This window comes from Eupeodes corollae, chromosome 1 (assembly GCF_945859685.1).
Source record: "Eupeodes corollae chromosome 1, idEupCoro1.1, whole genome shotgun sequence".
Taxonomy (NCBI): domain Eukaryota; kingdom Metazoa; phylum Arthropoda; class Insecta; order Diptera; family Syrphidae; genus Eupeodes; species Eupeodes corollae.
The window spans coordinates 80,029,325-80,173,503 of record NC_079147.1 but is presented as its reverse complement, the minus strand read 5'-3'; positions in this window follow the sequence as shown (position 1 = coordinate 80,173,503).

The following is a 144,179-nucleotide window of genomic DNA, read 5'->3' as shown; positions in this document are numbered from 1 at the left end:
TCATCAAAGTACTATGCACCTAACTGTATTGAAAATCATCAATTTAACCTCTTTGTTATTGGCCCTGGATGTGATTTATCATCAACCTATCATTGTCAATCGCAGAATGAAAATGGGTTTGAAGTTGTGCACATACCTATTCGTGTCAAGCACGAGGTTGATTATATCGCAGCTAAGTTAAAACTACTTAAATATAAATTAATTTTACAATTTTGCATTATAATATAATTATATTATTGATTTAGTTCGCTCTTCCCAATTCCGAGCATTGTTAATAATAATAATAATAATGTCATTTGGTGAATATCAATTGATTGGATGCATGATGAGAGGTACTAAAGGTGTATCTAGGAGTGCAATAAATGTCTAAGCAATCTATGGAACCATAAATCATGATCAGAGAGGGCGATAGAGTACCTTTTTTTGGTTCGAAATGATAATGAAATATATTATAATGAAATTGATGGAAGTTTTATTATTATGGGTCATAATTTTTAATGGAAAATGTTATTTGAATATAAATTGCAAATTTCAATGAAATTCAATCAAATTGACATTAAGTGTCTTTTCAGGTATAAAATTTAAATATTTTACTATACATTTATAGAATTTATATTCTGTTTGTAATGTAACACGCATTACATCACCTAACAATAGACAGGTAATACATTTTGATTATTTTTTGAGAGTATATTCATATTAAATAGTTTGTTTTTTTTTTCTCTCGAAATGTATATTTTGTTTTTGCATTAAATTAGTTCGAAAAGTTTAATTAAATTTTTTGTGTGTATATATAAACATTGGGTTTTTCAAATACGAGCTTCACTATGCTTCCTTGATAGTGACGTTGAGACCAGTGCTTATATGATCACAAGATTGTTTGACTTTGGAATGAGAACTTTTATCCCGAATATGGTTAAGAGCATCAAACTTAAGGAAAACGCATGGTTCGACGCGAGCTGTGAAGAGGTTTTTAGAATCAAGAAGGTACGTTTACGTTGTTTTAAAGCCACCCAATCCAACTGTGGAAATTCGGAATAAGTTCAAGAAAGTCAGGAAGACCTGCAACTCCCATCATCGAAGGACCATATTTTTACACGACAAACATTAGGGCAAAAAATACTGCAATGTCCCAAAGGCAGTACAAATTTTTAGTCATTTGTAAAAAATATGAGGAATTCTTCTTTTTACTCAGTTCTTACGCTTGTTGGCAATGATATTTCATTTGTTAGCTCTTAAGAGAAAGCTAATCTCGCAGTTCGCCTCGAATTCAACGCTGCCAGTGAGTGTTATGACTCCGCCTGTCATCGAGCGCGTTAGTGATTATATGGAGCCAATCTTTTTTCACACTCGTACTGTGTCAAGAGTCCTAAAAGATCTTAACATAAAAAATCCGCTGGTCCGGATGGTATTCCCGCTATTGTTCTGAAGAGGTATTCTTCAACGCCTACTCTTCAGGTCTCGTTCCGAGCGGATGAAAACCACATTTGTCAGGCCTATTCCCAAAAAGGCGAATCTTCCTTCCCCTCTAATTACCGATCGATTGCACTTACGTCCCTTCTCTCCAAGGTTATGAAAACTCCGATTAATCATCAGCTTAATAAATATCTTGAGGAACAGAAGCTTTTAATGATCGGCAAAACGGCTTTCGTAGCAATAGGTCCACTGATGATATCGTAGTTTATCTCACCGTACATTGGAGCAAATCTTTGGAGAAAGTAAGATTATTGCACTTGATATTTGGCATCAGGCTCTCTTATCAAAAGTGCGTGTGTTGGATTTTCATGAACCCCTCCTTTATTGGATTAGTATTAACCTTTCGAATCGTTCAATACAAGTAGTATTCGATGGATTCAAGTCTGAAAACTATAAAATAAATGCTAGTGTGCCCCAGGGCTCTGTTCTATCTCCAACACTCTTTACTATTTTTATTAATGGTCACCTGTCTGCAACTTTTATTCCAATACATTTTTTCGTTGATGATAGTGCTCTTAGCTTTTCATATTCTTAGATTTAAATCCCTCTCCTTCGGATGTGGAACTGCAACGACAAAATGTGATAAGCACATTAAATTCCGACTTAAACAGCATTGTACAATGTGGAATAAAAACCGCGTGGAATTAAATGTTTCTAGAACCCAATGCTGTCTTGTATCGTTAAAGCGACATATACCCCCCTTTCCATTATCCATAGATGGTCCTTGCATTGAGGAGACTGAATTCTGATGAGACTGATATTCTTGGTATCACCAACCACCTTTTGTGGAACGATCAAGTACGCGATGTCGCCAAAAATGCCGCAAGTGTTTGGGTTTTCTAAGACAATGTAAAAAGTTGTTTTCCCATATAAAGCTCATGTCATACTTAAGTTACTAAAGTTTCGTTTCAGTAAATAACCCTTAGTGCAGTAAAATATGGAAAAATACTCCTAAAAATTGATCAAACTTATTTATAATTTCTTAATTGAGAATTTGTATTTAAAATTAACAACAAGTTATTTTTAAATGAAAGTCTACTCTGACTAAATTCAATTATATCGGAAACAGTCTTATCTGTGAAATAAAAAAATAATAAAGCAGTGAATTTCCAAGCATCCTCTCCACCGTTAAAGTAAATGAAAGCTTCTATTTACTTATAAGAGACAATATTTCAAATAATTTACGCGTTATACCATAGAAAGGCATATCAATGCCTCAGTGAAGACTTTTTACTAAAACTCTTGTATTTTCTCAATTCAATAAGACTGAACTTCATACACAGGGTTCAAATGGCGTTATAATAGTTTAAGGTTGTTCTAACAATCGCAAAGAACAGACTCAACTCCTGAACATGAAACTCAAAACCGAATTACCTTTCGCTAATTTAAAGCCTATAGTTTTTAAAAACGGTTTAGTTTTTGATCAAAAATCCCAACGATGTCTTTTTTAAAGGTTACTTTTAAAAAAAATTATCTGTTAATTTTATAGGCGAAATTAGTTGATGAATGAGTTCGACAAAACGTAATAAATGTTGACATTATTAAGTATTAAGGTGTAATGAAACATCAGTTTGATAACCGTACAAAATCTTTAAAAAACTCTTCTTTAATAAAATCCAATCATACTCAGTTTATATGCACCGAAAGTCGTTCAAATCATCCGCATATTTAAAGTAATTGGAACAAAAGTTGACCAAAATTACTGCCTTGAGGCACACCTACGGCAACATAGTTCAGTGCATATACAAACTAGTTTATATGAAAGTATTGATAACGATCCTTTAAATATGTGGAAATTAATTTATTAAGTTTCTTTTATTAGGTTATCATACACAACATCAAATTGAAATTTTTTTTCCAAATCATTTAAAATACATTGTTTTGTAAAACCATGATGATAAGGAGAAATAATTTTTTTTTTTAAATATGGTAAACATTCTGTAAGTAAATTTTTCACACCTTTTGAAATTATACCTGGGCGATAATTTGAATCATCGTGTTGCTAAATGATTTATACATTGGAGTAATAAATGAACACATCCATAATTTCAACGAAAAAATTTCGGATCATTAATAATTCAATAAAATAATTGCAGTTGGGTAAAGGATTCAAATAAAATAAAAAGTGGATGTTTTTTAACTTTACATTAGAATTTCATTTCACTTCTTAGTTATAAAATTTGAACGTTGGCATTATGTGTGAAACACTACATCATTTAAATGGCCAACAGGCGAATTGTTGGAAGCATCGATTCTTTTGAGGTAATTTTCAACCACTTTTTGACACGAATGTTGTTTTTTAAGTGCTCAAGAGGTGAATATTGAAATGAGTAAACACGGTCTAGCCAGCAGCGGTGTCAAATAGCATGATCTTGGTGGCCAGTTAATATTGCGAAGGAAAAAATTACGAGGCCAAGGAATGTCTCTTCCAATAAACCATATTCGCTCAAGTTGTGTGGCATGAGGGATTGTCGTGTTGAAACCATATATTCTCCAAGCCGTATTTTTCTATATCAGGCAAAAAATGTAATTTATCATATCACAATAACGCTCCAAACCGACGGTGACAGACGGTCCATCGTTGAAAAAAAATCCTCCAGACCAAAGAGCGTACCAAAAATTCTTTTTTTGTGGACGTAAAAATTCTTGCATAGTTTGACGATCATGTAAACCATAATCTCCTCTTTAAGTAAGATACGTGGCTGTGGCAGAATCACCATTTTTGTGTAGTAGGTTTTTACAATTGTATTGCTTCGCCAACCATAAACCACAAATAAACGGTCACTCTTTATGGAGGTATTGTTTTGTAAAAAAAATCACTCGTCAAAGTTCTTTTCTCCAAATGGACAATTTTTCTGGACAACAAATCCACTAAGTTGAAATTGACCAAGAAACTCAAAACGGGCACGAAATGTTTGATTTAAAAACCTATTTTTATAAGACGCTTCAACAATCCTAACGCTTTGCTTAATTTCGACCCTTTAGAGATTCCACGAACTTTGGCCAGTGAACAACCAGATTACCCAGAGTTGAACGTCCTTGGAAACAGATTCTCCTATGCCCCTTCGTTTTTTGCTACATTGTGGAGATTTGTCACTCTGTGATGCTCTTTTCAGCCCACTTCTGTCAACATGCAAATCCTTATGTGATAAAAGTCCCAGTTTAAGACATCTTTTATATTCCAGAAGAGGAACTTTTTCATTCATTTGGCAGTAAATGATAAATGAATTTACAAAATAACTTTCGAGCATTCCCAAAAAAAGACGATACCACCATTTCTTTGACCTTCATTCCAGCCCATAAGCGGCCCGAAGTTGATCAGCATGGTCCACTCCTCCCATGAATGTGTTGTAATTTTTCACGACTTTAGGGCAGTTGACTTCGTGTGGCACTCCCGATTTATCCCTTCTAGTAACAGTCGAAACATTGTTGACATGGTAGTTTGAAGCCAACAGTACCGTTCTGGTATCTTTCCATTTATAAATCTTTCCATTTATAAATCGTTCCATCATAATAATAAATATAAATATATATATTTATAATAATTCTCATATTTACTTTATAGCTGCTCGTCCTTTCCTTGGTAAATTGAAAATTTCTTAATGCAGCCATGTTAGTCAGCTAACCACCGTAATTTGTAACCTCTCTTTATTATGTTTATTAGATTGTACTGCTTCATTGAGTTCCTACCCTTGAAAAGAATCATCGACTTGTCAACAGAAAGCTGTCTTGTCCCATGGTAGGAAGTGCTGAATTTTTCATTCAACTAATCTATCTTTGGACGAAGCTTGAAAAGTCGATATTTGTTATTTCTTGGAATAAGGCTGTTGTCGTTTATTTGCATGCTACTCAGAATCGTATCGAATTTATTCCGACTCATCGTTTTACTCACTAAAGACACTCCCGTATCCTCACTTTCACCCCAAAAGTGCCTCCAGCTGGGTAGTTTATGATATCCCATAAGGAAGTGTATTCCCATAAAAGCTAGTAGTTTACCCTTCTTTAAATCTAACACCTTACTTTTCTGAACGGCGTAGAGATTAGATTGGTTCACAATATTTTCAAGCATACTTTTAAGGAGAGAGACGATAAAATCGGTTGGACTGACGCAGCTCTCAAAAAAACCTTTCACAGGACCTTCTTGCAATAAAAACTCGGGAATTTCTGTTACAAGAACTTAACCTTTCCATTGACGATTTGGTTCCTCTTCAGGTAATTTTTTCTTCGAAGTACTGCATCCCGGAAGATAATCCGAAATTTGCTCGCCACCAGCCAACAACTCATCAAGCTCTTCTTGAAGTACAGCTTCATCTGGTTCCTCATTCAATCGGGCAGCAGCCCTTATTCTAGAACGAAGTGTAAGTAGATCCCATTCATCTTCGGAATCTGGATCGGTATCTTCATTATTATCCAAAGCTAGTTCTTCAAGCATAGTCAAAATCTCACCATCCTTCAACAAAACATTTTGCACAGCCGACATAATGCATCAATGAAAATAATATGAAGAAGTAAAATCACTATTAGAACACAAATTAAAAAAAACTTACCAGTCTTACTTACTTACAATATGTATAGTGTTTTTCCGAAATATGCATATGGAAATCAGCTAAAAACTTTAAAAAATTGAGGTAACCACGCAAAGGGTAGTAAGATTTTATTTGAAGTAGAACATTCTGGTACTTACAGGTACCGTCGATCAACAAAGGATTTATTGGTTATCGATGTCACAAGACCTTTCATTTGTAGATAGACATTTAAAATATTTATAAAATTCTAAGACACCAAAAAGTGTTTCATAGTTCTGAAGATTTATAACTGAGTCAAAAATTCAATAATCATTCATATCACAATTTATGGAAAAAATGTGTTTCTGTTAAAATCATCATCATTCAAATACTAAACTTGCCTCTAAATTGAAATAACCGACTTATGCAATATATTTCTTATCAAAAAATAAATTCATCCTAAAAATACGGAATAACAATCTTCTCTCAGGAAAATAAAAACAAAACAATTTATCCGATTCAAATAAAAAGGAAAAGATACGAAGAAAAAGAAAGAAAAAAAAGAAGCACTCCCATATCAGTTGAGGAATGTAACAAAAATATTATTTTCATTCACAGGAAATTGAAGGAAAATGTATTTGGTATCATTTTGTTATGAAATAAAGATCAGAAAAATTGTACGTCTACTCGTCGTTTGTTCGTATTCTGAAATTCTTTCACACTTTTCCTATCTTTATTTCCTTATTTCATATACACGATACGTATATTTGATGTTATAAACGGAGGTGAGATATGAATAACAAAAATTATACGATGACGATACATATGAATACATAAACACACACACACACATTTATACGTTTAAGGACTCGGTATATGTAAATACTTTTATGTTTATGCTCGAAAATTATTTAAAGCTCAACATACGGAAATTGTTCCATTAAATTTCTTCTCTGTTTGTATTTTCCTCCAACTTCGGATGTTGTAACTTTATTTTTGTTCCTTCATAAATATTTAGTCGAATTGTGCTGCTTGATATCCTGAATACATTTAATGCTCACAGTTTCTTAAAATAAACATATTTTTAAATAAATATTTCTGACGACTGAAATTATAAGAAATCCTTGGCGTTATAAGCTTATAATTCATGCCAAGGATAATATTTTCGAAAACAATTCGTCGCGTATATTTCTGCACGCTTAACATTTTTCGTTTGTTTTAAGTTACAAAGCCATAGCAATTAAAACGAAAAAATATATTATTTCTTCAGAATTCATAAAACACAACACTACTTCCATGAAATTTGATCCTTGTGCATTGCTTGCTAAGATTTTAATTTATTTTTCTTCCAACAATCGATGAAGAAAAGAAAATACATACGAACACCATCCCCACCCCACCGAGTGAATTTATATAAAAGTTCTTCTCATCACTGAACCTGAACTAAATTTTTCATTTAACAACAATAAATGTATGTATGTAGATTTCTTACAATTGTACACGCCAACATCATCACGGCCGGCGGTGGCTCGGCGGGAGTACTCATTACTCAACCCATCCGCATCCTTATCCAACCGTTTATGACCTGACCTTTTGGAATAAATAACAAGAGCGTAAACTTCTAAATAGCATAATAGAAAATGCATGCATTTTTAATATTTTTCATTTTGGCAAATTCTCGTGAACAACAAAATAAGAAAACTTAAATTTAACTACAAAATTTCTTCGAGTAAACGAGTACAAGGTCTTGGGCTTAACTTTATAATCAGAATTTTTTTAATGTTAATTTTGTAAGAACTAGAAGAATTGTATCAATTAAAGTTCAATTGCTCCACCCCTCTTACTATTGACCAATTCAAATAATAATGGTAAAATGACAACTTACATAAAATATTTGGAAAAAAAAACAAGTTAATTTCAGAAACGTGTTTCTTTTAAAAACTTAAATTTAACCCAAAAGGACTTGATTTTTAAATCTTTGACAACAATAGTAAAATAAAGTTTGATTCTTTTATTTAAAAGTAACTAATACGTCTTCAATTATTTCAATTTGACCACATCTTTCTTCTGCGTTAACTGCAATAATAATTTCTTACTTAATTTGAGCTTTTTCAGAACAATGTTTAACTAACTTGATATAAAACTTGTCGAAAACGCATCTTCCCTCCAAAATTACATCCAGTTTATTCAGTAATTCATTGAATTGTAACAAAACATTTTTGAATTAAAAAACTTACGGTCAATTTCTTGACGAAGTTGTAATATAAAATAAAAACTTGATCTAGTTATTCAGTATTCATCTAAGGAACTAAATTTTAAAAATATTTATAACTCAAGCGTTTCTTCACATTTAATCAATTGGAATGTTTGAGTTCCATGAATTTCAGATATCGTTTGAATGGAACTGAGTTATAACGTGTATGTTGCAATATTTGTAGCACCCAGAGATAGTTCTGTCTTAAAATTCAAGTCTTTTATAATAAATGTACACATAATTACCTTTCAGATCGTTCATTACAAGATAAATGGTATCAAGTCTGTAAACCACAAAATAAATGCTGGTGTGCCCCAGGGCTCTGTTCTATCTCCAACACACTTTTTCTTTTATATTAATGATCTCCTGTCTGCAACTTATAATTCAATAAATTGTTTTGCTGACGATAGTACTTTTAGCTTTTCATATTCGTTTTGAGACTGAAATCGCTCTTCTTCGGATGTGGAATTGCAACGACAAAATATGATAAGTTCATTAAATTCCGACCTAAAAAGCATTGTACATTGGGGATAAAGAAACAGCGTGGGATTTAATGCTTCGAAAACCTAATACTGTCATGTATTGTTAAAGCGAGATATACCCTGTTTGCCACTATCCATGGGTTACACTTGCATCGAGGAGACTAAACATCTCGATATTCTCGGTATGTGTTTCACCAACCACCTTTTGTGGAAAGCGATGTCCCCAAAAATGCCGCGATGCAAGAAGTTATTCTCCCCCTCTAATCTTGCTGTTATCTATAAAACTTATATAAGCCCTAAACTTGATTATAACTGCCATATCTGGTTAGGTTCTCCTGCAACTTACTTAAGCTTCTTCAACAGCATTGAAAGTAGAGCATTTGAATTAATTGGTGATAACACCATCAAAGGACATTTACTTCCCTTGAAAATCGTAGTAAAGTTTCTTGTTTCACCCTTTTTTACCGTTATTTTGACGGTTATACTCAAGAGAATAAGCCAGCTGCATTCCTTCACTTTAACAGTACAACCATAATACTCACGCTTCTAGGAATTCTAAGCAGTTTACCCTTGAGCCCAACTTTGGTCGTACTGTGAAATACAGAGATTTGTTCTTAAGACGTACTACGCGAATATGGAATGCCTTACCACGCTCTTTATTTCATAGCCATTGCACCGATATCTCCTTTCAACTTCTCTCTTCTCTTCCTAATGCTCAAACGGTGTCTTTAAATAATAAGGGTAAAACCCTAAAAGATTATTCTCGAGTTGGTAAAACCAACAATATTGATAAAAAATTACTATTTTTAAATATTTTTTCAGAAAAGTTGAAAGTTTGTTTAATGGGTTTAAATGCTTATGTAAATTTTACACTTTATGAAACTGTCAGCGTCCAAAATAGTTCACAACTCCTATTTATTACTTTTTGGTGAACCGTCCATAATTAAGCCTTTAAAAGAGATTAAAACATTGCTTAACCGAGTTCTAGACTTCCAAATTAAAGAATCTAAGAAATGGAAGTTCTATTTCAAACTGAGATCTAAATCAGAGTTCTAGCACTTGAGATTTCGGTGAAGAAATGAGTTAGAACTCAATTGAGTTCTAATTTATCAAAAAACCGCGTTTAAGAGACTAGAACTTTGTCAAGAAAATGCCCGTAGACAGTTTAGTTTTATTTTTTTAATAAGTAAGTGAGCAAAACATGAAATTATATATTATAGTTGAGAATCTAATACGTTGAAAACGTCGCCTTCAGAGTTTGTATAATTTATATCTTGAAAGTAATAAGCTTTTACGTTCATTAGCTCAAAGTACTGATCATCTAAAGCACCATCATAAAAACCATTCGTAAGTAAGAAGCAACAACTAAATATAAAGAGCTGAATTTTTAAAAGGGTAGCTGTTGGAAAAATATTTACCTAACATTGTCGTTCTTAAAAAACTCCAATATTATAGATACCACTGGTTGACATGGTCTTATAACTGTCAATCAAATTCAATTTCATAAGGTTTTTGATGGCTTTAGTTCAAACCCGACCTGAAAATTTTCACAAAAAAAATCACTTTTGTAAGGCTTTTCTATCAAAATTCATGAAGTAGGTAATTCTGATTTTTAATCCATATTTATTATTTTCGGTATTTCATAAAATTCTCGAAAATTAAAAGTTTAAGTTAGTCTTAAGCTTCCTTTATAAACCTTCAATACATTATCTGTTAAAATAAGCCCGCAATTGATTCAAACTATATTTAAAAATATAAAACAATCTTGTAAAAAGGGTATTTTTTAAATCTCAGGAGTCAAAGTTTGCATTGAAAATCACATCCAAAAATTGTCTTTAAAATGTAATATAAACCATAAACTCACAAGATTCAATGTTTCTCAAAACTTTGTACAGAATGTAGTGAAGATTAAAAGTCATCTCATCAACAAATGAGCATTTTCTGAAACTTAATGATATACCAGGAAGATGTTTACTGTTTATAGAAGTTAAAGACTTTGCATTTTCAAATGCCATATTTCAAAAGCCCGATGTGATTAAAAATTAAAAAAAACCAATTTCAGAGGAGCTGAAGTTTGATTTAATGAGACGGACAAAAAACATAATTTCACCCAGTATACTTTTCGAAATATTAATATCTAAAGATGTGTCCACACTAAGGAAATACTCCATGAAATTTTGTTTAAAAAACGTTTCTAAAATATTTCCCATTCGTTTTATAACTAAATTTACGAAAATTTGCAGAAACATTTCGGTGGATATTTTTGGGTGGACGCTTTGAAAAACATTTCTGAAATCTTTCTTTGTTTTCCATTTTTGTTTCTGTTTTTATTTTTTTTAACCTCTATGTTTCGTGAGCGTCCAGACCAAAGAAACATTCCAAAACATTGAAATAACATTTCAAAATATTGTATCAGTTTCTGAAATATTTCTTTGGTACGAACGCAACTTAAAATTTTTTAAAAGAAAAACAATTTTGAATTCAACAATCTTTATCTTACTATTGGATTAGAGTCAAGAATTTTTGTGCAGAAAATTAACTTGAAACCTTCATTTAAGCTGTCGTTACAGAAAGATTGATTGATATTTTATAAGATTAAGTCGTTTCTTAGGGCAATATTATTATTATTATTTAATATAAGGATGAATACTTGTGCATTGTTTTTCAAATAAATGACTTTCTTTGTATAGCTTATTACAATTATATACATTTAGTGATTTATTTTTAAATAATACATAATTATGTTTTTTTTTTTACAGATCTTAAGCTGAAAACTTCTTTCAAGATAACTTACCAGAAATTGTAAGTACCTCCTTTTTTTTCTAAAATTTTAATTTAAGACAATTTTTATTGGAAATTGATTTATTGCAAAATAATTTTTATTTGAAAAAATTAAAATGTAAATAAATGTAAGTACAGTGAAAGCTCCCTAACTAGCACCTTTGGAGAGCTAACTTAGTTGCCCGTCCAAGTTAAAAATTGAATAAATTACTGACTGAATAGAGAAATTTTGTCTTTATTAACAAAATAAGTTATTTTAAATGTATTTCAGTATATAACAAAAATCAGTTAGCATTCTTTTGTTTTTGATTCATTAATTTGGCACTTACTTCCTTACTTAAGGTGGGGCTACAGTCCTGTGTGACCTAGGATCTCACCCAACAAACTTGTACATCTACCTTGGTCCCTAGCTAGATGTCACCAGTTTCGCACTAAAATTTGGTCGATGTCACTTTTGCGTGCCGCCTGATCCGTGGCCTTCCTCTAATGTGCTGTACTACGGGCATAGATTCGAAGACTTTTCGGGCCAGAGCATTGACTCCCATGCGTTCTAGGTGGCCCAGACATCCCAGTCATTGCAATTTTATCTTTTCAACTATGTTTACTTCGCTAAACAGAGCGTACAGCTCGTTGTTCCATCTACTCGTCGTCAATGCAAATGGACCGAAACAACCAGGGATGGACAGGGATGATAGGTATCTTATACAGCGACACTTTCGACTTTGATACTCATGTGCTTTTTATTACAAAGAATACTCACAAAAGCCCCAGTGACATCACAATTATACCGATTATTTCAATGTCATGCAAGTAATTGGACAGACTTTCGAAAGATAGTGCTTCTAGTGCTGATGTAGGAGCTCTGCACTATTCAGCGGAAAACCTTGTCTAAAGCATTTTTTAACATCGAATACTGTTTTTAACCTTAATTGAGCAACGCGAATTCTCCATTGGCATCCTGACATACTGACGAGTTTGGTAAAGATGGCTCTATACAGCTCGTCAATGTAGATGAGCGTCTTTGAAATCGAAGAAAAGATAGTGGATGTGGATTTGATGTTCTTGTTTTTTTTTTCCAGGAGCTACGTAATGTGAATATTTTATCTACTGTGGAATTTCCTGGTCTAAGACCAAACTGATAAGCACCTATCAGGTTTTTGACGATGGATTGAAAGCGTTCATATATTATGGAAGAGAAGATTTTGTAAGCGATGTAAAGTAGACTGGTTCCTCTATAGTTGGTGCTGTTTAAAGGGTCTTCTTTTCTTAGTATCGGGCAAACAATACTGAGGTTCTATTCATGGGCGCACTTTCGTCCGACTATACCTAACAGATAAGTTAATGCATCATATCTAAATTTTATCCAGCTACTTTGAAGAGTTCGGCATTAAAACTATCTGCTATAGCGGCTTTGTTAGACTTCAGCTTAGATATGGCAATATTCACTTCATCTAAGTCGGGAGGACTGGGTTGTTGGCTGGCCTGACAGCGGAATTCGCTTTGTCGTCGTCGTTATCAAGTCTTGAGAAGTGGTAATTCTATATCCTAAGCATTGACTGCGGTTCCAGGTTTATGGACTTGTAAATTTTGTTTCACCTGCTAATAAAACTTTCGAACTTTGTTTCTGTTTTTGAACTTCTAAAAAACTTTGACCGCAGGATTCTCATGCTCTCTCTTTTCCTTATGAGAAGTCGGTGTTCCTCTCGCATCTTAGAGCTCGTGCGCAACTCCAGTCGTTCTCCTTTCGTATATCCCTCAAAACTTTCCCTAGAATCTTCCTGTTTTGTGTTGGTTCTGAAAACCCGAAATGTTACCTTATCTAAAACTTGTTACTGGTCCGAGTCGATGTTAGCTCTTTGGAATGTTCGGACATCCAACATGAACCGTGTTTAGTGACGATCGCAATTTGGTCAATGTGGTTGACGGAAGATTGATCAGGAGAACTCCAAGTTCTTTTGCAGATGTTAAAACATGGAAACGCCTGCTGGCTACATTAACGTTTTTCCAGCAGAAACATCGAAGAGCCTGAATCCTTTATAGAAATCGTTTTCCGTTTTTCCCAACTATTCCTCCAAAGAAGTCCTCTCTTTTAAAAGCTTGACATTAAAACCGCCCATCAGGACAGTTGTCATATGCTTTGCCTGAGAGCTCAATACACATATCCTTGGTGTTGTCATTCTTTTGTTTGTGTGGGGCGTGCGCGCATATTAGGCTACTGTTGCCGAATTTAGCCTTGATACGGATGGTCATAAGGTGCTCGTTGATGCTCTAGATTTGTTGACTATCTCTGGCTCCAATTCCTAAGCCGCATTGACACTGACTTTACGTTTTCTTTGGTATTTTTCAGCTTAGACCAGGAAACCAGTCTTTCAAATTAGATAACTATTATTTTTAAGCCATATACTTCACAGTGGTCAATTTGTGCTTAAATGCTCTGCTCAGAATCAAAAAGGTCAAACACCTTTTGCAAGAAGTACGGCTTCAGAACTGCTGTCGATATAGACGATGTTTCAAACTTGTGCTTCTTGTCAATTTTGAAGTTTTTTTGGAATACCCTGCAAAAAATAAAAAATCTTGAAAAAATTTCCAATCCAAAGTATTCAATGCACATTAAATCAATTCAAATTTAGCTTGGATTTTTAAAATTAAGAAAAATGTTCTCAAGCCCTTTAATTGTGCATAGTTCTTAGATTATGTGATTAGATCTTATACTAAATTTTACTTTGTTTCCAAATATCTAATCTACAAGCTTACAGAATACCCTAAATTAACAATTTTTATATAAAATGTCTTATACTCCAAAAAGGGAAATATTATTTAATCTAAAAGCAAAGATTCAAAAAGCTATAGCCCTTATCTTCAGTTTTAAATGCTGTTTATAAAAATTACACACAACAAAAGGATATTTTAGAAAATAACAAATTTTATATTCCTTCAATATCGTTTACTTTAACAAATACATGAATGTATTACTATCCAGCATGAAATTTACCCCTCATCATTTAATTATTAAAAGTTAATATTAATTCGAAAATAAGCTAAACTTACTGTTGGAAATGTTAAAAAATTTAAACCCAAAGCAAATAATTAAATTACACACGCTTTCTAAAAACAATATTCTTTTTTTTTAATTTATAGAAATAAGTTCTAGGTACTACCCTTCTAAATTTATAAATAAATCATAAAATATAATTTTCAAGGATCTCCTAGGATGAGATTACATATGATGCTAAAATAATTGTTTACGCTCCGTTTTATCTGTTATACGCTCATTCGAGCAGAAAATTCAAAAAATAAAACATAATAGAAATAAATGTACATATAATATGTTAAAAGCTTTAGTAAATTCATATAGAATGTTCCTACTCATAAATTTTTCCTTGAGGTTTTTTTTGAATAAGTTTCAAAATCTAAGAAAAAAAATTAAAAGTTTGTAACATTTTTAATTAAAAGAAATTTAAAAGAAATAAATCGGATGATTTCAATTATTTTATAAACCAGAGATTTAGAAATAGAATTATGGATGCTTTAAAGTTGAATATAACTAATAAGGTTAAATAGTTTCAAAATATTAAATATAAAAATTATGTCCATGAAATGTAAATCTTAGGTGAAACGAACTATAAATTTAAATACAATTAGTAAATTTTTCTTTGATGGAATTCTGCTTCAAATAAAATAAAATAAATGATACCTATTTAAATGTCGAATGAATAAAACTCAACCATTTTTCCAGAAACGTATCCTATATCTTTTCATCCCTTAAAACTCTTATCACACTTCTTTCGCTTCAAATAAGAAAAAGTTTTAAAAAATACAGAACACACTTAAAGAACTTAATCACATGAACTTGTGTAGATTTATTTCTTTTACTTATTTTGTATTGTGACGATATTCAAAGTTCTGAGAATTCTTTCTCAAGTTGAAAAAGAACCAAAGATAAAGTTTTATTCAACTTTTCGCACCAAAACTTAATGATGCGCTGTTAGACAACTTAAAATTTAAATACTAAATCAAAATGAAATATATACAGTAGAGAAAAAGAAAAGACAGAAAAATTAAGAAAATCTCAGCGATGATGAAGACTCAGGGCGGAGCGCGACATCAAAATGGAAGGACATCACCATCACAATACAAATCACAGGAATACAATTAAAACTAAATAAACGAATATGGAACAACTCTACGTCGTCGTAGCGTCAAGGAGCAGTAAACTTGGTTGGTTGGAAGTTGGTTGGTTCTTGCTTTGCCTTTCTTGGCAGCGTTGACGTCAAAAAATGGCTTCATTTGTAGACTTCTGTTCCTGATGATGAAAAACTCTCTTCCCCTTTGCGACTTCGTCAGTCGTCTTAGTTTTCCATTTTCGTCGTCACTCCATTACCAAACTAACTGTATACATGCTGTAGAAATAAAGTATATGGTCCAAAGGAAGTTAGTGTTCGCGCACCGGAATAGAATTTCACTGCCTCATTTTCTCCTCTAATACACTTACCTACTATACCCACAAACTCCTGGAAGCCATTGTTTGCGTTGTTGCAAGAGGAGATTCATATTCACGTAGTATAAAACTGTATATTGCTTTTAACTATGTACATTGTACCTATAGAACATCCAGGACTAGGACTCACAAGGCTCTCTGAGAATATAAATGAAACAAAATAAAACTGTCACGTACACTCCCTAGGATGGATTCAAAGGCATAAACGTGTGTGTGTTTTGGAAGGAGGAGGGGATGTGCAAGGGGGCGGAAAATAAACTAATTGCTGCACATAAATTCGCAATCCAACGGAACAATAATAATTATTATTGTTCCTATCCGCGCTTCTTGCATTGTTCCTGCAATGACATTGTTTGCGGAAATATGGCGTAGTGAGTTTTAATTTTTATTTTTTGTGTTCAACTTTTAATTTTTAACTAGGTTTTTTTATCATGGAACATGTCCTTAATGCAACCGACCTTGAGATCTGGATCTAGTAAGTTATCATAAGCGAGATACCTTGGTACATAAAGCTTTCCTGAAAAAAAAACTTCTTTTAAACGAAAATAATTATGTCGGTTTGTTTAAGAAATGAAGTAAAAGTTCATGGACATTTTACTATTTTAACTTTGACGACTAAAGGAAGCTCTTATAAATGATAACATTTTTGAATATAACCATCAGGAGAATAGATGCAACATTTCGTTAGATATATACATCAGTTAGCAGTCTTTTTAACTTATCTTCATTGTGTTAGAAAAATGTTCTCTTTCAAGATCACTAGAATATCTAAATCCTTCAATCTCATGCGTTTTGTATGATTACTAAACTTTTAATGAGAACAATAAGAATTTTTGTTAATGTGAATAGATTTGTAACTCGAATAAAGCTGACAAATCAGTTGATTGTGAAAATTAAAAGGTACATTTTTGCTTGCTACAAACTGTTCTTTAAAAGACTTTTCGAGCCTTATTTGTTCATGATAACTGCTTATAGGTAGATTGTAAAAAGTTCGTGGTTGTTGCACTTCCGAAATCGTTTTATCCCACATACGGAGCCGACAATTGCTTGTAAGACTTTCCTCCCAATTGTGCTTAAGAAGTTAGAGTACGTGTTAATAGTAACCCAAATTTTGAATCCATATGTGAGTATTGGTAGAGTAATTGTCATCTACAGCAGCAGCTTAAAAGTAAGGAAAAAGATTTCTGATTTAGTAGGAGGAAATGTTGTTTTAATACAAAATTGTCAGTATCAAAGTAGAACTCGTTCTCCGATCATAGATACATATAATTCACACATATTGAAGAGTCCCCAAAACCGATCCAATTCCGGAATTATAGGAAAACAGATTGGCCAAAATATAGGGCGAATCCGAAAAATCTGATTAAACCAGAACTTTCTTATCCGCCCTTGCGCGCTCTTGACCTCGATCAAAAAGTCGATGAGCTTACAGCAGCCCTCAATCCAGCCATGTAAACTGCCTGCCCCCTCACTATAGTGCGGGAAAAGAAGAAACCATAATAGTGGGCTGCTGAACTAGAAATACTCAGGAAAGGTTGTAGAAGGCTTTTCAATCTAGCAAAAAAGACTAGACATCCCCAAGATTGGGACTTTATAAAGAATCCCTCAAAAAATATAAACTAGAATTGAGAATACCCAAAATATCCTCATGGAGATCCTTTTGTAACTCAATAAAAGAATCCTCGGAGGCATCAAGGATAAGGAAGATTCTCTCGAATACTCCAACCATGCCTTGTTGTCTTAAAAACTTATATGGTACATGGACTAACTCTTGCGAAGAAACGCTAAACCTGCTACTAGATACCCACTACACGGATAGTTCCCAATCCGGATATACAACGAACCGTCCTGGGTCGGGTACTAACTTAACTTCTACAACATACCATCGATATAACTTTGCCCATCATTGAGATGATCTTCAAAAGTTGTTTAGTCTGATCTTAATACCTCAGCAATAGAGAGAATTAAAGGTAGTTTTCATTCCCAAGTCGGGAAAATGCTCGCATGTTAACCCTAAAGAATTAAGACCTATTAGCCTATCATCATTCATTCTTAAAACTGTGGAACTATTGATTGATATCCATATACGTAATAGCATTGATAAGAGACTATCAATGTCTCATCATGCTTACTGCAAAGGCAAATCGGTAGAAACAGCCTTGCACACTCTGGTAAGAACTATCGAACATTGTGGCCTTCCTGGATATTGAGGCAACGTTGACACATCCGCGATCACTTCTGCTATGACGACCTTAAACGTCGAATACTCAATCTGTGAGTTGATTAATATAATGCTAAAAAGCAGGATCATCAACTCTTAGTTGGGGAATCTCGTCCTTTTCACACGGAAATACAAGACACCAGTAATTGTACCTTCTTCAATAAAAGGCGTAACACTAATTTTTACCAATTGAGCCAAATGTCTTAGTCTGATATTGGACAAAAAATTAAGTTAGAAATCTTATATACAGGAAAGAGTTAAAAAAGCTACAGCAGCTCTTTTCCTTTGCAAGAAAGCCATAAGAAGCAAATAGGGTTTTCAACCTCGCATAACCTATTGGCTTTTCACATCGGTCATTCGACCAATACTTAAGTACGGGGTTGCAGTATGGTGGACTGCACTGGAGAAAGTCACATACTACGAAAAACTTAGTAGAGTCCAACGCACATAAGCTGGGGATTGAGAACCACACCCTCAGCAGCGTTAGACACTCACATCTGACACCCCTCGACTTATTCAATAAACAAGTGACAGCTATAAGACTCAACGCCTCATCTAAATGGACCATCAACAATGTAGGGCACTCCATCATTTTGAACCTCTTTGGTTCTATAACAATTTACATAGACTACACTATTCCAAAACCCCAATTTGGAAAAAAATCCAGGTATCCATTCCATTCAGAGATGAATGGGAAGACAAAAAACTCCTGAATGACAAAAGCATCCATTTTTATACAGATGGATAAAAGACAAATGAGGGAGTTGGTAGTGATGGCACTTAGAAAAACTTAATCTAAGCATCTCTTTCCGCTCCGCTAATCATTGTAGCGTCTTCATAGCGGTAATTTTAGCGACCAAAGAGGTTCTCTCCTGGCTAAGAGAAAACGTGATATCAACTTCCGATATCCGCATCTTCTCTGACAGTCAGGCTGCTATTAAATCTCTTGACGGTGTCTCAACCAAATCTCAAACGGCCCTCGGTTGTCGATCGGGCCACAGAGACATCACGGGAAATTGTAGAGCCGGTGAACTCGCTTAACATGAAAGGGAGGAGATAGGTATACCGATAGCTGCATGTAAACTTCTGCTAAAAGAAACAGCTTTTGTGATAGCAAACTCTAGGTGGCCTTACAAGACACCTATTAGGAGCTTATACGACTTAGTTTAACCTCAAATGACTTCTGCAGGAGCTGTATGGACGAAGAAGAAGAGGAAACAATCTCTCACCTTCTCTGCACTTGCCCTGCTCTTTCACCAAGACGCAAACTTTATCTGGGGGACTACACTTTTGATAATCCCAGTGAACTAGCTAAAAAGGATATCAAATATCTCCTTCGCTTTATAAAAAGCTCAAAATGGTTTGACTAGTAAGAAGTAATTCACTAGATTCATGAGGTATCACAATTGGCCTTTTCTCTTGGCCTAAGTGTGTGGATTCTAAAGCCACAGCCATGTTAACCTAACCTAACCTAACGCCCGTCGTTTCTCTGATTTAGGCGAATAAATAAGGCTGTATTTGAATAATGGCAATTGTTATATTACTTTTGAGAGTTACTGAAGCATTAGTGATGAATACGAAAGTGTCCTTTATTGATGTTTTTTGATAAAAATAAGCCCATTCAGAATTCGCGAATTTGTGGTTTTTGTGACTTTGTTAAATGCAAATTATCGTGGACGCACTTTCTCGAAAATCTAAGTTTTCAATAGAGAGTGCTCCTGAAAGCCTTCTGCAACATCTTCAATGTTTCGTCTACCTAAATTGTGTCTCATATGGATATTAAATTGTTTTAGACATTAAAAGAATCAGAAAATTCAATAAAATGTTGGTGTAATTTTAAAGGATAGAATGCTATAAAAAACAACTTTCGTCTCTTTACCCTGAAATACTCAGCAATTGCGGTTTAGACTAAAGTTGGGCCCTGCTGTAAATAAGAATTTTAGCAACACTTTTTCTGGTCTAAAAAAATTTGGGTCGTGCAACAATCCGTTTGAGAACTACGGCCTTGTGACTGACAACTCTCAACCATTCCTGTGTGCGAGTACTTTTATCAGTATTGGAAGGGACCTACAACTTTAAGACGAATCCGAACTGCAAATTTGAGAAAGCACTTTTTCATGACAAGAATTACTCTTGGAGATTTTGTCAATTCCTCGCAAGAGTACCCGTGAAAAAAAAAATTTAAGTGGCATAGGCAGGGATCGAAACCAAGACCTCTCGCATGACAATCCTTCGCACTAACCATCATGCCACGGGTACTACCTTTTTCTGGTCTCTTAAGAATTTTTGAAGTAAACATTTTCATTTGTTTTTGTAGCTTAGGTAATACTTTGAAAAAAATTGATAAGTAATACGCTCAGCTTTTTCCAATGGACTTTGTATTTAAAGCACTTGAACTGCGCGGACGATGTTTGTTAATCCTCTCAAAGGATCATAGATCTTTTTCAAATGACAAGTGTGGAGAGAGAATCAAAATCGTGGGGCTAAAAATTAATTCCAACAAAACAAAAATGATCAACCTTGGAACCCTACCATCCTCTTTAATAAATATTTCTTCACAACCAGTGAAGAAAGTTGGGAGCTTTCAATGCTTTCAAAGTATCGTCTTCATCAAAGGATGTACGGCATCTGTTGCATCCACGAAGCAAAAGCGGAATTCGGTAGATTGTCGAAAATGTTGAGGAATAACTCTATCAGTTTAAGAACAAAGCTACGACTGTTTCTTAAAAATGTCGAGTCTGTACTTCTTTAAGGGTGCAGCACCTGAAATGTTTTTTTCAGCCAATCCAAAGATGCTGCAAACCTTCTTCAATTTTCTGGTCAAAACCGAATATCCAATGTGGTCCTTCATAGAAGTTCAGGAACCTAAAGACGTAAAGTAGATATTGATAAGACATACGCTTAGCAAAGTTAACAACTGCATTGCAGGCCAATCAATGGAGTGGAATCCGCTTGCACAAGAAGGAAGAAGAGCTGGACGATCGAGAAGAACATGGCGCAGGACAGTCGATGAAGGGAGCAGGAGCATATCTCCGAAAATTGCACTCGATGGCACGTAGGCGTAGTAGAGGCCCAATGCCACTTAAAGAGTCCCCAACGAACTTAACATGTCTGAGTACCTAAGGAAATAAGTAAAGAAAGAAATGTGAAATATTCTGCTGTCGCGACAAGTTCTACATTAGTAATCAATTTGATTCGAAATGCTTTTGATGTCATTTCTTAAATATTTGAACTTTAAGCACCTATAGGTATATTAAACATTTCTGATTTTTTATTAGAGTTGACTACGTTCTTTTCTGATAATCTTTGGGTTATTAACATGGTTGATCTCAATTCTTTGGTTACATTTTTTTAAAACAAGTATTACTTTTAAAAATAATATAACAATAGTTTATTGATGTCGTCTTTCTATTGAACACACAAAAATTGAATTAATTCTATTAAAAAACCCACGTCTCAGGAATTATGAAAAATTTTAATTATTTTTTATAAACAAGTAATTTTGGAGTAGGTGCGTCAACTATACAAAAGTATAGTAATTTCTAGACAAATTATTAGACAGTACAACTTGTTTAAAGTAACAAACTAAGCCTATTTTTGAATCAACTCTTTCCTTCAATCTAATAAGGTAAAAAAATGCATTAGAAATTTTTCCTGAGCTAATGCACGTTACAAAATTTGAAACTTATAGCCAAAGTGTCACACATAAGTCCCTGATCGCACTTCAAAAAATAGTAAAAACAATCAATGACTTAAGAAAAAGAGTTAAAGATAAAAAAGTAATTTATATTATAGGCTTGGTTTTTGCCAACATAAAACCACTTTTGAAATTAGTGTAAAAACACCTTTATTTGAATGCATACAAAAATGTTCAGTATTGAAAACTAAAAATAAACTTCATTCTTATCGAAACAACCCAAAAATATTTGGATAAATATGGCGTAGTTCCTTAAATAACAAACACTTTTAAATTGCTTTGCCTTAAATGTATAACTTTTATTTACAATAAACAGCGTTTTTAAAGACATTAGTCTTCTTCGTCGTAATAAATTGAATTATAATTACTCTTAATGCTTTTAATTTATAAACTAATTGATGTATACGATTTCCCTTAATATCTTCCAAAAATAAAAGAAAATACATCATTTAATAACAAGGAACTTACAAATTAATAATCAAATGTTATCATAAATAATTTGTCACATTGAGGAATGTCATTCATAAAAGAACCACCCCTTACCAAATGTCTAGCTGTGTATGAAACAGTAAAAAGAGGGAAGAATATTTTATCCATCCATAAAAAGTATGAGAATACGTTTTCAAATCCCCAATCAATATTTCAAAGTGCCTCATACAATCTTGGTTATGTTTACCTCCCTTTCCATTTTCAATTACAACCCACCGTTCGTACTGCAACTACCAACCCATCATCGATTACGTAAATTTCTCCAAAGAAAAGCCTCAACACTGACAGCTTTGTCCACTTCACTCCACTCCACTTCCCCCTCTGACTTGTCATCATCGTGATATTTAATTCATTTGTACGAAATGCTTCCATATATTCGAAGTTATATAGGTAGGTCCTTAATCACTCTGGAACATCACTCATTCATAATGAAGGATATAATAATATATAATGTAACAACCCCTCCACCACCGCCGCTTTTCACTTGTATAGAGATACCTAAGCATATACCTTCGTTAACGATGACAGCTCAAAACTGTCAAAAGTAATTAGGTTCAATTTTAAAAATAAACTCTTGAGTCTTGAGCCGTGCCTGTGATGTGCGACTGTTGTATAATATGTGAAACGTCAAAGTTTCAGTTGATGACAAGCAGACAGTGGGGCGGTAGTATGACATGTACCCACTTACCTTTATAGATTCTAGAAATGTTGTTCCTATAATTGAAAGCTTCAAGAAAAGAACATTTCTAACCCCCTTCCAATTCCAGGTATGCTCAAATAATAAAAATATAGGCCGACGACATTAGCAGACCTCAAAAATAGAGAGTGCCCCACAATATCTTCATTGAAGAGAAGACGGAGAAAAGCAGTGTTAAATGGGGCACCAGGTTCAAACTTGGTCTGATCCTTGCAAAGTAATGAATAAAATATTCCATCAAAAACAAAATACAGGCCACTGTGTAGAATCTAGATCCTCTTATAACGTCACATTTAAGTAAAGGTACATCCTACATATATTTTTATAAGCGAAACTTTTGTATATGCTTAATGTTCATGTTACTTGGGTACAAAAAAGGATGTGTGGCTTTTATTTTTCTTCATTTCCACATCTCATAAATATAAGAGCTGAATGGAAAAAGATGAGAATTACAACTTGAGAACTAGCACAATCCTTATAGACTGTATATGTGGTAGCGTATGTGTGTTAACTGTGTAGTGAGTATGTTGGTTATGTGCTGTGCACATCACTGAGTGTGATTCTTAAGGCTTTTCAAAATGATAAGGATATGCGGTGCTGTATAGCTGGTATGTGAGATACTGTAAGGATATTGTGCAGGCAGGAAAAGAAAAAGAATCAATAGAATCATATACAACTTTGACTGTACTTACTCTTATAAAGCCCACACAGAATCCTTGACCTTAAAAGGCACATCATCATCATGCATAATATTATATTCTTGGGAATTGTACTCGTGTGTACATATGTGATTTGAAGAGAACCACAAAACGGATCTGGTCTTAAATAAGGGCGTCATTTTTTTTACTTTTTACTGTTAAGGTACATATTTTATTTGTTTAATTCAACTTGAAAGATGTAAGGCCCGTATTCATGCAACGTCATTGAGTTTTGTATTTATGTTTAAGTCTTTTATGTAAACTGTGCTCCTTAAAGGAATGTTTGAGTTCACAAAGGTCGATTTACTTACTGAGGTTCTCAGACCTTTAAAGTCCGTGGATGTTCCTTAACGTGAAATTGCCCTCAAAATACAGTTTCTTGGAAATCCCTTAACAAGCTGCTTAGTATTTGAATGTTCTTCTCTGCATGCTTCTCGTTCAACCAGTTTTTCGTCTTGTTGAGTCCGAGTCTCCCTGGATATTTTTGAGGCATGTGTTCTATCTACTGCCTCTTGTATTATAGAGTAGCGGAAGTTCCCTGGTCTATTTTCCTGAACGGTTTATTCAAGATCTAAGGTTTTCAGCTTTTCTGGGTCCGTATTGGGTAGAATTTGCTGAAATTCACTTTATATAACTGTTGTTGCGACAATTGTTTTTAAGAATGTGACATTACGGATGATCTCTTCACTCGCCAATCTTGTTGCCATGTTGCCAGTTTGAAAGTTATCGAAGACCTTATAGAGAGCCAGCAGAGATCATTTGCAGAGCCTTGATGTTTAAAGCAAGTTATCAGATCAGATTAATCTTATTATTTGGTTTCCTGTCCAAAGCTGTTACATATAGCAGATAATTAATAAAAATCAATTTGGTGACACTACGCAATCCTATCTGGTTTCACTTTAATGGAGCTTAATCTCTTTGGAAAAAATACCTCCATTTAAGACGTGACATTATACTTACTCCCCAAAAAGTAAGACAGTTAAAGTTCGTATTAACGGTATCAAAGGGTATCTAGGAATCAATGAACAGAAAAAGGAGTGGTGATCGATTTCCTTATGGTTGGTGTGATAAATGTGTGCATAAATATTCATTGCGGAATAATGCAAGTTAATCGTCAAATGTTGCTTCCAGATTCAAGCTCTTTAAAAGAATCTTTATTAAAATTTTTTAATGAAAAATTCATTCAAAGACCCTTCAGCAATACATTATAAAAGGATTTTTCAATAAGAGCGCTACAAAAGTTTTTTTTTTTAAATAAAACAAAAACGGTTTTGATATCAATGAAATTCTTTATTACTGTGAAAGTAAGTTTAATCCCATTATGTATGAAACTTGATTTCTTTTGCATGGCCACCACGGGCACGCTTGCAGAAGTTCAGAAGCTGAACCCAATGTTCGACGGTTTTCAAGCATGAATCGGCCGAGACTGCTGTAGTTTAATTTCATGTATGATATTCGTACAAAGTTAATCAATCATCGCTGTCTTGCCGGCATAAACCATTAACTTGACGTATCCCTACTGGAAATAGTTTAACGGCGGGCGGCGTCAAAACGGAGATAACACGTTCTCAAAACTTGGTTTACAATAAATTGACTCTGACTTTCGCTGTGTGGCTAGTGGCGCCGTCCTGTTGGAACCACATGTCCTCCAAATTTATATCATCTAATTTGGGCCAAAAATATAAAATTATCATTGAACGGTAGCGAACCTTATTCAATAACGTGCCGGTCTCCATCATCAAAGAAAAAGTACGGACCAATGACGCCGGCGCCGGCCTATAAACCACACCAATGCAGAACTTATGTAGTATGTGTGGATTGCTGCCTGGCCAATACCGCAATTTTTTGTTTATTGACGGAGCCATTTAGCCAGGAATAAACCTCATCGCTGAAGATGATTCTTCGATGAAAATCCGAATCATTTTCAAGTTGTTGTTAGTCCAATTCACGAACAAAAGACGCTTCTGGTCTTCAAGCGGCTTCAATTCTTGCGTCACTTTAATCTTGCAAACATGTAGGCCAAGATCTTTTCGCGAAATTCGCCACAATGACGTCACAGAGATACCCAAAGCTTTACTACGAACGTCAGAGAGACACATTTGGGCTTTCTGTAACTAAAGCCTCAGCGGTAGCAATATTCTTGACACTACCGGCACTTCTTTGTCTCACTGGCACAGGAACATTTTATACTGTTCCTGTGGATTCAAATTTTTCAGCTAGATGCTCAATTGATGATCTGCTACGACGATTATGACGACCATAAATTGGACGTAGCGCTCGTACCGTTGTGACCACTGACTCCGAATTTCGGCAGTAAATTTTAATAATTTCACCTTTGTGTTGGCCTCGTATAACTTTCCATCATGAAATGGCAAACCTTATTGAAGAGAAATGTCAAAATGACAGCAAAAAATACGGCGTCGTTTGCTATGCCTGTCGCTCTACTTCTGTAGAGTCCCTGTTGAAAAACACTGTACAAAATCTTTCATTCAACAATAAGTGTGCAACATTTTGTATTCGTGTGTCTTTTTTCAACAAGCATTACCACAGTTAATTTTTTAGGTAGATTGCATTCAAAATGTCTAATTAGTCATAACTCTGATGCATAAATATGGATTGATGAGGTCGTATCCAGCCCAGACCAAGCAGTAGTTTATTCTGGCAAAGTTTTTAGTTAATAGTGCAAAAAATTTTGCACCATTTTAGAATTTCAGAATATCCAAAGTACAATGCAAAAATATTTCAGAAATGCTCCGTTTTGTCTCCGACCGTTTTAGGCATGTTTATAAATGGTCTCCTGTCTGCAACTTCTAATACAACTAAGTGTTTCGCTGACAATAGCACTATTAGCTTTCCATATTCGTTTTCAGACTCACATCTCTCCTTTTCGGATGTGGAACTGTAATGACAAATATGATAAGCTCATTAAATTCCGACCATAACGGCATTGTAAAATGAGAAACAAAATGCTGTCATGTATCATTGAAGCGAGATATACCCTCTTTGAAACTATCTATGAATGGCATTAGCGTCAACGACACTTAAAATAAAGTACTCTGAAGGTGCATCAGTAAGCATCTCTTGTTTAGCGATCACAAACGCAATGTCGTCAAAAAACCCGCAAGATGTTTATTTTTTTTTCAGACGATGCAAGAAAACTTATAAACTTCCAAAACTTTCCTATAACTCCCATCTCCGGCCTAATGCTCTAGTAACTTACTTATACCTTTCGGACAGTATTCATCTCTCCTACTTTACACGTCTCTTTCCGAGAGGATGGAAAATAGAATTTGTCCAGCCTGTCCCTTAAAAAGGCGAATCCTCCTACCTCTCTATGTATCGTCCAATAGCACTAAGGTCATTGAAACGCTGATTAATTATCAGCTCAAGAAATATCTTGAAGAACGTAAGCTTCTTAATGACCGACAGTATGGCTTTCGTAGTAAGAGGTCCAGATAGTTCACCAGGTCATGGTTTAAATCACCGAACAGTGGAACAAATCTTCTAAAAAGTTTTGGAGAAAGTATTATTATTGCATTTGATATTTCAAAAGCATTTAAAAGAGTTTGGCACCAAGCTCTATTATCAAAAATGCGTGCTTTTGGTAGTGATGAATCTTTTCTTCGTTGGATTAGAAATTACCTTTCGGACAATTCAAGTAGTATTGAACGGGATCAAATCTGATATTCACAAAATAATCGCTGGCGTGCCACAGGGCTCCATTTTGTCTACGACTCTCTTCCTTATATTCAGAAATGATCTTTTGTCTGCCACTTCTAATTAAACTGATTCGCTGACGACAGTAAACTCAGTTTTTCATATTCGTTTCTAGAGTCACATCCTTGTCCTTCGGATGTGGAACCTAAATGGCATCCTATAATAAGCTCCTTACATTCTGATCTTGACAGCATTGTAAGAACCGTGTAGAATTCAATTGTTCAAAAAGTCAATGCTGTCTTCTGTCGTGAAAGCGTCTATGAGTGGCACTTCCACCAGGAAACTATTGTACTGCCAGTACCCGGTATGTGTATCACAGATCACCCTTTTTTGGAATAATCAAATATTTGATACTGCCAAAAATGCTGCCAAGTGCTTACGATTTCTTCGACGGTGCAAGAAATTTGTTACCACTTCTGATCTGGCTGTAATTTACAAAGCCTTCATCTGTCCAAAGCTTGAATAGAATTTACATATCTTGGCAGGTGCCCCAAAAAAAAGTTTAAATCTCTTGGATAGATTTCAAAAAACGTCTTTAAAAATGATAGGCTATAGAACTATAATCAAAACATTAACATACCTAGAACACCACCGCAATCTCATGCTTTTCGTTGTTGTGTCGATATTTTTACAAAAAATATTTTGCAAATTAGCCAGTTGCATTCCACTCCTTATATGATTCAGTAGTAATACTCTCACTCCTAGGAATTTCCATCTGTTTACCCTTGAGCACAATTTCAGTCCTACTATAATAAAACAGATATTATTTTTTAGCCGTACTACTGGAATGTCGAATGATTTGCCACGCTCTATCTTTTCCTGTCATCAATGTTCAAAGATTCAAAATTATTGTACACCAACACCTTCTAGCCAACCCTTTCCCTCTGTTCCTAATGCTCAAAATGTGTCTTTAACATATTAAAGTTAAACAAAACCTTTTAAGAGTAAACACCTTAATTCTCCAAAATTTCAAAAAGAGCAGGTTTTTCGAACAGAATACAAAGAGCTTTGAAAATGTTTTGGGCCTCTTGTTTTATTAAAAATTATTTAATTAATAAAATTCTATTGAAATTTCTTATGTATGTACTTTTTGGCCGCACATCAAGAATGTGGAATCATTTACTTAAAACATTTTATCGCCCATTATGATTTTCAAAATTTCAAAACTAATGGCAGTGTGCACCGGGATTTCTCTTAAGCTATAAACATATTAAGAGCATAGCCATAACCCTTTTACAGGTTCCCAAAAACTTACAGAAAATACTTTAATGGAACATGAGGAAAAAGAAAATTTGTTAGAAAATTTAAATTTGTATAAATGTTTTATGTTTTGTACGAGTGTTTGATTTGAACAAATTAAACCATGTTTTGAATTTATAATAAAAATAAAGTAAGATAAAAACGCACGCATACGCCTTGTCGCTTTTGTAGAAAGAATAATTTATACTCTTCCATTCCTGCGTCAATTAATGTTACAAGTTGAAACTTATTTTTAGCAAAAGTTGAAAAGGCTTAAATTTATCAGTGGTACGTATAAATATAGGAATAGGCTCGAAACAAATAAAAAAAGCTTACCAACTCTTTGTATAGATTTAAGGCGATTAAAACTTATTGTAAACTTACTTTGCCAAATCATCTCTTACCCCCAATGAATGTCCTTGAAAGGAGACTATTGTTATTCGTTAAAACAAAGCATCAACATCCTAAGTTCTAGGCAACTTTTACACTACAATAAGTTTATAAATTAAATTTGATTTATTTTTGTTGATTTTATAATAACAAAAGTGAAATAATCCTTTTGTGAGCTTAAGACATTAAGGAAAAATTGGTTACGAGTCCCTATTAAACCCGAAGAAACTTTATTGAAATTTTCTTTAACCAATTCATATTTAATCATCAAACTTCCATCAGCAAAAAGTTTCAAAAAAATTAATGTGAATAAAAACAAATAATGTTTCAATTAGTTGTCATATCCCATGTCCAACCGCATGTGTACCGTTCTGATGCTGATGCTGATGCTGATGGCATCGTCATGAGTGTTACATAAACCCTCTATCAATTTCATCACAAAATAATTGTCTGTGTTCGAAATTGGAGTAAAATAACAATTACCTACTATCGGCTCACGTCCCACACTGGGGCAGAATGCCCTAATTTGTGGCATCAAATCAGTCGTTACAGCTAGGAACCTGAAATTTTGCACGATAGCTTGGGAGACCATTCATAAGATATTTTTAAACCCGACCACTCGACACGCCTACTAAAACGCCCACTTTTTTTGAAATTTCAAAATTTGAAAATTTCAAAATTTTGAAAATTCTGCACGGTTACTTAGAGCATGATAGTTTGCACATTTAAAAAAAATGAAGACATGCCCAATAAAAACTCCTTTTTTAATTTTTTTTTTTATTAAAACGTTACAATTTGGATCATATATATACATATTTTGTACTAATTAACATTTAAGATAAATAATAGAAATACAAATTTATTCTTCTTCGTCTTCATCACTCTCATTTGCCAGATCAATGCCACTTTGATTTGGTGTGTTTGGGGATTTTAGTAAGTTGATTGCTTCCTGGGGCAGATGTTGAAGTTTTTTTTTTGGAACTCTTTGCAGACTTGTTAAAACGGGGTCCGATGACAATAGGAACAAATTAAAAATGTCTGCATTTGTGTTTTCCGGCTATTTTTTCGGGAGTGATGTTCTCTATAATTTTTGAAGTCTTTATTGCGTGCTTCTTGAGCTTCTTCACTTAGCTGTCCTATAGGCAATAAAGCTTTTGAAATAATTTCATTTCCATGAATGAGATACTTGTGGACTGTAGGAGGCATATAGTACCAAGGATACTTAGCAACGTAATATTTCGCAGTTTCATGGGCAAATTCCCGAAATTTTTTGCAATCGACCTCATGACCACAAGCAACCACTGTCATGATAATATGCATTTTTTTTATCAAATCGACATCTAATTTTGTAATATCAGCTGAGATTTCGGCATTTTCGAAAAATCTCCTGGCGGTATTTCCGTCATTAGAATTTCCGAAACCCGGCTTTGGCTTGTCAACGATCAGACCCAAACGCTCCCGAAACTGCTTTTGTATTTCTTTTTTCGTTTCAGCAACGATTTTTTTATGCTCTTCTTGTCTAGCTTGCCATTGTTTTATTTTTAATTTGTATGAAAGGTGAAGTAGACATTCGAAAAAACGGATCCAGCCATGCAACACAGATAAACCAAATTGAAGATTATCAGTTTTTACTGGTCTATTTATCATTGCATCAATGGAATTAAAATCTTTTGATGTGGCATTGCAAATAAAACATTTCTGTGAAGAGGAATTTTCAGTGATGGCGTTACAGACCTTTCCATCTATCATTGTGAATAATAAATTGTGTTCAACGTTGAAAGTATTTTCACCAACTTTAACTTGACTAGGCTGGAGCTCTTTGATTTGACTATCCACTCTTCGTTTTTCTGCTACAGATACGGGAGCCGATTCCTTGAGAAACTCAATTTTAAGAGGCCTGCAATATCTAGTTGAACTCGGTCGAGGATTCTGCCAGATTATTTTTTCACCTGATATCAAACGAAGAGGAACAACACATGTAATGAAAACAGATGAGTCATCGGCGTCAAGTCCATGAAACGCTTGCTTATACGAACTGTGGCCTGAACTGCCATCAAAACCCCACTTGGAGTATAAGCTTATAGTTTTGAGTTCTTCATGCCTAAGAGTTTGGATTACATCTTTTTGAACAGTTACCAAACGAGAAACTGTAAGGTTTAGCAAGCTTTGTAAATTCGTATATACAGACATTTCTGATATGCTCATATTTTCAGGCTCCGGATAACAACTTTTTTTGCACTCTTGAACTACTTTGTACGAAGGAAATACTTTGGGGGCTTTAGATCGTATAATTTCGTATTGAAAGCGTGACAGATTTGCTTCAACAACCATTGCTAAGGCTTCTTCCCCAGTAATTGAAGTAGGTTCAATTGAGTCTCTCAAAGCTTTTCTGCATTTTTCAGCATGATTTGGGTTTATTGTCACGTCACGCATAAGCTTTGCAGCATCTATCTGCCCAGAAGCTCTCAAACCCATTTCAGCTGCGTAAGTCAACTGCGCGATAGACGTGGACTTTCTCAAAAGTTCCGTTTTCTGACGTTTTGATCTTTCTGATGATTCCTCAAACGCAACCTTTGGTCGACCACGCTTAGACTCAACAGAAAATTTAAAAAGCAAAGGTGTTTTCAGCCACGCAGTATTTGATTTCAAGAATGTTGCTTCCTTCCGATAAGCTTTTTCCCAGCGTGATTTAAATTTCGATTTGAACTCCGTCACTTTGTCATTAATATCCTTTTTGGAAGCATCGCTGCATCGGACCCGTTTTTGAATTTCTTCCCTTAAAAACTCAATCTGACTGTCTAATCCTTTCAAATTTGAACTTTTTATTATATTATACAGCTCTTCCCTTGTAATCGACAAAGTTTTGGAAGTTGTTCGGTCTAAGAAGTAATTAAAATGAAATAAATAAAAAAAATCGATATTTTTTTCGAGAGTGACGTCACCAACAAAAAAATCAACTGTACTTAAGACTGCAAATATCTGCAAAAAAACTTTACAGATTCTAAAACTAGACAAACCACTTGTCACAAATTGATACAACACTTAACGTCATGTGACGGCCAACACATCTAAAACGCTTAGATAATTAACTAAATACAAAAATTAACACAAACAATTTTTTTTTTTTTTTATTTAACCACATATTAAAAACACAAAAATAAAAAACTTCTTAAAAAAGTTTAAAAAAATCAACACACCTGAGCTTACTGATTCCATTGTATTTTTTTTTTTTTTATAAATTTTTTTTTGAAAATTGCACCCAATTTACTTTTGTCACTCAAAACAAAAAAAACACGTCTGGCTTCGATAAAAAAATTACCAAATGCTCCATTCTTGACGATTTGGCAAAGACCACGTGCTCCCAATTAACTGTCGCGTTCTAATTTTGTATTCTCTATCATATTTACAACGAAAATAAAACGGTAGTTTTAATCAAAGCTCAACTTTAAAATTGTATTAAATGCCAGCTTTAGTGGTGTTTTGCCCCAGTGTGGCGTCCGTGCCATAAATTGCCATAAGTGCTCCGTTCCACTTCGTCATCATGTGAAATTAATTTTCGTGGCAGCACCACCACCGCCTGCTCCGTTGAGTTGACTCCAATGTTATGCCATGCCATGACCCATTCCTTTTAGCAGTCATCCCCTTCTTGACGCCCGTAAACCTACTATTATTATATTTACTAAGTGGGCCAGCAGAATGCGTTGTTCGCTCCATTTGATAAGGACGATGATGCGAAGGGAGTTAAAGCTGCATACCCATGCAACGCACATCGCTGGATGGCAATATGTCAGTGCGGTAATGTGTCAGTGGCTTCCTAACCCAATTGCCATCAAGTGAAATAATTAAACATAAATTATTCCATTGGATCACTCTTGTGCTAAACTTGTGCAGCACAATGCCAGGCACACTTCAGTCGAGCTCGGAATTGAGTGACATTGATGCAACCGCTTTAAACTGCTATATGAGAATGGAATGTTCGCGAATTGCTATACTATCATCATCATCGTCATTTTCTGAGGCTCTTTCCTTCCTTCCTTCCTACCTTCCTCCAACGCTATCACTGCACTGGAAGACTCCTATTTCAATTCTCCTAACTCAATCAACGTGCTTATTCTACAAAAAAGGTTTCAATGGGCCAAAAAGTCATTGTTACACTTAACAAACGGTATACGGGTTCATTGTGTATGTCATAAGGGTGAAGGGTGTATATACGTAGAATGCATCAAATAGAACCAACCCAACCTTTTCATATGGAAAGAACGTATAGGAGGCCTTTGTAACGTCACAAATTAGCGCACTGAGTGCATCTGATATAACCAAACCATCTCCGCATACCCTCTAAGTAGATATTGTTAGAAACGCAACTTGGGACTATGTAAGGCCCATTCAAGTGCAACCTTACAAGTTCTTTAGAAGACTATTTCTCTGTAACGTGAACGTCTATAACTGTTACTATAGACTTTCATATGTGTATATGTTGGTAATTTGATGTGTATGTCGAGTGAAAAGAGATATGCTACATTCAGCACTTAAAGTCATTTCAAGATGGATGCACTGAGAGAGAAGGAATTCATAGCAGATACTCATACAAGCTGTAACACACACACCATATCAAAAGTTATTAGCAACTTGTTTAAGGCAGCAGGAGTGGCTCGAAAAAAAAAGATTCTAGCTGATTCTTTATATGTATAAGAGTATAACAATAGACGAACCAAAAAAGAAGGAAAAATAAAACAATAATAGCTAGAGACGGAGCAATTTGTCTACAAAATGTGGTTTAGATCATGTCATATATGTCAAGAGCGGGTTTTTAAATGTTAGTAGGTGAAGGACATTTTTACAGTTGAAAGAATACAAAAGCTTTTTCTTGGAATATGTAAGATTAATGATTGGGCAGTATAACATAAAAATGAAGAAATGTACATATGTATGTTTATTTGTTAAAAGGGTGTATGCGAATTTTAAAAGCATTGGAGAATAGTAAGAGTAAAAATAGAAATTTTCAAAATTCACATTACTTTTCATGCTTAAGCTGCAATATATCTCCTTCGTAAAAAAAAACAAAAAAACAAGGTGACATTTCTTGAATTTCAAGAACCCCTAAATCATAATCCGATATTCTTGAAGAGACGTTTATTTTTTTAACTACCTTCTTTTTATCCAGGATGTCTTAGAAACCATTATAGAGTCTTTAAATTCAGCAAATACATTTCATTCTATATGAAGATATGCCAGAAAAATGTTCAAAAACAACCAATGGGTTTTTTTATAATGTTAAAATAAAAACAAAATAGTAACGAATTCGTCTGGACTTAAATAAACTTAAAATGCTTTCGACTTAAATTAGATATAATAGCATCATACCAAATAAGTATGAACTTTGACAAAAATTTAGCAACAGTTTCTAATAAATTCAATAAATTGAAAACAATATTTGTAACCTTAAATATTTCACAAACAAAAGGTGAAAGTTTACAGTTTTGTTGAAAAGCTGAGGGTACTGCCGTCTGAAAAAAAAATTAAATGGATATAGGTGGCAGACAAGAGATTGTTCAAGAATGTAGTGAATAAAGTTGGAGACAAAACGGAGCCCTAGGGGACACCACCATTTATTTTATGAATTTCACACTTGGAGACATCCAATACAACTTGTAATGAACTTTAAGAAAAGTAGATTCAAGTCCCACGAATAACGCATTGAGCTTGGAGCTTTCTTCCTTTAAATCGATGTGAAGATTTGTTACACTGTACGGTAAGATATTTTTCTACAAAAGTCATACCGTCGGTATGAAGGCGTCTTTAACAACGTGAACACATCTGCAATCACATGTGCACTAACATCTCTAAATGTAGTGAGTTCGCTTAGGGAGTTAATTTATTTAATGCTGACTAGCAGAATCATTAACTCAAAACTGGGCAACTATTCTGGCTGACGATTCGTTAGCAGAGGGACACCGCAAGTTGGTGTTCTATCCCATCTCCTCTGGAACCTAGTGGTAAATAAAATTATATCTAGTCCATATGCGAAGGGTTTCTGAGTGATATCCTATACGGACGACGACTTTGCCATAGCAGTTTCAGGAAATCATTTTAACGCCTTAAAAGAACTCTAACAAAATGCCTCAGACAGACTAATGCTTTGGGCTGATCTGTGTGGACTGGGTGTTAACCCACACAAAACCGATTTAGTCTTATTTTCGAGGAGATACAAAATTCCATTTGTCAACCCTCCCTATATTAAAGGAATCCAATTAAAATTCTCAGATGAGGCTTAATACCTGGATCTTATTTTAGATAAAAAAAAAACTAAATTGGAAACGCAACGTACAGGAAAAAGTTAAAAAAGCTACTGTAGCTCTCTTTTCTTTCAAAAGGCTATTTGTAATAAATGAGTCTTACAACCCAGAGTTACGCATTGGATATACACATCGGTAATCAGACTGATTTTATTGTAGGGTGTGGCAGTATGGTGGACTCCTTTAGAGAAAGCTATAAACCGAGATATTTTAAATAAAGTCCAACATTCAGCTTGCGTATGTATAAGCGGTTCGCTTCACACGACGCCTTCTGGGGCTTTTGGCGATAAAAGAAGTCTTGTCTTTGCTTAAAGAAAACGTGATATAAACATCTGATATCCGTATTTTCTTAGATAGTAAGGCCGCTATCAAATCTCTAGACTCTTCCTCTAAAAACTCTATAACAGTCCATAACTGTCGATCAACACTAATGGAGATGGTACAACAGTTTAATATTAACCTTTGCTGCTGCCGGGCCATAGAGACATTCCAGGTAACTGTAAAGCAGAGGAACTGTAGACTACAGCCCCTCCTATCACGTTTGGCAAGTACTGGCATACCAATCGCTACTTGTAAACTGTTGCTAATGCAAGACGCAGGAGGGCAGGTCCCAAAACACATCTGACCAACACTAGATTTAAAACGTTCAAGGTTCTGTAAGCGGTTCGCATATAAGCTCGATAATAGGTGTCATAACCGGACACTGTCTGATAGGAAAGCACGCCATGAGACTAGGCTTATTCTCAAATGACTTTTGCAGAAGGTGTATGGACGAAGAAGAGGAGGAAAAAGTTCTTCACCTTCTCTGCACATTCCCTGCTTTGGCTCGAAAACGCAAGAATTACCTAGGAGAATTCTTCTTTAACGATCTAAACGATCTAAATGATATCAGTATAATCAGCCTCTCACGTTTCGTAAGGGACTAAAACTGGTTCCATTGAGCTTAGGAGGAAACCTCAAGATTCATGTGGTATCACAACGTTCCATTTAACTGGCCTAAGTGTGTCAGTTTCCATCTTGGACAGCCACTATAACCTAACCTAACCAAACAGCGCAAAATAAAAATCAGTTAAATGATACACGTAGTCTATGGAAACAATAGTGCCAACTGAAAGTTTTTAACCTTTAAAAACTCTAAACCACTTAGGCTTGAATTAAAAAAAAAAAAACAATACAGGGGACAGATTCATTAAAAAGAATAAGAAAAATTATCGTTCGTTTTTCGAAGACGAAGGAAGTTTTGCAATAATCATAAAGATTTTTTTCTTTTTTGAGTTACAGAATGTCATCCCCAGATTTCTTAATTTATTGCTAGACTATTTTGTAGGAACTTGCTCATGTATCCAAAAACTATGTTTAAAAATATTTCCTGTATTTTAAGATTTAAAAAAGTTTGTATTGAAATAATTAAAAGCCATTTAATTTCTCGAAAAAACCTTAATTTCTCGAAATTTTTATTTGTAATCGTTGCAGCGGTTTTTTTTTTTAAATTGAATTTGCATGCATTTGTAAATTGTTTCAATTTGAGTTAACAAATATTTAAGTATGCAGTTAATTAGAGCTTATTAAAATACTTTTTACATTTCAATTTCCGAAAAAAGTTCAAGATATCGAATTTGGAAAAAAAAAATATTAATACTTGTTTAAAAATCAAACTAAAAACAATGACATTTATGATCTTCAAATATTATTGAGATAGTATAAGAGCTTGTGAAGAAAAAAATTATTTAAATCGGTTGATTTGTTCCTAAGAATACTTAAAAACAAACTACGAGGGGAACCCGCCTAACACGAATCCGATTTAAACCTTAATTTCCAAATTTGAAATCAAGCTTGAAATCTTCCTGGGAGAAAGGGGCAGGACAGACAAACATCCAGGCGGACGAAATTGGGGACCCACTTTTTTCGACTTCTCTACGTTCGGTATGTCATGTTTGATTAAAATCTCTAGTTGGAAATATTTTTCTAATTCAAAACTTGCCATATAAACGGTGATTTTTTAAGAGCTTGAGAACTTTTTTAAAAAAAAAACGCATACAATTTGCAAAATCTCATCGATTCTTTATTTGAAACGTTAGATTGGTCCATGACATTTACTTTTTGAAGATAATTTCATTTAAATGTTGACCGCGGCTGCGTCTTAGGTGGTCCATTCGGAAAGTCCAATTTTGGGTAACTTTTTCGAGCATTTCGGCCGGAATAGCCCGAATTTCTTCGGAAATGTTGTCTTCCAAAGCTGGAATAGTTGCTGGCTTATTTGTGTAGACTTTAGATTTGACGTAGCCCCACAAAAAATAGTCTAAAAGCGTCAAATCGCATGATCTTGGTGGCCAACTTACCGGTCCATTCCTTGAGATGAATTGTTCTCCGAAGTTTTCCCTCAAAATGGCCATAGAATCGCGAGCTGTGCGGCATGTAGCGCCATCTTGTTGAAACCACATGTCAACCAAGTCCAGTTCTTCCATTTTTGGCAACAAAAAGTTTGTTAGCATTGAACGATAGCGATCGCCATTCACCGTAACGTTGCGTCCAACAGCAATCTTTGAAAAAACACGGTCCAATGATTCCACCACCGTACAAACCACACCAAACAGTGCATTTTTCGGGATGCATGGGCAGTTCTTGAACGGCTTCTGGTTGCTCTTCACTCCAAATGCGGCAATTTTGCTTATTTACGTAGCCATTCAACCAGAAATGAGCCTCATCGCTGAACAAAATTTGTCGATAAAAAAGCGGATTTTCTGCCAACTTTTCTAGAGCCCATTCACTTGATTTGCAAGCGTTGCTCGTTAGTAAGTCTATTCATGACGAAATGTCAAAGCATACTGAGCATCTTTCTCTTTGACACCATGTCTGAAATCCCGCGTGATCTGTCAAATACTAATGCATGAAAATCCTAACCTCAACAAAATCACCCTTTACATAGTTCCTATATGTCACAAGCAAAAAGGATTTGAAGCTGGATAATTGCACTAAGCTCGACATTTTCGATACGATGAATGAAACAAATATCGCATAAATTTTAGAGGGTTGAAGTAGTTGTTATTATTCAGTGTAATTTGTCTATCAAAACGTCCTTTTTACCACAACTTAGTGCTTTCCATAATATATACAAATTCACTCTTTGAATATATGAAGAAGTTTCTTTTTTAAATTGTTTATCTTACTGGAGTAGAAATTGATTATCCCAAAGTAAAATCCTCATGTTTTGAAGATGAAATTGCATTTCGAAGAACGAAAGCGAAATACCATCATATTCTTCAAATAAGAACCAATTTTATTTTTCAATCAAAGGATAATTTGCTATTTTATAGCATTATGAATTCACATATGAATGAATGAACTTCTTCAATAATTCAACTGTATTCAAACACAAACTCATGTCCTTGGGTATTTTATGTATTTCAACAACAACAACAACAACAAAACTTCTTATTAACTTATGTACTTGAAAGAAAAATAAAAAGTAAAAAAATATGAAAGAATACATTTCAAATGAATATCATCTAAATTCTTATTGAAAATTGATATTTTCTTTTTTGTTTGTTATTGAATAGGTTTGATATGTAAATTCAATTGAAAAACTCAAGTGTCTGTTTGACGTTATGTAGGTATGTAGGTATATAGTATTTTTTTATTTATTCAATTGAGCAGACAATCTATGGAATGTGAGCAATTATTATTATGAAATTCAATTGGAAAATAAATTATTGAAAAGCGAATTTGTGTAGGTAGGCACTTGTATCTGTACGTACATCAAATGAATTCTTTCATTCTTTTTTTTTTGTACTTTTAAATGTGTTTATATCAATATTCTTTTTGAATGATGATGATATCTCCATCCATGGGTAATTTTACTGGTTTCAGTTTGCAAAACGAAAAGGATGAGTTTTATTTCGAAGTTGTTTTTCTGATCATATCATCATCAGTAGAGAATATATTGGAATATGGTGTAAGGCTTCACGTTTGATATTGATATGTAAATTTCTCAAAGGTTTCGTTTGTTTCGGTTTTAATTGTATTTGAATTTAAAGCCATATTATATCCTATACATCTTTTGCATCGATTTCAACATTTAAATTTCAAAAACAAATGTTCACTTTGTTCTTTTAACATTCAATGCTTATCTAAAGTAAAATAAGTATCTTATGTTTTAAACACGGAAACTCTAACAAAAGGACGAAATCTGAAACAGTTATTTCTCACTTTCCCATAAATATTATCAAGAGCATTTTAATTCATCAAGGGTCCTGGAATTCCCATAAAAAGAAAGGCTAAATAATATTTTTTATTTAGAAGCTTCGATGTATTTGCTTACTTACTTACTCAAGGTGGCGCTACAGACCTGTGTGAACTAGGGCCTCACCCAACAAACTTCTCCATCTAGCCCGGTCTCTTACTAGATGTTTTCAGTTGAGCACTCCAATTTGGATGAGATCACTGATCAATGGTCTTCCTCTACGGTGTTGTCCTATGGGTGTGGATTCGAAGACTTTTTTGGGCGAAGCATTGGTTCCCATGCGGTCTACGTTACCCAGATAGTTCATACGTTGGGCTTTTATTCTTATGACTAAGTCTACGTCGCCATACAAGTTGTCTTTTCATGTTCTCTTTCACTCAATTTCTATGCATACGGGACCATAGATCACGCGAAGAACTTTTCTCTCGAAACGAACCAAAGTGCTTTTGTCATAGTCCATGCTTCTGCACCGTATGGCAGGACGGGGATGATAGGGGACTTATATAGGTACACTTTGGTCGCTCGAGAGAGGACTTTACTACTCAATTAATTTCTAAGCACAAAGAAACAGCGGTTAATAAGAGTTATTCTTTGTTTGATCTCAGCGCTGGTGTTCTTTCCTGCGTTCATAGCGTAGCCTAGGTAGACAAAGCCCTTACCTACCTCAAAGTTTCGTTGTTACGTTTGTCGATTGAACGAGACGTCGGTGATGTAAGTCTTTTCTTGATGACAGCAAGTACTTTGGTTTTTCCCTCATTAACAACTTAACCTATTTTTGCAGACTGCATTTCAATACTCACAAAAGACCCATTGACATTAAGCTGAACTCTTCCGATTTTGTTTTATCATCAGCATACATATATCGGGTTTATCATTAAGAGCGCTACAAACGTTTTTTTTTTTAATTAAAATAAAAACGGTTTTGGATATCAATGAAATTCTTTATTCCTGTGAAAGTAAGTTTGATGACTTTATGCATGGAACTCGATTTCTTTTGCATGGCCACCACGGGCACGCTTCAATAAGTCCAGACGCTGAACACAATTTTCGATATTCGTACAAAGTTCATCAATCGTTGCTTGCTTGTTGGAATAGGCCATAGACTTGAAGAAGCCTCAAAGGAAATAGTATAACGGTGTTGAATCGCACGACCAAGGCGGCCAAGCGACTAGATTATTTCGCGAGATAACACGTTCTCCAAACTTGGTTTAAAATAAATTGATTGTGAAATTCTCTGCATGGCTTGTGGTGCCACCGTCCTGTTGGAGCCACATGTCCTTCAAGTCCATACCATCCAATTGGGGTCTAAAATATTTCGTTATCATTGAACGGTAGCGATACCCATTCACAGTAACGTGCCGGTCTTGTTCATTAACCATAAGAAGTACGCCCTAATGACGCCGACCTCAAATAATCCACACCAAAAAGTATTTTTTTCGGGATGCAATGATGACTCATGGAGTACGTGTGGATTGCTGCCTGACCATTGCAGCATATTTTGTTTATTGAGGAACCCATTCAGCAAGAAATGAGCTTCACCAGTGAAGATGATTTTTTGATAAAAATTTGAGAAAGACGTGTAAGAGACACATTTGGGCTCTCTGCAACTCAAGCCTCAGCTGCAGCAATATTCTCGAAACTAAACGCATTTCTTTGTCTCACTGGCACTGGGACATTTTGTTCTGTGCCTGTGGATTCAAATGTTTCCACTAGACGCTCAATTTTTAATCTGCTAGGACAATTATGGCGACCATAAATTGGCTGTAGCGCTCTTAACGTTGAGGCTTCTGACTCCGCATTTAGCAAATTTAGCAAATTTTAATAATTTTGACTCGTTTTTGGCTTTCCATCATAAAATGCCAAACCTTACTGAAGAGAAATTTCAAATAAGCGGCAAGAAATATGGCGTCATTTGCTGTCCCTGTCGCTCTACTTTTATAGCGTCCCTGTTGAAAAATTCTGTACTAGTAATTTTACAGACTTTTTGAAGATAGTAAATATAGTTTTGCTGTCGGAACTCTGAGTTGTCTTTCCAAGGACGATTTTAAAGAATCCGCATGACAGGGCACCAACTTGTCTAAAGCCTTTTTTGACATCGAAAACTTCATTTATGTTTCTTCCAACATTTATGGGAGTGCGAACGTCCTTGAAATCGACCAAAAGGTTTCTTTTTTTCCAGAATCTTCATTAATGTAAAAATTTAATAGACAATGGACTTTCCTGGTCTAAAACCACACTAATAAGTACCTATCATTTTATTGACGATGAGCTTCAGACGTATCATATTACGGCACAAAATATTTTGTAATTGATTGAATTTCTATAAAAACTAACTTCTTGCAAAATTAGATGCATCGGCTTTTCTGATGATATTTTAATCACAGCTCTACGAAAGTTTGAAGAAACTGTGTGTGATGTTTTCCAAATTCGAATATCCAAATAAATAACAAGAAAATGGTGTCTATCTTTTTAACTATGAAGCAACAAGATCACTAAATGGCATGAAACCTTTAACGGATAAAATAATTAGGAATGGCAATTAATAGTGTAAACTCCTATGGAAGAAGAATATAGAAGTGACTGTAAGGATATCCACGAAGCTAGTTATGGTTCGCAATATACTTCCACAGACATTTTTGGGAGTGCAACCCATATATCCTGAAATGGTAAGGTTCGGACCCGAAACTTACTATGCGATAAAAAACGTGATAAAAATGATAATCATAAGCTCAGATAGAAATAATTGAATAGGATCTTAAATATCCTTAACCTAAAAGACTTTGGAAGTTAAGGGTTTTTTTACACACATGGGGAAACAACAGATGGCATGTGAAATATGTAAAATATTCCATTTTAGCAAGTAGAAGAAAGCAACCTTCTGTTCCTGAATGTACCTTGAATACTCAAGTTTCTAAAAAAGATAAACTAGAAGGATAAACTGTAAAGTTGGGAAGTGCCGTGTTTTATAGATTTTTGCATTTCTAGCAAGTTTCAAGAAAAATTTTAATAGTTGTTGTCTTTGTTATGACAGTTGAGTTGAGAGTTAACAATTAGGTATGAATCGCAATGTACCAAATTGTAGATATTTAACATTGCCAACAAAAATCTGTTGGGAAAGTTCGTACGGCAAATGGTTCTGTTGAGTGATGAAGTTTATATAAAGCAGAAAAAATCCAAAATCCAATAAGTTTTTAACATAACATCTACAAAAACTGTCAGAATGATCGGTCTTTATTTTTTACGAAAAGCTCAATGCTTTTTTTTTTCTAAAAACGTATCAGCTAAGAATCGACCACATTTGGTTCTAACTTGATGGGCCAACTTATCATTCAGTGTGAAAACCCATTTATTAATAATAAAAGTATAATAAGCCTAATTATTAGCAGTTGGTCGTTAAGAGCGAACTAAAACTAATTTGGCTTTATTTCAATTTGTTTAAGTTTAACAAGACCAACTGCTGAAATTAGAATAATTCTTGAAAGTTGGCCTTATTTCACGGCACCCAACGTTGTGCTTCTGGTTATCTTTGTATAAGGCTTTATTAAGTTATTGGTGAATACAAATAAAATAAAAAATCTTGAAGTATTAGAAGCCCACATATAAAATTTGTATTGATCGAATGAACTATGTAAATGTTAAGCATGGAGGATATTAATGGCATGAAATTATCTACCATATTTGTTTTAAATCAAAATGTAAACCATCAATATTTCTGTCTTGAGGTATTTTTTAAACATTAAAAAATTATTTAAAAGTAAACTTCCTCGAAATCTTTTTTTTTTTTGTAATAAGCACTCATTAATAAATTAAAATAAATTAGGTGGCGCAACAGTCGATGAAGAATCAGGGCCTAGTGACTAACAACTCTAAACCAGTCCTGTGTGCGAGTAATGATGTCAGAGATGGAAGGGACCTACAGTTTATATGCCGAATCCAAACGGATAATTTGAGAAAGCACTTTTCCATGACAAGAGATACTCTTGGAGAATTTGTCAATTCCTCGCAAGGGGCAGTACCCATGAAAACTTTTTTTTTTAATTAAGGTGGTAGAGGCAGGGATTGAACCCAAGACCCCTTGCATGACAGTCCAACGCACTAGCCATCACGATGCGAGTACTTGCATAAGCACTCATTACTACCCTTTTAATGCAGAGGAACAGTGTGAGCACTAGGAAGAGGAGAAAGGATTTTAAAGGCGATGTTTTGGTTTTGAATTCCTGAATATTGCAATGATTAGAAAAGACACATCCCACATTCGCGTAGTACGGCCAAAGAACGAATCTCTGTATTTGACAGTACGGCCAAAGTTGGACTCAAGAGTATACTGATGAGCATTCCTAGAACCGCGAGTATTATGGTTGAACTGTTTAAGGGGGGAATGCAGGTGCCCATTTCACTAGAGCATAAACTGTTGAAATAACGGTTAGAAAGGGTAAGACAAAAGACCTTAGGATGATGTTCAAGCGAAGTAAATGAACTTATGATGACATTATCACCTATCAATTTTAATGGTCTGCGTTCAATACTATCCAAGAGGCTTAACTTAGTTGCAGGAGCACCAGTCAAGATCAGTCAAGATGGGAGTTATACTCAAGCTCTTGTAGAGAACAGCCAGATCAGAAGGTGTGAAACATTTCTTGCATCGCCTAAGGAAACAAAAACACCTTGCTGATTTTTTGGCGACATAGCGTAGGTATCATTCCACGTATTTGGTGATACACATACCAAGAATATCGAGATGTTCAGTCTACTCGATGCAAGTGCCATCTATTGATAATGGCAAGTGGGGAAAATCTCGCTTTAACGATACAAGACAGCATTGGGTTTTCGAAGCAGTAAATTCCACGCGGTTTTTTATTCCCCATTGTACAATGCTGTTAACGTCGGAATTTAAAAAAATTTGTTTTGGTCTTTCTCATGGATAGTGATGATTTTTTAAACTGATCAAACTTGATCGTTCAAAATCGTCCTTTCGGAAGATCGATTTTGTCAACTGTAAAACAAATTTTAATATTACTTTTTTTTTGTCAATTCCTACCTGTGCCATCTAAAATTTTGTTTCAATGGTACTGCCTCTTGCGAGGAATTGACATCCTCAAAGAGTAATCCTTGTCATGAAAAGTGCTTTCTCAAATTAGACGCTTGAATTCAGCTTAGAGAACCGTAGGCCTTCTCCATCCCTGATAACATTACACACACAGTAATGGTTGAGAGTTGGAAGTCACTAGGCCCTAGTTCTAAACAGGCTGCTGCGCCACCTTTTTTATTAATGTTTTTAGGTTACCAATCATTTAATTAATACCATGAACATAAGTTTATGGTAATTTTTTTCATATTAGATATTCAAAAAAGTTATCATTATCAATCCTAAAAAGGAATTAGATAGGTACACATACGCATGTTACATACCTTTATTTTATCAAAGTCGCAAATACGTATTGATGGATTGAATTTAAAATGAGAAAAAATAAATTAAATAAAAGGAACAAAAGGAATAACACAAAATAATAAAAGAAGAAAATAAGAAACGTAACAAAAACAGAAAATTAAAATCGAAATGTTCACGTTTTTTTTCCTTCCTTTTACCTGTCTAATTTAATTAAAGCTTAAATAAAGACTAGAGTTCATTTTCTTCTCTTTTTTGTTGCAATAATTCAACCCATATAACCTTTATCGACGCCATCATCATTATCATCTATTTTATTGTAATCATAGACTTTGATCCGTAATTCAATCTTCATTTTTATTAAACATCAGGTAGTCGATTGTCAAATCGAAATTGGAAATGAAAATGAAAATGAAATTGACTTTTTTTCCACTGTCAAATATTATCATTGCTAGAAAAGAATTATTTGTTCACATTTATCAAATTGAAACAAGAGATTTATATTGTAACAAATTTTTATACCATAGAAAAATAAATCTTAAGAATGCCTTAAAATAAAGGAAATGACTAAAAGGACATGTGAATTTATAACAGTGCTGTTTATAAAAGTCCTGTTTATGCATCCCTCTTTTGACCTTCGACTTCTTCCGGACAATGAGAGTTATTTTTTTTAAATCCTTGCCAAAACGCTTTGATGCACACTTCGTTTAAGGAACGATATAATTTTATAGCAGTTATAAATTGACATTTTTCCACTTCTAAGGGGGTTAGGGGTATTTTTTCTTTAAATAAATTCAATAATTTTCTTTATTGCTATTTTTAATGCTCTAATTTTGTTTTCTAAGAACCTTGCCATTTCATCAAAGACAAAAAATTCCAACCATAAAACCTCTTTTTACTCCGCTTCACTTTATATTTTTCTAATTCAATTCAATTTATTTGTAGGTACCTTTTGCTAAAGGATGTTTTTCGTTGTAGACTTTATTTTATTTTTATACTTGACAATAATTTTTTCACCTTCCAGTCAATTTCGAAGATCTTAAAAGATTTTACGAACCCTCGTCACGTTTTTATTTTTCTTCGTTTAGAACAAAAAAAAACGACTTTAAGAAATATTGAAGTACTTTGTCTTTGCCTTCCTTTTAATTCAAACAACGTCTGATAATTTTAGAATTATCTCTCATACCTGTCTAAAGTATAGTATAAGGGTCGTTTTCCGTTAGAAAACTAATACAAATGAAAAAAAGCAAAATAATATAAACAACCGATATATCTTTGAGGGGCGTGGAGAGTGGGGGTGGCACAAGTTAAAATTTTGTTTTTGGGGCATTAAAAGTTCTGTAGTTTCTTCCGACAAGGTTTGATGTCCATCCCTCTCAATTTCAAAAACGCAAGTTATTACGACAGAAAAGACATATATCCACATAAACAAGGTCAAATCAATACACATAAGAGTTTATATACAATTCACATACCTAAACTTTTAATTTATATAAAAATGTCGTATCGTATAGAATATTGACCAAACTCTGCCAATAAAAAAAGTATAATTAAATTTAATAGCTTTTAGTTGAGATATTTTCAATCGAACAGTTCAAATATTGTGAGTGTTGATGTTGATGTTGACTCAACCAGCATACCGTTAGCCGAATGTCCTTTTTGGTATCTGATGGATATTTTTATTTTATTTTTCCTCTATCCCTTCTATTTTTTGCTCTAACTTTTGGGTTATTTTTGTTTTCGTAACTTTTTATTCGAACCAATAATTTGTCCTGATAAAAAGTTTTTGATGAAAAACTTTGTCTTGAATCTTGCAGAATAAAGAGTTTTTTAAAGCTTCACAGAATTTTGATTAAAAAAAAAAACATTCAAAATTTAAGTGCACATAAAATTGATTTTGTTTTGCGATACCTTGTTGTAAATAGTCTGAAAGACTTATGCATATCCTTTTTTGGTGAGATACTTTTTGACAGTTGGTGAGGTCAGAAATAACTATTAAAGGTCTTAAGAGTGCAGATAAATGTGGATGGAAATGAATGGAATGTTTATTACCTAACGATGGCACCTTTAAGTTAAGGTTTTCGTCAAAAGTGAATGAAGGGAAATATTTATAGCTCCACAATAATAATTATTATTTTTTGAAAAATAGGTCACACTATTATAACAAATTAAATTAAATTGGATGGCGCAGCAGTCCGTTTGAGAACTAGGGCCTAGTGACTGACAACTTTGAATCATTCATGTGTGCGAGTACTGTTTTCAGTGATGGCAGAGACCCACAGTTTTAAGCCGAATACGAACTGACAAGAATTACTCTTGGAGAATATGTCAAATCCTCGCAAGAGGCAGTACCCGTGAAAAAAAACTTTTGATGGCATAGATAGGGATCGAACCCAAGACCTCTCGCATGACAGTCCAACGCACTTTTTTTTTTTTTTAATTCATAATTATTAATGCATTCTTAAACCTATCTAAAAGCCAGACCAAAATTCATAAAACTAGCCTAATTATCCATTACTTACAACTAACTTAATGGTCCGATACGGACACTCTAAGTTAAACTATAACACTTATTACTAATGCCTTTCGGCCTTAAGATCTATTTTAACTTCAATACATTTTTATTTATTTTTGTATTAATTAGAAAATTTAATAAACTAATATCAATATTGTTTTAATTGTTACTTAAAAACTACTTAAAATAAGGTCCCTAATATAAAACTTAAAACTAACTTAAACTACCTATTCAACCTACTAACTACTTAAAACTAGAACAACCACAGCAGCAAATCTAACGTTTTTGTTTTTATATTTTATTGTCTTTTTCTTGTATGTTTTTTTAATTTTGTTTTTTTTTTTTGTTTTTTTTTTTCTTCTTCTTTTTTTTTGTTTTTTTTTTTTTTATTTTTTAATGTTGTTTTGTGCCACCATGCCCATTCTACTTAAAAGTAAACCCTTAAACTATAAAACAAGTATGTAAGCCGTCCAAGGCTTAGAACCCCATCCCGACTACCCAATATCAAGTGCCGATTGAAGCCACCAGAACTGGTTCTCCTGCTTCACCCTATCATTTCGGTACCGTTCAGACACAGCCCTACTGAACCGAAGGAGCTCTGCTCTGCCGCTCAAGCGTGCACTTTCAAAATACTCGTCGTTTGGATAGAACGCCCCGAATATTAAATTGTTGGTCGAAGACATAGCTCTTGCAATGTGACCTCGATCAAGTTTTATCACGAAATTGTCAATTCTGTTGATTCGAGCCCCATTGTATAGGACCTCGTTGGAAGAGTAATGCACAAAAGAAGACTCGGCTGTTAGATATAATCCGGTACAGCCGGGGCAACGTTGCACCACACAGGACAACCATAAACGATTATTGGCCGTATGAGGGCCATGTAGCAAATAACCTTCACTCTGGAGGTCAAGCCGACTGCTAAGACCAGCCGTTTCGCCAGAGCGAAGGCTCCTCTGGCCCTGGTCAGAGCAGCATTTATATGTATGTCAAAATATAAATACTGATCTAACCAGATACCGAAGTACTTCACTACACTTTTGCTCGCTAATAGCTGCCCGTGAAGATCAACGATGACCATCTTGTGCCAATTCTTACACGTATCCCTCGTGGCCCTAGCCAACGGAGTCCGGAACAGAATTGTCTCCGGCTTCTGGACATTTATTTTCAGTTTCCAGTCGTCGCAATATCGCTGAATCTTGTCGAAATCACGCTGCAAGAGAATTCTAATAACCTCAACCTTTCGGGCCGTTCTAGATCGTCGGAGTACGCAATTGCCTTTGTAAGACTTCCTATCAGATCACTGGTGTAAATGCTGAAGAGAATCGGCGAATTCACCGCTCCCTGTTGAAGACCATTTTTAATTGAGAATGTTGTGGTAGAAGTCACATTGCCACTTTTGACTTTCTACCGTTAAGCATATCATAAAGTATACACAACAATGGCTTGCTTATGTCAAGCCTGCTCAGTTTTAGGTAAAGACCCTCTAACCATACGGTTTCAAAGGCCTTTTCCAAATCAACCAGAACAGCACCTGTGCATTGTTGTTTTGATTTATTCCATTGGATATTAGAAACAAATTTAGACGCAGCATGAATTGTGTCATGACCCGCCTCGAACCCGAACTGTTTATCCGGAATTATTTTGTTGTCCGCAGACCCCTATTAATGATATTTTCAAAAACTTTGCTGATTCTCGGAAGAAGACTTATCGATCGAAGATTTGACTATTTGGAGTTGTCCTTTCTCTTTTTTGGGAGAGGATTAACCACAGCGGTCTTCCAATGCACTGGATAATATGCATTATTCAGTGCATTGTTGGAGAGTGTGCTGTAAATGTCAATTGCTTCTATCGGTAAATGTCTTAGTACAACGTTGGATATACCATCGACACCTGCTGACTTTTTATTTTTTATTGAATTGAAGATAAGCTGAAGCTCAACCTTCGTCACTAACAAGGTACTTGCTCCCGTTTGCTCGGCGATTGTGGCATTTGCCAACGAAATATCATTGAACCACATGAAACGGCGGTTCTCAGATCGCAATTGTGTCATATCATTTCGAAGGTAAAAGTGATTTAGTAAGGCTCTGTTTTCCAGGTCGTAGTTGGGGCGAATGCTAACATTCACCTTGTACACTTGCTGGATAGCAGCTCCCACCGCCTCCACTTTTTCCTTCGGATCTTCAATTATGTAAAAGTCACTGTCAAAGAAGGCTTCTTCTGGATCTCTTTGCGCTGTCCTAAGTACGTCCCTGTTCTCTTCAGTTCTTTGGAGTTTCAGACACGGAAGGTCATTATCGTTCTGCTTTCTGAATATCTTGTTGATTTTAGGGAATTATCAAGAACAGTAGGTACCTAAGCACAAATTTTAAGAAAAAAAAAATGGAAACAGATAATTAGAAAGTATAAAAAAAATGCTCAAGAAAAAAGAGCCCGTGCAACGTCTCACTTCGATTTTTTTCGTTGCTGATTGCGTTCATTCTTTTGACATTTCAATTAATATTATACTAAGTATCAATGCGGACAATAAAAAGTGTCATTTAAGGCCTTTTGATACCTTCAACAATAAACTAAAACAAAGGTCTTGAGGTGGAATAAAGTGTATGTTACTTTAGAATATAAAGCCAATAATCAACATATCGTCGGTGACGTGTGCAATTTTTAGAATTTAAAACTCAAAAAGGCATTTGAAAAATTATTAAAATGCGTCTGGTTAGCAGAAGGCTGCACCCAAAACTTCTTGGATATACATTTTTGTAACCAGGGAATGTTTTCAGTGCTGCCAAGTTTCATTCTTTCTTATTTCTTTATTATTTCACTGCACAACAAAAGGGGTTTTATAACTTTATATTTTCATGTTATTTCAATGCTAGTTAAATTGAAGTGTTTCAGATGTATTTGATGTCTTGTGCAATCTGAGTCTTGAGATTTTTTAAACTATTGGGACATCTTTTTCACAATTCCTATTCATAAAATATATATTTTTTTTGTTTTGTTTTTTAATGTAGACAAATATATCTGGGTACTTTATTAAATATGACAGAATTGCACAATTTACATCGCTATGGTTATAAACTATCTAAGTAATGACAAATTATGACAAATTTTTAAATAGGTTTTGATTCAAATTTTAATTCTATCGAAGGAGTGAAATATTTTACACCGACGTCGTCAAAGTCTTTGATAGCGTTAACCTTAAAGTTATGATGCAAATATTAGAAAATTTAGGTTTTCATTCTAATTTTTCGAATTTGCTTCAATTTTATTAGTGTGACCGAATTCAATACGTTCCTATAGATAATTTTAGGTCTCACTAAACTGACGTTTCCTCCGGTGTCCGTCAAGGAAGCCACATAATATTTTTTAACTTCAAATCAGGTTTTCCTATAAATTAATATTTAAAAAGAATTAAGAATATTTAGTGGTATTAAATCCACTTCCGATTGCTTTCTCCTTCAAGAAGACCCATGAGTGGTGCAAGAGTTTTATTTTTTTAATTTGTTGGATATTTCAAACCGCCAAATTATGTAATTTTTCGGAAACAGTGCTATTTAAATCAAAAAGTGCCAAAAGTTAATGATGGGGCTATTTTCAGAACCCTGTTTTAGGTTTTTGGATTTAATGTTTGTGTTTTCCAATTAATCAATTATTTGAATTTGAAACAGCAAGTTGGCTTAAAACAAGTCTCAAATATGAGCTTCTACATGCGACTTAATAATAAACGATTAAGTTAAATTCATAAACGCATCGTTGGAGTAAATTGTTGAAATGTGCAATATCAACAGAATAATCATAAATTAGCTTTCAATAATGAAATATTGAATACCTATCAGCTTTAATAAATATCTCCATAATTGTACCCACCTCAAACCTCAACATTCATTATTTCCACCTAGAGATTATGCTATTATGCAAGTAACTTTATCTATATCCATATCATATACATACATATGTTTATGCATTGCGGTACTCAATTCAAATTACATACACCACACATAAATCCACTTCCATTAGCATCAATTTTGTGTGCATATATATATTTCCATATGCCCTCAATAAAGAGGCAAAAAGCAAAACTAACAACTTCAACTTTTAATTAAAATGTCAGCATCAGTTTGCTATAAATCCGACCTAACCTATTGAGCCCATAAGTTCATAAGCCATAAGTTCATCCGATTGGAATATGATAAAATTTGAAAAATGAAAAATCCTTTGATACAAGTTCAAAAATTTTCAAAAAATAAAAACAAAATTGAAATGTGCTATCTAGGGGAAAATATTGGCGTTCTTTATATAAACTCGTCCTACCATTCAATGTGTTTTGATGAGTGATGTGATTGACTCTCAATCTCAATCGTTCTGTAAAAGTTCGATTGCATGGAATAGTTCAAATCAAAGTCTCTTTTGATTAAATGTCAAAGTGTAGAAGCACATTCCAGAAAAAAGAACCTACATTTTTAGCCTTCATTTTCCTATTTTATTTTTATTTGTGGGTGTTTATTTTGAAATCCCAATCATCATTCGTTAACTGTCATCATTTGTCATTTTTGTTTTTTCGAAAACACTTTTGCGTTCATCATTCATCACCGAAATCACTTCAGCGTTCACTGTTCACTCACTGTTGAGTCGACAAACGACTTTGTCACTTTTGTGAAGGGCACATCTTTAAAAGTCACTTTTACCCGCTGTGCTACATATATATGGAATATCCGATCCATTTATTTGTTATGTTTTGAAAGTAAATTTTCGTGTCAATTAAGAACGAGAATTCAGTCAGTCGGTCCGTCAACGTTACCGTCATCGTCTCGGTCTTCGTCTTTTTGAATTTCAAGTCAAATCAGAGTGAATAAGTATTTGACATATTAGGTGTAGGTGTAGGAAGTATTGTGTTCTTTTGTTTGTTTTTTTTTTTTGTTGCCACACATGCGACACACTGACACGAAACAACCCCATCAACCCCTAGTCCTGTACAACCATAACGCATAACCCCCCACCGGCATTGAGCACACAATAGAGACACGGCCAGGAACAGGACTCACCATGGTACAATGAAAACCTTTTCAACTTTAATGAAAAACAATTTCACGGGAAACTCTCAATCTCAACACCCAACTTGCTTTTGGCTGATGGCATGACAATCAAACAATGCGAAAACGGTGAGTGGATAAAATGGATGTTATCACGAAAACGGATACAACAAAGCCAAATAAACAATAAAGAAGAAGAAAAACCAACTAAGAGGAACTCTGTAAAAAGTTTTGGCAAGGATTCTTCAAGCAGAATCAATTCGTAAAACATCAAAAGTGGCTTCACAAAATGAGTATCCACTTTATTATGCTCGCAACCATTCTCGTATTGTATATGAAAAATAAGTTACGACAGGGCTCTGTGGTGGTTTGGTGGCGGCGCAGCACGTGTCGGACGAAGATGTCAAACCCTTTTCTTCCTTTTTTGTTCTTTTTGTTATGAAATCTATCCATGAAATGCCTTATTCCAAAGGACCTTCCTCTTATTCTTGTTCATTTTGATTGATATGTGTTATTCTTTTAAGAGCTAAAGTTTGAGTATGAGTTTGAAGTGTGATGAGATGTTTTGGTTTGAGCATCATCATATTCGTCATCGGGGGCATCAATATTTAGCGAGCGAAAAGTTTCTACGGTGCCTTATTGTCATTGAATTGGAAGATGAATTTAGCATCGATAAAATAAAATGTTTTATGATAAGACGTCCATCAATCAAACAATAAGTTGTATAATTGAAAAAGAAAATTTTAAACATTTCTTATGCATTCTAATTAAACAGGGTCTTTAATTAGGCGCTGCTTTAAAAATATATTTATTTAATTAGTTCATCTTCAAAAACTTTCAAAAACTTCAAAAGCTATTCAATTCCAAAAATCGATACTTGCCTACTTATTTAAGGTGGCACTAAAGTCCTGTGTGAACGAGGGTCTCATTCAACAAATTCCTCCATCAAGATTAGTCTCTCGAAACGACAGAATGTGCTTTCATCCGCTTTTGTCATAGTCCATGCTCCTGCAGTAGGACGAAGATACTTAGGGTCTTATATAGCGACACTTTGATCACTCGAAATAGGGTTTTGATACTCAATTGCTTTCTTAACCGAAAGAATCAGCAGTTAGCTCAAAAGGACAAGCTTGTTATGAATGCTAAAGAAGATATGGCTTTTTAAAGTTATTCCCTGTTTATTCTGTTATTTGAGGCCTTGAAATACATTTTGTTTTCCAAGATCTGGTAGTGACGAGTTTTTTTTATCGATTTTCAGTACACCGTAACCTCTATAGTTGGTGCTGTTGAAAGGGTCTCCTTTTTTTAGTATAGGGCAAACAATACAGAGGTCCCACTCATTGGTCTTGTTTTCATCAGATAAGTTAGTACCTACATTCTAACCACATTATCTCCATCTACTTTGAAGAGTTCGGCATTCACGCCATCTACTACGGTGGTGGCTTTGTTAGATTCCAGTTAGATATGGCAATTTTACTAAGTCTAAGTCGGGAAGACGGGATTGTTGGTTTTCGTCACCTATAGTGAATGGATCATACTGCCTGACAGTCTGCAGAAGTGGTTTTTCCATATCCCCAGAATTGACTGCGGTTCCAGGATTATGCACTTGAGAATTTTGTTTCACTTGCACATAAAACTTTTGAACTTCATTTTTGTTTTTAAAGCTTTTAACATCTTCGACCACAGTCTTCTAATGCTCTCTCTTTTTCCTTCTGAAAAATCGGTGTTCCTCGCTCCTCTTCTGGACATAGAGCTCCCGAGCAGCTCTCGTCGTTCTTGTATCGTATATCTCTCGTATCTTCTACGAGTACTGGCATCTCCCTGTTTTGCGTTGGGGCTAGAAAACTAGAAATGCTACCTTAGCTACAACGAAGTAGTGGTCCGGGTTGATGTTAGCTCTTCGTAAGGCTCGGTTATCGAAGATGAATCACTGTATAGTCATTCTGGTTGTCAGTATATTGATCTGGAGATTTCCAAGTTCCTTTGTGGATGTTGGAGTGTGGAAAACGCGTATTGGTTAACATGATGTTTCGCCCCGCAACGAATTCTATGGCTGTTGCATGTTGTTTTTTCCTTGACATTCAAATCGCCCAGGACAATTTTAATATCATTGCCAGGACACTGCTCATATGGTTTGTCCAAGAGCTTAAAAAACATATCCTTGATGTTATCATCAGGCATTTTTAATGTTGCCGAATTAAGCCTTGATGCGGATATTCATGAGGCATTTGTTGATGCACCTATAGCTCGTGCACACTTAAGAGATATTACTACCCTTATTATGCAGACACAGTGTGAGCACTAGGAAAGGGTGAGAGGGGTTGAAGGGAGATGTCGGTGAACATTGATTTTGAAATCCTGAATATGGCAATGGCTGGGAAAGACAGAGTGTGGTAAGGAATTCCACATTCGCGTTGTACGGCTAAAGAACGAATCTCTGTACTTGACGGTACGACCAAAGTTGGGCTCGAGGTTATACTGATAAGCATTCCCAGAAGCGCAAGTATTACGGTTGAACTGTTTAAGGGGAGGGATGCAGCTTGCTATTTCCCGAGAGCATAAACCTTTAAAATAACGGCACAAGAGGGTGAGACAGAAAACTTTACGACGATGTTCGAGCGACGTAAATGATCCTACGATAGTAATATCACCAATCAATCTAAATCACCAATCAAGAGGCTTAAGTAAGTTGCAGGAGCACCAGCCCAGATATGGGAGTTATACTCAAGCTTTGGACGTATATAAGTCTTGTAAATACCAGCCAGACCAGAGGGGGAGAAAAACTTCTTGCATCGCCTTAGAAAACCCAAACATCTTGCGGCATTTTTGGTGTCATCGCGTATGTGATCGTTCCACAAAAGGTGGTTGGTCACCTTGATGCAAGTGCCATCTATGGATAATGGCAAGGGGAGTATATCTCGCTTTAGCGATGCAAGACAGCATTGGGTTTTCAAAGCATTAAATTCCACGCAGTTTTTTATTCCCCACTGTTCAATGCTGTTAAAATCAGAATTTAATTAAGTTATCATATTTCGTCGTTGCAGTTCCACATCCGAATTTGAGGGATGTGATTCTGAAAACGAATATGAAAAGCTAAGAGTACTATCGTCAGCGAAAAAATGTATTGGATTAGAATTGGATTATTGCTTACAGGAGATCAATAATAAAAATGAGAAAGAGTGTTGGAGATCAAACGGAGCCCTAAGGCACAACAGCATTTATTTTGTGGTTTTCAGACTAATCCAGTGAAGCAGGGATTCATAAAAACCGAAAGCACGTATTTCCGATAAGAGGGTCCGATGCCAAACCCTACTTCAAAACGATGTAAAGATTTGCTCAACTGTTCGGTTAGATAAACCATGCGATCACCAGTTTACCTATTGCTACGAAAGCCGTTGCTTTAGTCTAGCTCTAATGATAAATCCTCATCCAAATAAGCGTTTTTGGCTTTATCGATAGCAGTCAACATAATAAAGATCGCAAGTTTTCAGCCTACTTTTGCCAGGCCCATCACATCGCATATCTTGGATGGCGCTTATTTTTTGGCAGCACGTGAACTATTAAGGGACCTAAAACTTCCCTTACATATCCGAAGCTCTACGTCCTTAAATTGTATGCGTGGGTTGTCAATAGTAAATCCGTTCGTATTCGAGGCTTGTTTATGATTTGCAATTGTTTTTTTTTGTATGTGCTCAGGAAGTCACCCTGAAGCACCTACCAAATTGTTCTTTTAAATAATCCAAATTTTTGAATTCAAGGTCTGAACGCAATATGTCCCAAATTTGACAAAATTTTTAGTTCTTTCAGGTATTTATCAATTTTAATCTTGATGGGCATGGTTCCTTCCCTGTATTGATATACTCTACGATTTCAATTTAATTAAAACTCCTGTGTTGTGGGTTCCCATGACATTGGTGGCCATTTCCATTTCATTGCAGACAGTTGATAATCGTTGACCTATTATAGTTTTAAATACTGATGATGATGGCCTTGTTGAATTAAATATTTAATCCGAAGTCAGCCTAATCAATGGAAATGACTTGTTTATGAGAATTAGGGTGAAATTTCAACTGCTCAAGATACCCTATAGAGGCAAAATCAGCTGGATTGTATGCAGCCGCAAAAAAAACGTAGAACATAGCATTTTGAATTTGATTATCTGTGTTTTTAAATGCATTTAATATACGAATGCATTGATTTTTATAGAAAATTGTATTTTCTCCTGAATACAATTTTTACGAATCCAGAAAAGTGTATCACGAAATCCGTTCGTAATGCAAAATTGTATGAAATTTTTCCACTACGAACTTATGTGGTAATAGGTTTTATTGGGGGTTCTTTTTTCGAAAATCGGATAGGATTTTCAAAGAGAAGTTTTTTTTTTTTTCAATATCCGGCTATTCTCGCAGATGCAACTTTTCAATCTATCATTTTTTTCGCAATTGATAAGTATGAACTAGGTTATTTCTTAAAATATTATTGTTAATGTTATATATTTAAACTGACATTTAACAATTTGTTTTTATCTAAAAAATACGTTTTTTCTCGAAGAGTTTATCACAATTCGCCAGCGAGATTTTATGATTGAACACCTTTTAACGTGGGGACTCTTAAAAGCTAAAATACACATAATCCAAAACGTGGGTTGAAGGTCCTGAGTCAGGGTGACTTCCTGACCACATAAAAAAAGTTTGTGAAATTGTAGGTCCCTTAAAAGTTTATGTGCAGCCGAAAAATAGGCGGAGACCTTATGAAGCACACAAGATATGCGATGGGATGGGCCGAGCAAAAGTAGGCTGAAAACCTGCGATATTTATTATGGTGACTGCTACTGCTAATTTGGTAAAAAGTTGAAGTTGGAAACTAACTTTTTTTAACGTAACCACTTTGGCTACTGTACGGAGACTTTTTGGACTAAGCGTTTATGCCAATACTTGAAGTAGGTCTTTAAATTTAACTCCTAGCTTGAAAATAAAATGAAACAGAGAGCTTATTGGCTAAGAACTCCTAGTCAACCCAATGGTCTTGTAAACTTCACCTAAAATGTTGAGTACCTACAAGTTTTGTATACATATTTAACAACCATTTTATTCAAAAGATGATCTTCTTGTTCTTCGTTCGATTTAGCAAAATATTTCCAATCAATAAAATTCTTTGATTTTCCCCTCTGTCAGTGACCTTAAAAATGTAATTGTGTCAATAGATGACGTTACCCACTTTCGAAATTCTATTTTGATATAATAATTGGAAAAAAATGTAGGTACTTCAATTTGTTCCACTTATGAAACTTTTATCAAAAAGGTCACATCCTCTCGAATCTTTCCACACTGTAAAAAACCTAATTTTTTCCTCGCGTATTACTTTTTTTTAACTATATAGGTAAGAATACGCAGGTATACCAACATTCAACGTACCGGAAACTATGATGTAAATAAATCACGTAAAGAATGCAAAAATTCCAACTGCTACACAATCGTTATGTGTATCAAATCATTAATCAGAATTGTCACATACAAAAATGTGTTTCCTGAATAACGACGACGATGATGATGGCGGGCGTAACGAAAAAATTACTTTACAAAAATAAAAAAAAAGGAAAAAAAAAAACGAAACTAAAGAAAAATTTATGTCAAAAGGTCAAATACAAAAATTCTTAATTCGCATACAAATTCGAAAATACCACCATCACTGATGGCAAGCTCGAGTCAGTGCTAGCGTTGAGCGTTTTGATGCTCGATGCTTGTTCGTGTTTACTCAGAAACAGAAAATTCTCAATCACCAAAAAAGTTACGTAACGATCGATTAATGTTTATCGACTGTAAAATTGAATTCATGCCACGCATACCGAATTCAAAATATCCTTGCAAAACAGAAAACGAGAAAAAACAAACTAAAAGGACTTCAAAATAGAAATAAAATAAAAAAACCAACCCAACCCACTTTGGGGGGGATAAGAAACTCTATACTTACGACTCGAAGGTATACGAGAAAATTCAAAGCCAAAAGGTAATGCAAAATTGTTTACATCCTGCCCTTGCTGCATGACAGGATACGTGAGTTGAGTATGTGCCTACGAGTATAGGTATAGGAATCTACGTTTATGCCCTATGCAAGACCATTTAAATGCTACACGAAGATATTGTTAGGCGGTCACTATAAAGGACTAAACCTTGCCTTATAATCATTTATATGGATATGGAGCAGAAAGTTTATGAATTCTCGAAATTGGCCAAGATAAGCTCCATGCACACAACAAGAGCATGCACAAAAGTACCTACCACCGCACCACCACCCGACCCTCAACAGTCGGTCGTCTTCGTACGGCATTGGAATATTCTTATGGCATAAAGTACATACCTCGCACACAAAATATCCTTACTCACTTACATGGGCATCCGTGTCGTAAGGCGATAAAGGTGATTCGTGCGTTAAAGGAAGAGAATTGCAATTGCCTTAGCAATGGCTTGAGACGATAGCGATAGAGGGACACAGCGGTGGAGGATGGTTGTGAAGTTAAGTGGTTTGTGTATTGGATGGAGACCCAGAACAGTCCTGAAGAAGTCTGAGAGTGGGCCGAATCGGGCCACAGAGAACGAACAGGGCTACATACTAAGTTTATATATGTACGTGTGGGCTTGATGTGTTATGGAAATGAGAGCACAATTGCAGCATTAGTTTCGGAATAATATTACCAACATTTACGAATTACCCTTATACACAAACACATACACAGTTATATGTGTATAAAAACGAACGAAATGCTTTTGGAGCTTGAGGTGGAAGTGGAAGGTCTAATGTTATGATGTCCTTCGGGGAAGGTGCTTTATGTAAACAAAGCGGAAACTAGAAAATGAGAAAATTGTCCGAAATGTTTACTTTTAATGTCTGATAGCTGCTTCGGTATATGCGCGGTGTTAGAGCTGTGTGATGTAAGTTTGTAATTTTAGCTTAACTCATGGAACACACAAAAACAACAACAAACAAAAAAAAATAATAAGGACTCCAGATAGGCCAGCGTAGATATCGTTACTTGATCTGTTTTCTAATTATAAAATAAACCCCGAGATAGATAAATGCCTTAAGGAAAGAAGTCGGGAAGGAAGAAAGAGGTTTTGGCCGGCCTAAGGCGAAATTCATAATCGCTTAATGGGTGTTTCTTTTTTTTGTTCTTGCACCCAAAAATGAACATTACAGAAATTATTATTAAATTTGAAATTAGTAGACAGAGACACTAAGAATTTAAAAACACTATTTTCGGTTGTCTGTTTTGAAAGACCTTCGGTGTATGGTTTTAATATCCATAAGGCTTTATTTTTCTGTAATCAAAATAGAAAAATAATGAAGGTCCAGATCAAGATGTTACATAGACCTAATTCATTGAATTTTTTAAAAAACAGATTGGTTGCAATTTGAAAAAAAAAAACTTTTAATGTTTGTTAAAACAATAAAAGGTTCTATCGTGAATAATACAAAAAGGATTTAAAACATACTTTTGTTGGATTAACTTTCCACAAATTCATCATACATTTGAGTTTAAATTTCGTGTTACAAAACTTCGAACTTTAGAAGACCACTCCGAAGTGGCTCTCAAGCAGTTGGAAACAGCACTAGTTTTGATTAATCATCTTTTGTAACGAGGAACATTTCTGGAGGAATGCTAAAATCAGTAAACAACGTTATCTTTTGTCATGCGATGGTTAAGGCATATGACTTCCGGTTTGCCAAGGACGCATTTTGACAAATTTATTTTGTTGCCTACCAAAAACTATCTTGACGGGAGTGCAATGTTCATTTGAATTTTTTGAGGCAATAGCTATCGTTATAAACTACAATCTAATCGAGGTTTTTAAAAATGCTATTCATGTAACGTTGAATTCCAAGAGTCCAAAAGGTTTTATTATTGCAGTTTTGTTGGCAGTCTTCAGGTGCAACCGGAATTCTTTTGTAGGCTTTCATAAGATCTTTTCAAAACGTGAAAAATTTTCTTAACAGGGAATTTTTGAGAAAAATCTTGAATATGCATAGCGTAGCCAACAAGTTCTGTAATTGCGTTAAGAAGACGAAAGTTACTACAGGGTCAGCATTTACCATTTTTTTATGGGGATAAATGTATACATTCGATGCCCAACAACTTGTGCTCGGACGACAGGTTCCTTTTTCAAACATACATTCAAATTCGAACTCTTTTTTTGATATTTTGAACCGTTCAGGATTCAATCTTTAAACTGTTTGAAATACAAGTCGACCATTCGTAATGATTTGATGCTGAACCTTTGAAGTTTTCAATGTTTTTTCTCTATCGAAAAGAAGTTTTGAAGCATCTTAGAATTCATTACAAATATCGACATAATTCATATTTCGTGCGATGGTATTGATTGTTTTAAAGTCTGTTGAGATTCAGTTAAGTGTCAATTTGTTTTTTGTATGAATTATTAACTTCTCTAGAAAGTGTTTGCAACTGGTCAGATTTATCGAATTGAAAATGTTGACATTTCTCTACGTTTTAAGGTCTCTTGAAACGAAATAAAAGATTTTTAGAGAGATGCCAGCGTGTGTTGTACGTCAGTACGTCTGTACGTCGCGTCGTCGTCTAAAGGATTCACAAGAAAATTAAGTGGGTGGATTTTTACCATAGCAGTTTGCAAAAGTGTGAACACTTCGATTAACTCTTAATACCACAGGAACCAATAACGCTAGGGACTTGAATTAAATTTTATATTATATATTGTAATGTGATACCAATCCAGTATATTTTTGGAAAAAAAATCAAATTAACGGTTTTTTTATAATTACAAAAAAAAACTGAAAACAAAATTTGTAACCTCGAAAATTTTACGAATGCAAAATGATTTCATCTCCCAAACAATTTTGTGCAACGAAAACTAACGCTTTTTACAATTTTGAGAAAAATTAAATTGACCATTTTTATGAAAAGTAAAGACCTAAAAAAACATTACTCAAAGTTGGTAAAAATTGAATATCAATTCAAATATCTTTTCAAAAACCTGAAATGTAGGCTTCAAACTTATTTTATCTTACAAGAAATATAGTTTTCAACATTCGGTAAAGTTTTGATAAAAATTGAATTAACAGTTTTTCTTACAAAAAAATAAAACCCTAAAAAAAAAACAATACTTTCCAAAAATTTAAAACATTGTCTTGACACTTTTTTATTTCACAGAAAATATTGTTTTCGATATTAAGTAGTTTTTTTTTTATATAAAAATCCAACTATACGTTTTTTCATAAAAAAATAAAAGCTACAAACAATAGTACGCAAATTTGGTAAGAATTGATGTTCGGTTCTTGATATCTCTGAAATTAATTTCATTCATCCAATTTATAAAAATTTTAGAAATGTTACTAAAATTGATAAAAATTTGTTTTCCACTAAAAACCTTTTTAAAAAAACTAGACTAGAGAAACTATTTCTTTATAATGAAAAATATTGTTGGTAATTTTAAATTTTAACCCAACACGAAAACCTACAAACAACGGGATGGGAAGCTATCAGTGTGGGTTGGATCCCAGCTTCCTTTGTTTGATATTTTGAAACGTTAAGGATTCAATATTTGAGATTTTTCAAATACAGATCGATTATTCTTTATAATTTGTTGCTTATTTATCGAAAACTGAAGGTTTAGTAATATCTTTGAACTAATTAAGATTTTCAGCGAAGTTCACATGCTGTGCAATGGTCTTTATTTGGTTAGTCTAATACTTTTGAGATCGAGATACAGTTTTTGTTTTATCGTCGAAAAAAAGTCCAAACTGTGAGAAAAAGCAGGTTCAGGCAACATAAGGGACTTCGTTTGCAGCCAACTGCTTTCTTTGAACGTACACTTTGACAAAGTTGGTAAAGTGTGAGAAAATTCGGAACTTTACTTCACAAAACTCTACCTTCAGTTCATCATAAAAAATCTACCAAAAACATAATTGTCTTCAGAAAACTTATCAGGCAAGCTACAAGCCAATCACGATTTGTATTTTCTATTTTAAATAAATATTACTTATCCCTTTACCAATTTGACAAGGAACCCTTTTACATAAAACATAAATCACAGAATAATAAAGTTTACCTCATTTTGACATAAGTGGAATTGAAAATGGTTTTAAAATTAACAATCATCATAATATATTCACAGGTTAAATATGGTTTGGCAAGTGGCCGTCTACCAGATTAACAATGTATTTGGGTTTAATTTTATAATTAACCTAGTCGTTTAATTAAAAGTCTCCTTCGCGGATACGTTGTCTATAGCGCAATCCGGTTGTGATATATTTATATGCAATTTTCCAACCTACTTTTCCATTCAGAACTTCCAATGTTTCTTCCAATTTCACCACAGCTGCCGCAAAATATTTTATACGCAACTCTTTCAAAACAGGACATCTTGCAATAACTGGTGTACATCTTCCCTCTCATTAAGATTGCAAAGGTCGCATACTATCGGCAGATCTGGTCGATGCGGAATGTAATTTAAATTTAATAGTTCGCCTCTTATTTTAATTGTAACATTTATCTTACTTATGGGGAAACGGTTGAGGAGGTATGTTCGTTCTTGAAGGTCTCAATTTAGTTGATTGTAAATCATTCTATGTCGCGAAGATTGAGCTTCCTCTATAAAACTTCTAAACGCGACATGGCTTAACTTCTCTATTATTGTTCTGAAATTGTCTTTTAGATCTGAAGAGCTTATACCGGGTAAAAATTCGATGCTTTCACCTAATCTATGAGCCAGCTCCTCCCAATTTTTGACTAGATTACCACTCGATGACAAAATCTTTTTAAGTACTTGTCTCGGCAGTCTTTATTCGTCCATTTCCATCACCTTTATAATGTAGTCAAAATGCAGCTTTAAGGTCTTTGGGAACAATGGAGGTTCAGCTGTTTCCAAATGTAAATGAAATACCTGAGGAACCTTTTCACCTCCTCGTATTGGCAATATATCCAAGCTTGCCCGCCAAAAAGCATTATAGAAGCTGCTGTCGCATGAAAATTGCTTAGCATTGAACTATGCTCGACACATTTATTATCGATGCAACGTTTCCACACAGAAGATACTGCTCTTTTCGATTCCACTAGCTTTGACTCAAAATGCTTTTTTATGTTGAGGTTAGATGTTATTAAAACCCCGAAGAATTTGTACTCTCGAACAATTGCAACATATTCACCTTTGTACATCCACTTTTCATTATTTGAATATCTTCCTCCTCCGCCCGAAATATCATAATTTTAGACTTCTGTAAATCAACTGACAGATTCAAATTTTCACAGTATGTCTCCAGTCTGTTCACCATACGGTGCACTCCTTCCACCGATTCAGATGAAAAAACAATATCATCCGCAAATATCAGTCATAATATCCGAGAACTTAAAAACTGAATTCCTCCTCTGACCTCCTACAAGATATCATTAATACACAAAACAAATAGTAGTGTGCTCAACATACAGCCTTGCTTAACTCCCATTTCTGTTGAAAACTCTTCAGATATATACTCCCCATTCCATACGTAGGCCACATTATTTTCATACATCGCTCTCATAAGGGTAACGACTTTACTTGATACTTCAGAAAGCTTCACGGGCGATTGACTCAAACGCAGTCCGAAAATCCAAAAAAAAGGCGTAAAGTTTTTGTTTCCTTCTTTTGAAGTCCTCTGCAATGTTTATCAAACTGAATACTTCGTTTAATGTATAAGTCTATTAAAAAATAGAATACTGAAGAGCTTTACGGAAAAATTCAAGAAGACCCTTTTTTGTGTTAGGGGTATATTATTGACCTCTTGAAGCTTTCAGGGACGTCTGCGCTCTCAAAAATGCTGTTCAACTCCTCTGTCAATACGGATAAGAATTCTGTTGAACATTTACTAAAAAACTCTACTGGAATTCGGTCTTCACCCGGAGGCTTACCTATTTTGGCATTTTTAATTATATGCTCAGTAGTCCAGAATAGTGCATCAAGAAATTCATCTTTGAAATACGAAGCTGCGTACTCTGGAAGCGGTGCAAATTGCGGTGCGTTGAGTAATTTCACGAAATAAATACGGAGTTCAGACGCTTTCAGTGATGCAGCAATTAAATTTCTTCTTTAGTTGATAGATTTGGGGGCTTCCCAAAATTAAGCGGATGACTTTGTCGTACTTAAAACGTTAATGTTTTGACGCTCCAGACTTTTTCTTTTTTTTAAACCAGAGTTGTTTAAATTTTTTATTGGCATCTCCAAACGTTATTTTGAAAAAAGATGTGTTGAATTTTCTCAGCAGCTTCAAGAAAGCGAACGATTTTTTTGTTTGCTTTTAGACACTCATCGTCAAACCATCCCTGCTTAAAAATTTTATAAACCTTAACTTCCACGGCTACTGGGACTGCTTTGAGTATCATTTTAGTCAGGTCCTTTATATGTATTTGTTGTAATTGGTTATGCAACACATGTGATGCAAGTTGCGAATTTAAATTATTATGATAAATGTTATGAAATCTATCTTTTCATCTCAGCTTGGGAAGTTGAGCATCTTTGCAGCCAGAGAATTGGCTATTTCCAATATTTTAGCGTCTTTCGCATCACTTATTTCATTCTTAGATCTGCGATAGTGATTAAAGATTGTTGACGCAGTTCCACTATAAAGCTATTTTGCGCCTGACTTACCTGACTTAGCATTAAAATCTCCAATCAGAAGTACATCCATTGAGCCTAGCGTTTGTAACGTTTCGCAGAGTCTGTTAAAATAGGTATGTGGACCACCGAACCACTTATTATTAGCTACAATACTTCCATTTGTTCAACTTTTAAAAAATTCGTAGAAACAACATCAAGATGCTTGCGATCCCAATAATTATGGGATATTGTAAATGCTTCGATTTGTCATAATTAAAAAGACGGTTGGATTTTTCATGTAGATTTTGTTGAAGTTGGGTCAAGATTACCTGCACAACATCAGTTCTAATGGAAAAAAATGAAATAATATCGAAAATGAAAATAATTTGAGAGCAAAGTTTAAGATGTAATAATTTTGAAGATCGCAAAATTAGAATTTTAAAGTAGAAAAATCTAAACATTGTTGGAAATTAAAGTTATTAATTAGTTGCCACGTTGTCCATCCAAAAGATATTTAATTGATTTCATTTTAATCTTAAAAATCACGGTTTGGTGATAATTTAGCCTAGTTGACATCGAGAGCCTTTGTTCAATAACCAACAACTTCTTTTGGCTTTAACTGGATAATATGAATTCCATCTACCAATGAAATGTGGTTTAATGCAGACGGTGTGGCGCTACACATGCCTAATTCTGTTTTCTGCTCGAACGAATCAGGGTCTTCTTTGGGAGAGATGACGTGAAATCAGAACTGACACCGTGCAATTTAACCGCGTTTGAATTCTGTGTAGTGGGGTTTTCTAAAGTCACACGTCTATGAGAATAAACCACAAACCACATTGAAGTCACCAAGATAAAACATAGCAATGGATGAATTTAGGAACCATGCACATTTCGGGTGAACTCTAAAGCGAAGAATTAAATATAATGTTGCATTGGTGCATTATCACATCAACTAGCCAAATTCCGGTAATATTCCAAAAACACTTTTTCTTATTTAAATTTAAAAACAATAAGCCCTCAATGAAAGGTCCTTTATTTTTAAAATTTTAGGATAACATACATAAACAGAATATGAATTTAATTCAAAAACAAATTTTATAAATATTGTGTCTATTTCTAGGCTTTTTATTTTTCGAAGTATATACATAAATAGGAATATTAAGTAGAAGTGTTATTTTTCAGAACTCTTAAATACAATATGTTCGCAAAAGTAAATTCTTTTGAAAAACAAATAGAAAACCAGTAAATGGGAATTCTTGAAAACTAAAATACAAATTCGGAGAAACTTATGAATTTGTTTATCAGTTCTGTTTATGATTTTTAGTGAATTCATTGAGACCAAGTTAAGGTAATATGTATAAGCTTTATTAAATTGTCTGAGATTTTGTATTAAAATGGTTTCCAATGCAAATGTTTTTAAGGTAATTCAGTTAAGACACCTGTTTGCACAGGTTTGTTTTAAAAATCAAGTGAATAAGTTATGAGAACGAGAGGTTCATGATTGAATCATATGTTTAAGACCTACAACTAAAAATTAACGGGTTTTGAAAAAAATGAAGCTTTACGTTTTTAAGACTTAGACAAAATTCAAGTTCATATCTTTGTTTTATAGTAGCTTTAACATAAATTAATTACTAAATATGTGTCTTCTAATTTATTTTTCAGATTCCTGAGCTAAGAACAATAAAAACGTAAGTTTTTTTGGTTTTTTTATATGAATTATTAATATTGACTAATAACTAAATGTGAGCCCTTGGCTTAATGCGTCCGCTTAGAGGGTAGATGAGTACCAAAACCAAAGCGGAATATGTAAAACATTTTAGAATCAGTGTTAATTGTATCAAGATATTTGCATTAAAAAGAAAACGAGGTAATTTTCGGACATCAATGTTTTATTTAAAATACAAATTTGTAAGTTTCACATGGAAAAACCATCAAATTAAAAATAGAAAGATTTTCCTTATCAAGGATTATTTATAAATAATTCTAAAGTTCGGTTTTGACATAGTTCGAAAGACTATAGAATTTATTTAACTTTGTAAGCAGCTGCAAAATTTCACCTTCATAACCTGGAATGGCATTTAACATCGTTGAATTTAGACAAAGTTTGGTTTAAATCAAGTCACAAAGTAAGCCAAGTTGACTCTTCGGTAGTGCTTTATTCAACTAATAGGCAACTAAATCGATATTTCTGTGCGCCTTTTAATTGGCAAATAGCTTTTTTTCCACCAAATTTCTAGTTCTTGTAACCTTGGTGTTATATTAAGTTGGGCAATATGGTTCATTTGAATGAGTGATTTATTAATTCAAAATATGCAACTGAACTCGTTCGTTCGTTTTAGTAATTACTTTTACTTTAAGGTGGCGCTACAGTCCTGTGTGAACTAGGGCCTCACCCAACAAACTTCTCCATCTAGCTCGGTCTCTAACTAGATGTCTCCAGTTCCGGGCTCCAAATTGGGTGAGGTCACTTTCCACTTGTGCGCGCCATCTGGTCCGCAGTCTTCCTCTACTGCACTGTCCTGTGGGTGTGGATTCGAAGACTTTCCGTGCCGGAGCATTGGTTTCCATGCACTCTACATGACCCAGCTATCTTAGTCCTTGGACTATTACTCTTCTGTCTAAGTCTACGTCGCTATACAGTACAGCCCGTACCGATCGTCTTTCCATCTTCTCCACCACTCCCCTTCGAAGCATACGGGACTGTAGATCACACGAAGAACTTTTCTCTGGAACCAACCCAAGGTCTTTCATCCACTGTGATATAGTCCATGCTTCAGGAGATCGGGGATGATGAGAGTCTTATATAGCGACACTTTGGTACCTCGAGAGAGAACTTTACCATTCAATTGCTTTCTTAGCCGGAAGAAACAGCGGTTAGCAAGAGTTATTCTTTGTTTGATCTCAACACTGGTGTTGTTTTCTGCGTTTATAGTGGAGCCTCGATAGATAAAGTCCTTGACTACCTCAAAGTTACGTCTGCCGATGGTGACGTTTTGAGCAAGACGTCGGTGTTGTATGTCCTTTCTTGTCGACAGCATGCCCTCATTAACCGTTAAACCCATCCTTGCCGCCTCTGCTTCAATAATCACAAAAGCCCCATTGACATCACGCTGAGTTCTTCCGATTGTGTCAATGTCATCAGCCTTTGCTTTTGAAAGATGGTGCCTCTCGTGTGTTGACTTTCAAGTACAATTTTAAAAAAATCGCATGAGAGCGCAGCACCTTATCTAAAACCTTTTTTGACATCGAAAATTTCTGTTAAGTTTTTTCCAACCTTTATGAAGCAGCGTAAATTCTCCATGTTCATCCTGCACAATCGGACCAGTTTGGCAGAGATGCCAAAGCTAGACATGGCTCTATACAGCTCGTCCCTGTAGATGCAGTCATATTATGCTGCCTTGAAATCGATTAAAAGATGATGGGTGCTGCTTTAAAGAGGTCGGCATTCAAGCCATCCGCTACAGTGGGTTCAGCTTGGATATGGCAATCTTTACTTCATCTTAGTCAGGAGGACGGGATTGTTGGCTTTCTTCGTCTATATCGATGGATTATCCTGCCTGACAGCGGAATTCGTTTCGTCGTCACCGTTTATTAGCTGCATTTGCCTGCCGACATTCCTTATTAAACCAGGGGTTGCTCGTTGGTGGTTTCTTGAAACCCTGTGCGTCAGAGGCGGCTTCTCTGATTGCATCTTGGAAATGTTGCCATTGTACTTGAAACGCGGTCGGAAAAGCATTTAACAATCTAGTGCGATTGTAGCCGTTCGACATTGCACCTTCTCCCAGCATCTTTCTGTTTTGTCTTGGATTTGAAAACCCGAAGTGCTACCTTGGCTACAACGAGGTAGTGATCCGAGTCGATGTTAGCTGCTCGGAAAGTTCGGAAATCCATGATTCTGGAAGCGTGTCTGGCGTCGATCGCAATATAGTCAGTCTGGTTGACGGAAGATTGATATGGAGAAGTCTAAGCTCCTTTGTGGATGTTGAGGTGTGGAAAACGCCGTACTGGCTACTATGACGTTTCGCCCCGCAGCGAAATCAATGAGCTTGAATCTGTTTTTCCCGACCAAAGATGTTTTCTCTTGCCTAAGAACCCAAAGAACATATCTTTGGTGTTGTCATCCTCCTCTTCTGTGGAGGCATGCGGGCATATCAATAAAGTTGTCGGATTTTGCCTTGATGCGTGTCGTTATGAGTCACCCGATGATGCACCCCAAGCTCAAGTCTTGTTGCCTAAGTCTTGCTCCAATGACAAAACCGCATTCAAATAAGCGCTGTTGGTTTTCGCTGTAGCAGTCACCATAGTAAACATCGCACTTATTCATCCTCTTTTTGCCCTGCCCATCCCATCGTATTTCCTGGATGGTGGTGATGTCTGCTTTATAGCAGTCTAAGTCCTCCGCTATTGCTTCGGCTGAACGTGGTCTGTTGGTTGAGGGACCTAGCATTCCAAGTGTATATCAGAAGTTCGTTGTCCTTAATTCGTTTGCATAGATTTTCAACAGTAAATCCGTCTTTATCCGAGGCTTGTTGATGCTTCGCAACTAAGAGATTCTTGCGTTGTCAGGAAGTCACCCAGACGGTACAACCCCCAACCAGGAGGGCCAGAATATAAGTATAACTCCAAGGACGGGGAGCCGGATAAACCACTCCTTAGTTTTAGTTCAGTCCAGTCAAAATAGACATTCTACTTCGAAACATGGATGCAAATCGAAACAGATACTGAAGACATCATTATTTAAAGTGACTGAAAGTCCCAAAAAATCCAATGCGAGCTTGAAAAGATATGAAACTTTTGAGTGCTAAATACTATACAAATGTATTTGTATGTGATTGAGTAGGACAAACTAAGGTCAGTTTAATGTTCATTGTGATACCACATGAATCTGTAATAGAGTTTGTAGTAACAGAGTCTAGAGATTTGACAGCGGCCTTACTATCTGAGAAAATACCGATACCAGAAGTTGGTATCACGTTTTCTTTAAGTCAGGACAAGACTTATTTTATCGCCAAAAGTTCCGCCTGCAACACGCTACAAGGATTGGGAAGCTGGAAAGAGAGACTTAATTTCAGTCGTTGCACGCCTCCTCCACCTACCTTATCTATCTGGAAGTTTCTGTTGAATTGTAGTTGTGGAACGGCGAGGTAGTCTGTGTGATTTAAAATTGATTTTAAATACTTAAGAATTACAGAGTAGTCTATGTTAGTTTTGACAGACAGTGTTGAACTATGAGCCGATTGGCAGAACTTGCAGCTATTTGTTTGCTTAGTATATCAAGATGTTTCAAGGTAGAGTAGCTGCAGACGGTATCGTGCAAAGGCTAGCTGAACGTTAGATTTTTTTAGTTTATCGCTTTTTGAAGCTTTGTCTAAAACAATCTTCCATACTGCTACACTGTACAATAAAAGATAGTAACATAAGCCTTTTTGACTATTTCTTATATATTAAATTCCAATTTAGTTGGAATGTTTTTATTTTCTAGAATAAAGGACTAAATCGCCTTACGAGCAAGCGTTTTGAAGTAGTAGTTCAGTTTCAAAGAAGTATTGTCATGCTAAATCGATGAACTATCTCTACTTAATAGTCTGGAGGATACGAATGAGCAAACATCTAAACTTGTGGAAAAAAAAAACCACAAGAAAGACCCTAACTTCTTATAGAAAATGCGATTCTTTTATTTTGTGTATAGGAATGATTATATATGAAAGCTTAAAAAACTACGTTTATGGTAACCCAACTTTGAATTCCAGGGCACATTGACAAATTGGCTATAAGCGCATGACTAATCGATTGAAATACATCCATAACTTTAATTTCTAAGCCATGGATTTTAATTAACAAGAAAACCCACCCAGGTGTTAATAAAACTTCAACTAACAGATGGTCTGCACTTGATATTTATTGATTTATATAGAAACAAGTAAAAATAACCATCACAAACACTTTTTGCGACGGCTTATTTTCGTACTTGCAACTTCAAGGCATCCTGACATCCTGTCAAAAATCGACTATCGACTATAATCTAGTGCATTGATAAATATCTCCAATACTGAGTTGACTATTTTTAGTGTACTTTTTTTAGATCTTGAAAATTGTAACCTTTTTTCAATGTCTCTCTCAACTTTTCTAACTCTCAACAATCTTGTATCGCTGTTTTCATTATCTTGATGCCCCTTCTCGATACTTGGACAGGTGATTTTTTCGTGCCGGGGATTTTCTGAATGTATCACAATTCGTTTTCAAAAACGTCTAACGTCCAGAGGAAGGAGATTTTGGCGTACTCTTGATCACATCCCCCAAAAACGTTTAAATAGCCTTCGATTTAATATGGAAGCCTACAGCTCTTTCTTTTTGGTGGGTATTTTTACTGCGGGGGTAGTAAAAATCTGGTGTAAATGAACCGTTTATACGTATTAGTGTTTTGAACACCTTGGGAGAAACTCCACCCTTGGGATTATTTTCTTTACTATTTCGTTCGGTTTTTTTCTATTTGTATTTATATTTTTCCAACTCAGCTCCGTATTGAAAGCCAAAGAACGTGCAAAACATACTTACGAGCCGAACCATTGACTATTTTTGTTTTGTCGCCTTTTGCTTATGTATTGCCTACAAGGGATTAGTTTTTGTGTTCTCTTTGTTTCAATTCCCTCAAGTCAATGTTCCGGTTAATTACAACGAATTATTAATGGCAGCTAAACATAAGAACAAAACAACAACGCCTATGGCATAGAATAACGGAAATAGAAACGAACAATAAAAGAAACAAAAAAGAAAACGACAATCGAAAAAAAGGACATCTAAAACTAAAATGAGTGGGTTAGTATAAGTGAGTTGGGGTGTGTTAGGTGTGGGTCCGAATTTAATTGCGTGAGCTTGTGGCATTAGTTCCCGTTTATTTATACCTGCTACTGATACCCCAATAATATCAACCTATCAAGCTCGAGCTATTCTTGTATTTTGTTTTGTTATTGTTGTGTTTTTCTTTCTTCACTAAATCCAACGTAAGTTTAGTTATTGAAATTAGTCAAGTGATTAGGATATATTTTCCGCTTGATTATTGCTATAGTCCTTGAAACTCTTAGTTTTGACTTAACTATGGAGGAAGGTTTTGTAGGTAGGTAGGTTGGTATATTAATATCACCTGTGATTATTATATACCTACCTCTGGTTTTACTTTTTTTTGTGTAGTCTTAAGTCCACCATCATGGAATGGCATTAATGAGAGTTGAATTAAAAATCCAATTAGATTATGTAATTAATGGGCCAAGTCAGAGATGAATAGGGAAAAGAAGAGAGATAAGGAGAGTGAAATATAGAGGATTGTACAATATTGTAATGGGAATTTCAGAGGGATAGTCAGGTAAAATATGTTATCTCCGTGAGTTAGAATGTGGGAAAATTAGAATTTCTTATACCTTGAAAAAAAATAAGACCATGATTTGATGATGATGATGATGCGTTAGATAGAAGCTTAAAGCATAAAATCCAGATTTTTCATAGGCGTGGTATTTGCTTAAGTAGGTAGGGTAGGTTTCAGGTCAGGAACATTTCTAAAGTCAATTTATAACAAAACATCTTAATGTGAAATGAAGACAGTTTATTATGTTAATTCATTAAAGAAATACATATTCATTTTAAGACCACCATTTTTTTATGACTCCCACACACGTTCATATAATAAAAACAGAAAACTTTTGTATTATCAAATTTATTTGTTTAATGATTTTTGTTGTTGAGTACAAAGATTCATTAATCCATATATCGGGATTTTCAATAAGAGCGCTACAAAAGTTTTTTTTTTAAATGAAACAAAAAGGGTTTTCGATATCAAAGAAATTCATTATTTCTGTGAAAGTCCGTTTGATGCCATTATATAAGGATTTAAATTTCTTTTGCATGGCCACCACGGGCACGCTTGTAGAATTCCAGACGCTGAATACAATTTTTAAAGGTTTTTAAGAAAAAATCGGCTGATACTGCTGCAATTTCACGTTCGATATTCGTACGAAGTTCATCAATCGTTGCTGGCTTATTGGCATAGACTATAAACTCGACGTAGCCTCACAGAAAATAGTCTTACGGCGTCAAACCGCACGACCGAGGCGTCCAAGTGACTGGACCATTTCGTGAGATAACACGTTCTCCAATCTTGGTTTTCAACAAATATATTGTGGCATTCGCTGTGTGGCTCGTAGCGCAATCCTGTTGGAACCACATTTTCAAGTCCATATCATCTAACTGGGGCTAGAAATATTTGGTGGTAGCGATCCCCATTAACAGTAACGTGCCGGTCTTGATCATCACCGAAGAAAAAAGAAGACGCTGCCGGCCCATAAATCTCATAAAACACACGAAACCGTAATTTTTTTGGGGCATATAATGATGACTCATGGAGTTCTTGTGGATTGCTGCCTGACTAATACGGCATAGTAAATTTTAATAATTTCGACTCGTTGTTGGCTTGTATATCTTTCCATCATGAAATGTCAGACCTTACTGAAGAGAAATTTCAGAAGAACATCCCTGTTGAAAAAACCTGTACTTAATAAAATTTTACGAATTTTATTTAGACAGTATACATTTTTAATAGTCCTCCTACTATTATCCTGTGTTTTTTGAAGAGATTGGGAATGTTTAATTATAATACTTCACTAAAAACTATGGAAAGAACTTTTAAAAGTATGTTCGATAATTGAATAGATTTTCTTGAATCAGAGAAAACGTGATATCGACTTGAAATGTACGCATCTTCTCATAGAATGCCAAGCTGCCGTAAAATCATTAGTCTCTATCTTCATAAACTTAATTACAGGCCGAAACAGTCGATCATGCGAAACAGTTACATTCACCTCATCTGGATGCTTGGTCACTTGGAGACATTCCAGGAAACTGCAAAACTGACGAATTTGTAAAAGATGGAACAACAAATTGGGCAACAAATCGAACATCAATACTTTTAAGGTATCCGCAATTGTTTTCATGCTACTACATTAAGAAAGCGAACATACTTATTTTGGCCAATGTTTTATGCTAAACGATCTCAAGCTCCATTCTAGGTATCCTCGTATGACATTTCCTATATCTTTTGACTTGGCAGTTTGTAAAGTGTGTCCCAAAATTAACGCAAGATTTGAATTTGCCGCCATTTGTGCAGTGAAGTGTTGGCAACCCTGAAAAAAAGCAATTTGACAGCTAACAGTATATGGTTATTAAAAATGGAGCGTTACACGATAGAACAACGTGTCTTCAAATTTCATGGAGACTGGATCCGTTGGAGACGCCAAACACACTGGTCGTCCAAAAACAAGCCGTTCAAATGTGAATGTCGAAGCAGTGCGTGAGAGTGTTGCTAACAATCCAGGAACCTCAATTCGACGTCGTGGACAAGAATTGCAAATTTCAAGAACCTCTCTACAGCGTATACTCACCAAAGATCTGTGTCTTCATGCTTCCAAAATTCAATTAACACAACAATTGAAGCCTAGTGACCATGGACAGAGAAGGGAGTTTGTTGAATGGATTATTGAACATCAACAAATGGACCCTGACTTTTCGAGCAAAATCATCCTAAGCGATGAAGCACATTTTCATCTTGATGGCTTTGTCAATCGCCAAAATTGCCGCATTTGGGGTTCGGAGAACCCACATGTGACTGTCGAAAAACAAATGCATCCACAACGCGTGACTGTATGGTGTGGATTTTGGGCTGGAGGCATAATTGGTCCATATTTTTTTGAAAATGATGCTGGTCAAGCAGTGACTGTTACTGGTGCTCAATATCGCGACATGATTACACAGTTCTTTCTGCCAAAATTGAATAATATTGATGTGTCCAATATGTGGTTTCAACAAGACGGAGCCACATGTCATACAGCCCGTGAACCAATTCAATTACTGCATGAGACATTTCCAGGTCGTGTACTCTCCCGTTTCGGTGAATAAAATTAACACCATTAGACTTCTTTTTATGGAGTTATTTGAAATCACAAGTCTATGTCAACAAGCCCACAACCATCCGTGCATTAAAGGAGAAGATTCAACGCTGCATCAACGAAATTTAGCCACATTTATGCAGAATGGTCATGGAAAATTTCAACAATAGAGTGCTGGTGTGCCCCAAGGTTCCATTTTTTCTCTGAATCTCTTTCTTATATTCTTAAATGATCTATTGTCTGCCACTTCTAATTCACTTAACTGTTTCGCTACCGACATATCCTCCGCTTTTCATATTCGTGCTTGGCCTTCATATTCGTTCTTTAGGACTTGGAACTTCAACGACAGCTATGGTTTGTAACTCGTTCACATATGCCTCTTTGATAACACAAAAACAGGATTTAAAAGTCAAGGGTTTTTCAATAAGGGCGGGTAGATGTTGAAATGGAATAAACCAAGCTGTGAGTGAGGTATTAACAATTTATTTTTGCCATTAAGTGTGGAATATGACATTATTCAAATACCCGCCTCGTCTTCTTATGGTGGCACGGGTCCAATATTCAATGACTCTTCCGCATAGATCCGACCGAATTTCAGCGATGATATTTATCGTTGCAATATTTTCTTTTTCAAACTCGGAGTTAGTCCCTATATGATTGTTACTAGTTCTTTTTTTAATTGTAAGGGAACTAAAGTACAGGCTTCTGCATTTACTTAAAAGTTAAGTTTATATTGCGGTTGCCCTCCCTTTTTCCAGAAACAAACGAAGTAACCGCCGCTAGAAATAAATAAGGGTTGGATGAGGACTTACGAAAGATTATTATAGTGATTTTTGAGAGTCTATTTAACAGACTTTTACTGTCGAATAGTTGTTTCAGCTAACGACTCTCGATTAAAAATTCAATGAATTGCAGCATACAAGAGGTCAATTTTTGTATTTTTATTAGAGACATGAAATAAACTGCACATTCTGACAGACATAGCGAGAATTTTCGGTATTAATTTTATCAATCACAATGAGAATATCTTTTTAGATATGACGATTTTATAATTATAATATAATGTTTAATTTATTTGTAGTTTTTTTAAATACTCGTAGCTTTGTTTGTGTGCTTTCAGCTCAGTTATTTTCGTTTAAGAAAAATAATCAAATCAACTGAAAGCTTTATTTCACCATTTTTATTAATATTCCAATAAACAAACTGAAAGAGTAATAAAAACCAAATCCCAAAATACTTAAGTTCAGTATCCATCCACATAAACCAATTTTGTCTTAATTCTGTCACCGAAATTAATTCCTTAAGCCGATTTGAAAAAAAAGTAGAAAGAATTTTCTTATTTTCGCAATGAACCGTTACCCTCAACTCCCCTCCCCCTTTCTCCGTGTTTCCACCCATCATCGGCCACATCTTCCAGATTTCTTAGCATCATCCCAGCCAAAGAGGAAAAAAAAATGATGAATAAAAATAAAATCCACCCTAACCCAAAGGTCTCCTTCAGCTAATTGGTTCCTTTTTCATAAATTCTTGTTTTTCATTACCATGCCCAAGCGATACTTTGGAAAATCACCAAATATAGGGAACGAACACAAGGAAAGTCTAGCAAAAGAAGGAAAAGACTGAAAAAAAATATAAAAAGGGATTTAACGTCACTAATCTTTTGGGGCATTCAATAAAGTACACAGTATTATGTAACAAACCGGAAAGGAATAGCCAATGTCCTTTGGTCGATGAGTTTTTTGAGTATAAGGGGCTTAAAGGTCCAAACGTGGGTGATCTGCAATTGTGGCTCATCGCAGTTGGCATGAAAAAATCCTCCCCCCCCCCCAAAAAACTCAACTTCAAACCTATAATACACACATAAAGTATAAAGATTCACCCTCTCTTCCCTTACTGCCCACAAGTTGGAATATATTTTTTTGAAGCTCTTGAATTCTTTTGAACAGGCTTAGGTACTTTGAGAAAAAAAGGGGGTTTGTTCAGATGAAGAAAAAAGAGTGTAAACATGATTTTTCTACAATTCACCTTCTTGCATCATTTTTGTTCCTCGTTCACCCTTAACTAGTTCTTTGAGATTTCACAACAGTAAGACTCTCATAAACTTGGAGTTAAATCGTCCTTTTTCAAAGGAGCAAAGAAAAATCGAAAGTATGAAATAAACAAGAAAAACTGAAGTAAAACCGAAAAGGATTCAAATCGAATCTCCAATGAAAACATAAGGATTAAGGTTGAACTAAAAGAGGGCAAACAAAAATATGAACGAAAAGAGTTTTTCTTTGTTTGTTTTTGAGAGAGGTGAACATGAAAAGGCTCAAAGGATATATTATGTACAAATTCGAGAAAAGAACCATTTATGTGAAAATTTGTGTAGGTAGACGAAAAATATAAATGACCTGATAAAAAAAAACAACAACAACATCAAATACCTACCAGCACCATAGACAAGAGATACCTATTCGTAAAGGTAGGTAAGTTATCCTGGATGGAGCTATTATAGTATTCATGTTGTCATTCAATCGTTCCTTGGGATTAAACACCTTAAGCTCCTAGAACATACCTATAGTTACTTTCTGGTGATGGTGTTCTGTCCATGTCCTCTGTCAGCCTTTGACCTTGTATAACGTTTCTGTATATCTATATAAACAATTTTGTCAGGACAGGATCCTATAATTATAAAGTTGTATGTTTATATTACATGAATCTTGAATAGGTCTCGCATAATTTCTATGGGAATTGGGTTTTCTTTAATTGAGTCTGAGCACAGATGCGTGTTATTGTATATTATTCCATCAGACTCACTTTCAACACATAAATACAAAAGTTTTTGAACCTTCCCATGAAGGTTGACTTAATTTCTAACATTTTTTTTTGACTTAAAAATGCTTAAATTATTCAAAAAATTAAATTTTGGTTAAGGGCAAATTATGGTAGATAGCAGAGCGCAGCAAAGTTTGACGCTTAGAATTAATCATTTATATTTAAAGAGGCAATATTTTAATTCTGCCTTTTTCTCTTTAATATTTTGGTCACTAAATGTAATTTAAAACTGAAAGCTCTCAAGCCCAAAATTTGTCTGACGAGATTAATTGAAGAGTTATTCATAATTTTTGTCTAAAAATTGTCGATACGCACATATTGACATAAGTTTTTGAGTTTCCAATAATCGTATAAAAATTGTTCCAACAGTATACGCTCTTCAGCTGCCTTGGTTGTAAAGTTTTTATAATGTGACCCTGTTCTGGCAAAGATCTTAGGTTAAATTCCTGCCTGTGACATTAAAAGTTTATTTCACGGTTACTGCCTCTAGCGAGGAATTGACGAATCCTCCAATAGTTATTCTTGCTTTCTAATATTAGCCATTTGGATTCGGTTTAAAGCTGTAGGTCTCCTGTATTCCTTATTCCACCTTATTTATTTATTATTTTATACTTAAACTAGAAGACCTGACAGACATTTTCGAAGCGCGAACACGTCACATAAGAACCGACGTTGTTTGACCTTGTGACTTATTAATAGTAATGACAAATAACTAGATAGTTGAAAATTTCAGTCATCTAAATGGATTATTGAGATTTGTGGCAGGAGACCAACTTTACCTTCCTTTTTAACGTTCTCCAAGATTGTGCGGCCACAATCTCCCCTGGTAAGACGGACGTCTTGTTCGGATTACCAATTCCTAGCTGACCCACTTCGAGAACTTCGTGCATACACTATCTTTTGTCGTAATAACAGCCGACCGTATTTGGCCATCTTAGCTTTGTAAAGTTTTTCACTACTTTACCTTTCGGCCAGGTTTATTTTGGGACTATTTGTATCTACAATAATGACTATATCCACTTCTAAAGGTTTTGTCTCAACGAAACACTTGGACCTCATAATCAAAGTAGGTAGGTACTCCTTTACCCGTTTCGGTAAGTGGTTTTCGAAGTTTTCACGTGCAATCCAGTTCTTCCTCAAAGCTCCAGCACTGTCATCTATTTCACAGAAGTGTTTAATTCCATTAAACGAGGCAAGAAAGAAATGATTTGGTGTTAAAGCCTCTTCGGTCTCGGTATCGACTGGGACCTAGGTCAAAGGCCCAGAATTGATAATGTTTTCGACTTTGGACATCATACTTAGGAGTAGCTCATCTTGACCCAAAGTTTCTTTAACTGAGCGAAACAGGCGCTCCCAGCTCCCTCACATATGAGGAGAAGCTGGTGGGATGAATTTCTAGTTTATGCCCTGATTCATGACTTTGTCCGATAGATAGTTACCATTCGATAGGCTAGCAACTGCATTCTTAAGTTCTTGGTTTGCTCCATTAAAATTAGTGCCGTTGTCACTCCATAGCTCAACAGGTTTGCCTCTTCTGGGACAAAAGCGTTTAATCGCGAGTATACAGGCTATGTGCGACCTCTATGTGGATGGTTCTGATAGTTAAACATTTAAATAGAACCCCCCAACGTTTCTCCAGACGCCTCGCCACTCCGACAAACATAGGCCCGAAGTAATCGACGGCCACATAAGAAAAAGGTTTGTAAATGACTTGAGTCTTGCAGGAGGTAAGTCGTTCATTAATGGGGGTTCAGGTTTTGCTTTAAGAATTTGGCACACCTGACAGGCGAGTTCGACTTTTTTTCACGGTGGCTCAAAGTGATGGTAAGAAGAATATTTGACGGATTTCATTGACAACAGTTTCTCATAGTCTTGAATTATGAGAAGGGTAATCCGGTGATTATTAAAGGCAGGATGATAGGTCTTTTGCAAGCATTGTTGAAGTGATCTTCGTTGTTTGAGTCCATGTTTGGGCTGGTCTTTTAAAAGGGACTTGATATTTTCAGCGTTATGTTTTTTGCCTTACCATACTTGTTTTTCCAGAGTACAGACCAATCTTTTAAAAACGATTGAGATTGGCAGACTCCGTAAAGGAAGTTTTCTGCATCAACGATTTCTTTTGGGGTTAAAAAAACATCCTCCAATAGTTCCTTGTTCCATCTTGCGAGGTTTATAAAACGAAGCACATATGCCATTGATCTCTTAAGTCGCTTCCATTTAGAAAATCTCTCACAGATGGATCGGCGAGTTGATGAATAACTACCCTAACCTCTTCATTTGTGGAGAACTTATCAGTTGCTCTTTGCCAATTATCTTCTGGTAGGCATAGGAATAGAGGTCCCTTGTACCAACGACTATCGGACTGAAGATCAAGTTTGGTATTCCATTTTGTAGTCTCACATTTTCACCGGTTGGGATCCATTGCTATTCTTTGGGATAAGATTCTTCTAGGATCTCATCAACTCTAAAAGTTACAAATTGTTTGAATCACCTACAGTCGTTCTTTATCCAGCTAAGTGCGGTTTTCGAATCTGACTAAAAATAACGTTAATGTATTTCCACGCTGTGTCTTCTTTTAATCGATTTGTCCAACCTCACTCCAAGTACGGCAGCTTCTAGTTCTAGGCGTGGAACTGACATAAGTTTCAAGAGAGAGACTTTTGTTCTAGAGGCTACTAACCTACATTCGATTTGTTTCTCTTTTACGACAAGCAAATAGGAAACTGCAGCAAGAACATTCTGCATAGCCTTGAAAAAATTAAATAAGCTGGAAATGCTTGCAATTATAATATTCGAAAGACTTAATTTATGAGTGACCAAAAGTTACGGCGAAAGTTATTACAATGTCTTAAAGGCAGTTGAAATTCTTGTCCATTTCACGCTTGTTGTCTATGTCACACTCCTTTGGTAAGCACTTAAGGGAAAGCTTATTCGAATGCAAAGCAGTTCGCCGAAATCCACTTTGCCTGATAATCTTGTCATCTTCCTTTTTTATTAAAAAAATGCTTGTTTTAATTTGTTCGAGTACCTTCGTTGTTGCATTTTCTTTAGAATCATTCAAGGATTCAAGTCTGAAACCCACAGAACCTTACGGCTCTGATTTGAAGCCGATCTTCTTCCTCACTTTTATTAATGATATTCTGAATTTTCTGAATACAAAATTGTTTTATTTAGGACACAAATGCAAGCTATCCATTTCCGTTGCCTGGCTCACATTCCCTTGATGTGAAACTTACTTACTTACTCCAGTTTCGCACACCAAGTTAATTGAGGTCCTCTTCCACGTGCGTGCTCCGTCTAATTTAAGATCTTTCTCTACTGCGACATCCCTCGGGATTGTATTCGAAGACCTTCCGGGCTGGAGCGTTGGTGTCCATTCGATTCAGTCTACATGACCCAGCTACGTCGTTAGACTTTTATTAATTTAAGCAGGTCAGTGTCAATGTACAGCCCATACAGTTCGTCATTGGATCTTCTTCTATACCTTCCATCACACTGGACCAAAAATCAACCGAAGAATTTTTCTCCCGAAGCATCTTAAGAAGCTCTTATATTTTAAGGCTTTAGCGCTCTTATATATCAAGGCTCTAGAGCCATAATTGAGAACCGTGATGGTGACTGTCTTATATATAGTCAATTGTCTTCTAGGTCCAAAGATGCAGTGATTTACAAGAGTTATTCTTTTATTTCATCGCTGGTGTCGTTGTCTGGATTTAAAGCGTTTTAATGTCCATGGAGACGTTTCGTCCAAGACAATTGTCGTTCAATGTCCATTTTTAATAACAGTATATGCCTCGCCTTGGTCTCATTGACCACTAAACCATTTTCTCCGCTTTCGACACGATGCTCATAAACGCTTAATTGACATTACGTTTTGATCTTCCAATTATGTTAATATCATCGGGGTATGCGAGTAATTAGATGGACCTTTGGATAATTGTGCCTCTAGTGTTGACGGTAGAGTTTTGCACAATTCTTTTCAAAACGATATTGAAGAAGTTGCATGACAATGCATAGCCTTGTCTAAAACTTTTTTTGACATCAAGTGCATTTTCCACCATCATTCTGAACAAACAAATAAGCTTGACAGCGATGCCAAAACTAGACATGGCTTTATAAAGCTCTTGCTGTCATACGCGGCTTTAAAATCGATAGAGAGATGCTATGTATCGATTTAAAGTTCCTAGGTTTGTTTCCAAGATCTGATGTAATGTGAATATTTGGTTAATGGTAGCCCTTTATGGTCTGAAGCCACACTGATTAGGACCTAGCAGGTTGTTGACGAACGGCTTCAAACGTTCACATAATACGGCAGAGAGGATCTTATATGCAATGTTAAGAAGAGTGATGCCTCTGTATTTGGCGGAATTCAGAGCGTCTCCTGTATGTGTATTGGGCAAACTATGCAGAGATTTCACTCATCGGGCTTTCTTGCTTCCGACCATGTTTCGTAGATGAGTTGGTACATCCTACCTACCAAGTCATCGCCTGCTGCTTTAAATAATTCGGCATCGATGCCTTTAAATTCAGCAGCTTTGTTGAACCTAAGTTTCGATATATGTAGCTAGAATCACTTCGTCGAGGTCAGGCAGGCAGAATTGTTGTTCTGCGTCGCCTAGGTCAAGTGGGTCTGTCTTTCTTACAGTGCCGTTCTATTTGCCATGGCTGTAATATAATGAGAAGTGTCTTGCGTCACTCGCAATGTGGTCTACTGGGTTGACAGTTGATTGATCAGGAGATTTCCATTTCACTTTTTGGATTACAAAATTTGTGAACTGCATACTAGCTACCAGCTTGAATCCATTTTCGGGAACTAAAACGACAAAATATTATAAGCTTTTTAAATTCTGACGTCAATAACCATACATTTTTGAAGCATATTATGCCCGATATCAGCATTAATTCCACAAGATGTTTAAGTGAATTGAACGTTCATTTTTGAAATCACAAATCTCGCGAATCGTATTTCAATAATCACTTTTTTATAAATTTCGCTTTGTTTGAAAGTGGAAATTCTGTTACGTTTGCCTTAATTCGAATGTTTAATTCCCTTTTCGTGTAAAGGCCTAAGTTTTTGACGATGATGTAAGAAATGTATCTCCCCTTCTGAACTTCCATTTTACATTTTACAAAACATTTATGCATCCAAAACTTGAGTATAATTCTTGGCTGGTGATCCAACAACTTACTTAAGCTTCTTAAAAAGTATTTAACTTTTAAAATAATCGGTGCCATTATCATCTTTCCCAGATTTACGTGACTCGAACACCGTCATAACGTCTCTGGTCTCACTATTGTTATCATAACGAATTAAGCTCTAAAAGGTAGTTGCATTACTCATCAGAATACTTTTGGTGCCAACTTCGGTCGTACTATAAAGTAAAGAGAATCATTATTTCGCCGTACTTAGCGAATGTGGAATAAATGATGTGATTCAAATTCATTACAATATTCTGCAATTCCAGAATAAGTGTGCGCTCATTATATTAGAAAAAAGGAGTACACACTGAAAGACCCTGTAAAATAAAATAAGAATAATTTCAAAGCATAAAATTATATCAAGTTCACAATGCCAAAAAATTAAAGACGAAAACCAACCTTATGCTTTTATAAATTTACCTACATTAAAAATGATAATCACGAAAATGACAACAACCTCTAACATCTGTCATTTAAACCTATTTAAATTTTCAATTTATTTTTAAAATTGACATCTTGACGTGTTAGACACGTCACAAAAACATGTTTCAAAAAAGCACACACAAAAATTGATTAGGTACACAAAATTAGTGCAAAAAAGAATAAGTTCCTTCGCAAACAAACCTACAATTTATGTATACGAATATTATTTAAAAAATTTCAAGACCCATACACATAGCAAACGGCACTGGCACCGGCACGTTTTTGCTCCAGTCGTTCCAGTTCTTCGTTTTCATGATGATCCGGCCTTTTTGGTTACATTTATTTTGTATGAATCTGGCTGAATAATAAATGATGTGAAATCCCTTTAAGAAGAAGATTCATAAGGTTCATATACTCGAATAGGTAGCTGATCTACCACTTCTCTTGGACTTGGACTCACTTGCGATGTTCTTGTACCTTGCATAATACAAATTCCCGTCGTCATTTATTATTAAACCTTCATAGTCAGTGAGGATATATTCGTATCTACGTTGAGCTCTTAAAAAAGAAAGTTCATAACTTTCTGTTTTTCTTTTTTCGAGTCTTTGTTAATTGGAATGTTACTTGAGTTTGTGTTTTTCCCAAGTGGTGTCGCGCTGAAGAACGGTGGAACAGTGTGCTGTGGTCATGATGGTAAGTCCTTGAAACAAAAATCTAAGCTTTGGATTAAGGGATTACTTAATTCCAATGCAATGTGTTTCTTGAACTTGAATACACAACGAAAATAAAATTCTAAGAATAAAGGATTTAGGTACGTAAGACCATAAAAAAAGCTCTTAGTTAATCGGTTTAAGTTAAGACTATGACATTTTAAATTAAAAACAATTTACATGTTTCAATTTTTCTGCGTTATCCTCATCTTAGTCCATTATCTTGATTAAAGCTTAATCTTAACTTCGGAATGAAGGTATAATATGAGGTGTATGTGGTCCTGTCACAGGTATAATCCTTCACCACAGACCTTGTGGTTTTATATATATATTTTTTTTTTCAGTCATTTGAGGACTAGGAACATACATAATTCAAATCCTTGTGGGAGCCATTGTGGTCGAGGAAACCACTGCAAAAGGAATATTACACCTCAAGGATTTGATAAAGTTGTAAGAGTTTCTTATGAAAACCTTCGTTCTTATGGTTTTATAGGAATGTACAATTCTACTTCTCTTTTTTTACGTTTTGATTTCATGACTTGTGTTTTAAGGTTGAATAAATTCCTGGTTACACCATTTAACATTTTTTGTTTAGCAGTTGTTACTTTTTTGGAGGAGGTGACAAATCCTTTATTTTCAGAAATTTGACAACAAATTGAAAGTCAAACAGGAATGGTCAATATTTATTTGATTTAAGAAGATATCGCCACTTTAAATTAACTCTTTTTAGCTTTGTTTCAAGATTTGAATCATTTCCAAATAAGGAAAAAGTATAAGACTCTCAAATACTTTAAGCAATCGATCCATAAGTCAAAATAAGTTGGGACGTGCAATTCAGATGAGCTTTTTATTTATTCATAAAATGTTTTAGTAATAAATTGAGAAGCTCTTCCTTTTTGCAACCAAGTTTAGGAAAATAAAAAAGATACAATAATTCATAAATGTACTGAAGGTACATATCCTCATAAGTACACCTGGTGTGTGCCCTCTCTTCTTTTCTTCCGAGCGGTAAACGACGTGGAAAATTTTTACTTTTAAAAAATATATGTACATATCTCGTCGTCGTATATATTTATAACTCGCATGGGAAAAATGACAAATGGCAGAGGAAATGCATTTTCACAGGAAATTGTGGTCCATTTTGCAGAAAAAAGAAAAACTCACCTGAAATACGTATCATCATCCAAATTCAAAAATAACGTTTTATATCTTTTACTTGAAGTTGAAGGTTATAAAACACGTTCATACATCTTGTCACTTTTTAAATTCATGGTACTATTTTATAAAAATAAAAATAAATAAACAATTGAACTATCTTTATATTTTTTCTTTAAACAAAATAATTCAGGGCTTTGGAAAACTTTTTTTTTACCTATTTTAGAGTAACTTGTACTTAAACTTGAACTTTTAAAAACTTGTTCAACCTTTTTTTTCACTTTGGATAACAAAAACTAGACGTTATAACGTCTTAAAGGTTTGGAGTTTCAGTTTTCAAAAAATTATTTAAAATTAATGTAAACACTTACAAATATTTATAAATTGTTAAAAAGAGGAACGTAAGTTAGTTTTATAAACACAAATTCTTTTGCTAACAGTTAAAAAAAATCATTTTGATTTTTAATAATTTATTCCTAACTCTAAAACAAAATTTTTCAAAAACCAAAAATGTCATCATTTAATACTACACTAAATTTGCAACGATTTTAGCTTAATCGCATTTTTTTACATTGAACAATTCTAAGTTCAACAAATTTATATTTCCTTTTCAAGTTTTGAACATTATTAATGATTGAAGATCTAATTGCTTATTTAAGATATAAGAACTGATAAGGTTTAAACTCAACGAGTTAGCATGATTTCGAATTCGGATTCAAACTAAGACTATTAAAAACTTTCGATAAAATCTAATTTGATTTCAAATTAAGCACAAATCAAGTAACTTTACTCACTTAGGTCCTCAGACCTTTTAAGTCCTTTGAGGACCCCTTAAGGGGCAAAGGGCCTCTACTGCGCCTACGTGGCATCGTGAACGGTGTCAGCTTCCTCCAACTCATGCCTAGTGACGCTGAATCCGCCTCGACTGTCCTGCGCCATGTGCTTCTCGGTCGTCAAGCTCTTCTTCCTTCTTGTGTGAGCGGATTCCACTGGATTGCTTGGCCTGCAATTGCATTGGCACTTACATCTTCGTATTGTAGATTCTATAGGTTCCTCTCTTCTGTCCTTCTATGAAGGACCCCATTTGCTATGCCAAAAAATCCTTAGGATGTTACGAAGAAATCTATTCACGAATGTTTGCAGCTTTCTTGTTATGGCTGAAGTAATCTTCCAAGTGCTGCACCAATAAAGAAGCACCAGACTCGACATTTTTAAGGAACAGTCGTAGCTTTGTTCTTTAGCTGCTAGAATTATTCCTCCAAATGTTTGACATCATACCGAACGACACTTTTTCTTTGCCGATGTGGCAGATGACGTCTTGTTCAGTTCCGCCTTCGATGGAAACCTCCAAGGTATTGAAAACTTTCCACTTTTTCCAACGTTGTTTGCGAGAAAATATTTATTTGAGAGGATGGTCGTGTTCCGAGGCTGATAATTTTTGTTTTGCTGGAATCAATTTTCAGCCCCACAACTTCTGCTTCTCTCTCCACACTTATTGCCATTTGATGGAGATTCATGATTCTAGAAGAGGTAAGCAAACATCGTCAGCGTAATCCAAATGCTCCAAATAGTATGTCAAAGTCCATTGGATCCCTCCACTACCTGATAGAGCTGAGCGCAGTACATCACTTATTACCAACCAAAACAATATAGGAGACATAATTCAGCCCTGCCTGACTCCACTTTGGATTGCAAAATGATCTGACAACCTACCATCGTGCAGAACTTGATACCTGGATCCCTCATATGTTGATTTAGTAATAGCAATAAGTTTTCTGGGATGCCTTTTCTTGCAAAGCTACAAAGATATACTCCCTGTTAACGCTATCAAAGGCTACAGCAGGTGTTGTTTTGATCGATATTCAACGCACTGTTCAAAATCACAAATCAAGTAAGATTGGACCTTAAAACCCAAGAATGTAAATCTATGGTTTTTATAAAGATGTTGGTTGGCCACCTTATTTTTGGAATACAAAAAAAAATCATTCGTTACGGCAACATCTTTTCAAAAGATCGAAATAATAAAGGATCGATAATGCTGCCAGCATTCAAGTCAAACCAAACACTTAATTTGTATGTATGTAATGGTGAAAAGTTGATTGAGAATTGTCTTTGATCCAAAGGGTGATTTTTTAAAAGCTATAGGAAAGTTTTTCAAAAAAAAGCACATACAATTAAAAAAAATGCATGGAATCTTTATTTGAATCGATAGTACTGCCCATATAATTTAATTTTTGAAGATTATTTCATGCCAATGTTGACCTTGACTGCGCCCCAAATGGTCCAATTTTGGCATTTGGTTGTCTTCCAATGCTTCAATGCGTCTTTGTTTTTATAGACACGAACTTTAACATAGCCCACAAAAATCGTCTAAAGGCATAAATCGCATGATATACGCGGCCAACGACCGGTCCCGAACGTGATTTAAAATGCCTCTCAATAAGTCCATTGCTGCGCATGCTGTGTCGTATGTTTGGTGAACCCACATGTCTTGTGGAAACCACATGTCATGCAAGTCAAGCTTTTGCATTTTAGGGAAAAGAAAGTTGAATATTATCTCATGTAAACGCCACCATAACAGTTACGTTACGATTCGCACCATCTTTAAAGAATTACGATCCAATGATGCCACCAGCCCATAAACCGTACCAAACCGTGACTTTTTTCTGGATGCATTGTTAGCTCTTGCAATGCTTCTGGCTACTATTCACTCCAAAAACGATAATGCTGGTCATTTAAGTACCGATTGAAACAAAAATGAGCTTCGTCGCTAAGCACAATTTTTCGGTAAAAAAGTGGATCTTGGGGTAACTTTCCAAAAGCACATTCTACAATTTTACATTAGCTGTATTTTAGAAGGCATCACACCTAAATCAGCGAAGAATCAATAAATGATACAGCTCCGATATTTTCTTCAGTTCGCACTCTACGTAAGCGTGTTGAAGGTTCAATTAGGTGTGAAATTTAGTCACAATAGCCCGAATAGCCGCTTCAGTGGCTCGATTAAACTGACCATAAAATGGAAGAAGCGCGTGATGAACTTTCATACTAATGCACTCATTTTGGTAATAAAATTTAATAATTTGCAAGCGTTGATCGTTTGTAAGACGATTCATGGTTAAATTATTGACTAAACTGAAGATGTTTGACGATGAAAAAAAACACGAAGAGTATCAGAACGGTGCGTTGTTCTGTTGAAAGTGCATTCTTTTCCAAATGCAGCAGTTTTTTTTTCCTTTTCAATATCGAACTGGCCCAATAATTCAGCATACTACTGCCTTGTGATCGTTTGCTCTTTTCTACTCGTAGGTAGTAGCTGTAGATCATACTTTGTGGAATCCAGAAACTAGTGGGCATAACCCTTTCCGGCTGATATGACAGTCTTCGCTTTCTTAAGTGAACGTTTTATTTTCTTGCATGTATCAATTTATCCATGTTTCTTCGACAATCACAAAACCATGAAGAAACTCTTTATAATCTGGCAATTTACGAAAATGCACTACAATTATGCAAATTTCTCTTGCGATAGTAGTGCCATTAGGAGGTGAGCCTAACTACTTATCACACCGCAATCGTTAAACTGACAAAATACTCGTCAAACGTAAAAATAGAACAATTAACGTTAAACAATTCATAATTAAAAGCCAAACCTTACTGAACAAAAATGTCAGCTTATTTTGATACTTTCACCCAACACGCATCAAAATTTTTCATGGAACTGAAAAACATCCTGAACTACAATAAAATGATAAATATTGATTTTTTAATCAAATATTTTGTCAACAAGGAACATACTCAATCTAATTGAAATTATTGATAATTGTATTTGGTAACATTAACATTAATATATAAAGAGCTAACTTTACAAAAATTAAGGACTTAGCAAAAATAAATCAAATTTGGTCAAGCGTCTCAAATATCTCGACAGAATGTAGTTTAATTTATCAAATTCACTTAAATTTCACTTAAATGAAAAATTTGTGGTTTATTACAAAGAATTGTATTTGCCAATGGAAACTCATGAGAGTCAAATACATCCCACACTCTTTTATTCAAAATATGTACTTTTCCTATAAATGTCTCGTCCATCATTTGAATATTTGTTTAAAAATTTAATTTATGACTATAATTAAAATTTAAAAAAAAAGTATGTACTTCCTATGTATTATTTTCCTATCTTTTTATGTTTGACCTAAATATTTTACCATTCAAAAACAATGTAATATGCTATGAAACAAATATTCTGAGTTAAAAAATGTGGTTTTGAAATTCAAATTCCATTCTCACAATCGCCAATCATTTAACAAACATTTTTTACATTACAAGCATCTCCTTGATGTTACACTCGAAACATTGTTTTATGATTTTCAAATCAATGTCGGTTGCATAGTGCCAACATTCATACATATATAATATAATAATATGTATGCATGAAATAACATAATTGGGATAGTGTGATATAATAATTCAATACCTATTTTAGTTATTTGAATACATTTCATATCTGGACAAAAAATTAAAAAAATAAATTCATAAATTACTTACAAACTTATGGTCTATTGTAAAATTTTTTGCTTCACAAAAAAATAAATTAAAATTTTCCTGTCAACAAAAATGTGAATTAAAAATCTTTTGTGTGGTTTCGATTTAAATTTCATCGCAACAAAATTAAATCTGCATCGCTTTCGCCATTCAAGAAGCATGTAAAAATCTATACGTTGCCAGCTCGGGTTGTATACAATATTGTATAAAATATCCTACTTTAATGGTTTCCACAAAATATTTGCATTTCATTACTTTACCATCATCATTATGATTAAAATTACATAAATACTAAAAAGAAGAAAAAATGTTATAATTGCATTTCATATGTTTGTATGTGTATAGTGTTTGTAGATACATGTTGCTCGGTTAAGGTATGTTTACATAAATGTTCTCAATCTCCGCCAGAATTTATACACCGATTTCATTGCCACCCCCAGTGGCGGCGCGCGGTGGCTTTGACTCTGGCACTTGCTTGAGGGCGTAACCCCGTTCAACCTTCACCTTTCTCCAAAAACCGCATCATAGTGCATAATCGAGAGTTATAATTGCACTCCAAGGAGTGAAAAGAAATGGCTGCATTAATTATTTTCATTTCACCTCGAAATGCAAGCGAGTATGTCCCACATATTACGATGTCCTTAAAATTCCTATCGTACCTACATTTAATTCAGTTTTTGTTATAAAATGTTTTATATTGTATGAAACTGCATAATAAATTTAAGTCCTTTTGTTTCTTTGCAGAAATTATCTTTAACAATAATAAAAACACTGTTTTGTAGTTTTAGCTCTGAGCAGTGGGGTTGGGGGGAAGGATAATAACTTACAATTCTTGTTTTGTAGTTTGTATTTTATGATGTACGATGGTGTATTTAAGGATTCGCATAATAATAAACAGTGTACCTTCATTCAGAAGGACGTTTTTATTGTTTTTTAGAGTACATATGGATAAAGAGTCTTGTGGGACTCAAAAGAGATAACACAATACAATACTTTATACTCGTACAGAACAAAAAAAAGGATATAATAAGACTTCCAGCTAACGGTATCACATAACAGAGAAAAATAATAATAAATTGAGAGCACTAAATCACTGGTGTTGTACTTATTCATTGCCGTTGGAGTGCTGATAACTATACTTTCAGAAACACAACAATAAAATTATTGTGGTGTATTTTTGCTTGCATTTTATAACCTAAAAACATAAACAATTTAGAATGCAATGTATTTTCATAATTATAAGTAATTATAAAAGCTGAAGTTGATTAATAAACACTGGTGTGTTTTTAAAAACGCATTTCCTGTGCGATATCGTTTCTAGGAATAATGGACATCGTATCTGGAATGAAGCTAAAAAGTATTAGACCCAAAGCTTTCTTAACAAAGAAAAAGATGTAAGCATACGTTTTAGCGCCACCACATTAACGAAACTTAAACGAATAAGGTTTAATAAACAAAAAAAGGTCTGCATCGGCCTTATGTAGAGAACCAAATTTATACAAGATTAACAAATTCTACAGCAAGAATTGTTGATCATTCTTGGAAAATATGCGAAATTCTTCCTTACCTTACACTTGAGTTAACAACACTCCTCTTGTTAGCTTAATTGAGAAAGTGAAATTGTTTATAAGGCAGTTATAGCTCGACCAGTTCTTGAGTGTGATTTTATATGGGATCGATATTTTTCCGTATTTGTAATGTGCCGAAATTCCCAAATTCTTAAACTAACGCAGTCGTTCGGAGTAGTTGGGAACAGTATTGGTTCAGCCATTCCCAAAAAAGGTGAATCTCCTTCTTAATCAGCGGCCGTTTTCATTCAGCTTTCTTGCTACAAACGCTGATTAAATACCAGTTTTGGAAAAACCTTGAAAAACTAAGCATCAATAAGTCCACTGGTTATCAAATGATTCATATCACTCAACAGTGGAACAAATTTTTACATCGTTTTGGAGAAAGTAAAAGTATTCCACTTGATATTTCAAAATCATTTAGTCAAACCTGGTATCTGGCTTTTTTACCGAAAATGTGTGTTTTCGTTTTTGATGAAATCTGCCTTCTTTAGATAAGAAATCGAACTACTGGCCGTTTAATAAAAGTCGCGCTGAATGATTTCAAGTATTTTTTTTTGGTGCAACCCTGAATGACTGTCCCTAAGCTAATCCTTAAACCTAGGCAAGCCAGCTAAGACCAAACGTCCTAGACAGCTTTTAATGACATTCTCAATTTGAAGCCACCAAAACTGGTTCTAAAGCCTCACGCTACCTCTTCGGTTCCTATCATAAACTGCTGAACCGAAGGCGCTCGGATGCTTCCAGTGCGAGGACGTCTTCACTACAAAGGATTCACCTATATACAGTTTTACGGCTGATGTGGTGTATTACCTGTGTCAGTCGTCGATTGTCTAATTAGAGGAAAGCTTGGGGCGGAATCTTGCCGCAAATGGGCACTTTCGTAGTAGGTACTCATTGTTGGGGTAGTAATCCCAAAAAAATAAGCTCTGAGTCGACGACATCGCCCTTGCAATGCTTCAGCAATAAATTATCTATTCTGTTTACTTTGGCTCTGTTGCATAGAACCTGGTTGGGATAGTAATTTTTGTACTCCGACCCGACTATGGTGTTCTGTGAGGTCCAAGACAACTTCGAAGACATTGTCTCTCAAACAGCCGTATCTTTTCCAATTGAGATAGGGCAACGTTGAACCATACAGGGCACCCATAGGAAATCATCGGCCGGATAATGACTTTAAGTATATGACACCTATAAATTAAACACTGTAGTGACAATAATTTGCTCACTTACTTAAGGTGACGCTATAGTCCTTTGTAAATTTAGGCCTCACCCAACAAACTTCTCCATCTAGATCGGTCCTATATATTACTATTTTCACGCTATAAGTTAGGTGAGGTCACTTTCCACTTGTGCGAGCCGCCAGATCCACGGTCTTCCTCTACTGAACTGTCCTTTGGGTGTGGATTCGAAGACTTTCCGGGCCAGAGCATTGCCTTACGCAACCCAGCCGTTTCATTAATTGCACTTAAATCACTCTGGCTGAGTCTACGTCATTGTACCAGATACAGCTTGTTGTTGACGGGGATACTTAGAGTCTTATATCGCTACACTTTGGTCGCTTGAGAGAGGGCTTTACACTTTATTGCTGTCTTAGCCCAAAGAAACAGCGGTTATCAAGAGTAATTTCTGGAACACAGTGCTGTGTTTATATCGGAGCCTAGGTAAAGTAAGTTCTTAACTACTTCAAAATAACGTCTGTTGGTGATGGTGTTTCGACTGAGGCGTCGGTCTTGTAGGTCGTTTTCTGAAGACAGCTTTGTTTTTGTCTCATTTGCCATCTCTGCCTCCATATTCACAAATGTCCCATTGACATCATGTTAACTTTTTCCCATTATGTCAATTTCAACAGAATTTTGAAAAATGGTGCTTCTATTGTTGATGTGGGAACTCTACACTATTCCTTAAGGACGATGTTAAAGAAATTGCATCACAGCGCAGAATTTTTTTTAAGCCTTGTTTGACATCAAAAGGTCCGGTTAAGTTATTTCCAACCTTTAGAGACTGTTCATCACGATCCCGAATCGGCGGTTTTGCCGTATCGTCGATCTTACCGTATTAGCCAGTGTCAATATAATTTAAATGAGTATATTCAGACATTACGGCATTTAACTGTTTACGGTAAAAGTACCGATTAGGTCGATTCTGTGATTCGGTTTTGTCTCTGCAAATCGTTTTCGGTCGTACGGTAAAAAAAAAGTGATTCGGCTTATCGTGGTAATAGACAGTGCGTTCCGACGTTTCGATATTTTGATCGATAGTGCCTCATTTTTCGTCTGGACTACTGTCGAATAATTTATTGCTATATAGTCGTTTTTGTGTACGAGTACGAGTACGGTGTAGGGTTGAGTACGATGTACGGTTAAATTACCGTACCGTCTGAACACTCCAACCGAAAGGCACAGAATCGAGAAAATATCCGATACGGTGAAAAGCAGCGATATGAAAACTTGACATGACTCTATACAGTTCGTCCTTGTAGATGTTGTTGTATGCGGCCTTGAAATCAATGAAGAGATGGTGGGTGTCGATTTAACCTTTTTGGTATTTTTCCAGAATCTACCATAATGTAAATATTTGATCGACTGTGGACTTTTCTGGTCTAAAACCACACCTATCAGGTTTTTTCCGATGGGCTTTAGACGTTTAAATATTACGGCACAGAAGATTTTGTATGCGTTGACTGATTCCTTTACAGTTGAAGAAGTGTAGAAGATTTCCTTTCATTCATCACCATCATATTTTCCAGATAAGTGGGTGGATGCTCCATCTGCTTTATAAGGTTCAGTATAGCCGTATTGAACGAATGTGAAATTCCTGACCACGGTTAACGTTATTCTTAAAAAAATGTGGGTCAATGACGCAGCCAGTCTAAAATCAACTGCAAACATCTTTTTCGATACTCACGGCATTTAATCCATTTTTTCTTGAAAATTCTATTTTGGTACTTTCGTTGGATAATTGTAATCAGTTTTCAACTGCTCCAGAGCCCATTCAGTGAATACACAGTTTTTTCGTTTGATATTGAGTAAATTGTCAATGAAATCCCATCGAGTAAGATTTTTATCGAAACATGTCAAAACAGCAACACTTTACCAGAAATGTTTATATACATACATACACATTTTATCAAGGTTTCTAAAGTTGTAGTCCAAATAGATAACAGCTCTAAAGGAATCCAGCCACATTCTGCGAAATATCTTTGAATTCCCCATAACCGTTATGTTCGAGATTTTTCCCTCCCATAATACGAACAATGATTAATTTTCAATTTTCAAAATTGTTCTAATGTTCTGATGTTAGAAAATACGTCAACCACAAAATGTTTCATGCCATTTTGTGACAAGGATGAATTTGCCTTATTTTTGTTTGTTGAAGTAGATGATGCGAGGTTTTCCTCTCTAGCGATTTATTTGCGGATCAAAATATTAATGCAACACCCGCCCGCCAGCAGGAGATAAATTGAGTATTGGTTTGATGGATAGGACCTACCCCACCCAAATATAAATCTATCTGAGTTAACCTTGTTAAGAAGTGAAAATCTGAACCTATGAGGGAAAGGTCGAAGCACAAGACAAGTCAATGGTGTTAAAAAAGTGAAAACAAAATTTGAAAGAGAATCAAATTTAAGGACTGAGGTTTCAAATACCATTATCTCTTGAAAGGTACTTTCAATTATTATTCATCCTCCGATTAAATTTTTTCTTTGTCGGGCTTCTAAGACGTCTATTTATTTGGGTTTGGTGGATATTATTTTTTGTGTAGGTACTTTCTATAAAAATCGCCTTACAGAATATGGATAAATCCTTGAGATTAACTTTTTATAGAAATATAATAAGCTTAAACGATTATTTTTTAAACTTTTTCTCCCAAACTGGCCTATACAAAATTATAATTGCGCTAGCCTCTGGTTAAGTAAACAAGACTTTAAAAAGTTTATGTGTGTGCACATAATTTAGCTTCAGGTGGGAATAAGAACAAAATGAGATTATGACCATGAACAAAAATTTAAATATTATTTTTTTCGCTTGAAGGACCAAAAAATCCTTTATGTCTATACCCATCTACTTTTCTAACCAAAACAATTTACAAAACCAAACAGATTTCAAAAATGAAAAACAAAGGAAAAAAGAGCTAGAAAAACATTCTTACATTTGCACCAAGTGTATCCTTTTTGTTTAGGTAAATTTTAATCCTTGCTTTCTTAAATTTACATAACATGACATTCATGCAAAGGCAAAAAGAAAGGCAAAGACAACCCCACAACCACACAATTACCAGAAACTAATTTATACAATAAATAAGAAGATGTCACGTTTCGCTAACTTTCGCTAAACAATTTAAATGAAGAAGGATTTGATGCTATGCACACCTTTTGCTTTTATACGTTTTGCAATTGACTCTTATATTATATGATGCTGATGTTGATGTTGATGCTGATGCTGCGGGATTATTTAATCATTAAACAAACCCTGAAGTGAAGAAGGTGCCTTCTGTTACTGGTGGTATAGTTATATGAATGTACCTAACCTACAAACATATTTACATTGCGCATCGTTGAATTTAATAAATAATTAATTTACATTAGTCAAATGGGATTAGTTTCGTACAAATTTCAAAATTGTCATAAGTACAAGGAGACTGTAGGTAAAGTATTCAAAGGACACGCAAAAGGATTAAATTCACATCTATGGAAATTTATAGATATTTATATTCCCTAATAAATTAAGCAATTTGAAAGAAATTAATGGTTAAAAGATAAAATATGACAAAATCATTAATATTTCCTTCTTTATTGTATACGTATTCTTACATATATAGTTAACATGATAAGGGATGTCCTTTTCATACCCGTATCCTTGAGAAAAGTATCGGTTTCAAAAGAAGAAGGTTGACCACATTTTCTCAAGTGACTTTTCACTAGAAATAAATTATAACAAAATCAAAACAAAAAACACCAACAACAACAAGGACTCCTTTAAGGATAATGGTAACATCTATTTTGTTAAGTAAAACAAAAACCCATCAGGAGGATGAGCACTCGACTTGTATATATATTTACATAGGTGTGAGTTTTTGTGTGTATTGAGTTTTTGGGGTTTTATAATATGAGAAAACTATTACTGTGTATTTTGGGGTTGTTTGTGGTTTCTCAGTCTCAGCCCCAAAAACCAAACATATCTATTTCTATATAAAGTACAAGTAGTTTGCAAGAAATGAAAAATAAATTTAAACCAAAACCATATTTCAAGCTCGTAGATATAGACTTTCAAGAGGTTAAATTGAATGGATTTAAAATACATCTATGGCTAAAATAATAGGGTCATAATTTAATATTTGGAATATAAATCTTAATTTTCAAAATTTAAAGTTAATGGGACTAATTTTAGTAATGTTTTTAAATTTGTAATTTTTTTTTGTAGTTTTGGAGTCTATTTCCTACAGGCTTCAAACCATGGCTTGTCAAAAAATAGGAACACTTCAAATAACAAAACAGATTTCAACAAAAATTGTATTTATTTATAGATTACCTTACACTCAAAAAATTTTCCTGGTAGGCAAAATCTGGCCGAAAATTCCAGCCAAAAAACTGGTACAAAAGTCCAGATTTCGTGGTAAATAACTCCAGATTTCCTGGTAAAAGTAAATCTGGTTTAATTTACCAGGCAAAATCCTCATTCAAACCCTCCAAGTGGGCAATGATCACCACAGTAGTCCTGTGCGTTTTTGGCAGGATGGTGATTAGCTAGGGTTGAGTTGGATCGCTGAAATGTCGTAACTCCTCAAGAGTGCAACGTTCGGAAACCCAATTTAATCATAGTTTAGAGGTCCCTAATATCAGTGGTGGTGTAGGCGTACTTGCTCGTTAACGAGCGTTAACGAGTGGGCTAGTGGCTTTCTTAGCAAAAAATCTAAACCGACCTGCGGCAACTCAACGTCAAAGCGAGATAGGTATTTCGAGGGTGACAAGCCCGAACCAAAAAGGCAGAAGGTGCTTTCCAACAGCACAACAGCCGTCAACAAAGATCTTTCCTTCAGCGACGCGCTCAAATGTAAGATAATTGCCGCGGTCATTGACAGGAGTCATGTGGATGGTAACATCTCTCATGATCATTGGGCAGAGGTCAAGGCTCACCTCGGTTTCAGATTTTTATCTGTCATCGAGGAAAATCCGAGGCCTCTCCCAGACACAGCCGATGCAGGATGGTACCAAAATCGTATCAAACTCATCGCCTGTGGTGATCAGAGATCTTTCGATCTATACAGGGCTGCTGTCAATGGCTTACCAGAAGTCTGGCCGGTTGCCAAGCTCGAGGTTGTTGCAAGGGAGAATATTCCTTGCCGGCCAAGAGCACGTATAATGGTCCCGGCTCTTCACAACTGTCCAGACATGATCATAAAACTGATCAGAACAAGTAATCCGGACCTGACTACGCACGACTGCAAAGTACCAAAGGTTGAGAAGGAGACAGTGGGTCACTGTAGATCGGCTCTCGTGCTGATCAATAGGGAATCACTGGCTCCACTGGCCGCGACCAAAGGTGTTATTAGGTATGGTTTTGATGAAATCATGATCCGTATATACAAAAAAGATGAAGATACGCTAAACACAAAGAAAACTCTTCAGTGGAGGGAAGCGCTTCATTGGCAACGAAAATGGAAGTCGATGCAACACCAAAAGTAGAACCATCGACATCCACAACCCCAAATGAGCCATCCAACGTGGAGGCTAAAACTACAGTCGACAGTAACTCCGACATGGAGACTGAAGACGCCACCTTAGGCATCACCCGGAGTGAGGAAGACCTGCTTAGGTCCTCCTCAGACGAGGAAAACGCCTACAAAACAGTGGTCGAGGTTGAACTGACTAAAAGTAGCAATGCTGCGATTAGTACAGATCAATCTCCATCACGCTATCATGGCCACGAACAACCTGATACTCCGACTGCATATGAACAAGTAAGACATCGTCTTAATACAGGAGCCGTGGGTCCCAAACTCCATCATCAGAGGTCTCAGGACTCCTGGCTATAAAATATTGTATGCATCGGAGAAAGGTGAACCAAGGTCATGCATGTCTAAGCTCTACAATTGGAGTAAGAACGGGACACTCTGAGGCTAGGGGTCTACACAAATGACCTCTGTAGAAGCTGCATGGACGAGGAGGAAGAGGAAACAGTCCAACACCTTCTATGTACATGTACATGTCCAGCACTCTCTATTAGAAGGAACTACTTTCTCGGTAATCCCTTCTTCGATAACACCAGTGAACTGGCAACGATTGACACAAAACGTCTCTCTAATTTTATTAAAAGTACAAAATGGTTTGTTTAAATTCATTACTCTCCCATGAGTAAAATCATTAGTGGTATCACAATGGACCCTTGCGGTCTACGTGTGTCAATGTCATCTGGACAGCCACTCCAATCTAACCTACCAGAAGTTTGGTTTCCTGGTAAAATTTTGATAGAAAATTTTCTGGCAAATATGACCAGCGTCCTAATAGAAAGTATTTTTTTTTTCCTGGTAAAATGAAGATTATCTGGAATCTGATAAATAGAGCCAAGAAATTTATTTTCCCGGTTTAATCTACGAGATTTATAGGACGTTTTTCTAGGAAAAAAAATTCCTTTTATATTTTACCAGAATTCTCTTATATTTTTACCAGACAAAAAAAAATATTCCTAGTATATTCTACCAGAATTCGGGTACATTTTTACTAGGAAATAAAAATGTCCTGGTATATTCTACCAGAATACTGGGTTTATTTTTGGTATAATTTTTACCAGAAAGAAAATTCGCCTAGTATATTTTATCCAAAATCCGGTGTTTTTTACCAGGAATACTTCAAAAAATATCCTGGTAAAATTTACTAGGATTTTCCGGAAGGAATCTAAAAAACAATTTTTGTGGATAAATTTAGCGGGAAATCTGGTAACCAGTACCAGTTTTTTTTATTATGAGTGTAGTGGACGAAACTAGGTTTTTTTTCTAAACAAATAAACACTAAGTCAGCGTTGCCGCCAAAAAATAAATTTTCATGCCACGTTTTTTCAAAAAACGTGTCATCTATGAAATTTTCGTGCCATACAAAAATAAAACTCAAGTTGTTCTTTAAAAATAAATATAAATTGAATACTATTACTATTAAAAAAAATCACTTCCTCTATTCGTGCATGAGTAGGTATTATTATTAAAAATTATATAGGTATAAATAATATTAAAATATAAATACGTAATAAAGCTTTGTTATAATAAGTTAAATAAATAAATTAGCTGAAGGTTAAAATTTTGACAATTATTAGGCCTAATAATTTCATTATATGACATTATAGCATTAATTGTTTTGTATGACAATTTGTTTTAATATTATTTAGCTTTAAAAACACTCGTTTTGCTGATGCATTTCCGTGAGTCAAACATAAATTTGGAAATATTAATAAACATTGCTTCATCAATTATATTTTTTAATTTATACAACTTAAGCCTTACGTCTTTGAATCTACAAGAAAAACGCTAGCCCAAAAATTTTTCTTATAACATCTTTCTCGCACTTAATAGATGAGAAAATTCTGATATCAAAATATTGAAGTGTGGCAAAATACTTTTTATGTTTGAATTATTTCTTAAACGCATTTATAACATTAACATTAAATTAAGTTTTCTTTCAAATTCTTGTGAAAGTTTTTTTATAGAATATTTGACAATCTTTTAAAACATTAAATTTTTCGTTAGTCTCTAAATTTCGAACCTTTTCTGTGCATTCAAATCCCATTATTGCATTTGAAGAATTAACATAATCTTCTTTAAAAAATTTTGTTTTTACGAAAATTTGGTGAAAAATAATTGTTTCTGAAATTAATAAATTTATTTTTGGGGCTTCGCTTTGAAATGACAATAAATTTGTCTGTAGAAGGTAGAACGTAATCCAAAAAATTGAAATATCATTTTATTCTGTTATCGTTTAGAGGTCAAGGAGTCCTTTTGACTTTTCACTGTTTTCTTCTTTGAGAAAAAACCATCCAATTTTTTAACAAACATTTAATGCCACAAATGCAAGCCAGAGAGTTGAAATCATTTTTGGAATTTTGTTTTGTTTAATAGTGAAATATTCTTGAAAAACCGCCATTTTACTTTGCCGTTTAGGATTGTTTTTAAAAAACTATATAGGTACATCTTTGGCTAATTCATGTATTGTAGAGCACGCATTTGAAATACATATTTGCAACGAATGTGAAGTGCAACTGCTTGAGCAAATATTGAACTAATCTTTTTTTACCAATTAAGTTTGATATGGGAATATTATAAGTATCTAAAAAATCAAGTATATGGTTCTTGATAAACTGTTGTTTTAATGAATATTGACACTGCGTTTACACTATGAGTTGAAATTTATGTGAAAATATTGACATAATAAAACGTGCCATATTTAAACTTTTCGTGTCACCGTGCCACGAGAAAATTTCCGTGTCAAAATGGCACGATTGTGCCACATCGGCAACGCTGCACTAAGTTGTCCTGAAATTTAACTTCTATTTTAAATTTATTTACCACACCAAGTTCTAAAATAGGACGATTTAAAAATGCTAAAAATAATCAAAAGGGTGTTGTTTTAAGGCTAAGTTAAAACATAACATTTCCCTTAATAATAATTATTTTTTTGATTACTTTGCAAAGTACAAATCTCTTTCCTCTAGGTACAGTTTAAATCATTTAAGTAATTCATCTAGCTTCTGGGAATTCTCATAAGTTATGAGTCTTCATTTGACTCTATAGGAAGTTTTGAGAAATCTTGAATGTAATGCTTTAGTAATTTTGAAAAATAAGTTTTAGAGGTAGTTTTAAGTGCTGATTTCGAATTAAAGCTTTGATTTTAAGTATCTGGTCAAATCTTATATGTGGAAGAGGACTGTTGAATAGAAAACAGATTCGTTACAAAAGCAAATGTTTTTTTTAAACCGTTTTGCCTTTTTCTGTTAAAAACCCTTTTGGCATAAATGGTTTTTAAAATTTAAGTGAAACAGTTTAAATCTAACACGTTATGCAGTTTTTTTTTTAAATCTTTTGAAATACTAAAAAAAAATATTTTAATTGAATATTGGAGATAAGGATTATAGGTTTAAAAAACCATCACAAAGAACTACTTCATGAATTTAAATAGCGTCAAAAATTCTTGTTTTGAAAAACTTGAAGTGAAGTTGTTTTGAAGTGGAATATAAACTAAGCCATCTTAACCCATCGAAAAAGTTAAATTTGACTGGCAGGAGAAACCACTTGGCTACCATTTTTAAATGTGATATTTAGATGAATCGCAAAATGTGTTAATAAGCGCATAACTCAACAACGCCTTGACCAATTTAGCCAATTCTTTTTTTTAAAGTTCGTTGAAGTTCAAAGATAGTTTTTACGGCGAGAAACATTTGAGTAAATGACGAAAAAACAGCCTTTTCTTTTCCCCATACAAATGTTTTCTCACTAAATCGTAATCAATTTGAGCTTTATTGTTATTGTATAAAGTTCATATTAAATTACAAGCATTCAATGTTATCAAAGTAAAGTAGGTGTATTCCTAACGTCAAAGCTCATATCTATCAAAACAGTGTGGTGCGTGTGCGCGTTGGAGCACTGAATACATCGTTGGATGAGTTCAAAGTCGCTTCCGAAACTCATGTTTCTTATAAATTACTTTTGGCACGCAAGGTAGAATGCATCAGTGTCGAGTTGCTAAATCAAGTTTCAAAACCAAGTTGGAAACATATCCTCTAAACAACTCATTGACATTGTTGATTGACAGTTAACGCAATCAAAATATGAGCTTATTCAGAAGGTGCTTCCAGAGGTTTCTCAAAATTACAGAAACCATGATTGGTTGAGCAAATGAGCTATATTGGCTACAAAAAACATAGATGTAAATTCAAATTCAAGATCAAATTACAGTCGAATCGAGGATATGTAAATCTGTTGGTTAGGCTACTAACCAAGGTGATGCAATCAACTATTAACCGGAATGTTTAAACTCGCTGGATTTGTCAGGATTACTACCTCACAATCTTCAATTAAAGGTTGGATTAATAGTTATAACCTTGTGAAATATCAACCAACCGCGTCTTTGCAACCGTACAAGGTTAGCTATAAAAATTTTACTTAACAACGTGATAGAAGCATCTATACTCAAAGGAAAGTATAAAGGAGAAGATGTTCTCATACCGCGCTTCCCAATGATTCCGACTGATGCGCCATTTGAGTTTAAACGACTACAGTTTCTAGTGCAAGTATCCATAAACAAGTCCCATGGGCGATCATAAAGTGTTTGTTGCATTGACCAAGAAACCCCATGTTTCACACACAGTTTACGTAGAAACAAAAAACTGCCACATCACAAATCTTTATGACAGGACAAGGTCCGCTCGTTTTTAGTAAAAAAATAATCTTCAAATATTAAATTTAGTACTGACAACTTTCTTTTTAAGTACCACAATTCTGTGACAATTTTTCTTAACATTTGTATTGTTTTTAGCTTCCCAAAGCAGCTAACAACCATTTCGTTCATAAATAATTTCGTCCCTATTTTTTGTTTTTTGAAAAATGAGTCCGCTTCTGGGGAGGACTGTTTTTTGCAAATCTATCTACGGAAGCTATTGAATGTTTTCTGAACCTTCTGAATAACTGCTTTAGAGCTAACTCGTTTGTCAAAATCTCGCTGCAGAGTTTTTGATGTTATGAATTGATGAGCTTAAGATTTTCTGATTAAAGTTGTTCTGTCTCTAAAAGTCATTCTTGAAGCTTCACATTTTGACAGATTTTTGCATAGTTTTGGTCTACTCGATCTTGTAATGAGTTCAAGATGTTTTCTTTATTTCTACTTCTATATGGCACATTTCAATAAAACTTATCTTATACATTTCTCCCAGATAAAAAATCTCAACAAAAGTTTGATATTTTTAACCAAACAAGACTAATTTATAAGATTTCTCCAAGTGTTCCTAATATTTTGGCTATTGCTTTATGTATGTATGTATTTGGATATCTAAATGGTACATTGTCTTTTATAATCATATCGTCTTCTGATTTGTATTGACTTGGTGTTTATTTTTCTTATTCCTTGTTTTAGATAGATAGATAGATAGAAAGATAGATAGATACATAGATAGGTATACATAAATATTAAACTGAGCAATGATTGGGATTGGGATAGAGAATTAATTAAAACTTCCTCGTGACAATTCGCATGGTGTATTGTTATATCATATATAATTGGGTTTGGAAATTAAAAAGTTTTTGTTTTCAGGGGGACTTTTTAGTACATATAAATTGTTAAGTTACGAAGCTCTTTTTCGAGCCTTTTTGTTGTGAATGTTGTTCTCAGTAAAATTTTGAAATGGGTTGTAAATATTAAGAAAATTACTTTTAAAAAAAAATTGTCTATGTAAATACTTCTAAAAAAAGCAAGTATACGCCTAGTTCACCAAAGAAAACTAATTCATAAAAATATTAAAACTATAATTTAACAAAATTGTTAAATTTTAAAAAAGGACTTAAGTGATAGAATGATTTTAAAGTGTTCAAAAATATCAGTTTTTTAACTTCCCATAGAAAGTTATTGTAATGGGTCCGATTTGTTAAATTGAAAATTTTGACGTACGTCCGTGCGTCCGTACGTTTTTTTCGTCGTCCATAGCTCAAGAACCAGAAGAGATATCGATTTCAAATAAATTTTGTTATACAGATAATAAGGCAGAAAGATGCAGAAAGGGCTCTCATGAAAATTGCGTGGGTGGCTTTTTTACCATAGCAGTTTGAAAAAAGGTGAACATTTTGTTTAACCCTAAATATCTTACGAACTAAAAACGCCAGAGACTTGAATTATATTTTATATAACATAACGTGATATCAAAGAAGAATATTTTTTCGAAAAAAATAAATTAAACGGTTTTTTTATAAATCAAAAAAAAAAAATTGTCACCTCCAAAATTTTACGACTAAAATTTGATTTCATCTCCAAAACAATTTTGTGCAACGAAAAATAATGTTTTTGACATCTGATCAAATTGTGAGACCAATCGAATTGGCAGTTTTTTTTATAAAAAATAAGAATCTCAAAAAAAGCATTTCTCAATGTTGGTAAAAATTAATTTTCGATTCAAATATCTTTTCAAAAACTGTAGCTATTTGCTTTAAACTACTTTTATCTTTCAACAAATATTGTTGTTAACATTCAATAAAATTTTGAAAAAAAATCGAATTGACAGTTTTTGTACAAGTAATTTCCTAAAAAAAAATTTACCAAAACTTGGTAAAAATTTACTTTCGACTCAAGTAGCTTTACAAAAATAAAAATGTTGGCTTCAAATTTATTTTATTTTACAGAAAATATTGTTTTAGTTATTCAGCAATTTTTATATAAAAATCCAACAATCCGTTTTTTCATAAGAAATAAAACCTACAAAAAATATTACGCAAATTTGGTATAAATTGATACCGAGTATATATAGATAAACTTTTAAGCAAGACAAATCGACAGACAGGATGGGAAGTTATCAGTGTGGCTCGCATCCCAGCCTCTTTTTTAAAATATTTTATAGTCGAGCAAAAACATTTCAATATTCTTGTAACATCAAACGTGACACATTTTGGTGAAATCAACAATCATTTGAAGTATAAATTCACTGTTCACTTTTGTTTCCTCTATCGAAACCTTTATTCAGACTCCATTATTTTGATTCCATCCAATGAATATTTCGCCCTGTTCTGGCACTGAAATCGTTGTTACGGGCGATTTTAATGTACGCAATCCGTCATGGCTTCAACATTTGGGTCAGAAAACAACCGAAGGGGTGTGTGCTAAGATTTGAAGAGTTGAACCAACTCAAATATGGGACGTGGTAGAAATGGCAAGAAACACTCTTGACTTACCTCTGACCCTGTTAAGTACATTATTAGTGTTCTATCTTTTCTAGGCGCATCTGACCATTGTGTTGTATCTTCAAATTTCCTTTGCTAAAACACTCCAGTTAAATTAAGACTTCCTAAGAGAAGCGTTTAGCAATATGAAAAAGTCAACTGGGACGGTCTTAACAAATATAAGTTAAAGAACTGGTCACTATGCTTCCTAGATAGTGAATTTGACGCCAGCGCTGATATAATTACAAGTTTGATTATCTTGGGAATGTGAAGTTTTATCTCGAATACGGTTAAAAGCATCAAAAATAAGGAAAACTCATGGTTTGATTCGAGCTGTAAAGAGGTTATTGAGTTCAAGGGAATAAGTTTCCCTTGCTTTAAAGCCAACAAAACTTGAAAAAATTCAAAAAAGTCAGGAAGGCCCGCAAATCCCATATTCGACGGTTGATTTGTCCATGACCAAAAATTACTGCAAGAAATAATGAAATTTCCCAATGGCAATACAAATTTTTGGTCATTCATAAAAAACATGAGGTATTCTTCCTCGGTTCCTAAGTTTATTGTCAATGAAATTCTATTTGTTAGCCCCTTAGAAAAAGCTTATCTCTATGCTAGGCAGTTCGACACCAATTCAACGCTGCCATCAGTGAGTGTTATGACTCCACTTGTACTTGAGTGAGTTATGGGACCAATCTTTTTTCGCAAGATCTTAATACACGTAAATCAGATGGTCCGGATGGTTTCCCCGCTCTTACTCTGAAGAGGTGTTCTTTAAAGCTGTCTAAACCACCACGGCAGCTTTTCCATCTGTCCTACTATTCAACCCTTTTCCGAGCGGATGGAAAACAACATTTGTCCAGCCCATTCTCAATAGCGCCAAATCTTCCTTACCTTACGTTACCTTTTTTCAGCTCAAAAAATATCTCAAAGATCGAATGCTTCCTAATGACCGACAATACGACTTTCATAGCAATAGGTCCACTGGTGATCTCATGTTTTATCTCACCGAATAGTGAAACAAATCTTTACATCGTTTTGGAGACAGTAAGATTATTGCACTTAATTTTTTAATGGCATTTGATAGATTTTAGCATTAAGCTTTCTTATCAAAAATGCGTGCATTAGTAATTGATGAATTTCTTCTTCTTTGGGTAAGTAGTTATCTTTCGCACCGTTCGATGCAAGTATTATTGGACTGGTTCACATTTGATACCCACAAAATAAATGTTGGTATGCCCCAAGGCTCCGTTTTGTCTCCGACAATTTTAATTATTTTTATACATAATAGTTTGTATTTACCACTTAATTGTTTCGCTGTTGACACCTTCAGCTTTTCATATTTGTGTTCAGATTCTCATTCTTTTTCTCCGGATGTTGACTACCAACAATAGCGTATAGTAACATTATTAAATTCCGGTATTGATAGCATTGACCAATGTGGCATACACAAAGCGTAACCCTCCCACATTGCCCCTATCCATAGGTAGTACTTGTATCAAAGAAACTGAACATCTTTTAGCTCTAGGTATGTGCATCACAAACCACTTATTGTGAAGCAATCACATATTTGATATAGCCAAAAATTCTGCTTTCTCTGACGATACAAAAATATCTGAACCCCTTCTGATCAGGTTATAATTTACAAAGCTTTTACTTTCTCAAAACTCGTGTATAATTCCCTTATCTGAGCTGGTGACCTAATAACGTAATTAATTCCTTTAGGCAGAATTGAAAAGAGATCTCTAAAATTGTAAGGCCATCGTTTCTTTACTTAGACACTTGGTGCTTTTAAATTAAATAGTCATTTTTATTTTTTCAAATGAAAGAGTTCATTTTTATTACTGTTAAGTGCAGGAATTTGTTTTTAAGCCGCACTACATAAATCTTAAATGTTTTACCAATTACATTCAAAATCAATGTGCATCGATATCTCCTTTTTAATCCTTTCCTCCTTTTTTAATTGCTTTGACAGGGTCTAATCATCATAAGGGTATTCATAACCCCTTGAGTGCGTACACAATTTTAAACAAAATTTTTAAAACTTCAAAGTCAAAAATATCAGATTACCTTAAAACGATTTTCAAGAATTCATTAATTTCTGTATTTGAAATTAAACTCAATCGTATATACCCTGCGGTTAAGTAAATTCTCCATTCCGGAACACTTAATTTTCCTAGAAAATATTGGATATGGTTCTCGGAATTGGAAAGATGCAGATGTGGATTCAAAAATATCCACCCAAAGCACATTGAATCATAATAAAGTTTGTTTTTTAAAACTGACAGCCAACTAAAGGCGCCAAAGTAAATGTTTATAGAATAGAAGACGACCAGAAACGAAATATAATTTGTAATTCTACGTAAGCACATGAAAAAAAGCTATTTATTTAACCTTATGTATACAATGTTTACAATCTATTCATTGCCTTAGGATAAGTGAAAGTATTATTGGGCCTTATGCTAATAACTAAAATTTACGTTTTATTTGATTTTTGTAAAAGTAAAAATGAGGTAAGACAGAGGTAATAACTGAACAGATTAAAAAGCCCTTAAAATAACCAATAAAACACTAATCCAAATCGGGTTGCAGTCTGATCCGCTCATGCTTTGGTATAATTTTCATTTAAGCATCGTCATATAATAAAAATTGCTTCATCATCGTCCTTTTTATTTTTCTTCTATTTCTCAAGTATCAATCAATACCACCAATCACAATTTAAGTTGTGAACAAAAGTTAAGAAACACATGAAAATAATACTCTTCTCTTCAATAATAATAATAATGCCCCATTGCTGTATTATCAGACCAATAAAATTGATTTCCCTCAAGAAATATTCTTTTCCTTCATCGTCTTCGTTTACGTTTTCGTCCTCGTCACAGAAATGATAATGACTACAAAAATAACTATGCACATGTCATTATAGCTAAAGCTGTGTATAGCTTCTATAGCGTCTATAGCTCGTATAGGAAGTATCAATAGGAAAAAAGTTTCAGAAAGAGGTTTATACATTGGAGCACTCTTATAGCGAACTATGTCCCATCCAGTGGGCATTGTTTTTCTTCTTCATCATAATCATCATTATCATCATCATCTTCAGGATCATGGAATGAGGATGGTGTGGTGATTCCTTGCAACGAAGGTATTGGTATGGTTCGGTAGTGGCTTTGGTGAAAGTATTTATGATTGTGTTCATTGTATTATCCTTTTTCCTCCTTTTTCTGGTGGTTCAGTTTTTATTTTCGTACTTTGTGCTTTATTATCCTCCAATATTTGCTTAGGTTGTGGCTCGTGCTTTAGGAAAAAAAGCATTGTTAGCGGCTTGTGCCTCTGGGGTAAAATTTCACTGGAGAAATAGATGAGAAGAAAATAATATTTTTAGCAAAGCATTTTCAATATTTGCTTGGTAATAATTTTGTTTCTGTCCACGATGCGATAAAAACTGTTTTAAAGAAATTGGAAATTAAAATACATCAGAGCCAAATTTAAAAATGTATTTTTAAATTGAAAAATATTCTCGTACACTCATGTCATAAGTATATGAAGCTTTAAATTCTTCGTGTAGCTTTAAAACTGTTGATGACTGCGGTTTGAGTTCACAACTTCCAACGAAATTATTAATTGAGTCATAAAAATAACATTTTCTTGGGAATTATTTATGAGAAAAAAAACAAAACTTTGCCTAAAATTATTAATCTTAAGTTAAATATAAAAGTAAGGTAAGAAAAACAACATTATACTAAAGCTATAGGAGGTATCTAGGTACTTAAGAGGAAAATTAGTATGCCCACGGGAGAGTTTATAAAAAGCTATAAGGTGCTGTGATTTCTTATTAAATTCTAATTTACAATTTTTTAAATTGGTCTATAGAAACAAATAAATTATATTAGCTTCAGGGAAAGGCAAAAAATTACTTAATTTAAATCAGAGTAAATTTTGGTATATTTTGAGATAATTTGAATTAAATTACCGTTTTGTTTTTTTTTTTTCGACGAGCATTAATAGGTTCTAGGAATTTTAAGGGTTTGTTTGTTGTTATTAAGCTTCTTGCGTTTTTAATTTATATCGCCTCTTTTTAAAGGAAGATTTAAGATGTACTCATATTAATCAAGTGATCAAACATAAAAAAAAAATATATTGACGAAATAAGAAGTTTCTACGTAACTTAACAGCGAACTATTTAAGATTTTTTTATTTGAAGGGTCTTACAAAACGTCTGCCAAGTAGTGTTTATGAATGCTTAAATGCAATCACAGTTGAAGAAGTTTCGTTCTTTATGAAGGAGTAATTTAAGAACTTTGCGTGTAAGTTAAAAAAGCGTTATGGCCTTTAGCTCCCTAGTTTTTAATTTGAATTGAAGCTACAATATCTAAACCACTTCAAGTGTTTTAAATAAATTTGATTGCCTGGATGACAGCAAAATATTAGCCCAGTTTATGTATTGGTGATTTTTAACCAGAGCAATTTAAAAATATTGTAGTACCCGTGGCATGATGGTTAGTGCGTTGGACTGTCATGCAAGGGGTCTTGGGTTCAATCCCTGCCTGTGCCACCTTAATTTAAAAAAATTAATTTTCGCGGGTACTGCCTCTTGCGAGGAATTGACAAATCCTTCAAGAGTAATTCTTGTCATGAAAAAGTGCTTTCTCAAACTAGCCGTTCGGATTCGGCATAAAATTGTAGGTCCCCTCCATTCCTGACAACATTACTCGCACACAGAAATGGTTGAGAGTTGTAAGTCACTAGGCCCTGGTTCACAACGGACTGTTGCGCCACCCCATTTGATTTGAATTTAAAAATATTAAAATTTGGCTAACTTTAAATATCTCACAAAATAATAATACTAGCGTTTTTCATGAAATTTAGTCTTATACATTGAGACGTGATTTTGGCTTGGAATATCTCAAGAATTATTAAAGTAACTGCATTCTGTACTGTTGGTACTATTGGGTTATTTTTAAGAAAAATCAAAATAAAGGGATTTTCAATTGGCGCGGGTAGATTTTGGCGCCCAATAGCGGCCATTTTGTTTTGATGACATCTGTCAAAGCTTTTGTTTTTTATTAAGTTGGTTATACCAAATCAATATGGCAAGTTACACGATTGAACAGCACGTTGCGCACCTTGCCCCCATTTTACGGTAGACGTGGTGACCCTTCACAGTCGACTTTTCAACGTTTGGTAGCCAAATTAGAGACGACAGGTTTAGTAAACAATCGCAAACACCCGTACGTTCAAGGAACGCAAGATCGGCCGAGTACATCGCCGCGGTCCGTGAAAGGGTACAACAGAACCAAAGTTAGTCTATCTATTCCTTGCCGTGCACAACAACTCGGCATTTCGCAGACTTCAACTTGGCGAATTTTGCGTCGGGACTTGGGCCTACACCGGTACAAGATCCAACTGACTCAGGGGCTTAAGATTCATGAACATGGACGACGTCGTTTGTTTGATGACTGGACTTCGAATGGTTTGGAAGAGGAACCCAATTTTGGCCAAAAAATCATATTTAGTAATGAAACGCATTTTTGAATGAATGGCTGTGTTAAGAAACGTAATTTCCGTACATGGGACGACACCGAAAAACGAGAGGTTCACCAGGTGATAATGCATTATCAAAAAGCTACAGTTTGGTATGAATTTTGGGCTGGCGGCGTAATTGGCCCGTACTTTTTTGAAAACTTCGTTATTGAGGCGGTAACCGTCAAAAGCGGGAGCTATATAAAAATGATAACTAATTTCTTATGGCCCAAATTGAACAATATGACCTTAGACGACATGTTGTTGCAGCCGGAAGGCGCTACGTAACACATAGCAAACGCCACGATTCACATTTGACATGAACGATTTGAGGATAAGGTTATCTCTTGCAGAGGCGATGTGAATTGGCCACCAAAGTCATGCTATTTGAACACCCCTAGACCTTTTTCCTGTGGGATTTCTTGAAGTCACAGGTCTATGCAAATAAACCGATCGATGCCCTAAAGGTGAACATAGCACAGGCCATCGCTCGAATTTAGCTGGACCTATGAGAAAGAGTCATTGAAAATTGGACCACTCGAATCCGTGCCATCTTAAGAAGCCGTGTCGGGCATTTGAATGATTTCATATTCCACACTTAATAGCATACATGAGCCTTTCAAATACAAAATAATTTTGTTAATACCTCACACACAGCTTGGTTTTCATTTCAACATATACCCGCCCTTATTAAAATAGTCTTTACAAAAACCCTGATACAAAGTCTTTAAAATCGGTTTTGGCAAAAGTATCTTAGGAAAAAAACGTATTGAAATCAAACTTATTTTATCATTTGATAAATATAATCCAATCACCAATTTTATTTCACAGAAAACATCTTACAACAAAAATTACAAGCGTATCCTCGTTTACCAACAATACCATCGCTTAGGTTTTAAGATCTGTCATTGTTGCCGAGGAACGCAAATAGTAGTATAAAATGGATGGCTTAAGTCATTGAAACTTTTACACAGTATTTTAGATTGAAGAAATCTTCGTGAACAAAATTTAACTTAACTAAATTGTTTTAGAAAGACCAATTTAACATTTTTTTAAACTCTCCGTTTAAATAAGCTTTATAAAAATCTTTGTAGTCAAACGTGAGACCACTTGGCGACTGTAAAAATTTACGATCTTTAAATTTTGTAGTCAAATTGTAAACGAATTTAAAAAGCTTCTAAACTTTTTTACAAATCTTCTATTATACCCTGTGGTTTAAAACTCTGAACTTAATCAATGAAAATTATAAGCCAGCATGATTTGATGACATTTTATAAGAATTCAACACTAGATATCTTGGAAATAACAATCTAGAAGAGGAAACAAACCCAAAATAGTCTTCAAAAGCTTTGATTTGCGCTGTTCTTAAATAAGGAGATTTGCATCTTCGAAGTAACTACAGGAGTATATTGGCCGTTCCATGTTTTCGAAAAATATATAAAAGATGAGATGGGTTGAAGAGAACAAACTTCTTAGTCAAAATGTAAAATGTGGTTATAGTCCAGTGAAAATAGACATTTGATCTAGCCAAAATTCGCATAGAGTTGAAAATTGGCAGAGACGTTAAATACCTCATTATAATTTAAATGTCAAAAATTCCCTTTAATCCTCCTTGTGCAAAAAATTCTATTCAAGGTCAAACATACAAAATTACGGTTTTTTCCATTTGTCTTGGAAACGGTATATTTCATCGTGATAATAGATCAGACAAAACATGTAGATCACACAATTTTCTACAAAAATGGTCAACAACTTTTTCTGATAAGACTCACCATTCGTGAGATATCGCGGTTTTAAAATTACAAAATTCAGATTTTACATAATATGCACACATTTCCACACCACCTATGAGGTAATGTACTTGGCGCATTTTTTTTAACGTGGTTTCCCCAGTAGGTATAGTCCACGATCCATTCTAACAAAGAAAGTTTGATCAGATGGTATCCTATTGATTGAAAGACTGGTAATATTGCTAATGATCGAAGATCCATCGCGCTCCAAGATGGGTGAGGTCACTTTCCACTTGATCCGCGGTCTTCCTCTACTGCGCTGTCTTGTGGGTGTGTATTTAAAGACTTTCCAGGCTTTAGCATTGGTTTCTATACGCTCTACGTGACCCAGCCATCTTAGTCGTTAGACTTTTACCCTTCTGGCTAAGTCTTCGTCGCTGTACAGCCCGTACAGCTCGTCATTCCATCTTCTCCTCCACTCCTCTTCGATGGATACGGGACCGTAGATTACACGAAGAACTTTTATATCGAACCGACCTAAGGTGCTTTCATCCGCTTTTGTCATAGTCCATGCTTCTGCACCGTTTAGCAGGACGGGAAAGATTAGGCTGATCAGGCGTCCTCTTTATGAAGGTCATATCCTCTTTTTGATCTTAAAAACTTTTGTCCGGTGATTTAAAAAAAAAAAACGATTTGTCTTCTTTTTCGAGTTTCTCTCAGTTTTTCGATTTATATTAAAAAAAAATTTAAGTGTGAAAACAGCCTTAAAAGATTTTTCATCACAAACTGTTAAAAGTTTTATAATTTTTTTAAGAAATTGTCATTAATGGTTGTAATACGAATGACGTTTTGAACATTGAACAAAATTTAATTGAGCTGATTCTCTAGATGAATTCAGTTCTTTTATTTGAATATAAATTATTAAAAAAAAAAACGTTTTTTTAACAAGAAATAAAAAATATAAATTTTATAAACGCACATATTCACGAGAAAAGGGTAAACTATTTTGAAAAAATGTGCAATCTTGAATAATTTAGTGAACTTTTGATGATAGTCTAGTTTGTATTCGCGATTCCAGCTCATAATTCTAATATCGTGCTTATATTTTCATTAATAAACAATCAATGGACTGAGGACCGCAATAGATTAAAAATAGAAAACCTCAAAGCAATTCCATTTTTTAAGCATAATTTTAAATAAATGTCATGTACTGAGTTTAAGAATTATAATTTTCCAAAGTCCCGAAACTTTAAATAAATAATTTCTAATGACAAATACAAACCAAAATGTAAGTTAAAAATCATAAGAAAAAAAAACATTATAAAATGTTTCTTCTTAACTATTTTTCTTTCCATGGAAATACGGTGCTAATGAAACCTGAATAATATTCTTATATGTTTATATCGATACTTTTATTATCGATATATTATTATATTATGACTTTTTTTTTACTGTAACTTTTTTGTTAGAATTTAATATTTTGTTTTATTCAAATAAATTATAGAAAAAAATTGAACTTCTGTTATATTTTTTGATTTTGTTAAGTGTAATCTTTTCCTTGACTCTACATCTGGTCACCATAGGAATGATAAGGGTCTTATAAGGAAACATAGGAGTCTAGGTAGACAAAGTTCTTGACTACCTCAAAGTTACGTCTGTCGATGGTGACGTTTTGACCAAGACGTCGTTATGTCCTTTCTTGACGACAGCATGTATTTTGTTTTGCCCTCATTAACCGCTTAACCCGTTTTTGGCGCCTCTGCCTCAATGCTCTTAAAAGCCTCATTGACATCACGATTAGTTCTTTTTAGTAATTGGACATACTTTTTAAAGATAGTGCCTCTAGTGTTGACGGTTGAGCTCTGCATTATTATTTCAAGCACTATGTTAAACATCAGTTATCACCTTTAAAAGAATAGAAAGAGTTGTCTTATCGCCACTGCGTGAATCTCGATCTTGTTTATACCACTCACAGCTGTTGGTAGGACGCGTTTCAAAGATGTATAGCTAAGGTAGATGACTCTCTTTAACTTCAATGTTTAAATACAGTTCAAAGATCTTCAACAAGATTGATTTATAAAGATTTAAGCCAGTAATTATATTACTGACAAATTTTTCCTTTAACCAAAAAAGTATAATATATTTTTTTTTAAACAAAAACCGAAATGCTTAATTTAGTTTATAAACCACACAGCCCGATATGTAGATTGTGAGACACTTTATAGCTTTACTCGTATGCTTAATATTACAAGATATTCACAAGCTTTATTAAAGCTATATTTATACTTTAGAATAGAAAGCATGTTTTGAATGGGGATTCAGGTTGGAATATTTCTCTGCCTTACGTTACCGTAGCTGTTTTATATCCTAGTTTATTAAATAAAAGTTGTAAAGTTTGTGTAATGAAATGAAAATAATGTTGTTATTTGTATTTATATTCTTAAAGTGAATAACAAAATTGAATGTTTAATATGTTATAATTTTTCTAAAAGTAGGTTTTCTTTAACTTCTTCAATTTTGGAACAAACTTGAAATAAGTCAATCGAGGCAGACGTCAAATTTCACCATGCAAATATTCTTAGATATATATAAAGCTTTAAAATATAGAGAACTTTAATAAAGTACTTATAAAAATAATAAATAAAAACAAATCACATATAACTGCTAAACTTAACCAAAAGAATCGAATAACACCAAATAACAGATGATTTGTTAAGTTCATTATTTTTGACTTGCCTATATAAGCGCCTTTCAGCCAGGTCTACTTGATGTTTAGTTTGTTTTCCATTAATCAACTTATAACTCACTCTCTAACATACAGTCGATTTGTGATTACTTCAAGTCACCCAAAAATCAACCTCTCAGTCTTTCAATTCACAGTTAAGGTTTTTTATATTGTCTAGAGACTAACGTTGGAATCCGAAAATTCCCTTGACTCATGAGGTCGATCCACTGTTAAGTTGATTATTTTTCACTTTCCATACCATGTTATAAAAATTTCCATTTGTCATTCTCGCACAGTCGTAAATCAATATGTAGGCCCTAGTTTCCAGAGATCTGTCATGTCACCCATTTAATTTATTTAAATCCCAACACCCATTTCATCTATTTGCAACCCAAAAGGTGGTAGAATAAGTTACATAAAACAACAATTTGAAAATACTCAACTCATACTTCAATTTTGAATACCTATTACCTCATATCACTAAAGTATGCTTTCAAAACCTTATTTCAGCATGAATTTCTTCCAAGTTAAATACAAAAAAAAATTCCCTTTTTTTTTGCCTCCAGATTCCAAAGAGAGGCAAATATTTGTTCTAGCAATCATCACTACACTTTGTCGTGATAAGTTAACAGCGGACTACACACGTTCGCTCCGGACGACAGGACACACTCTCTTCTGATATTAGCAGAAGTAACCCCCAACAGCATCTTTTACCCTTGCTTTGCCTTGCCTTAACATCTCAAAACCACACACACAGAATTCAAGGATAACCGAGAGAGAGAAAGCGGACCCAGATGTCCTGTGCTATATTACTAGACAGAAACATCAGTATTCAACACAAAATCAGACATATCTATCTTTACGAGCATCTACACACTTTTTCACACAAAGTGGGTTTTAGGATTTAAGCTTTAAGGGCTGTTTATAGTATGTTCGAGTTTGGTCTTATATAGCTATTGCAGAAGAAGGTAGTGATGGTATAGAGGGTGTGCGATGTGGGGCATGTGGTATAGTTTTTGCCTCGGTATCCTCTAATCCTGTGTAAACTTCGTTTGTTATATCAATCTCGCACAGTTCAGCAGAATTCTGAGTTCTGAGTGAGAGTGTTAAAGTTCACGATGATGAGCAAGCAAAAGCAAGTATTATAACATGAAGCTTCGGCTTCCGTTGAATGCACGCCACGTCGTCGTCGTCCTTATTCTCGTCCTCGACATAGTCTCTCGTGTTCCTTGTAAGCAAATCTGAGAATCTGACAAAAAGAAAAAAGAACAAGTAGAAGAAAAATAAACAGAGTCATCGAGATTTAACAGCATTCCTTCGGAGATATATTCTATTTGTTGTTATTTTCAAAATGATGCACCACTTATGCCATCATCGATGGCTGCTCTGGGTCGGGTTGGGGTCGAAAATTTTAGCTCGTTACAAGGTTTAAATTTTAAAATGGATCTGGTTTAGCGGATGGTGAACAAAAGAACTTGAACTACCAACGATTTGGTAATGTTTTTATGTTTCTTTTTTTAGGGCGAATATTGGACTCATGAAAAATGTATTTTTTGATTTTTTATGAAACTTAACATCAGATGTGAGATCTGAATTTAAATTTTTAAATTTCGAGAATGTATACTTCTTGCATACTTTCTTATAATGTTTCGGACAGGAAATGAGCTGAGCTTGTTCATGCCAAGGATTTGGATTTCCCTGTTGTTAGTTTCGATGCGGTTTAGGATTTTGAAAAAGAAATGGAAACTTTAAGAACCAATTTATTAACTCCATCTTGAATTAAGTGTCTTTAATTATGATCTTTCAGTTCCGGTATCATGACCTAAATTAATTTTGTTTGAGAGGCCTATCGATCAAATAGTGTTTCTAGATGGCTATAGCATACAAAATGTCTAATGATTCTGGATGACAGAACATACGTAATTCAACTAACATCTTGGCAAATTAAGAGAATTGGATGAGTTTGCAACTTCAGACCACCTCGCAAGAACTATAGGGTAACGTCTTTCAAATCGGACCTTTCAGGTGTCCAGTTCAAATTACCTTATTTTTATCACACTCAAGGGGCTTCCTAATACTTCTTATGCCAGAGTATTAAAAAGAAGGGAATAGTTTTGGTAGAAGTCGTCACTGGCCAGTGCATATTTGCTTTGAATTTTTAATTATTACCAAGATGTGGAAAGACAGAGTGAAGGTATTCCACATTCATGAAATACGGTTTAAGATCAAATCCTGTTATTCAAAACAGTCATTAGCTTGCGCATGTCCAATTCGGTCACTTGAGCCTTCTTTTAATAGTGCCAAAAAGCTCATGACTCGTTTTTCATTGGAAATATGATTGGCCTAAAAAACTCGTTAAATGTTTCGTGGATACATATTAATATTTGAACGTTAGCTTCAGTCGAATTGGCTGAGAAAACTATTCCTCTAAACATTGGACAACATTCCCAACACAGCCTTAAATTTGCCGATAAGGCTTTAATCCGCCTTCAATATGAAAGCAATACATCCAAGATTCTGGAAACTCACTACTCTTATTACTAGTTATTCAGCTAAGTTTATCAGAGAAGTTGGCTAAAAGGTTCCGCTTCTGAACATCTTGATTTTTTTCCTGATGATTTTTGCCCCCGATTTCTGCTCCTCTTTCCATCTTTTTTGTCATTTGTTGTTGATGCATTATTCTATCCAACTCCTTCATTTTATGTCAAGGCTGCCCGCAACACATCGCCCATCAATAATAAAAACAGAATTGGTGACAGTTGTAACTCTGTCTACTGCTTCCTCTTTAAACTTTAAACATTTATGATTAGAGTAAAATTTATAAGATTTGACAATTGGGCCCACCAAAAGCTGCCTTTATAATAGAAATTCGTTTATCCGTCCTTCTCAAACCAAGTCAAATAAACTTCCTGCCCTACTGTCGCTTTAAAAACCCTAGCAATATAAATAAACAACACATTGAGTAGTAATCTGTTTTCACCACATTGATCGATTATGACCCTAAGGATATCGATGTTAAAAATGAAGAATAATTCAGTGAGCAATGCTTCATGTCAAGGGTCAAATGCTCTCCAGGTTTTGCTCTTCATCAAGTCTCCCTGTTTTTGGAGCTTCAGAGATGAACGTTTGCAGCAATTTGTTTAGTGAATTAAATGCTGCTTATAAAAATTCTGAAGGAATGCTGTCAAGCTCTAATTTTTTTTGGATCTTCAGTGATTTTATTCCTTGCTTCGGGTGCCGTGCGAATCAGAAAGTTTTAAATTGGAAAACTTAGAAGAAGTCAGATGTTATTTGGTTTGAAATGAAAGAAAAATGATGATTCTAAACAAACTCATCCTATATCAGCGGAAGACCTGCTATATCTTTTACTTGTATTTGTTTTAAGCTCTGAACACCAGTAAGTTGGATGTTGCTGTCGAATACATCATTTGAAACAAATGCGAAATGCTCCTTCCATCAAACTCATCCATAATAAGCAGGCACCTGCTATCTTTCACACTTTGATATTCGGAGCTCTGAACACCTGTGAGCTCTATGGCATTGGTATCAAGGATTTTGCTGTAGTAAATTTATTACAATACGTTGAACCTTTTCCATCTTCCTCTTCTTAACTTTATTTTATTGATATTTGGCCAATATTCTTCTTAAAGCCAGGTGCTATAAAAAAATATATTTATTTACTTAAGGTGGCAACAACAAACTTCTCCATCTAGCTCGGTCCCTACCTAGATATCTCCAGTTTCGCGCTTCAAGTTGGGTGAGGTCACATTCCACTTGTGCGCGCCACCTGATAAACGGTCTTCCTCTACTGCGCTGTCATTTGGGTGTGGAGTCGAAGCCTTTCCGGCCGAGCATTGGTTTCCATGCGCTCTACATGACCCAGCCATCTTAGTCTTTGGACTTTTACCCTTCTGGCTAAGCCTACGTCGCTGTAAAGACCGTACAGCTCGTCGTTCCATCTTCTCCTCCACTCCCCTTCGAAACCTGCATCCGCTTTTGTCATGATCCATGCTTCTGCACAGTATAGCAGGACGGTGATGATAAGGGTCTTATATAGCGACACCTTTTTATTCTTCGAGAAAGGACTTTTCCAGTCAATTGATTTTGTAGCCCAAAGAAACAGCGGTTAGCAAGAGTTATTCTGCGTTTGATCTCAGAGCTGGTGTTGTTTTCTGCGTTTACAGTGAAGCCTAGGTAGACGAAGTCCTTGACTACCTCAAAGGTACGTCTGTCGATGGTGACGTTTTGACCAAGACGTCGCTATTGTAGGTCCCTTCTTGACGACAGCATGTACTTTGTTTGGCCTTAATATCCGTTAAATCCATTTTTGCCGCCTCTGCCTCAATACTCAAAAAAGCCCCATTGACATCACACTGAGTTTCTCCGATTATGTCAATGTCATCTGCAGCATATGCTTGTCATTGGACAGACTTTTAAAAAATAGTGCCTCCAGTGTTGACGTGTGAGCTCTGCACTATTCGTTCAAGCACGATGTTAAAAAAATCGCATGACAGCGCATCACCTTGTCTGAAACCTTTTTTGACATCGAAAGGTACTGTTAAGTTGTTTCCAACTTTTATGGAGCAGCGTGAATTCTCCATGGTTATCCTGCACAAACGGACGAGTTTCGCAGGGATGCCTTGAAATCGATTAACAGATGGTGGGAGTTGATTTGGTGTTCTTTGGTTTTTTCCAGGATCTGCCGTAATGTGAATATTTGATCAACTGTGCACTTTCCTGGTCTAAAACCCTACTGATGAGGACCTATCGGGATGTTGACGATGTGCTTTAAACGTTCACATATTACGGCAGGGAAGATTTTGTAGGCGATGTTAAGTAGACTGATTCCTCTTTAGTTGTTGCAGTTTAGAGGGTCTCCTTTTCTCAGGATCAGACAAAAAATACTGAGGTTCCATTCATCCGACTATATCTTACAGATAAGTTGGTGCATACTCCTAACTAACTTATCCCCAGCTGCTTTAAAGAGCCTGGCATTCAAGCCATCCGCTCCAGTGGCCTTATTAAACTTCAGATTAGATTTGGCAATCTTTACTTCGGCTATAAAAATATACTTTGGTTTATTTTCCAAAAGAAAAAAAATCCAAAAGTTTGTAATCAACCTTCAGTTCTTAGAATTTACAGCATAATATATTTTTAAACCCTTTACTTGACTTATGAATTCACATTGATAAAATAAATTTCGGTTGTGTCCTTTTTATCGGTTTTATTTTTAAACAAATACTTGATCCTTAGAACGGGAAAGGGAATCATTCGACGTACTGAACACGTACAATGTAGGTCAATTGTGCAAGCAGACATAACTGACAATAGGTCTTTTTTCCGTCCAGTTTTCATTTTTTCAATTCCTCCGTCCTTATTTTGTCTGCGCAATTGTTTTTCCTTTGTTTTTGGGTTAATTTGGAAACAACAACTGTGAACTCTTTGTATCTATACGACTTTAAGGATCGTGACCAAACATCCTGCATACGTGAGCAGTTTTAAAAACATACCATACATATTTTCGTTTTTGTTCATATTTATTTTATTTTCATGATAATTTCCGAACCCTTGGCTTTTGTACATATATAAATTTAAACGGATGTCATTTTCGATAAAACAAAAAGCCAGAGAAAACACGTAATATTTTTTTACATCAAAATATGTTGGCTGAATGAAAAATTTGCTATCCTATCAAGTTGGTTTTTATTTTTTTAATTTTTTGAATAATAAAAAAATATTCTATGAAATATTATTTTGAGGAAGCTCTTTGAAAAATTAATTTTACTTCCCTTAGGCGTAAGCATGTAATGAAACAGAATTTGTTGAATATTTTTATATTTTTTAGTATAAATCCCACCTACTCTAACTTTTCTACTCAACTCAACTCATATATGTTGAAATTTACATCCAGAGCCAGGGGCACTCGTCAACTTCTCCAATTATTAACTTTTTGATGTTCCAACATCAAGGATATAAGGAGTCAGATATGCATACGCAACGCACATCCATATCCATCAGCCATATTCATTCTGTTTGTAATTTTTTGTTTGAATTAAAAAATAATTTAGTGTTTTTTATTTTTTGGAATTTTGGTTTTTTTTAGGGTAAAGGTTGACCCAATGTTATTTTATGGATTATAGAAAAATATAAAAATGTGATATTAATAATGTCAAATATTTTATTTTACAAAGGAATTCCTGCTTTTTTCAGTTTGAGGTTAATACATTATTTCTATGCCATACTGTTTAACCCCGTTGGGCTAGGCGTATGGAACTTAAAAAAATTAATTCGAACATTTAATCGTCTAGGACCCTCGAAAAAATTGCAACAAAGCGGTGGAGAATTTCATTTAAATATCCTTAATGCTTCTTCAAATTACCACCCACATTTGGAGTGAATCAAATTTCAAGCGGAGACCCTGAAGTGTATTTATATTTAAATTATTTGAAACCTACATTTTTTTTTTAAGCAAATTACAGCAAATAGCTTAGTGGGAGTAGAGGGATCTAGAACTTGGTGAAACTTAAAAATAGAAATCATTAACCATACCTCGATAGTTCAATACATTCACTGTAACATTGAAACATTGTGAAAGAAGGGGTTTTAGCAATGATTCTTGAGCTTTTAATATGACAAAACCTGCAAAGTGAAAATCGGCGTTTTCACTTCTGATTTTTTTAAGAAAATCCGGATGCATTTCAAGTACTTAATCAGCGATGAAATAATATTGATGGGCATCTTCTAGGTTGAGTTGTTGTGTAAACTTAAATAATAATAAAGATTTAAGATCTAAGTCTTTATGCAAAACGTTTGTAGACTATATGATTTCAGGATCGTTAAGAAATCAAAAGGGTTTTTGTTAGAAAGCGGTCTTATCAAGTTCTTCACAAAGAAGTGCTTCAGTTTTTCAGATTGAAAATTGTGCACTTCACATGAGCCAAAGATACCGGGATGTTGTTAATGTATTCCAAAATTTATATCTACTTTTTCTATCAGTTCTTTTCAAAATACTGCTTAAGCATGTAAAGGACAAGAACTGCGATTGTGCCATAGTTTTTCTCTTTAAAGTACTTTATTCCGTTTGTTTTGTCTTCTATCTTTTAAAACGGAGACTTAGACCAATAGCGATTGTACGGGGAAAAATTTCGAGTGCAAAGAGTAAGTGTTTTTGGCACCTATAGAGTTTTAACTTTTCTAAAAACTAAATGTTTATCAAAAGTTCTTTTTCACTAATACTTCCAACATTCTAAGAATGTCAGTAAAGTTTTGGGCGGTAAATCGATGGTTTGAAAGCACCAATTCTATAATGTTGTTGTCTTTCTTCACCATTTTTGAACAATTAAAATCTAGTTTTCAATAGCACCTGCTCACCGAAGGCCTTTTGCAACATGTATTTACAGTTCCTTTAGCTAAGAATTCACATGGTTGGTACACAGTTTTAAAGACACTATAAAAATCACTTTAAGATGTTTTTAAAAGATTGGCTATTTCAAAAACGAGTAAATCTTTTGAAGATATAACTGACAGAAGTAATACAATCTCTGAAATATTTAACATAACAGAAAACCCAAACAAAAACTCAATATTCCGACAGTTATCGGCTGCAGTAACTAAGTGCAGAGTGTAGACGCTATTAAGATAATACCTGTGGAATGATGGTTAGGGCATTTGACGTGCATGTGGTTCAATGACGATCCCTTGGCAAATGCCATAATCGCGGAGCAAACAGGACAAAGTCACTTGTTAGTGACGAAGGTTGAGCTTCAGCTTATCTTCAGCTCAATAAAAAACAAGAAGTCAGCAGGTGGCGATCGTATATCCAACGTTGTACTTAAACATTTACAGATGGAGGCAATTGACATTTACACCACCCTCTTCAATAATGCACTGAATAATGCATATTATCCAGTGCATTGGAAGACCGCTGTGGTTTATCCTCTCCCGAAAAGGGGAAAGGACAACTCCAACCCGTCAAACCTTTGGTCGATAAGTCTTCTTCCGAGCATCAGCAAAGTTTTTGAAAAGATCATCAATAGGGCTCTGACTAAGTAGGCTGCGGACAACAAAATAATAAATAGTAAACCTTAGCAAATCCAAGGTTATGATCTTTCGTAACGGTGGAGGCCCAAACTGTCGCAACGAAAAGTGGAGATTTGATAGCAAGGAAATCGAAGTAGTAAGTGACTACAACTACCTAGGAGTAAAGATATCAAGAAATCTGAATCTGAGAAACCACATTGTAGAGAAACTAGCCAAATCAAAAAATGCACTAAATGCAACGTGGAAGTCCATTATGCACAACAAAGACGTTCATTTCAATTCAAAGTTCCGAGTTTTTGAAACAACGGCGAAGGCAGTTATGTGCTACGCCGCATAAGTATGGGGTCACAAAGAATTCAGTGAGGTGGAATATCTTTTGAGATATTTTCTAAAGAGAACTTTGAGGCTTCCAAACAGTACTCCAAATTACATTCTCATGCTCGAGACGGGTCTTCCTCCTCTATTCATTTCGACACTTAAAATGCAAGTAGACTACATAATAAAGACGTTAACCATGAACGAGAACAGGCTGCCCAAAAAAATAACTATGGTCATTTTAAGAAGGAAGTCATCTTGGTTCGAGAGCTGGAGTAGCTTAGCTACTCTTTGTGACCGTCAGCTAACTCTAAACGAAAATAGGCCAGATCAATGGAAAGCTGAACTTTATGATCTCATTAGTGCAGTTGATGTGAAGAAAAGAGAGGAATTCATTACAAAAGCTAGAGAGTCGACAAGCAGACGTATTTACGCAATGCTCGATTACAATCTTGCAACCAGAAGTTATTTCAAGGAAGAGTACTCATCCGACCTCATGTCACTGGTTTTAAAAACAAGAGGAGAGTTGCTGCCACTCAACTTTATGCCGCATAGAGAAGAACGCTCGGAAATCTGCAATTTGTGCAACCAAGGAGAAAGGGAAAACATCTACCACTTCCTTTGCAGATGCCCGATCTTAATGGAATCTCGGAGGAGTGTTTTTGGGAAGAGTTTACTGAGTGAAGATGAAATGATAACCATTCTCAAAGGAGCTGATTGGAAAGTCCTGTTTCAATTTGTCAAGCTTGCTCTTTCATACAGAAAAAAAATTACAGATGAACTTTTTTAAATACAAAAAAAAATTACTTAAAATCTACTTTAGTTTATATTGTCAACTGGCAGACGGCTTAGGCCATGCTCTAAAAATGTTAGTTTATTATTATATATATATATAATCTGCATAAGACTTAAAGAAAAATAAAACATTTGTTAATCTAAAATCTAATCTAAAATCTAAATCTAAAATAAATAGTTGGGGTTTGAGGCGGCTCATGACACAATTCATGCTGCGTCTAAACTGGTTTCAGAAATTAAATGGAATAAATCAAAACAACAATGCACAGGTGCTGTTCTGGTTGATTTATAAACGGCATTTGACCCCATATGGTTAGAGGGTCTTTACCTAAAACTTGGCAAGCCATTGTTGTATATACTTTATGATATGCTTAACGGTAGAAATATTGTTGTCAAAAGTGGTAATGTAACTTCTACCACAACATTCTTAATTAAAAATGGTCTTCTATAGGGAGCGGTGAATTCGCCGATTCTCTTCAGCATTTACACCAGCGATCTGATAGGTAGTCTTACAAAGGCAATTGCGTACGCCGACGATCTAATTGCGTACAGAACGGCGCAAAAGGTTGAGGTTATTAGATTTCTTTGATCTGACCAGGGGCAGAGGAGCCTTCGCTCTGGCAAAACGGCTTTTTACAGCAGTCAGCTTGATCCCAGATTGAAGGTTAAATTGCTTTTTGGCCCTCACAGCCGATGATCGTTTATGATTGTCTTGAGTTGTTCAACGTTGCCCCTTTTCCGATGGAGAAGTTTCGGGTGTTCGAGCGGCAGTGTTTACGACGCTGTAACGGCTTACATCGAAAGCCGAATCTTCTTTCGTGCATTATCATTCCAACGAATTTCTGTACAACGGGGCTCGAATCAACAGAATTGACAATTTTGTGATAAAACTCGTTCAAGGTCACATTGCAAGAGCTATGTCTTCGACCAAGAATTTAATTTTCTGGGCGTTCTAGCCGAACCGACCAGTATTTTGAGAGTGCATGCTTGAGCGGCTTCATTTCACCAGAGGCACTCCTCTTCTTGGATAGATGCAGTTCTGTCAATCTTCGGTGTCTATATCATAGAGTTTAGACCCTAAGAAGTTGCTTATCATTGACCTATAGCGATCCCAACTCCCTTAACGGTGATGACTTGTCCAGCAATATTTTAGAAGAAGTACGGACCTATGATCTGGATTTTGCCATTTATCCAAAATGGACCTAATTGCTGAAGATGATGAAGATGAAAATTTGATCAACACCTAAATTCTCCAAAATCCAATTAGCGAACACACGACAACGCTGCGTATGATCGTTTGGTTTCAGCACCTGACCCATTTGAATTTCGTTTTGGATGCATGCACAAATCAGTACGCAAAATTCCCCATTTTGTAGTCTGTGATATAGGATAGGTTCTTGTAAGCGATGCGCAATTAACTGCCTTAGATTCTGCTGCACACTTTCACGGACAGCGGCGATGTTTTTGGCAGATCTTTCGTTTTATTAAAGGGTATAGGATGACTGTTCACTAAGCCGGGGGACTCGAACTTGGGAACAAAAAGTTTAAAGTTTTATCATTTGTATTTTGATATTTTGACAGAAAAAATATGTACAACACGAGCTGTCAAAATCAAACCGTCCTTATTGGAAAGCTTTTTAAAAGATAAAGATTCTCTTAAGATACACAAACTAATTTGAAGGGCACATTATAGAATGAGTAATCTTATCAAGTTCAGTCTGCCTTAGGGGACAAAGTAGATCGATCTCCAGGTTGCAATAAATTACTAACCCAATAATCGATTAGATTATTCATTCAAACAAGTGTAAGGGATGTTTTTAAGCAACTCGCAAACAAAACTTAGCCAAAAACCAATATTCTTCTAAATAAAACAAAAATTAGGAAAACCTTCACATCTTTCAAAAGTCAAAGTCTAGTCAAATTCAGGAGTTATGAGTTATGTACGTCCTCATAACGCTTTGATCATTTAATACAAAATTTATTGTGAAATACCTACAAACTTCGAAACATATTGAATCATCTTTTTTTACATTTTGTGTACAAGCTTCATTCTCTTTGGGGTTTTAAAGACTATTAATATTTATTTATGTGCAGGCAGACATATTTAAACCCATGGTCTATGCTCAGCGGGGGTTTTCCTGCATATAGAAACATCCATGAAAATGTACATAATTATATTTTGGGTTAATTTTCAATGAAATTTCATGCGGTATTCAAAAAGACTATAAAGAAAATTTAATTAGTTTTCATTGTCGTTCGGTACAAATTTTATTTATATGTATGTACTCGTATATACATATACACAGACAAAAATATGGTAAAGGTAATTTTGGTTTTGAATGGAAAATTTATGTGATTGACGGTGATTGAACCAGTTGTTAAATTAAATCTATTGATTGATATAATATGTTTAAAAATACATATATTATAACGTATGGTTAGAACCTACCTGGGAATAGAAAATTATAATCAAAAACACATTTTAATATATTTAGGATATGAACTCAATCACGCTCAAAACACACGTTGAGGTCATAATTTTTGTGTTTGTAGAAATTTTGTGGTATTATTAATTTTATTTAATTGATGTTTTGTAGGAAAAACATACTTTTTTCCTATTAAATATTGATACATAGGTAAGCATTGTATTGTTTTTGTTGAACATTTTTAATTGGTGAACCTACGTGTGTAGTTTAAATTTCTAATTTAATTTGAGTTTTTTGTATGTATTTTTTAATTATTGCATCGAACAGATATTTTAATTAAATATAAACTAATTGCAAACAAAATTATTGATATCAAATAAAAATTCATATTTCTCATTTTTGTTTTTAACGTTAGAAACTTTTTCTCAATTGATGTTTCCAGAACTGGTTAATTATATTATACTTTTTATTTACACAGATCTGTTTTTGAAATGTTTTTATTTATTATTTTAAACTTCCCGTTTGAATTAGCTGAATCGGTATGATTTATGTTATTTAAAATCTATTCACAAATTTCATGTTAACTGAAATTCAATTTTATCATATTTTAGAATTAATATGTGTGTTCAAAGGAATTATGTTTAGCTCGAAAACTGTAATCAAATAATATTACTGATATAATTTGTAGAATCATTATTTGTGAGATCAAAATCTAACACCCTGTTCAAATAAAACTTCTTGCATGTATGCATGCATATAAGAAAAGAATGTATTCTATGTATATAATATTCTCTCTAAAACTAACTGTTATTATTATTTGTTGCATCGCATCGCATGACAAGTATAGTCCCGTTTTTAAATCATTCTCGGTCGTTTTATGTATTTTAAGAAATTCAATTGTAATAAAGATCTCGAGCAGTGAACATCACCTATTGTGTTTTATTGAAAGTGTATTACAGTAATCAGAAGTGGTTAAAAAATTTCCACGCGGTTTTCAAGATAAATCATTAAATTTCGAATTTTTATAAGTAAAAAGTTTTTTTGAAAACTAAGCATGGCTGCAGCACGTGCCGAGTCGTTTCTTGAAATTGCATCAGTGCAAAATTTAAAAGAAAAGTTAACCATCTTGGGTTTGCCCACAACCGGAGTTAAAGCAACATTAAGAGTTAGGTTGCAAGAAGCTCTAGAAAATCTGGACGATAACCGTTTGGAGGATTTGTTCCCTGTTGATGCTTTAAATGGTGATGGCGTAGACGACGACATCGCCGACGACGACGAAGGCGAGCAGCGAGAAGCAGAGCAGCTCGAACGATTACGTGAAGCAGTGAGACGTAAGGAAGAAATAATTTTATTACAAAAAAAGTTAACGGAACTGAATAAACCATCAGATGAACCCAGATCAACGTATTCGTTCCGAGACATCGAGGATTCGATTTCCACATTTTCGGGCGACGATAATTACCCCGTTTCAAGGTGGATTAAGAATTTCGACGATTCAAAAATAATTTTCAATTTGAACGAATCCGAATGCTTGGTCTATGCAAAGCGTCTTTTACGAGGAACCGCTAAGCTTTTCCTGAGGTCGACGTCTTGCAGATCATGGTGTGAGTTAAAAGTTGCCCTACTGATTGAATTCAATCAACATCAAAGCGCTACAGATGTCCACAATGCTCTTCGAATGCGAAAAAAACGAAGAGAGGAAAGCTTCCAACAATATATACTCATAATGCAAGAAATTGCCTCAGCCGCGGACCTAGAAGAACAGGACCTAATTCACTATATTATAAAAGGTATCCCTGAGTCTTTCTACAACAAGCAAATACTACTAACCGCCAACACAATAAAGGAACTGAAGAACACATTAAGAAGATTCGAAAAAATCAAAACTGAATTCCAACCGTCGACATCCAATTATGCAAAGGCCTTGCCACCACCACCACCACCAATAAAACCTGATGCGAAGCCCCAACCATCCGTGAAGTGCTACAATTGCTGCGAAAAAGGGCATTTTGCTACATATTGCCCAAAGCCGAAGCGCGAAAGAGGATCGTGCTTTATTTGCGGGAAGAAGGATCACGTGGCCAAAAACTGTCCGCAATCTAATACCGTTATGACAGTAGTTAGTACGAAGCCGTGTGAGGAGAGTCAATCAACTATGTTTTCGAACAATTTTATTGGAGTAATGGAGTACATCTTCCAAAACAATAATGCTTCCATATGCTTCAAGATGGACGCCATGACGCTGATCGACACTGGAAGCCCTATCAACTTCATACAGCAGCAGTATGTCCCATCTTTCTTGATGACACCTATAGACGATTCTCAGCATAACTTCTATGGTATAAACAAAAGCAAGCTTGTCATATTCGGTAAGGTATTTTGTAAGATAAAATTAAATGATGTGTATATTTTTTCGTGTTTGCATGTAGTTAAGGATAGCAGCATGAACAATGTTATTGTGTTAGGTAGGGAATTTTTACAACAAAATAATATTAAACTCAAATTTGACGATGAAATGAATTGTATTTTTAAAAATAATTTTAAACAAGAAGATTTAAATAACGAAGTTTTTGAAATCCTTAATATCAATAATAATGGTAACCGTGATGAGACGGACTCCTTAAACATTAATGAAAATTTGACATTCGAAGAAAAAATTAAGATCAAACAATTGATTCTCAAGAGTGGTGATAACAAAGATAAAGTTTTGAATACTAAATTAGTTGTTGAAATGAATATAAGATTAACTGATACGAAAATTGTTTTCAATTGTTGTCCGAGGCGGTTGCCATACGCGCATAAGTTAAAGTTGCAAGTAATTTTAGATGATTTAGTCAAAAACAAAGTTATTCGGGAAAGCAATTCCCCATATGCTTCTCCAATAGTACTGGCCAAAAAGAAAAACGACGAATTTAGACTCTGCGTTGATTTCAGGCAGTTAAACAAAATAACGCTGAAAGATAATTTCCCGATCCCTTTAATAGAGGATCACCTAGATAGACTTCGCGGGAAAAGGTACTTTTCACTTTTAGATTTAAAAAGTGCTTTTCACCATGTGAGAATGTCAGAGGAATCGGTGAAATATACGTCATTTGTAACGCCATTTGGCCAGTTCGAATACCTCAGGATGCCATTCGGGCTAAAAAACGCTCCGGCTGTGTTTCAGCGTTTTATAAATTCAATTTTCAAAAATTTAATAAACACTGGCAAGTTGTTAGTTTACTTAGACGATTTGTTAATTGCCACCGAAACAAAAGAGGAGCACTTTCATATTTTAAAAGAGGTAATGGACATTGTTTCAGAATATGAATTACAGTTGCGCATCGATAAGTGTCTGTTTTTATTTGAAAAAATTAAATATTTAGGTTACGAAATAACGGCTGATGGAATAGGGCCAAACTGTGATGGACTAAAGGCAGTTGCAGAGTTTCCATTACCTACTAATGCGAAACGCATGCATTCCTTCTTAGGCCTCTGTTCATATTTCCGAAAATTCATACAAGATTTTTCAATTTTTTCAAAACCACTGTATGATCTCTTAAAAAGTGACGCTCCTTTTGTTTTGGGTGAAAAAGAATTGCAAATTTTTGAAAATCTTAAACAGAAACTTCTCAATGCTCCAATCCTTAGTATTTATAGTGCATCTGCGGAAACTTAATTGCACTGCGATGCAAGCAGCTTGGGGTTTGGTGCAGTTCTTCTGCAACGTCAAAAGGACAAACTGCTACACCCAATATTCTTTTTCTCTAAACGCGCGACATTGCAAGAAGCCAAATACCATTCGTATGAATTGGAGACGCTTGCAATCATATATGCACTAAGAAGATTCAGGATATATTTGTCTGGGATAAAATTTAAAATAATAACAGACTGTAAATCGTTGACATTGACTCTTAATAAAAAACTCCTTAATCCTAGAATATCTCGCTGGGCGCTAGAGCTACAAGACTACGACTACGTCGTAGAACATAGGGATGGAAAGAAAATGCAGCACGTCGATGCGCTGAGCAGAAATCATAACATTCTAGTGCTTGAAACAGATTCCTTTGAACATGCTCTAGCCGCGTCTCAACAAAGAGATCCAACAATTAGACGTTTAGCAGAAATGCTTGAAAGAAGGGAGAGTTCAACCTACGATTTGATAAACGGTCTCGTCTATCGCAAGGTCGACAACAAAGTGTGTTTCTATGTCCCTTCTCAGATGGAGAGGGATGTTATTCAGACGCATCACGATTCCCTTTGCCATGTCGGTGTAGAAAAGTGCTACAATTATTTGAAAAAGTCATACTGGTTTCCTGGCATGAAGATGAAAATAAAAAATTACATCAAAAACTGTTTGAAATGTATTCACTTCTCTGCACCGACTGGAAAGAAAGAAGGCGTCTTGCATCCCATCCCCAAGGGGGATAAACCCTTTCACACCATTCATATTGACCACTATGGTCCGTTGCCTTGCCGCGTTAAAAGCAAGAAAAAACACATCTTTTTAATTATCGACGGTTTCACAAAATTTACGAAACTATACCCAGTAAATAGTACCACTACGAAAGAAGTTATAAGTTGTTTGGGAAATTATTTTTCGATTTATAGCAAGCCGATCCGCATTATATCCGACAGAGGGAGTTGTTTCACTTCCGAGGATTTTGCAAAATTTTGCAGCGATTACAGCATTCAACATACAAAAATTGCCACCAATTCACCTCAGTCGAACGGCCAAGTGGAACGAATCAATCGCAGTCTAACGTCAATGCTTTCAAAGGAAAGCGAATCAGAACCAGGAGACTGGACAAGGCATATTCATAAAATAGAATTCGCGTTGAACAACACCGAGAATAAGAGTACTGGGTTCAGTCCTAGTGTTCTCCTTTTTGGTGTTCCACAAAAGGGTACAATAAACGACAAAGTAAAGGAGTATCTTGAGGAAATTATTATTGGTAATCAGTGCAGAAATTTAGATTTGGTTAGGCAGAAAGCAAGCGAAAACAATGAGCGTAGTCAGGAATCTAATAAACTTTATTTTGATAGTCATCATAAGAAACCTCACCCATATAAACTTGGGGATTATGTCATGATCAAAAACGTTATCACTACTCCGGGTGTCAATAAAAAGCTTTTGCCGAAATATAAAGGACCTTTCGAAATAATAAAAGTCTTTCAAAATGATCGTTACTTGATAAAAGACATCGAAAATTTGCAAATTTCGCGTGTTCCATATGAAGGCGTAGCTTCGCCAGCAAACATGAAACCATATGTTTCCGCTTAAGGAAAATCATCTTTATTGATATTCATTGTTTCAAAAGAAAAATGTATTTATGTATACAATTACGTATGTATATGTTCATATTTGTTTTACTTTCTATGTAATAAAAGAAAAATGTCATTAATGTAAACGATTTATTGTATAACTTAAATATATACATATATATATACACATATATCAAGAAAATTACAAATCTGTAAACGAAAATGTATGTAAATCATTAATTTCCATTATCGAGTTAATTTCGTTTTATCTTTATAAATCGAGGACGATTTAAAATCAGGACGGTCGAGTTGTGAGATCAAAATCTAACACCCTGTTCAAATAAAACTTCTTGCATGTATGCATGCATATAAGAAAAGAATGTATTCTATGTATATAATATTCTCTCTAAAACTAACTGTTATTATTATTTGTTGCATCGCATCGCATGACAAGTATAGTCCCGTTTTTAAATCATTCTCGGTCGTTTTATGTATTTTAAGAAATTCAATTGTAATAAAGATCTCGAGCAGTGAACATCACCTATTGTGTTTTATTGAAAGTGTATTACATATTTAACCGCTCGTTTTTGATAAAAACAAGATAAACTACTTTAAAATATCGGGCGTTTTTAAAGAGCTTGAGAATTTTAAGTATTAATACATGACAGACAAATTTTTTAGAAAAAATTTCACCTTAAAAATCTAGTCGAAAATTTTTCATCCCTTATTTTTAAAACTGATATCAAGATATTGATTTATGTCCCCTGCGGTTATGAGTCTATTTCATCACATTTTTTTCACTACTGCTACTAGTACTTCTATATTGGTGGCTTGAACATTAACTTCCAATGCTGTTTTGTAGGTATTGGCATTAAATTTAAACAGTTTGGAAGCACTATTTTTTTATTTAAAGTTTCTTGATATTTTTCAACACCTTACAAAACACAAATTTTAAGACAGAAGTTCCTTTGATTGCTTATATGATTTTCCATTTGTTGTGTGAAGATTCAACCATTTCTATAATTGCCGATATTTTATCATTTTCTAATATTGACGAAGCAGTTTCAATTTTTATAAGATCCTTAATAATTGTTTATAAAAAAAAATTAGCTTTAAAGAAATCAAGAAATACAAACTTTAGCTACCTTTAATACACAAAAGATTTGAGTTTACTGCTTAACAAAAGAAATAAGGCATAGAAAACTTGCCTCAAAACTCTGTCTCCAATCACCTTTTCTTCTTATTTTGAACTCTTTAATCAATTTAAGTTTCCTTCAATTTTGTACGCTGGTTATGTTACTGATATGGGCACCTCTTTGAACGATAATTGTAAAACATTTTGAAAACTTGAAAACTTAAAGAAGAAATTAGATGGCTTTCCAGTTAACTTCACTCACAAAGAGCTTTTATTAGATAAAACAATTGATAATCTGTAACGCTTTCGCAACTAATTTCATTAAGTCATTTGTTAATAGCCCTGAAGTAGTTGACAAAGTATATTTCAATAATCTTAACGTCATTTCGCAACCTAGCTGTAGTAATGTCCATGTGCTACAGAGTACGTTCCTTGATCTTTTATCCACTTTGTTTGATGACGTCTCAGCCGGTCCCGATGGTATTCCCCTGATAGTATTAAAAAAGTGTAGCAATGATTTACATAAACCCCTTACTCTCTTATTCAAACTTTCTCTAAGAACGCAAGCAAATTTCCCAGTGTATGGAAGAAGTCATTTCTAAAACCAATTTTCAAGGAAGGTAACAGGTAACAAACTACAGGCCCATTGCAAAGCTTTCTTGTTTGAACAAGTTGCTTGTGAAAGTGTTGCATTTTTTATTAAAAATATTGTTTGCGACCAAAAACATGGTGTTGTGAGAAAAAGAACAACAACAAAGAACAATGTTATGAAGTTGACTGTGTATACAATACACTGACTTTACTAAAGTTTTTGACCAATTATTTTTTTACTAACAACTAACAACTTATGCAGAGCCTCTGATCGTAGTTTGACGTTTGCTATAAGCTAACTACTTTCAATACGAATATTCAAATTGAACATACTTAAGTTCATGTTAAAATCTGTAGCAATTTTTTTTTTCAGAAATATACAGCTTTAAAAATACACATTTAAACGGGTTAAACGTATCGAATATATAATATTTTTCCAAAGAAGGATACAAAAATAACTGGTTTTTCGTGTCATATGAATAGGGACAAGCAATACCCTCCAAAATATATAAATAACAACAAATAGTATGTCCCCACACGATTTCCATGATGTCAGAAAAATATGGAGGCCATGGTAATATATTCACATTTTTACCCTGAAACCAGGCTTGTTGGAAAGCCTATCATTGTGCACCAAATAATTCAGAAAACTGGGGAAAAGCTCGTTCCTGAATCGATTTTCGAGTGATTGCAGTCATTTTAGAGCTTTAAAAATCCAGCTCCACTGTTTCGTAATCGGTGATTGCTCCCCATACCATTCCACCGCATTCTTGGCTGTTTTCGAGATAGATTTCTTCCTTACTTAAATCATGAAAATAGCAGTTATACCCATCAGGTCCGACCAAATTATTTTTTCTTCATCGGAAAAGACGACGTTATGCCAAACTGGATTGCATCTGATGTGACTTGTTGCAAAATTTAATGTTGTTTTTCTTCTTAATTTTTTGGTACCGTATATGTCGGTCTGCTAGCATTTACTTCAGCTTCTGCCTCGAATTTGCTAATGAAAAGCCTTTAATTTGAAGCAGCTCTCACTATCGGCCGCCTTTCCTCAAATGACGTGGCTTTCTAGATTCTTCCTTTTTGGTTTTTTCCCCAACTATCTGGGTCTTTGATTGATTGTTGATACATTTTTGTTAATTTTTGTCGTGACTCAAGTATTTTGCGTCGAGTTTTAACCTTTTTTTAATTTCTTATTAATTATGTGCAGTTCATATGTACATGGTTCATACTTAATTCTGATAAAATTGCAATTAATAGATTTTTTTTTCAAAAACTTTTAGCTTCTAAAATACAACTCAAAGAGTTAAACGTAGTATTTATCTAGATAAATATTAATGTGAGTTCAAATTTAAAGGATTAAAAAATGTACCCTTTTTTTAAGGTTTCACTTTATAAAAGACTTACGAACAAAATCTTCATTTAGACCATTAATTTTTTTTAAATTTTAAAATTCCTAAGTCAAAATCCAAAACCAAAGTCAAACTATAGAATTGTTAAAAAGCAATTAAAGTTTTCTGAGAATAACATCCTGATTTTATTTGTTAACGTTACAAAACTCAATTAAGGTGGAATATATTTTATTTTCATTGACAAAAAGACGCAATTCAGTTTGTTTTCAATACAGTCATAAGATTAGTAGGCAATTGCTTCATTTAACTGTAATTGGCATTGATATATCGAAAACTTAACTTTAATGAGGACGGTTTGACATTTATTTCCATAAATTTGGTTTCCGAAAATCAGCAGATTATTTTAATATACACATATTTACAGAATTTCAATTTTTCTCTTCTTCCAAACAAATTATAATCCATACAATATTTTCAGTAGAAAACAAAATTGTTCCAAGCCCATAACTAATCCTATCTAGTTAGAACAATTTAGCTCTCTGCAGACGGTATGTAGGTGAAAAAAGCCAGACAATATTTCTTAACTTTGATATAGAAACAAAAATTAACAAGGGACATAAATAGTTATTTGTTATTAATGTTAATATTTTATACTTATAGTTATAGATGGGAGACAAATTTTATGTTGGTTTTGTAAGGACACTGGACAATCTTCAAGAGTTTTAACGACAAAAGTTTATTTTTTTTTATCAAAGAGGCAAATTGTATCTTGAAGTAATAATCAATGACATTTTATTTAAAATTAATTACTAAGCTATTTTGTTCTTTTTAATGCGCCCTATCCTTGATACGACTTATAATTCATGTAACTAGCCTCAGTTCTGTTGGAGTTCCTCAATTTTTTCGCTTATAAATTTGATTTTAAAAACAAATTTCTGGTAATAGGAATCTTTGCGAAGTTACAAAAATGTAAATTTGTTGTTGGATAGCAAATTCGGATGTCTAGCTAACTTTTCACAGTATCACTTTAAAGATTTAAATAAACAAATTTTATTAAAATAATGCTAACTAAATATTATTTTGTTCAATAATAAATAGTATGTTATTCTTTGAAGATATCCTAAAATGGATGTTGGCTAGATCAATTTTTAGTTTAAAGATAGGTTTATTATAGAAGAGTTTTCATCAAACAACTTTGTTAAAGGATTGATCCTCTACAAATTGTACCTTTTTTAAATTCTAAATTAATTTACTTGTAACTCTCATTTATAACTTTTTTAAAAACCAAAAATATATTTTCTAACTAAAGCTAACTACAGTCATTACCACTGCCACCGAAATTTCACATCAGCATTAAGCTTGCAATATTAAAATTGAACGTATCTAACATATGTGTGTATAATAAGCGACAAACATATTGCTCTTCATCATTCATTCAGTTATACCTATATTCATAGGACAAGGACAAAATTACATTTTGGTCTAATAATAATTTTATGATAATATTGTGTGACTAGATTTCAATATGGATTTTTACCATCATATTATAATCATCATCATCAGCACAAACGGGTCATTAACTGCTGTACTCGTATATGTAAAGTAGTTATAAGCATATTTGGCTTACTTGCTTTCGTATAGTGGAACTACATATTATGTACATACTAACGTGAATCTAACGTGAGTTTCTGTGAAATTAATGTCCATCATGACATTGTCCTTTGGTTCAAAATTAGGAAAAAGAATGAAAATAGGATATATTCATAACATCTACGAAATTACCGAAAATTGCAACGTTTTAGATTTTAGACAATTTAATGCTAAACTTTGTTGTGGTTTAAGTCATTTTAAATTTTAGTTGAATTTTACCGTTTATATTTTCATAACTACCTAAAGTTAAATCATTTTCTGATATCAATAAAAAAATGAATTTAGTATCTACAACATGATTGTATGACTACCGTGATTTTAGTAATTTTTTTAAGTTAAGGAATACTGTAAAAATGTCCTTGTCTGAAGAGCTTGGAAGTAAATTGCATATAAATTGCATTTAATTTTAAATACATTTTTAACTTTCTACTTTTGTTTATATCGAAATGCAAAATGTTAACAAATATTCATTCACTTTTCAAGTTGCCTTTAAAACATAAATTCTCTTTAAAACCAAACAAATCCAATAGATGAAATATCAAAAATATGTCTGAGGTACTAATTTCTCGTTGTTGCAATTAAAAAAATATTAAATCGGGTTGCCTTCAAAAATATATTACATTATATTATAGCATAATAGTTCTATACAGAAAATTGGTAAGGAAAAGTCGAAAATCAATTAAACTTAGCAAAGTTATTTTCAACCTTGAATGTTATGAATACAACAATGTATCTTTGGCGTCAGGTAGAAAGATCTTGGTTCAAAAATTTTATTTTAAGTTATTGATTTTGTAGAACGGCCTTTGGCTGTCTTTTTCTATAGTACCAACAATTTGGTTCAAGAACAACTGTTAAATATTGTATTAATTTCGTTTTTAGACAATAATACCGGAAATGCATAATTTTGTTTTAAACGTTATTGAGTCTTTGAGATCAATTTGTAGCTTAAGTCCTTTTTGCTTGACGTCAAATATAGTTTACCTAATATATAAATAAAATACAATTATTATTGAACAATATCTTTGTAAGAAATTAATTTAACTGCAAACAAATATTTTATGGTCCTAAGACCAATAATCATTTTTATGACTTACAATTTCAATACATTTTTGAATATTAATAATGAGAGTTTACTTTACAAAAACAGTTTTAAGCTGTTGTGAAATAAATTAAAGCGAGGTCTTGAAAAGAATGTATTGTTAAAATTTTACTATTTTGCATTTTTATCAATATTTATAATCTATAATAACTGTAATTCTATTTTACCTAATTAAAACACCTTTTTTCAGTGATAGTTCTCGAATTTTAAATATTGTAAATAGACCGAAATCTAGTGAACAGATCTTTTGATTTGCAATGTCAGAAGCCATCACTTAAACAAATTGTAATAAAGATTAAAGTCTTCATTTTGTGAATTTTTAATTTAAAGTCAGATCTAAGAGAGAATAGGAAGCTTAAATTGTTTAAAATTAGGAACAAATTTTTAATTTTTATTTGGTTAACTCTTTTTAATTGTTTTTTGTTGTTCTCGAAGTAAATGTGGTTCTGGAAAGAATTCAATTGACTGCTTGATTTACTAAAGGTTGTCCATCCTGCAATATGGTAATAGTTGTTAATTGACAATAAGATTTAAACTAGTTTTTTTTTTTTTAATAGTTAGAAACATATTTATCGAATTAAGATTGTTAAAATTGAAGATGATAAATATATTTTTATTGAGGTTTTGTCAGGTTTGCCTCAGGGTAGATATTTATTGGATTCTTTTTTTTAAACTATTCGTCAAAGACATTTAAAATTATTAATTAAGATCTTTTTGGTAATCTATTAAGGTGGTAATGAGTTACAGTTTTGGTTATGAGAGTCCTTTAATGGTAAGCGAAATAAAAATTTGGTCTATCGAATATAGAATAGAATATAAATGACTTTATTTATATATAAAATTCAGTTATACAATAAATAATTACAAGTCTTTTAAGACTTAGTTTTGAAACAGTCGGTCAAGTTGACAGAATATGAATTCTGATAGCGAAAAAAAAAACAATAAAGATAGAAAGTGAGATTAAATGTATTAATAAAATTAAATTACTGGAAATAATAATAATGTAAAACATTTTTTTTTAAAGTCCAATGAAAAGATACAGCAAAAAGAAAAAGAAAAAAAAAAGAACAAACAAATTTAAATGCACTGGAAGAATTAAAAGCTCTCTGTAAGAAATATTTTTCTGTAAGCCATTGCGCATTGAAGGAATTTGTAAGGGCTATACCAGCCTTTTGCTCCATCAAGGGTTCGGATTACATCTTCAGCTTCAAATTGGTTCTTCCCAAAAATGTCCCGACGAATTTCTTGGATAATTTTACAAAATTCAAAAAAGTGTCCGATATTCTCTCTCTCATGGGGGTCTGGTCTTGAGGTATGTAGTTCAAAAAAAGTATCTCACCTCTGGCTCGTAGAATTGAAGAAATCATATCCGTTGAGTTCTTGTCGTCAAAGTAGTTTAATTCTCCAACTTACTAAAAAGAAATTTTGCCTATATTTCTCATCCAATTTTGTTAGATTATCCAAATTAAAATCGATCGATTCACCCGTCAAATTTGCAAGATCAATCCAAGTTTGTACAAAATTAAGCCGATTTATGATGATAAATTTTAATAATCTATTGACCAGTCTTAATGAATCCAATCGGAGTATTTTGATAACGTAATCGAAATGAATCTTGATCGTGTCGATGAACAACGGTGGCAAATCTATTTAGACATGAAGCAAATTAATTAACCGTAATAATTTGTTCATATCCTAATATTCTTTGTAGCCCACACTTGAGGGGAGTAAAGCATAATAGATTTTGCCACGGCTTGAAATAGTTTATATTTTGGTGGATGGATTTATTTGCAATGCAGTTTTTCCAGAAAACGCAGACGGCAGCCTTCTCCTGAAGTTTTAACTTCATTAGTTTTTTTATACAAAGGTTATTTGTTATGGTAACACCGTGGTATTTAACTTCCTTAACAACTTAAACTTTCTGATCCTGGTACTTCCATTTTTATAACTAGCGTATCTTGCGTGTCCTTTTCTGAAGATTATTAGATTTGATAAGGTTGACTGTTAAATTAAATGTATCGCAGTATTTTCCAAGTTTGACGATCATTTTTTGAAGTTGGTTTGGGGATTCCGATAAAAGTACGATATCATCAGCATACAATATGCCCAGAACATTTTCTCCCGCAAAGTTCACCCCTCCTCCCGTGTGCTCCACTAAGTCCTCAATAAATAGAGTGCATAATAGAGTAATCAAGGCACATCCTTGTTTTAAGCCCATTGAAGAGCTGAAATCTTCTTAAAGGCATTCTCCCAAACGGCTACGTCGGTCGAATATAGGCGCTGAGGGCCTTCCTGGCTTGCTTGCACTTGGATTGGCTTTAAAACAACGAAAACTTACCTTCTTAACCCTAATAAACTCTTTGCAAACCTGTTCGGGGCAAAAATGTTCATTCATGATCAAACTTGTGATCATATCAGCGCTGGAGTCAACTTCACTATCGAGGGATCATAGTGACCAGTTAAAGATTCTCTTAAAGGAGTTCTTTCTTTAACTGGAGAGTTTTGATACGAGAAATTTGATAATATGAAACAATTGTCAGATGCGCCTAGAAGAGATAGAACACTAATAGTCTACTTATCAGAGTCAGAGGTAAGAAACAAATAAAGAGTGTTTCTTACCTTTTCTACCACGTCTGATGATCGAGTCTGCTCGTTGAGCAGCTGAGTAACGTGGTTCAACTCTGTGAAGATCTCAGCACACACTTCTTCGGATGTTGTTTGGCCCGAATGTTGAAGCCATGAAGAATTGTGTACATTTTAGTTCGAGGATAGGACGAAACAATGCTTTGGAAGTCGAAGAGAATGCTTAAGGGCATTATCAATGGCAATATAAAATCTAAGGATTTACTAGCTGTTATGCCTTTTATGTTCTCTAGAGAAATCCAAGAAACAGGGACGTTTTATTTCCTAATCACAGGAAAAACTTTTGACAAAATTAACTCATAACTTGTTATTTACCATTTTTGTATTTAATTTAATTTTCAAATAAGTAGAAAAATGTTTAAGAACATTGTTTTACATTTTTTTATGATAAAATAAAATAAATTGGGTGGCGCGACAGTCCGTTGAGAACCAAGGCCTAGTGACTTACAACTCTCAACCATTCCTGTGTGCGAGTAATGTTGTCAGGAATGGAGGGGACCTACAGTTTATATGCCGACTCCGAACGGCTAATTTTGAGAAAGCACTTTTTCATGACAATAGTTACTCTTGGAGAATTTGTCAATTCCTCGCAAGAGGCAGTACCCGTGAAAAGACTTTAGATGGCATAGGCAGGAATCGAACCCAAGACCTCTAGCATAACAGTCCAACGCACTAACCATCATGCCACGGGTATGATACATGTATAATAATTGTAAAATTATTGTTACTTATTGTAGTCAACAGATTATGTTTATCAATTGATGATAAATAAAAAATTAAAGGCGTGTATCAATTGTATACAACTCCATTGTTATAGTGAATTTGCCAAATATTTAAACAAATAAATATCAAATAAAGTTTGACAAAAAAAGTTCGTTATGATTAGACAACGCTTTAAAAAAGGTGGAATAAAGTTATATAACAATATTTATTTCGTCAAACAAACGATGATATTGATTTAAAATAAAACATCATTTTATCACAAAAATTGAGTAAGGAGCTTCAAAGCTACTACTTTGATTTTGTTCCATTTCAAATACATAATAATTCGAAAAAAACAGCTAAGACATGAATTGATTGCGTACCTATTCAAATCATATAATTAACAATATTGTCATTGCATATTATATCAGGTTTAGGTTTTCATGATCACCAATCAATGGGAAATTATCGGTGTACTCCCGACAACCACCCCCTTTTCTTAATCAGTTTCATCTAACCAAATATAATAAAAAATTACAATATCTATATTTTGAACAGTCATCAATAGTCGTTAACTTCTCTTGTACCTCTTATTTATAAAGTATAATGACTAGAAGGTCTATAATTGTAACACTATCCAAGAGTAATTTTGATTGATACACATCATTAATTTCATTATAAACACACTCCTTTACTTTCTCACATCACAAATATTTAATTTTTTGTTCCTATTTATATATATTTATGTATATGTATCTTCAGATATGTATATAAAATTATAACTAAACTAATGACACAAATTATTTTCCTGAATATTACATTACAACACTAATGACCACTCTAATCGTGATCAAATTTCAAAAAAGCTATAAGCAATAAATAAATATCAACAATCCAGTTGCTTACAATTGCCCAAAAAAATATTATAATTGTTTAATAAATAAATTTTCTTGTATACTTGCAACAGAATCACACACTTTTCTATGTCAAGAACAAAAATTATACATCAGATGCATATTGATATCGAATTAATGGTTGCTATTCGAATTAAGTGTGTGGGTATGTTTCCTTATTTATAAGTAGCTAAATAAAATAACCGCCAACAGTTATGGTCAAAATAATAGGAACGAATCTTAAGTTTTTTTATTTATATGTTTAACTACCAAAACAAATTTAGAATGCAAAATATTTTGTCAATTTCTTGTTATTTTTGATTTAAAGAAATAAGTATTGATTGCTTATGTATTTAAATGATTTTTCTTTAGGGTTTTATAAAAGGTTGGCCAAGCAAATACAAACGATTGATTTTGATGAAAATCCTCTTCGTTTAAATTAATGAATTTCATTTTGTATTGTCTCGACATTTTTCTTGGTGAGTGGTTTACCACATTACACATTAATTTTTAATAGCATTAAGGTAGCTACTAGATGACGTTAGACATTCTGGAAGCACCAAATAAGCTACATATTTGTATACACAACATTAAATGAAGTATTTCTAAATATTTTTCAATTATTCAATCAGTAAAAACAATTGGACACAACGTCCAAGACAATTAACCTTTAAGTCATCTTCAAGTTAAACGTTTCTCACATTTGGCATTGAAGTACTTAAATACAAAATGTATGTATTTATATTTATACCTTGAAGGCATCAAGTCATCACGTAGCTTATATTTCCTAATAAAATCCGTATTCAATTACGTCTATTTTTGCAATTGCACCTTTTTTAGACAATGTGCGTTATTGTTAGTCTCCTGCAGAAATATTCTAGAGCTGCTTTACGTGTTAACATTTCACAGAAGATGACAGAAATACGTAGATTTTTATATTGAAGTTTCTTTGCCTCTCAGTTAAAATTATTATTTCCTTGTCTTTTATTTGTTTTTTTTTTTTTTCCATTTGTGTGAAATTAATAACATTCTTCCGGACCTTCAGTCTCGTTTTGCGGCTTCGCTTAGTCAGAAACCTTGACTTTTTTCCACCCAACTTATAATTGAATAGTTTACATATTAGCCAGAAACTTTATTGAAAAATAGCTTAAGTCTAATCATAGAAATATCCCTATTATTTTGGCCATAGCTGTTTATACTTCCTACACCCGATTAAGTGTTTCTGCTACAGCTGTTATGACAGATACAGAAAGTTGAATTATACTCCTTCTTAGCCGTCATCATGTGGAACAAGGACATGAACAGAACATGACAGTATAGTAACAAGCAACAAAAAATAAATATTGGTTGTTACTTGTGTCCTTATCGAACTATGCAACAAAATAAGGATTCAATTAATGGCAAACAATTCAGTTTTCGAAATGACTTTCGTTTGGTAACATATTTTTGCCTTGCTCGGTCGATCCAAAAACTTAAACACTCAGAAGACACAACCAACTGACTTACATACGAAATACAACACATATTATGAGTTAACGGTTGTTGTGTATCATTTCACCCAGATTGTTCCAAAAAAAAGTTTTTCCATGTTTTTTATCAATTTTTGGAACACTCTTTTGACGGAAAACGGACGGAAATGTTTTTCAATATAACTTTTTCGTCTGCCACTTATGTTTCTCCTATGTGAGTATGGTCTGGGTCTCTATCACAACCCTACATATATGAGTGGCTGCGTTTTATGTCCCTGAAATATTCTGGATTTATGTGTGATTTATTGCTTCCATATTACATACAACATGCGGGAAAAAGCGATGGAATTTTCGGACCCAGTGTGTTTTCCTGGTTTTATTATTCTTCTCATTTC